The following is a 142,631-nucleotide window of genomic DNA, read 5'->3' on the forward strand; positions in this document are numbered from 1 at the left end:
AAATAGGGGTGGATTTGATGAGAGATGTGGATTTCATTTCATTGAAATGTTGATTTTAACATTCTACAAGAATTTATTAAGAGTTTCTATTTGCAGAGCATTGTACTAATATTATACTCTGAGGAGTCTAATTTCATAGAGCTAAGTCTAATAGCAGGATAAAAATTAATAGATAACTAATACACAATAATACTTGATAAGTCTTTTTTTTAAGTACTAAGCAAAGTGCTATGTGAAGGCCTAAGAAAAAAAGTTACAGCTAGCAGGAGGATCAGAAAAGGCTTCATAGAAGAGGTAACAAAAATAGCTTTAAAGAATAGGCAGAGAATTAACAGATGAAAGGAAGGGTATTCCAGACAAAGGAAAATCATATAGAAAAGATATGGAAAGGGAAGAGTAGCCCAGTTTGAATTATAGAGATCATAGAAGGGAAGTGATTATGAGATCAGGCTGAAAATATAGGGTAGTAACAAATTAGAGGGGGCCTTGAATTTCAGGCAAAAAAAGAATTTTAAATTTTTATAGAGAAAGAGGTCATCAACAATTTAAGCAAAGAGATGACACTACTAGATGTTTGGATGGGTGCAGAAACAGATCAGATATTGATATGAACTGGAATGGGAGTGAGTAGGAGTGGCAATAGGAAGATCATTAGGAGATTTTTGCTGTAGAGAAAGGAATAACTAGATTGTAGATTTATAGAATAGTTGGAAAGAGTTTATGTAGGGTTCATGTAATCTGATTTTCCCTTATTTTATATATGAAGAAAACTGAGAGCAAGAGATGTTAGGTGCCTTACCTGAGGCAATATAAGTAGCAAATAACAGAATCTGGACTTAAAACTAGGTTCTCCAACTTCAAATTCAGTTCTCTGCATTATGCCCAGCATCTTAAAATCCAAAGTTGGTCCTTTGATTTCTCTTATCCAAATTTCTAGAGTTTAGTGAGCTCAGCCTTAAGGGGGAAATTTTCCCTTCTCCCAAGTACCATAAGGAAGTTTTTCAACTCTGGCCTTCCTGAGTGCTTTCTCCATGATTCAGTCCAATCACCAGCCCCCTCTGAATAAGGAGACAGAATCAGCAAGATTTCTTTGTGAGAGGTGAAGCAGAAGAAAATGTCAAGCTTCCACCATGGAGAAACTGTTGAATGAACCTTTCTGGACATTCTTTGAGTCTCTGATTTGGAAGTTTGAGATACCAGTCAATTGAAGGACTTAGCAAAATTCTGGCAAATCATAGGTAAAAAATAAATCATTGTAGATTGATTGGTTGACTGATTGAAGGAGCCTCCAGGGATTCTGGGGAGGGCATCCTCTTACCACCAAAATTTCCAGGGATGATTCCAGAACCTTGATTCAGCTGAAACAACCATTATGGGCCACAGGGTCCATCATGGTCTAGATATCCTGTCCAAAGTGCTCATTTTTTTTCAGTACATCTCAAAGTGACATGACCAATTCAGCTGACTGAGTGATGGGTGTATGTAGATGTACCTGGGAGTTCCATTAAATGCTGGTCATTTCTCTGCTCTATAGCGTGAGACAAATGAGAAATTGCCTAGAAACTTGCACTTGAGCATTAAAGTTTCCCTGTGATAATGCTGCCCTCTTCCACCTGACAGAAGCACTACAACCAGGGTCATTCTGGTCATTATGGTATAACCATCCTTTATTCTTGAAGAAGGCAGTTCAGGTATCTAAAGTAGGATCTATTATATAATCTGAAGCAGGGAACCTCAAATGATTTCCAAGCATATAGAGCACAAGATACTGCATCAACCTGCAGAAAGGTTTGAGAAATTCAATTAAACATGCACATCTTTACTGTTTTCAGGGTCAAGTGCTAAAAACCAAAGGAAAGGCAAGGTTGGAAGTGATTCACTCCCTTCAGTTCCAAGGGGAACTCACAGGTTTAGTAGAGAAAGTATCATGTGCACGTATATCTGTGACATAATATAAATATAAGATACGGGTACAAGATGAGGCACAAAACAATGCTGTGCAGAGTAGGAGTTGATGGGAGTCAAGAAAAAGGAAGAGAAGCTTCATAAACTTTCTAGCCTGGATGAGCAAGCTCCCTGAAATGCATGTACTTAAGATGCTGCTTTCTGGAATACTGAGAGAAAGATTCACAAATGGGAAAATATCAGCCCTAGAGAATGAAGAAATTGGGTTTGACTTGTCTTCAGAAAATAGGTACCTAGTGTGAGGTTAACAGACTGGTCCCAGACCTTTTTATGAAAAAGACAGTTGGTGGTCTTAGGGGAGGAGAATACAGACAGGGATTCCTAGGACTGCCTTGGAGAAAGGAATGCAAATCTCAGATCAAGCTCACCATTATGACTGGCATCCATCCCCTTTTTAATTCTGGCCCACCTTTCTCAACAGATGCTCCTTCAGGTAGTTTATGCACACTGTTTAGTAGGTATCTATTGAGTCTGACTCAGGTTTAGCCTTCTCCATGTCTTTGTTCATGCAGTTTCCTCTTTCTGATAAGTTCAAGTTTTTCAGCAATATCTTAGAATAGTTCAATTTGACAAGTGCCATTCACACAAAATATTATGCATAGGTGCAAAGAATACAAAGATAAAATAAAACATGTCTCAAGGAGTTAACTACTTTTATTGGATTGGAGTGGGAGGATAATATAACCTAGAAGCCCAAAAATCTCACACATGATAATCTGAGGAAGCAGTGGGTCAATGGGAGAGTCTTGAAATCAGATGAATGGAATAGGAACTGAACTATGAAGAAAGCTAGGTATTCTAAGAGACTGAAGTAAGGGAGGTAGAGAATTTTAGACATGGACAGACTGTGCAAAGGTATAGAGATGAGAGATGGAATATTAAGTTTGGAAAACAGTAAAAAGACAGTTTGAATGGAACCTAGAGTGTATGCAAGGTCAATAAACCTGGGAAGATAAACTCCAGCCAGATTATGAAGGGTTTTACATGCCATACTCTTGAGACATTTTGTATTTTATCCCAGAAACTATAAAGGATCATTTATATGCTCTTAAGCAGGGGGAAAGAATTAGATTAGACCTTAAGAAATTTATTTTGACAATAGTTTGGAAGATAGGGGCAGCTAGGTGGCATAGCAAATAGAGCACCAACCCTAGAGTTAGGAGAACCTGAGTTCAAATCCTACCTAAAATACTTAATACTTAACTAGCTTCAGACCTTGGGCAAAGCATTTAACTCCATTGCCTCACCTCCCCCCAAAAAATTAGTATGGAGGATAAATTTGACTGGAGAAAGATAACCTAATAAACAATCTCCTTGATCAGACCTCTTTCCAATACTGACTCTTGGCCTAGACATTATAATCATTCCTCAATAATTGACCTATTCCTACTCTTGTATTCTCTTTTTTCTTTTCTTTTCTTTTCTTTTTTTTTAGGTTTTTGCAAGGCAAATGGTGTTAAGTGGCTTGCCCAAGGCCACCACAGCTATTCTTGTATTCTCTAAACTGCCACCCACCTCAGTGATTCTGAACCCCCTTGCTGCTGATATACAAAATCCTATTCCCCATCCCTTACTGCCAACTCCCTTGCTCCCATCTCCTTTGATCTTACCCTTCTCTCAATAGTGTCCTACTCAATATGCCTGACCCTTCCATTCATTCTAAACCTTTTCCTTTCTCAGTCCTTCCATCTTCTGACACTCACTGAAACCTGGTTCCCTCCTAAGAACTCTGCATCCCTAAACCCTTTCCAGTACTAGTTGCATTTTCATTTATTACTCTACCTTGTTACCCTTTCCCCACACAAGCACCATTCATGATGGAAAGGAGTCAGAACCCTCCTTACTCTCAACTGCCATCTCCAGACTCTTCTCCTACCACCATCATAGCAACATATCCTTTGAAATTATCTTGTGCTCTCATCTAATCCATTTCCTGATGGCCATTATCTTATCAACCTGCAAGACATTTGCTCCTGCATCCCTCAGTCTTATCACCTCAATTCCTGCCTTCCTACATATTCATACACACATCCATATTGATATCTCCTCAGTATCTTAGTTTTCTAGTTCCTCAGTCAACTCAATTCTGATGACCTACTCCACCCTGGCTATATAGAGACCTGATCGTATGCTTGATTTTGCTGTTATCCACAGCTGTTCTGCTTGCATGTTAATAACCTCCAAATTTTCTTTAAACTTTTATGATTCCATCTTTGTTATTGTTTAGTTGTTTTGTTATTACTTGTCATGACTCCTTTGGTGTGATTTTGGCAAAGATACTGAGGTGGTTTATCATTTCCTTCTTTAGTTCATTTTACAGATCAGAAAACTGAGGCAAATGGGGTTAAGTAACTTGCCCAGGGTCACCCAGTTAGTAAATGTCTGAGGATGGATTTGAGCACAGGTTTTCCTAACTCAAATCCAGGCACTCTAGCCATTGTACCACCTAGCTGCCCATTCCATCTTTACCATGTCTTGACCACCTAATCCTATTCTTCATCCTTACTATGGATGCCTCTTCTTATTCTCAGATGTCACTTTTGCATTGACTGAACTTACTTCCCTTCCCTATCTTAAGTGACCCAATTCACTACTATTCTCTAATGTGCGTTCTATTCTCTAATGCGCTGCCAATTTAAACCTTGCCAAACCTCAATTTTTGATTATTTCCATTATATATATATATATATATTCCATTATATATATTTCCATTATATATATATATACATATATATATATATATTGATTATACCATTCTAATTCACATTCTACTGAACAAGGCTGGAGAAAAATCACAAAATTATGCTGGTGGTGGTGTCCACTAAAAGTGTATGTAACAATCTCAACTAAGCCCTCATTATAGCAAAGAAATCCTTTTATACATCCCTAATCAATTTAACATCCCACTCATCACAGTGACTATTACAAATATTTTTATTATTCCTCAAACTGCTTCACAATATGACCTCTTCCCAGACTCTTCAGTTAAGAGTTCATACTTGACAAAAAAAAAAAATTGAGGCAATTTGATGAGCTGTCTTCCTGCTTCCTCTTCAATTCACATCCCTCGGACCTATCTTCCCCTACTATTTCTCTGCAACTCCTGTTTAAAATGAAGGAGTAGCACTACTTTTTTTTTTTTTAGTTTTTGCGAGGCAAACGGGGTTAAGTGGCTTGCCCAAGGCCACACAGCTAGGTAATCATTAAGTGTCTGAGACCAGATTTGAATACAGGTACTCCTGACTCCAGGGCCAGTGCTTTATCCACTACACCACCTAGCTGTCCCCCATAGCACTACTTCTTGCCAAGACAAATGATTCTCTTAATTCCACTCCCTTCTCCCAAAAACTGACAACATCTCTACCCCCTAATCTCCAATTTTCCCCTATCTGTTGACCCCTTCTCTGATGCCTACAAATATTATGCTTTAATATCATTCTTTTTAAAATCCTCACTTGATCCTACTATTCCCTACCAGGTATATATATATTATATATATATATATATATATATATATATATATATATATATATATATATATATATATATATATATCTCCTTCCCTTCTTAAGTTAACCCTTTTCTAAATCCTTCTATACCAGATGTCCTTACTTTCTCTGCTCTCTTCTTAGTCCTCTGCAGTATCACTTCTTACCTCATCCTTCAGCTGAAACTGCCCTCTCCAAAATTATCAATGATCACTTAAATGACAAATCTAATGACCTCTTTTCATTCTATTCAATTCTTGACTTCTCTGTTGCATTCAATAGTAATGACTACCTTATCCTCCTGGGTACTCTTTCCTCTTTAGATTTTTGCCATTCTCTTCTTTCTTGATTTTCCTCTTATCTATCTGATTGTTTTTCAGTTTCTTTTCCTAAATCTTCATTCATGTCACATCTATTATCTGTGGATATCCTCAAAAGGTTCTTCTATTCTGATTCTTCTCTCTTTCCTCTATATTTTATTTAGGAATTTCATCAGCTCCCATATGCACAATTAAATCTATGAAGATGATTCTCATATCTTTATTATCCAGCCCTAATTTCTCTCCCATTTCACCAACAGTTAGCAACAGTTTTAATAGGCACCTCCTCAATATCTTAATTTTCTAGTTCCTCAATCAACTCAATTCTGTTGACCTACTCCACCTTGGCTATATAGAGACCTGATCTTATGCTTGATTTTGCTGTTATACACAGCTGTTCAGTATCTCAAACCCAACTCCAAAAACTGCACAATCTTTTCTTCCCAAATCTTCCCCTCTTTACAGCTTTCTTAACAATGTTTATGATACCACCATTCACCTAGTCATTCAGGTTCACAATCTCAGTATTATCCTCAACTCCTCAATCTTACTCACCCCACATATCTAATCTGTTGTCAAATCTTATCATTTATTTCAAAACAGCTCTCATGTGAGAGTATGCCCCCTTCTCTCTACTTGCACAGCCCTAATCATCTCTCATCATGACTACTGCAAAAGCTTTCTAATTAGTTTCCCTGCCTCAAGTGATTTCCCATTCCAATATTCTCTACTCAGCTGCCATGTGGAGAGCAGCATTCCTAACACTCAGGTCTGATCATGTCACCACCCAATAAACCACAGTGATTTCCTATTTCCAATGTCAAATATAAAATGCTCTGTTTAGTGTATTTAAAGTCCTTCATAGTATGGCATATTACCTTTCCAGTCTTTTGGGAGAAAAATGTAAATTGGCAACCTGAAGTCAGGAAGTTTCAAATTCAAATGTGATACTTAGTAGCTGTGTTGATATCCCTGGACAAGTCACTTAACCTCTCTGTCTGTCTGTTTCTGAACTTGTAAAATGAGAAGAATAATAGCACCTATTTCCTAGGGATGGTGTGAAGATAAAATGATATATTTGTAAAGCAATTTGAAAACCTTTCAAGCTATATGAATGCTAGTTATTGTTATTCTACTCCTCTCTCCTTCCTCTCTTCCCAAGTTTGCTGTTACTGTCAAAGGTGCCATCATCATTCTCATCATCTAGGTTGATAACCCAGGTGCGACTTTTCACTCTCATCCCTCCCCTATATCCAGTTGTCTACTTCTCACCTTTCCACATTCCACAATTCTGTCTACTGATGCTGTAACCACCTCAAGTGCAAGCCCTCATCACCCCACACCTGGACAATTTCAACAGTTTGCTGGTTGATCTCCTTGCCTTGAGACTCTCCTCTTTCCTTCACTTAGCTATGTAATGTCTAGAATTTGATCTTACCATATCATGCCCTTTTAAACCTATTACAGTATTGCTACCTCCAAGGTTCTGTTGGATTAGGTGATTTGTCCAAGGTAACACCATTCACATCTGAGGTTGGGTTTGAATTCATGTCTTCCTGACTGGAAGTCCAGATTTTTTAATCTATTGTACTATCTCTCTGATTGGGGGGTCCAGAGTTTTATTTATTGTACTCTCTAGCTTTCTCCAATGAGGGCCTGAACTTGAGTTGAAAACCTTGTGAATGGGGAGAAAGGGATGAAGAATTGGTAATTGATTGGAAATGGTATTGAAGGAGAGAAGTGCAAGGAGATGAGCACAACCACAATAGGGGGATATGAATGACTTCTGGATATAAGTTTGATATGCCTGTGGATTATGTCTTTATCTGTGTGACAAATAATTGGTGCAGTATGTCTATATAGGCTTATATAGAGACCTAGGATTAATTTCCATGGAGATGACAATCAAACCTATTAAAACTGTTGCTAGCCTAGAGGAATATAGGGATATAAAGGAAGAGGCCCAGGACAAAGCCTTGAGAGATAGCAAACGAATCTGAGAATAGGGTAGACAAGGACAAAGTGAATCAGGCTAGAATAGGGGCCTTCTTCTCAGTCTAGATGTGAAATAGTCATGTGACTAGATGATGTAGACAAAATTAGATCCTATCTAACACTGAAGGAGCATTGAATAGGAGTCAAAGAGAGGAACTAGGTTCTAGTTCTTTGATGTAATACTCTATATGCAAAATTGGGGAAAAGACTTCACCTTTTGAGAATGTACATACCCACTTTGTAAACTGAAGGGATTGGGCTAGATAATTCCCAACAGCTCTGAATCTTATGGATTTGTGACCCTAAAGTTTTTCACTTTTTTGGCCCTGAACACTAAAATACATTGCTCTGACCAAATCTCCTCTCCTTTTGTGTCTTCCATTTCCTTTTACTCTGCTTGAAACTACTCAACCCTACAAGAAATCTCAAGTAGCTTGTTTCTTCCTTGTTTCCTCTATTATTCCATTCCTTCACAATCTTGACCATATAGTCAGTGATTTTAAAAACATTACCCTCTGCCCTTGAATTCTAGCTTATTTTGTCTTGTAAAGGCACGTGACCCTTTCATTTTCCACCACATATTCAAAGTCTCATAAATGTGACCATAGAAGATAGTCAGTCAATAAACATTTAAGTACTCAGCACTAATGTTATACAAAAAGAGGAAAGTCTTTAATGTCAAGGAGACCTAATCTAATGGGGGAAACAAGCAAATATGTACAAATTATCCTAGATTAAAAACATGAAATAAATAAAAGGAAGACTATAGAATCAAGAAGAGTTAGGGAATGCTTCCTGTAAAAAAATAGGATTTCAAAATTTGGAACTATGCCCAAAGGGCAACAAAAATGAGCATACCCTTTGACCCAGCAATACCACTACTAGGTCTATATCCTGAAGAGATGAAGAAAAGGGGTAAAAGCATCACTTGTACAAAAATATTCATAGAAGCCCTGTTTGTGGTGATAAAGAATTGGAAATCAAGTAAATGTCCTTCATTTGGGGAATGGCTTAGCAAACTGTGGTATATGTATGTCATGGAACACTATTGTTCTATTAGAAACCAGGAGGGATGGGAATTCAGGGAAGCCTGGAGGGATTTGCATGAACTGATGCTGAGTGAGATGAGCAGAACCAGAAAAGCACTGTACACCCTAACAGCAACATGGGGAGTGATGTTCAACCCTGATGGACTCACTCATTCCATCAGTGCAACAATCAGGGACAATTTTGGGCTGTCTGCAATGGAGAATACCATCTGTATCCAGATAAAGAGCTGAGGAGTTTGAACAAAGTTCAAGGACTATTCCCTTTAATTTAGAAAAAAACAGATATCTTATTGTCTGATCTTGTTATCTCTAAGACTTTTTGTTTCTTCCTTAAGGATATAATTTCTCTCTCATCACACTCAATTTGGATCAATGTACAACATGGAAACAAAGTAAAGACTGTCAGATTGCTTTCCGTGGCGGGGGGGGGGGGAGTAAGATTGGGGGAAAAATTGTAAAACGCAAATAAAATCTTTAATAAATAAATAAATAAATAAATAAATAAATAATAGGATTTCAATTGAAACCTGAAGGATTCCTTGAAAGTCAGGATCAGAATTGAAGAGAGTAGTGCATTCCAGGCATGAAGGACAGACAGAGAAAATGCTCAGAGTCAAAAGATGGACAGTTTTGTTCAAGGAACAAGAGGCCAGGGTCACAAAATCACAATACTATTCATCTCTGCATGTCTCATTACATGCTCCAAACCTTTTCTCTTCAGATTTCCAATTCTACTCCTACTCTTATGTATATTCTCCTCTCTCTCTCTCTCTCTCTCTCTCTCTCTCTCTCTCTCTCTCTCACACACACACACACACACACATGTGCGTGCGCATGCATGACATTTCATTGACTACTAAGAAGAATGAAGTCAAAAATTAGAAATCCTAGGATTTAGAGCTTAGAAATCATCTGGGGAGCAGCTCAGTGGTGCAGTGGATAAATCACTGGCCCTGGAGTCAGGAGGACCTGAGTTTAGGTGACTTGAGTTAGTGTTCCATTTATATAGTCTGTTCTAAGGAAAGAGGGGTGGCTATGTTTCAGGATAATCAAGGTAAGAGAGGGAGCTTTACTTTCCTGGGGATTCCTCTTTTTCCTCCAACCCTGGGAATTTTTTCTCCTTCAAAGCTATTTCCCTATAAAAATTGTTTAAACTTTCCTGGAGTCAGGGGCACCAGTGCTATGCCACTATATTCGACCTTTCCATTATGCCTTCTGAGATTCTCTTATACTGTTAACAAATTGACTAAAGAATGGATCCTGTTTCATAACTCAGATCAAACAGATAATCATAGACCCTTCCTTCCTTCTGAGCACCTCTTTGCTGCAAATTCCCCTCACTCCTATCTTCACATTCTTCTGAAGAGTTTAAGCAGCTTGGAAAGTCAAAGAAAATTCTTGGGGGAGACAGAGGTATTCCTAGGAAATTATGTCTCCCTTACTTACCTTTTCTTTTCTGAAATCCCTCCCCACCATTCTCTCTCCCACTGCAGACTATGCTGAAAGACTAAAGACAAATCCTAAGGCAGGGGAATCATTTCTGGAATGGGGTACATTTTTATAATCCTTGGTGTGTCTTCTCTCCTTGTAGGGAAGACTTCACTGGTAACAAGAAGAAATTGGGTTCAGAAAAGTAAAGTGATTTATCCATCATTACACAAATAGAATCAGTACTTGAACTCAGATCATTTGAATTCAAATTCTGTACCACACTCCATCTTAGGGCACCTCTCGACATCTCTTCAATTTACAGGATATGTTCCTCAGACAAGGCTCAATCTAGCCTACCCCAGGTTCTAGATATTCTGTGGGTCTTTGCCTACTTAAAATTATGCTTCATGAACCTCTATTGATGGGTTTAACTTTAAACAAAAAAAAAAGCATTTCTTAAAAGCAAAGAGAGCTAATAACATAGGGTGAAAAGTTATTGTAATGGGGGGCTGGAAAATGGAGAGCACCTCAGATAGGATCTCTGCACATGAAGCAGATAAAGACTGGTTCTGAAAGAGTCAAGATAACATGTAAGGGAAGCATCTTGGAGGGACAGTTGTGTGTGTGTAGACATTTTGTAATTGATTCTGATCTGCAAATCACATGATGAATAGAAAGTTCTTTTAAATGAATGTGGAAGTATTCAGAAATCCTTTGTCAGCTTTCTAGAGGTCTCTCTTGTCTAAACTGCTGTTTGTAGTTGGACTTCTTTGCTCAAAGGACAAAGCCTTGGGACTTTCTGCTTATCAAGGCCTGCTCCCAAGAAAAAGGACTCAGTCCTTGGCTTCTTTGTTTGTTCTTTTCCCTGCTAGGTGAAGAGAGTGGAATCTCTGATCTTATGAGTTTCAAAAGGTTAGGAGAGGGGGTGGCTAGGTGGCACAGTGGATAGAGTCAAGAGTACCTGAGTTCAAATCTAACCTTAGACGCTTAATAATTACCCAGCTGTGTGGCCTTGGGCAAGCCTTTTTTTTTTTATTTTTTTTAGGTTTTTGCAAGGCAATGGGGTTAAGTGGCTTGCCCAAGGCCACACAGCTAGGTAATTATTAAGCGTCTGAGGTCAAATTTGAACTCAGGTACTCCTGACTCCAGGGGCGGTGCGCCACCTAGCCGCCCCACCAAGTCCCATTGACTTGCAAAAAAAAAAAAAAAGGTTAGGAGAAGAAGCCACAGTAACCTGGGAGTCAGATTCTAGGCAAGAGTTATAGCTAGCCCAGCACTGATGGACAAGGAGTAAAGCTCAGGAATGACTTTCTGGATTTAGGCCAGTGGAAGCTGAAATGAAGACTCATCATGAAGTCAAGCTGCATCTGGACATGAACTTGATGGTGGGATTGGTGTTATACAGAAAATGAGCCAAGTTTGAGCTTGTTTCCTTTCAGAGACAGAAGTAGTAGAGTGAAGAATATACCCCTGAGGGTTGGGAGAAATGAATGTTGATTCTTGCTTTGAAGTTGAAGCATCCTTTTGCAAAAGCTAATCAAAATTAAGTGGTTAAATTGAATTGGGGCACAATGTACTAGTGCTTAATGGGGGGAACTTACCTGATGTGGGGTTTTAATCAATGTCAGTAGAGGAGAGGATCCTAATTCCTCAGGTTACTCTAGAACCCTAAGGGGCAGAGATAGCTTGCCTAGCTCTAGGAAAGGTACATAACTAGAAAATAATTCCCTGGGGCACATTTTTCCACAAATCCACACACCATCAGTGGGGAGAAAGGACATACTTAGGGAGCGAGGCCTATATGGAGAGGTAATTCATTCTTATGCTATAGAGCCAATGCTATTCTGTTCAGGTCTATTCCTCCTGTTCTTCACTTTGCCAGAAGGTGCTGCACTAATGAATAGTCTTTGACAGAAGCTGCCAGGTATACCCTCATTGGGCATATGATTGTAAAGCTTAGCTCTACTTCCAGTATCAGGATGCATCTTAAAGTCCTTGGATATAGAACTACTTCTTCCTCAGGTAGTCAATAAACATTTATTAAATGCCTACTATATACTGAACAAATTGTTCTAAGGGTTTCCTCATGAGAAGAATAGACTCTTGCCTATGCTCTTTTGATTTAAAACTCTCAAGGATTTTTATAGTTCTTTTAGAAAAGCAGAAGCTGTCAGCCAGAAGCTAATAATAATCTTCCTGAGAGGGAAAAATCTATCCAGCAGTTTTTTTCATTTAAGGAATGGCTTCTCCATTCCTGAAAAGATGTCTTAATCCAGAATAATCTTTCATCTACAGGCATCAAGCTCTTTAGGGACCCAGAAACGATGAGATGCTTCTGTTTTTCAAACTATACTTCCTGATCCAGAAGTGAGGTCAGATAATCATCGTGGTAGTAAAAGCCCTGGGACAAAGCTGATATGGTTAAAAATTGGAGGCAAGGTCTCAAAATTCCGGAGATTCCTGCCATGACTATAAGACAGCACTGGGAATCACTAGCTGTCCTGCAGCCTGTTGAATGCTACCCCTTGACTTTCTTCCTCTTAGTATCAATTGGAAACTGCATAGGCATAAGATTATTTTCCTGGTCAAAACACCTTAGTATTTCATCTCCATTTATATCAGTTCTACCAGGGGGTAAATATTTTTAAATTGACTCTGAAAAAAATTTTCAGGATGAACTTTTAAATGTAATGTGTATTATTATTATCAATTATCATTATTGTTTTTGCAAGGCAATGGGGGGGGTTAAGTGACTTGCCCAAGGTCACACAGCTAGGTAATTATTAAGTGTCTCAGGCCAGATTTGAACTCAGGTCCTCCTGACTCCAGGGCCAGTGCTCTATCCACTGTGCCACATTAGCTGCCCCTAATGTACATTATTAACATTTTATCTATCATTTTCTGAAATCTAGACAATCAACAAAACAATAACAATCCCTGATTTGTTGCATTTTGCTAAATTTTGAAGTGTAAATGCTCACTTTAAAATGTAACAATCCATGCTTTCATTGACTTCAGCCCACTTGTATCTCTGTTACACTATAACTGACCCTTCCATTATCCCTTCTGGGATTTTCTTATATTCATTAACAAATTGACCTTCATAAAAGACCCTCCCTCCAGAAATTACTTTTTTTACAATTAAATTTTTTTTTCAGTTAGCAAAAATCCCCTTTCACCCTACCCAACTGAGGATGAAAGAGAAAAAAAACTTTGTTAATAAACAAGCATAGCCAATTCCTGAATAGGTCATTCCATCCATGTGTATATGTTTGCACATGTGTCATATATCTCATTCTACACTGAGATATAGCTACCTCTCTATCAGGAGGTGGGTACATGTTGAATGGGGTTGGTGAATATACTGATCAGACTTCTAAAAAGTTTTTCAAAATTGTTTATCTTTAGGGCGGCTAGGTGGCGCAGTGGATAGAGCACTGGCCCTGGAGTCAGGAGTACCTGAGTTCAAATCTGGTCTCAGACACTTAATAATTACCTAGCTGTGTGGCCTTGGGCAAGCCACTTAACCCCATTGCCTTGGAAACTAAAAAAAATTGTTTATCTTTACCCTATTTTTGCCATTGTATAAATTATTCTCCTGATTCTTTTTCCTTCACCTTTTATCCATTATACAAGTCTTCCTAGGTGTATTGTGATTTTAATGAGGTTCGGATTCATTCCTGTAAATGACGCTCTCAGGCACTTGAAAATGAAAGTATTTTAATAATGCAAGGAATAGATTGCTTACAATAATATTCTATATCGCAAAAATATAAATATAAGAGAAAGGATTATTAATACTATAACAAAAGTAGAAGAGAAAGATAAAGAAAACATCACCAATTTGGGGGAGCACCAACTCTTAATCGGTTTGGCTGGATAATTTCCATTTAACAGCCATGAGTTCCAAATGAGAGAGTCAAAGGCAGAATGTCTTCTCCATGGGTGGGATTCCCTTTCTTCTGCTCCTTTTCCTTCTTCTTCTTCATCTTCATCATCGTCATGAATGATTGGAGTCTCAGGATATTTATTAGGGGAGAACAAAAGTTTGTTGCCAAATTCATTTGGAAAGGATCCCAGAGTTCTTATCATGAACATAGGAAGTCAGTAAGTGTTATGATATTAGGAAGATGTCATATGGGGCCACAAGACACAACTTAATTAAGGTCAGTACTGTGAGAATAGCCAATTCTTTTCAGTACTGTTTATGTTCCAAGGAATGGCTAGTTCCTGGGACTCTAAGAATGTGGTCAAATCACATAGGACATGTTCCGGGGGGGGGGGGAGGGGAAGGACACGTTCTCATACAGGCAGGCTCCAGTGAACTTACTCATATAAGAATCATAATTTCTTATATACTAGGTTTCATCTCCTTTATTTCTCACTACACAATATTATTCCATTACATCCATATAACATGTTTCTTCTCCCCTTTCTCTCCTATTTCCCTGTTGAATGATATGTATTTCTGTACTCAACCAGGTGTGTGTGTGTGTGTGTGTGTGTGTGTGTGTGTGTGTGTATGCACGCAAATGTGTATATGAGAGTGTTTCTCTCTTCTTTGACTAGTTCAGATGAGATAGATGTTCAAGCAGTCATGCTTTGCCTCCCTCCTTATTTGTAAAGATTTTTATATTAAGGGGCAGCTAGGTGGTACAGTGGATAGAGCACTGGTCCTGGAGTCAGGAGTACCTGAGTTCAAATTCACCCTCAGTCACTTAATAATTACCTAGCTGTGTGGTCTTGGGCAAGCCACTTAACCCCATTTGCCTTGCAAAAATAAAAAAAAAAGATTTTTTTTATATTGAACCCTAAGTGTATGAGCTAATTCCCCTAATCTTCCTCTTTCCCCCTACCCAAGTTAACCTTTTCCCCCTCCATTTCCACTCTCCTCTTAAAATCATGAAGATCATCTGCTATTGCCAGGACTTCTGTCTAATTAGACTTTCTCATGATCCCCTGTGGATAATGTATTTCAAATTATGTATCATCTTTTCATATTAGAATGTAAGCAATTTATCTCTGTTTAGTCCCTTAATGATTGTCCATTTAGTGCATACCCTTTGATCCAGCAATATCACTACTGGGTCTATACCCTGAAGAGATGATGAAAAAGGATAAAAACATCACTTGTACAAAAATATTCATAGCAACCCTATTTGTGGTGGTAAAGAATTGGAAATCAAGTAAATGTCCTTCAATTGGGGAATGGCTTAGCAAACTGTGGTATATGTATGTCACGGAACACTATTGTTCTATTAGAAACCAGGAGGGATGGGAATTCAGGGAAGCCTGGAGGGATTTGTATGAGCTGATGCTGAGTGAGATGAGCAGAATCAGAAAAACACTGTATACCCTAACAGCAACATGGGAGTTATGATCAACCTTGATAGACTTGCTCATTCCATCAGTGCAACAATCAGGGACAATTTGGGGTTGTCTGTGATGGAGAATACTATCTGTATCTAGAGAAAGAACTGTGGAGTTTGAACAAAAAACAAGGACTATTACCTTTAATTTAGGGGAAAAAAACTTTATACTTTGTTTCTTCCTTAAGGATATGATTTCTCTCTCATCACATTCAATTTGGATCAATGTATACCATGGAAACAATGTAAAGACTGGCAAATTGCCTTCTGTGGGAGGTGGGGGGGAGGGAAATAAGATTAAGGGAAAAATTGTAAAACTCAAAATAAATAAAATCTTTTTATAAAAAAGGTATAATAAAAAAAATGATTGTTCATTTAAGCCTTTTTGTGTTTCTCTTAACTCCTGTGTTTGAACTATAGGTTATGCAGCTCTGGTCTTTTCACCAGAAATTTTTGGAAGTCTTCTATATCATTAAAGATTCAATTTCTGCTCTAGAAGATTATATATTTCTGTAAGCCTATGTCCTTTGTCTTCTGCGATATTATATTTCAAGCTCTCTGCTCATTTAAAATGACTGCTAAATCATGTGTGATTTTGACTGTTGCGCCTCCAAACTTGAATTCTTTCATTTTGGTTACTTGAAATATTTTTTCTTTGACCTGGAAAGCAGAATTTGACTATAATGTTACTGGGAGTTTTCATTTTGGATTTTTTTTTTCAGGAAGTGAGTGGTGGATTCTTTCTATTAACATATTGCTTTCTTGTTCTAAGAGATCTAGATAATTCTCTTGAAATATGCCTATGTTCTTTTTTTGGTCATGGTTTTTAGTTCGAAGTTTCTTATTTTTTCTCCTTGATCAGTTTTCAAGATCAGTTGTTTTGGGTATAGGATACCTCACATTTTCTTCTATATTTTAAGTATTTATTTTAATTTTCTTGCTGACCAACACCACTGGGTCTATACCCTGAAGAGATTATGAAAAAGGGTAAAAACAATCATTTGTACAAAAATATTCATAGCAGCCCTGTTTGTGCTGGCAAAGAATAAGAAATTGAGTGAATATCCATCAATTGGGGAATGGCTTAATAAACTGTGGTATATGTATGTGATGAAATGCTATTGTTCTATTAGAAACCAGAAGGGATGAGAATTTAGGGAAGCCTGGAAGGATTTGCATGAACTGATGCTGAGAGAGATGAGCAGAACCAGAAAAACATTGGACACCTTAACATCAACATGGTGTTGATGATCAACCTTAATGGATTTGCTCATTCCATCAGTGCAACAATCAGGCACAATTCTGGAATATCTGCAATGGAGAATACTATCTGTATCCAGAGAAAGAGTTATGGAGTTTGAACAAAGACCAAAGACTATTACCTTTAATTTTTTTAAAAAATGTTATCTTAACAGAATTGATAACTGAGCAAGGAAATGTAATTTGGATTATAAAATCTTTGCTTTAATAAAAATTCCTTAAACAGTGAAAAAATGTTATTTTATTATGTAATTTTGCTATCTCTTATACTTTATTTCTCTCCTTTAAGGATATGATTTCTCTCTCATCACATTCAACTTAGATCAAAGTATACCATGGAAACAATGTAAAGACTAACAGACTGCCTTCTGTGGGGGGTAGAGGGGAGGGAAGCCAAATTAGGGGGGAAAATTGTAAAATTCAAAAAAAATTTAAAAAGTATTTCTGTTTCTGACAGTCATTGATTTCTATTTTGTTTATTTGAATTTTTTTTTGGGGGGGGGGTTGCAAGGCAAACGGGGTTAAGTAGCTTGCCCAAGGCCACACAGCTAGGCAATTATTAAGTGTCTGAGACTGGATTTGAACCCAGGTGTTACTGACTCCAGGGCCGGTGCTTTATCCACTGCACCACCTAGCCACCCTGTTTATTTGAATTTTCAGAAAGTTTGCTGACTTGACAAAGTTTTATACCTCTTCTGTCAAGTGTTTAATTCTTTTTCTGATTCTGTCTTCCATTCCACTTCCATTCTTTTTTCACCATCTTATTTTCAGTTTTTTCCCTCTAATTCTGTCATTTATAAAAAAAACATTTCAAACTCTTTTTTACTAACTCTTGCTTCATTTCTGCTAGGAATTCTAATTGAATTTATATCCAAACTGTATTTTTGTTTTGTTTGCTTGTTTGTTTTTTTAGTTTTACTTACAGATTGTTTTAGATAATTCTCTTCTTGGTTTTTGTCTTGAGCATTTTTATAATTGCTTTTTATGGTGAGATTTGGTTTTTTTGTTTGTTTGTTTGTTTTTTAGGTTTTTGCAAGGCAAATGGGGTTAAGTGGCTGGCCCAAGGCCACACAGCTAGGTAATTATTAAGTGTCTGAGATGGGATTTGAACCCAGGTACTCCTGACTCCAAGGCCGGTGCTTTATCCACTATGCCACCTAGCTGCCCCTGAGATTTGTTTTTTATTTGCTTTTTCTTCTAGTCTATTTTCTGACTTCCAACTTTATATTACAGACATTTTACATTTCTAGAGGAAAGGTATGGACTGTTCCTGCTTTCTTGGGGTATTGAGAATTCTGCTTTTCTATCTAGGCTCCTCCTTCTCTTTTTCCCCTCCCCTGTCCATGTGGGGAGTCTCACCATTCATTACATATGTATGCTCTGTTCAAATGCATATATAAATTTTGATCACTTTTATTTCTCAAGGTATGTTAGGGTTTAGGGGCTGGATTTTTTTTCTTATTTATTCTATCATTAGTTTTTTTTAACTGGGACAATTAATTCTCCTATAGTTTCTCTCATACATTTATTTGTGTTTTCTTAAAATGTAGCTCTGAAAAATTAGGCTTTGTTAAAACGCATTGTGATTCAAATAGAGCTATTTGATTATGCCTTTAAATCTAAGTCATTCTAGTTTTCACTAAATGACTAAAGATCCAAGACTCATTTGTTCATTGTTTGAGTTTTAATGACTCAGAGTGAGTGTAAATAATTATGGTTTCTATTCTGGCCAGAAACTCTGAGGTTCTTCCCTTTCCAGACTGACTCTTTATCAAGGCAAACTAGGCCATATGTCAATTCCTAACTATTCTTTAATTACTTACTGGGTCTTACCTCAGACAAACTGGTCCCTGGAAAAAATCTTAGTTTAAAAAGATCAAAGTCTCCCACTTTATCCTGGCCATCACCAGTTGTCTTGATCTATGTCTTGCTATTGGACTCCAATGACTCTGGAAGAGAAAGGCTGATGACCACAGCTCTGTATTAATTAAGTCCAGTTCACTTTCAAGTCAAGACATTAGTCTCCTGATCCTCTCTAAGAATAAAGGGTGAATAACAGCAATTCCAGATACTTAGGAATAGTTTAGACTAGAAACTTGCAGTGCTTATAAAGTGGTCTGATGCAGGGCAACTGACATTTGGTGCCTATCTCTGAACTCTCCAAAGGTTTAGATCCCTCTTTACTAGATTGCAGTGTCTTTCTTACCCTAGTGCCCAGCCTAGACTCAAAGTCTACATTCCTTTCTATCTGTCTCCCCATACTGACATTGACTGGAAAAATAAATCATTGTGATTATGATTATTTTTATTTACCTTGCATATAACACATATTTATATTTACATTTACTCCCTTCAGTAAATTCTAAGTTCCTTGAGGTAGGGATAATCTTTTGCTTCCTTTTGTATCTAGTATGTAGCAGAGTCTCTGGCACAGATTTAGGTGCCTAATAAATGTTTATTGATTGATTTTCTAATCAAGATTCAGGCTGGTGTATTTTCTAGACTACAATGTACTCTGCCATCTTGGGTCTGCCTTCCCATGTTCTCTGAAGTTATTTTGTATTTAATATAGAATATAAGTTTCTTAAGGACAGCAATTATTTTTTTTTCATTTTATCCCTAGCGCCTAGTGTAGTGCCTAGATACTATAAGCCTTTATTGAATTGAATGGAATAATTTATTTATGGTTTAGGGTAAACATTACCTAGGTTTTAACCTTCGATGGTGTCCACCAGACCAGAATGGTCTCTAACCTGTGAATAACTGTATTCAAATAGATACTAGAGTCAGGAGAGTCAGGGAACAAGCAGAAATTTAATTAGTTTCAGAGTGAGGAAAATTATGCTCACAAGAGGAAGTCTTCCTGAGGGGGTGGGTTTATCTTGACGGGGGAAAGGCAGAGATTATATACATAAAAATCACAAATGGGCTGGACAGTGGCATCATCATTTTTAGGTCTTAAATTGCTGTTCCCATGGCAGGCTCACGTGTGTACATTGCAGGTGATCCTAGGTCCTATGGGAGCAGTCTCCAATCTGATTGTCTCACAGTAGTAGAGTACAGAATCAGTGAGAAAAGGAGGACAGTACCTGCTTCAGTTCACTTAGCAGTTATAAGGAACAGGGATCATAAGCATGTCAAGTGAGGTAATGGATGTTTTAGATTGCTGCACATTGGTTCTCAGTCCCTGGGAAATGGGCATAAATCCCTCAGTGAACATCTGGTAGTGATCAAAGCAATACACTTTGCCAGGGGTGAAATCATCCAGAGCCCTAAATATTGCTGTGATGCCAAGATTGCTGTGACTGAGCTCTGGGTAACAGGGCATCTCCAAAATATTTTGACAATGCTTAGACTATATCTCATCATTAACATCATCATTGGTACATGGAAGGGAATCTAGGTTGTGCAACTTGCTTGAAGTCAGGAAGACTTAAGTTCAAATCTTGCCTCAGACACGATGTCCTTAAATCACTTAACCTGAGTTTTCTCAACTGAAAAAATGGGGATACGAATTTCATCTACTTTCCTAGGGTTGTTGTGAAGATAAATAAACATACAAACAAACAAATAAATAAATAAATATATATATATATATATATATTGAGGGAAATATTTAAAGAACTTAGCATAGTTCCCATCATATTTAGCACTATATAAATGCTACTTATTACTAAATATTACTCTTTTCCCCAAATTGTCAGTCTTTGGGATCAAGTTTCTCCCAGTTTACCATACTCATGCAGATCAGTTCTTAGGGAAAACACCTGGAGAAAAAGCTAAACCTAGGGGACAAAATCCTATTTTTCTCCAGACTAGTTGCATTCCTTACTAATCACATACCATATTTATTATGTAAGTATGGTAAGCAAAGGCTCTCAGCTCTTCTCCAAGCTCCCTGCAAGGATCCGCTGCTCTGCTCAGTCGCATTCCTGAACCAAGATGGTGAAGGTTGGAGTCAATGGATTTGGCTGCATTGGGCGTCTGGTGACCAGGGCTGCATTCAACTCCAGCAGAGTAGATGTTGTGGCCATCAATGACCCCTTCATTGACCTCAACTACATGATTTATATGTTTCAATATGATTCCACCCATAACAAGTTCAAGGGCACTGTCAAAGCTGAGAATGGAAAGCTGGTGATCAATGGAAAAGCTATTACCATCTTCCAGGAGCAGGATCCCACCAATATTAAATGGGGAGATGCTGGAGCTGAGTATGTTGTAGAGTCCACTGGTGTCTTTACCACCATGGAAAAGGCTGGGGCACACTTGAAGGGTGGAACCAAATGGGTCATTATCTCTGCCTCTTCTGCTGATACCCCAATGTTCATAATGGGAGTGAACCATGAGAAATATGATAATTCCCTTAAGATCATCAGTAATGCCTCCTGCACCACCAACTGCTTGGCCCCCTTAGCCAAGGTCATTCATGACAACTTTGGCATTGTGGAAGGACTCATGACCACAGTGCATGATATTACTGCTACCTAGAAGACTGTGGATGGTCCCTCTGGCAAGCTGTGGCGTGATGGGTGTGGTGCTGCCTAAAACATCATCCCTGCTTCCACTGGAGCTGCTAAGGCTGTAGGCAAGGTCATCCCTGAGCCGAATGGAAAGCTCACAGGCATGGCTTTCCGTGTTCCCTCTCCCAATGTATCTGTTGTGGATCTGACCTGCTGCCTGGAGAAACCTGCCAAATATGATGACATCAAGAAAGTGGTGAAGCAAGCATCAGAGGGACCCTTGAAGGCATCCTGGGCTACACAGAGGACCAGGTTATATCCTGTGACTTTAACAGTGACACCTACTCTTCTACCTTTGATGCAGGCACTGGTATTGCCCTCAATGACCACTTTGTCAAGTTTATTTTATGGTATGACAATGAGTATGGTTATAGCAACTGTGTAGTTGACCTCATGATCTTCATGGCCTGCAAAGAATAAAATGGGAAGCCATAGATGAATCTTCATCCCCAGCCAAAAAATAGTTGCATCACTGGGGAGCCCACATCCCTAACATGCATTCCTCTACCAGGGATCCTGTGCCCCATTTACATCCTTGTCCCAAAGCACCCCTGTAGTAGGGGGGAGAAGTCTAGAGTCCTTTATTGTGTACCATCAATAAAGTCACCATATTCAGTGAAAAAAAAGGTATGGTAAGCAAAGTCCTTTTAGAGTTTAGGGTCTACACTTATCTAATAATAAACTCCTTTGGAAAGATTACTAATGGATTGATGCACCTAAAACTTATTAGGTTTTTTTTAATAATATAAATTTAGAGAGCAGCTAAAGCAGGTTAACTGTCCTTTCCTAAGGATTCCTAGCTCGTACCAGTGGCCAGCCATTTCCCTTATGACTTCTGGGCTTTTCTATCTGTCCCGCAGTTGAATTCTTTGTTTTTCCCCTCACCTCAAGTAGTTCAAGTATGGGTTACTGAGAACAGGGACTGTTTAATTTTGTATTTAGTACATTCATCCTTGTTTTGCTTCTCTCTGGATTCTGATTCAGGATAAGTTGTTTTCTTGTTCAAACCTTGAGTTTTGGGAAAGTTCAGAAGCTAAAGGGCGGGGGGGGGGGGGGGCTTTAAGGGAAAGAAAACGTTTCTGGGATGGAGGACAAAGGTGTTCCCAAAAAGGTGTAGTGCTAGCACTGTCTACTCCTTCACTTCCATCCCTAGGTGGGATGTTTTTTCCCAGGCTTGTTCCATTTCCCTGGGCTCTGGAGTACTTCAGGGGATTCCCTAAAGAGCCATTCATTGATTTCCCTAAGAACTGAGTCACTTTGCTAAGGTCTCGAAATAGCCAGCCCTATCCCTAGGCCTTGGAGGTCTTGAACCCTACCAGCTTCTGCCTTTGCCCAAGGATACCCCAAAGACAATGGCATGGCTCACCCAGTGGAGCTTTTCTCTCCCATTTCATCTCTAGTAAGATCTCTGGTCACCATCACTAATCCTTCCTGGCTCCACCCCATCACTAGATCTTCCAGCCTGTGCCTTCTTCCTTAAAAAAAAAAAAATCAGAAGTTCTTAAAAGAAACAACTCCTATCAGCCTTCCATTGTAAAAAAAATAAATAAAGTGAAAACATATCTGATAGTGCATACAATCTTCTGTACCTTTAGCCTCCCCCATTTCTATTGAAAGGAGGGCAGTACATTTCTCTTCTCTAGCAAAATTGATAATGACTTCCTCTATGTCTGGCTTTGCCCCAGGATTCTTTTGGTTTGTTTTGCTATAGGTGCAACACCCCTTTAATTCTACTTCTCTCTTTCCCCACCTTGCTGTAGGTTTTGATTGGGTGGCTCCAAGGAAGTGAGGAGAGAGAGATGAAGCTAGGGAAGAGGGCTCCCATTGAATATCTTTGCTGGAGGAAGTCATTAAATCTACTCACCCTGCTTTCTCAGTGGGCTAGCTAAGTTCAGAACTTCAGAGGTCCCTATCAGTGATCAGACATCTTAGACCAAGATTACAATGAGTTCTAATTTTTCTCTTTACCCTAAGTTTCAGAGACTGGTGGTTCTATAGCCCATTCTTATTCTAAGAATCTCAGAATCAGAGTTCCTTCAGAGTTTCTGCCTCTTCATCTAATAAGATAAGATTTGAATGGGTACTCCTTTGCATGTCTGAAAGGAAAAGCAGTGAAGAGTTAAACAAATGGAAATTGAATATTTCCTAAAATTTCTGAATCCAGTTTGATCCTGTGTCTGATTGGAGATGTCTGAAGTTAAGAGAGTGGCCTATAGCCATGCGAATAGATGCTTTATATGTTTTATATACACTGTGTTCTTAAGTATGGTTATTTGCTCAATTTACTCTATGTTGAGAAACCATTGTTTACAAATTCAAAACAAGCTTTTCTCTTTCTACTACAGCTGATATTTATGATATGGTCAAAAGACTAGCGTTCTTTGAAGTATAGTCTATTTAAAAGGAGACAAGGCTGAACCACATATGAGTGTGGACTCCTACTTGAGTTCTTATTGGTAAATTAAAAAATACCTGCACATCCCTTCAAAACTGAGGAATGGAAAGTCCCAGACTCTCTGGTAACCATAGTAGCATGACATTTACTCAGCCTTTCTGCTCTAGCAAGACAAGTAAAAGCATGGGTCTCAAGAGTAAATGACAATCAATCAGCACCACCTGATAACTGTGTTCTTTTGGTTCTGTTTACATCATTTTGTCTCAGTTCATACATCTCTTTCTGAATCTTGGAATTCCTAATATTTATATACTATGCATTTCAATATGTTCAAGCATTCACCAATTGGTGGGCATTCAATTTGTTTTCATTTTTTTTGCTACCACTAAAAGGTTCCCATGAATATTTTGCAAATATGGGGTCTTGTCTTTGAACTTCTTGGGGAATAGACTCAGTAGTAGGATACTGAATCAAAGGTATGAATAGTTTAGTAATTTTCCTCACATAGTTCAACATTGCTTTCCAGAATAATTGAACCAACACAAAAAAGATAAATAATAAGCATTTTCTAAGTGCTTACTATGTGCAGGCACTAAGCTAAACAATGAAGATACAAATTCAAAAAAAAAGAAATCTAGTCTCTGCCCTCAAGGAGCTTAAAAGACAAAAATACAAAAGGAAGCTGAAAAGGGGGGAGAGGAAAAGAAGGTACCCAATGAAGGGCATTGTGCTTAAATCAGTCAGACAGAGTCTGCCAAATTAGTAGAGTCAGGTGAGATATAAAGAGATGTTTGAGCTGAGCTCTCTCCTTAAATTGGACTTTGGAGTTCATAGTCTCACCTTCTAATCAGAGAGACAGGGTAGTGATGAGGTGAAGTACCAAGACTGATGAGATTTTACGGGTTGCTAAGATTATCCCAGTAGTGAGCTTCCTGGGGTGAAATCAGAGAAATCCCAAAGTAGAAAGCCAGGTGAGAAATAAGGATATATATATATACATATATGTATATGTATATATACATATATGTATATATATATGCATGCACACACACACACATACATACAAATCCATCAGCAGGATGTCTTCCCACATTCCATCCAACTTGTAATTCATGGCACAAGACCTATCCCCCTCAAAAAACTCACACAGACCAGGTTCAATTTTAGGGGTTTGCCCCTTTGAGATTATTTTCTCATTGCCCTAATCTGAGTTTCTCTAAATAAGTGTTCTGATGTTATCTGATGCTTATAAAAGGCAATATGGCATGGTGAAAAGAAAGCTCTTTTCCAAGTCAGGAAGATGCAGATTTTGGGTCCTTTCTTTGACATAAATTGGTGGCTGGCTGATTGCCTTAGGCAAGACACTAAACTTTTCAATACTCTGAAAACTTGCTAAAACTCTAAGGTGCAGATTAGTTTTTTTTGTTTGTTTGCTTTAGATTTTTCAAGGCAATGGGGTTAAGTGGCTTGCCCAAGGCCACACGGCTAGTGATTAAGTGTCTGAGGTGGAATTTGAACTCAGGTCCTCCTGACTCCAGGGCCGGTGCTCTACCCACTGCGCCACCTAGCGGCCCCACAGATTAGTTTCAGATGAACGTTTGGTGCAAGGACTTTCCTTACTAAGGGTACTACTCTATATGCCATTGAACTCACTAGTTTAGTCCAAAGAAATTACTAATGTATTGGTTTCCCCAAACGTGGGTAAAAAGAGGTCCATAAATCCTATACAAATATTTACCATACTGGCTACTGGGTGAGATGTTCTTTATTTTACCCTGCAGAAGATTAGAACATTACTTCTCAGAGGCAGCTCCTACTCTCATAGGAAGAAGAGTATGGATTCAGTGGATTTGAACTCCTGAAATTATGTTTCATGAGTTCCCACCAATGTGTTTCCCATTAATAGTAATCTAGCAGACACATTAACTCAAAGCAAAGTATCTACTAAAATGACAGATTAAGAACAAGAGATATATAATATTCTCTCTAAATCTGGGACATACTCTCCCACAAATACATACCCCTATATGAAGGATGAGCAGACATTTGTAATGAGAACACCTTTGTAGCCCCTGTAGGCAATGACATATACATGTAGAGAATGCATTGGACCAAGGCATCTCACCCCTTCATTACTATGGGGTCCTGATGTCCTTTTTCTTCTTGTTGAGTCTGACTACTCTTTCTTCAGGGTCACTCACCTCCATCAGGGTGAAGGGAGGGGAAGAAAGCTTTTCATCTGGGCTTCCTGCATCTTCATTTCTTCAAAGGTCAGTTCCAATCTGTTAGAGATAAATATTTCTTGAATCTATGGTCTGCTCTTTGTTACCAAGGGGATCATACTCCTTGAAATGGCTTTCTTCCTTGAGTCATTCATTGCATCTATTTATAGATATTGAATTAAAAAATATTTACCTCTGTTTCCCTAATTGTACTTCATATTCTCTTGAACTGGAAAATTTTGTCTTTGGCTAGGTAAATTCAGCTGCTAGATGAGATGTCATGATCAATAGGGGTATGGGAAGGAGGAGAGAGGTATCTCCTATTTTCTCCTTATAGTACACCATACCACTGAGCTTGACTTAGTCTGGACTCCCCCAAACCAATTTGTTATCAAACTCTTCAATTTTCTTTTCTTTCTTATCTTTTTTGGTAAGGCATTGAGGTTAAGTGACTTGCTCAAGGTCACACAGCTAGGTAACTATTAAGTGTCCATGCTTGGATTTGAGCTCAGGTCTTCTTTACTCCAGGGCTCTATCCACTGTGCCACTTTCTTTTAAGAGTAATTCAGGGAGGCTAGGTGGCACAGTGGATAAAGCACCAGCCCTGGAGTCAGGAGTCCCTGGGTTCAAATTCGGTCTCAGACACTTAATAATTACCTAGCTGTGTGGCCTTGGGCAAGCCACTTAACCCCATTTGCCTTGCAAAAAAAAACCCCCAAAAAAAGAGTAATTCAGGGAGCAGCTAGGTGGCACAGTGAATAGAGCACAGGCCTTGGAGTCAGAAGTACCTGGGTTCAAATCCAACCTCAGACCCTTAATAATTACCTAGCTGTGTGGCCTTGGGCAAGCCACTTAACCCCATTGCCTTGAAAAAAAAATCTTAAAAAAAAGAGTAATTCAGGAGTGTGGCAAATTTTTACACAGAGAATAGATAAAATTTCCCTTCAAATTTAGTTGAGAGTCTTTTTTTTTTTTTGAACTTTGTAAGCCCATCCCCAGGTATGGTCTCATCTTAACAGTATAACACTTCATGTTTGCTACCTTTACTACCTGTGAAGATGGCAGTTAAAGGGCACTATGGATAGAGTGCTAAACTAGTGAGTTCAATGGCATATAGAGTAGTACCCTTAGTAAGGAAAGTTCTTGCACCAAACGTTCATCTGAAACTAATCTGTGGGGCTGCTAGGTGGCACAGTGGATAGAGTGCTAGGTCTGGATTCAGAAAAAGCTGAGTTCAAATCCAGCCTCAGACACTTACTAGTTGTATGACTCAAGGCAAATTACTTAACCCTGTTTGCCTCAGTTTCCTCATCTGTAAAATGAGCTGGAGAAGGAAAGGGCAAACTCTAAATGGGACCAACCACAAAGAATCAGAATTGAAATAACTCATTAATAATAACAACACCTATGGCTATATTCTGTGCCTTCTGGCCTCAAAGTTTAGTCAAAACTCACTGTCCTACAGATACAAAGAACCTAGAGCAACTCAAGAACTGACTGAAAAATACACTGAATACTCAAATAGCCCACCAACTAAACACACACATACACACACAATTAAACTTGATATTGTCATTGGAACGACAACCTTATGGTCTAATGAAATTCCTCTGTCCCACAAGACCATACATAATTTCCCCCCAGACTCATAGTGCCACTGGTGATAGCTATATCTAGAGGGTAACCATATTTTGGAGGCTTCTGAATAAGCAAATTCTTCTTTATTGAACTGTATCTATCCAAATAACTCAGTTTGCTTTCTAAATAGGATGTTGCTCAGGAACTTTTAAATTCATTCTCTTCCCTTTTTTTTTTCCAAGAAGCACAATATTTCACGAAATTGGATCTCAGAATGTCTAGCATCAAACTCAATTTGAGAATTCTCAAAACTGAGATTCTCCTCAGGTAGCTCCCTGACATGGGACTCTTCTCTCAGTTGAGTGGGGATACAAATTTGCCTTCAGCCTTGTGTTTCAGTGGGAAACTTTCATTGTCAGAGATGTTGCCGTGTGTTAAGCTGGGACGACTCATTCTTGGAATCTCTCCTTTCAGATTCTGTGCATTGATAGCAACTGCTTCTGGGTGTGAGAGGAGAGAAATCTCCATCATTCTGAAAGAAGGCACAAGGGGAAAACTGGCAAGTGAAGACAAGAGAAACTAAGCAGTACACACACCGGATGGAGATCTAGGTCTGATGGCCCTCTATAGCTATCTGACCCTCTCCCATCTCATGTCATCCTATCCCTTCTAAAGGCTTCTTATTTCTCTGAATCAAGCACCCACCCCAAGGACGGTGCTGTTGCATTTTTTTAAATCCATTAGTCTAGGGAAAGCCTATAGTATCGAAAAGTCCTTTAACTGAGGCAGATCTCCATTTGCTCCCCGAGTTGGCCTGAGCACATTTACTCCACTGAGGGGTTAAATGACTTGCTTACAGCAAAACAGGTGTCAGAACTTAAACCAGATCTTCTTGACTCTGAGGTCAGAGCTATCCACCAATCCATGCAACTCCTCGTAGTTTCACAAAATCGTACTTAATTCAAATTAAATCCAAAAAAAAATGTGTTTTTTTTTTTGTTTTTTTTTTTTATTAAGCGCCTATGTTCAAGTTACTGCGATGGGGATACTAAAAAAACCCCAACCTACCCTCAAGGAGCTAACGCTGTTCGTTGGACTGCATTAAAAAATATTCTTCAGTTCTTAGCTGTGACATCCCCAGAGTCGCCGTAGACCTGAAAGACGACCACGGCCATTAAAAAGCCTGAGGGCATCGGGCACCCAAGGAGAGAGAGGCTTTGCAGGTGTGAATGCAAGCAGGTGACTCGGAGGAGGATAACCCAGAGGGCGGCGAGGGCCGGGGAGGGGTGTCTGGGGAGCTTTCAGGCTTCACCTCCCGCGGGACTCGGGGAGGAGGCTCGGATCGATGGGGGTCTGAGCGAGGCACGGGGCACGACCAGAGCGAGGGGCTCGGCCGAGGCGGCTGCTGCCCAGCCCCAAACACCAGTCACGCTACGCGCAGCCGCGCCGCGGAGTCCTCCAATGCCCCAGGCTTCCCTCGATTCCCCCCCCCCCCCCGCCTTCCGGCCTTTCTAGCCCGCAGCGCGCTGGTCTCAATGGTGAGCCCGAACCGGGCTCCACCTGCCTCGCCCCCATCACGTGACCGGACGCCCGCCTATCAGAAGGACGGAGCTCGAGTGCGGACGTGGCCGGAGGATGCTCTCATTGGCTGGTTCCGGGGGAAGGCGGGGCCAAGGCGCAGCCGCGCTCCCCAAGGGGAAGTGAGTGGCCGAGGCTGGGACTACGTGCGGCGGTGGCGGCTGCAGCTGCTGCGAGGCTTCTGGACGCTGAGTGGGAGCGACGGAACCAGGCTCGGCCTCGGCTCTTGCCCCGCACGCAGCCCGAACATGGATTCCGCCAGCCAAGGTAGTCAGGGCAGGCGGAGCGCGGGGCGGGAGCCGCTGCCTGACGGACCGACGGACGGATGGGCCGCCCGGCCCCGCCTCTGGGCCAGCCCGCTCCTCTGGGCCCCGCCCCGGGCGCCCCTCTCTGCTGCCCTGATGTGCCCGCGGCCTCCGCACATTTGCTTCTCCCCGCCCCGCTCGTGCCCTTTCCTTGGTCGACCCCCTGTTACTAGGCCCCGGCCCCGGCCCCGGCCCCAGCCTCCCCGATCTCTTCCTCGCGCCCCGCGCCCAGACCGGATGGGGATCCAGGTCCGCCGGCCTCTCCAGACCTCTGAGCGGCTCCCGGCCTCCCGGCCTCCCCGCTCTTACTCCTCTGAATCCCACCCCCCCCCGTAATTCAGCAAAGAATGCTGGATTCGGAATCTTTGGACTTTTTTCCAGCTTCCGCTGTCTGTTAGGAGGCAAGTTTCTCTGAGATTCTTCCTTGTGTGAACGAAGCAGATCGGATCGGACAGTCTCCTTCCTGTTTTGGATCCTGATCGTTAAAACCCCCGGAACATTTTCCAACTATGTCTGGGACCTTCTTTGACCGTTTCCCTTCTTTCCTTACTTGTCCCCATCCCTCCATGCGCATTCCTGCCCGACCTTTCCGAATCTCTTCCTCCCTAAGCACCTTTCCAAGAAGAAACCCCATAGGACCCCCTTTCCGATGCCTTCACTTCTTCCTCCCCCGGCCTCTGGAAGTGGCCCTTTAGTCCTTTCCATCATCTTAATTCAGCAAATATTTATTAACTAAGAATAACATTCAAAGATGCTTTACCTTCATTTTTATCACCCCTTGTGCTGCCCTCCAGCTCTCTTAGGTGTCCTACCCCACATAGTCATCTTTTTCAGTCTCCCTCTCGGAGGAGTATTTTTCTTAGACCTCTTTTCAGTCTTTTTTAGTATTTTTAATTTTCTGCCCTTCTTTAGCCTTGATTCTCTTTCAGCTTTCCTTACCCTTAGACTTCCAAACTTTAGTTCCTCACTCTCCAGACTGTCTTCCATGTAGACTTCTCCAACTTCATTTATTTCATTTACAGACCTACCTTCCCTTAAACTCCCCAGACTCCTCATTGCCTATCCATTTTCATATTTCTTCCCCTGTCCAATCTTTCACAATTCAAATTTCCATTCTTACTCCTTTTCCTTCTCTCATTGATATTTGAGGGACCTAGTTTAGATGTGCTTCTCTAGTAGGTACTTACCATACAGAATCAAATTTGTAGGGTCAACACCCAGGTTGCTTGTTGAATAATCACCATAATTTTTTTCACTTTCATTGTGCTATTCCTCCCCTACTCAGGTCCTCAGTGGGACATTCTTCTTGGTCTACCTTATAGCTATCTGTTTTTAATGTGGGTGTCTGATGTTACCAAATGGAGGAGTAAGAGGAGGTGGCAGTTGACAAAGCTTGTGGGTCAAGTTGTATTACTGATATATCTAATCAAGTCTTTGAGGAAAAAAGCTTCTTTAGTGATGTTTTATTGGTGTGTTAAGAGGAATGTCATAAAAAATCTGAATCATTGGGATTTGGGGTAAAGTAATTTCAGGAGTTTCAGAATGGAGAGAATGTTTTGCATTTTGATAAATAAGAAATTTGAATTGTTTACAGTTTATTGGAACATAGCAAAGGAGAGACTTGGATTGGATATATAGATTTGTTATAGAGATGGTTGCTGATGAGCTCACCACGTGAAATAATGGTTTGGCAGTTTGTGGAAGTCTAGGAATTCCTGTTCAGAATAATGTTTTTTTAAATGCATAAAATATATAAGATGGCAAAAGAACTGAATTATGTTAGAACACAGCTATCAAAATATTTTTAAAAATAATGGACCCCAGGTTAAGAATTCTTAAGTGTGAAAGGAAAAGAGGAAGATCCAAGACAAAACTTGGGGGGACATCCATAGTTAATGGAAGTGTCAAGGTTGAAGAATGACCAGAGGAGACAGAATGAACAATCCAGATATATAGGAAGTAAAACAAGAAAGAGAAATGCCATAAAAATCTGGAGAGTAGCTCCAGAAAGAGGCAGTATTAAATGTTGCAGAAGTTGAGAAAGAGGAGGATTGAGAAAAAGCCATTTGATTTTGGCAGTAAAAAGTCATTGGTAACTTTGGAGAGAGCAGTTCATTGGTAACTTTGAAGAGAACAGTTCCTGTAACCTCTTCTTCTTTCCACCAACATAATATAGAGTATAACTTGATGCCTGAGTTAATAGAATTTAATTTTGTTGGCACCCTGCAATCGTGGTATCCTTGGCAGGTGTTTCTTATATATAATTCAAGTATATGCTTGGTTGGAGAATTCCATGGAATGGGAAATTGGAAGTGCTTACCATCATATGACATTCCTTTATTTTAAACAAACAGAAAACCATACTAAAACTTGCCATGAGGATTTTATCATCTAAAAGGTTAGAATTTTCATAAGGGAGACTAAAGCTCAGGGTATTTCTGCCTCATGCTTGCCTTTCTGAAACTCAGTAACACAATTGATGTTATTTCTCATTTGGTCTTCCCTAGCCCATCCCAACTCTATTCCTCCCACCTTTCCTTTCCCTGAGGGACATCTGTGCTATCTGAAGATCATACAATAACTTTTAATTTGTTTTCTCTCATCCTATTTCTTCTGACAGATATCAACCTGAATTCTCCTAGCAAAGGTCTGCTATCAGATACCATGACAGATGTGCCTGTGGATACAGGGACTGCCAGGACCTCCATTCCTGAGGGCCTGACAGAGGCAGAGGAAGAAGAGCTCAGATCTGAACTTGCTAAGGTGACAAGTAGAGTTTTCTTTGCTCAAAATTAATCACAGTCTTTTTTCTTTAAAATTGTTAAGAGGAAAGGTTACCATAGTGTCCTTGTAAAATGTTACATGATGAGAAATCATATTGTGATTGAAATCTGCTGAGGATGCTCTTTCTAAACATGGTTACCTTTTATTGTTGCATAGCCCATATTGAGATAATGTTTTGCCATTTACAAAGTACTCTACTCACAGCACTTTTGAGTTGATAACACAGATTTGCTCTTCCTATTTTATAGATAAGGAAACTGAAACTCAGAGATGTAGCTTGTCCTTAGTCACACCTGGTAGCTCAGTTTGGGGATCCAGATTTTCCTTTCCTTCACCATTAATTTGGTACACCTGATAATAATGTTGAGTATACATCCTTTTCTCTGATGACTTTTTGCTATGGATTTGACTTTAATGATGAATTAGCATGGCAAGAGAAAGTTTAAATCTTAAAAATTAAGGGAAGGGAAGGCTAGGATGATAGCAACCACCTAAAAGGTTTTTCCTTCCCCTCCCCCCACCGCCCATTACACCTGTCAGTTCATTCTTTTAAAGAACTTTGGATGAGGAATCACCTTCTTCCAATTCAGAATTGCAACTTTTTTGCACCTGAAAGTCTTAGAAAGTTGCCTGGGGTCATTGAGAGATAGCTTAAGTGACTTGGCAGAACCACAGATCCTGTATGTTTGAAAGACTACCTCTCTAGCTATGCTATTCTTGGAGATTATCAAAGTTTTTTCAACAGATTGACCTATTGTTATAAATTTTTTGTGTAACTACTAAAATGATATTTTGCTATTTCCATTAAACTTCTTGTGATATAAGGTTAAAACTAATAAGTATAAAATGGTATAACACAGAGAAAGAAACTCATTAAACATTTTGGCAGGCTCATCATAATTAAAAGTATGTTAGAAAAAGGTTTCTGAGATTACCATATATATTTCTCCATACTAAAACGAGGGACAGGAGTGATAACATTATTTTTGCTCTGTCTTAATGGTTATCTTTAAGATCAAACACATTTTGCTATTTAGATTCCAACTTTAGAAGTTGAATAGATACTAATACACATTAGCTTCAAATGTTTCATATTACTGAGGAAAATGCAACAATTCTAAATTGAAAAAAGCTTAAGGGAGAATAACTGTAGTTCAAAGGCCCAACTCACAATGGAATTATTGAGTGAAGGAATTGTTCTGTCACTTGCAAACCCCAATTTGAATAGTCTAGATAGAGGATATACCATAAGCCCTAGTATACTGCAAATGGACTTGTCAGTCCACATATCTTCAATGGTATTGTGATTTTTGGATCACAGTTCATAGTCATTTCTTTAGTATGGATTTCTGAATATTCTGTAAAGCTTCTGTTTCTTGGTCTCCAAATAATGCAATTTGTAAATGATTTTTAATCAGTAAAAAGAATTGTTTTTATTTGACCTTCCTGATGCTACTTCCTCTTGTTCCCTTTGAATCACCACCTGAAAGCTCTAATTGCATATAAAAGTAGTTTTCAGCATTGATTTTTTTTTTTGGTAAGATTTTGAGTTCCACATTTTTCTGCCTCTCTCCCTTCCCTCCCCCTTCCCAATGTAATCTGTTATAGATTATATTTGAATAATTATGTTAAACAAGTTTTTAATGTGTGAATTAGTTTTTTTTTAATTTGCTCTTTTAGTATTGGGATAACTATTGCAAAATATATTGTTTCCTTTCTAATTTTATATATTTAATGTATCTAAAACAGTATTTGGAGAAAAGGGTCACATATTTCAGAATTAACCCACTGTTAAATGGGTCCCTGTCAAAAAAGATTAAGAACTACTCAAACTATAAATTTCAGTAAAGGGGTCAACATGTATTGGTAGAAGGAGTTTCCTCATCTGGAAGTCCCCTATACCAGTGTAATCATTGGTCCAGTATTTATCTCCTGTTTACCTCTCAAAGAATTATATTGTTAAAACAAAATGAGAAATTAAGCACAACTAGACATGGACTGGACTCTTCAAGACTGTTATAGGGAAATAGAATCCAAAGGATTATTTTCAGAAAAAATGAATTTTTTAATATAGTAAAGCATATTAGGCCTGAGCCATTGCAGAAGTCTTTTTTTTTTTTTAAGTTTTTGCAAGGCAAATGGGGTTAAGTGGCTTGCCTAAGGCCACACAGCTAGCTAATTATTAAGGTCTGAGACTGGATTTGAACCCAGGTACTCCTGACTCCAAGGCCAGTGCTTTATCCACTACGCCACCTAGCCACCCCACAAGTCTTACTTAAATCAAGGAGACAAGGTCTTGTACCTAGTAAGGGTGTTAAAATATTTAACTTTAATGCATTTTAAATGTTGAATTCCAAGTCTAGGATGAATATTTTCCTTTTAGGAACCAGTTCTATAACCTGTTGAATAGATTGTTAGACTTTACTGGAGAAGCAGAAGTAATGTGGTGTAGCAAAAAGAGCAGTAGGTTTGAGGTCAGAGGGATTGGGCAAGTCAACTCAGTCTCTTCCAACTTCAGTTTCCTCATCTACCAACCTAACAAAGTTGTTATGAAAAAACTTTGTAAAGCTCGAAGTGCAATAGAATGATGAGTTGTGATTGTTGATCATATAATAATAAACACTTTTATTATTTGGAAGGTGGAAGAAGAGATTGTGACGTTACGGCAGGTCCTGGCAGCCAAAGAGAGACATTGTGGTGAGCTGAAGAGGAAGCTGGGCCTGACTCCCTTGGATGGACTGAAGCAGAATCTTTCAAAGAGTTGGCATGATGTTCAGGTCTCCAATGCGTAGGTTTCCTTGTGACTCTCTTCTTACTTGTAGGTGTAGCCACCTTTATGAAATGTAGTGCTGAGGAACTGACCATTCTTTCTGCTTTTTTGTCAGAATGTGTTAAGTTGCCAATGCCAAGGGATAAAATATGTCTGTTCAGTAAAAGTATGTTAGGGATGAGTGCTGGAGTTTAGGAAATATTTTAATTATTCAAGTATGGAGCTAATAACGTTTCATTATTAGAAATTGAAATTATTTAGAAATTGAAAAAGAATGACTTTCAGGAATTCAAAATGAAGGGTAATAATTCATTTCCCCACAGGGATTGTGTTTTTTTGGTGGCACATATGGTATGGTACATATTGCAATGCATATATTTCCTTAACATAAGATCTTAGTCACATAAATTTGGAATCTCCAACCCAATAACTATTCTAGTCTTCTAAAATACATATCTATTTCGGCCTATCAGATTAAGAGAGTTCATTTGAAGAATTGCAGATTTTCAGAGAAGGTGGGGAATAAGAAAGCTGACTAACTTTTCATTATAGACCTCAATTGTTTCAATTTCTGATCATGGGTGAGGAGAGAAAGTACTATATGAATCAGAACCCTTCTTATCTAAGAAATTACAGCCCTATGGAGAAAATGGCACTTTATGTAAACCATCCTAACACAAAGCAGTTCTAATTCTAATTCCTGCAAACTGCAGAAGTATATAAATTATCAGATGTGTGTTGTTTTAAGATCTACTAAACATCTGTTTTTCTCTAACCACCTGTAGTCAATTCCCATTATTTAATGATAACACCATATACTCAACTATCTTAGAATTGAAAAGGAACTTATCACTTCTTCTAGAATATTAATTTTATTTCAGTGGCCTTCAAGGTCACACAACATATGCTAAACAGTCAAATATCACTAAAGATAAAGGCTAGAATTAGTGCATTGTACATGATGAAAGTACCAGGCTGTGAGTGAATATTTTCTAATAATCTCTGATTCTTTGTTATTTCCCCTATTTAATATGCAATTTCAAACCCAATTTAGAATCTTGATTTAGAAATTCACCAGAATTTCTGTTTCTAGCTATGTGAAAACATCTGAGAAACTTGGAGAGTGGAATGAGAAAGTGACACAGTCTGACCTGTGAGTTCACCTGGCCTGTCAGCACCACTCTGCCTCTTTATTCTTTCTATCCTGTGCTTCTCTTTCAGATGGTAGGGAGGGTTCTGTGTGCTTGGGGCAAACTTTTGTTTGGTGTCTCATGACTAATTGGATATTTTTTCCTCTCAGTTATCAATAAAATGAGACCAAAAATATTCTCCTGACTTTTGCAAATCAGGGTGCAGTAGCTATAAGAAATTTCACTCAGTTACCAGACCACACTTAAAATTTCATATTACTTTGCTTTTGATTCTAATTGGATGACATTATGAAAATAATTAAAGTACTCTAGCTTCTTAGAATATTTTCCCCTTACCTGGTTATTTAGCAAGCATTTATTAAATGTTTTCTTTATATGAATTGTTATGTAAGGGCAGTAAGGAAGAGTCAAACTTAGTCACTTGATGACCCTTATGGAATGATTACAATATGATAGTTCAAAGGTAAAGGCAAATCAGGTATTTTGTCTGCAGCCGGTTTCTTCTTACATATGCCTTTGAGGTTTAGTGAGATGTTGTCCTTCAACATCTTTGGAAAGAATGTTAATATCATGTAGAAACTTAGATTTTAGGGGCAGAAACTGAATGAGTAATTAGTACAGAACAGTGTTTTCTTAAAACAGATCCTTTTAAGTCAGGTAAATATATATAATCTAGTTAGAATTTTTTTTTATAGTGGGGAAGGGCAGGAAGTACTTTTGAAATGGTTGCTTAGCAGAACTTTTCCGGATCTTATTTTGAAGGAAGTGCAACTGTAATCAGCAGAAAACATGAACAGAAAATTCCTGTTTTTTGTTCCCTAACACACAGAGTACAGCTTAACTAGAAGGTGATGAATGGCCATTTTCTTGAGCTCATCTTGGCTACAACTTTGTACTTTGATTTTCTCAGAGGAATTGAATTGTGTTCTCTGGTGGTTTGGATCTCACACCTGGGTGTGTACTGGTAGAATACCAAGTCTCTGCTCAAGCAACATTCCATTAATATTGGTACTTTCTTTTAAGACTTACAGTGGGGGCGGCTAGGTGGCATAGTGGATAAAGCACTGGCCCTGGAGTCAGGAGTACCTGGGTTCAAATCCAGTCTCAGACACTTAATAATTACCTAGCTGTGTGGCCTTGGGCAAGCCACTTAACCCCGTTTACCTTGAAAAACCTTAAAAAAAAAAAAAAGACTTACAATGGAAGTTTTAATGTTAATGTTAAAGGAGCTGGGATCCAAACTGCTTTGTATATAAGGCAAATTTATCAGGTAGCCAATCTGAAAGGATTAAATTAGATTACATTAGTTTAGGTAGTTATATTTCCTGAGGTAGGAATAGAGTCCTGCCATGACTAGGCAGGGGAGGGAAAGTTTCCATTTGAAGAAATCAAAAAATTGGAATCTAGAGAGAATCAAAATGAATAGGTACTACAGTAGAGTATTGGACTTGAAGTCAGGAAGACCTGAGTTTGAATTCTGCCCTTGACATTTATCTGTGTGACCCTGGATAAAATCACTTAACCTCACCAAACCTCAGTTTCCTCATCTGCAAAATAGGTGATTAATAGCAGTTAACCTCACAGGGTTGTCAAGAGGATCAACAAAAATAATATAAATGGTAGCTGTTGAGGTGCTGATTTGTATACTTGAATGGAGGTTCAGTCTGGAAAGGCCTAAGAAGGGAAGACTCATGCAGTGTTGAAGAATCAGCTATTTGCTTGACTTAACCTGCTCCTTAAAACTTTTAAGACTCTTATGTTGGCTACATCTGTTCCCTTTCCCTAAGCTGACATGTTGGTGAGGCTGGCTCCCTTCACATTTAGCTGTTCTGGTAAGGCCTTGGGCTCAAACATAGCTTAATTGAGAGTAGAGGCTTAGAGGACAGGCAGACTTTGGACCAGTTGAAGGTATTTCTTAGATTACTATTAATAATTACCACAAAAACATCCTTTTTCTTTATTGATTCTAAATGCTTAATGATAATAATTTTTACTGTGAGACAAATAGTGATAAGTTAGACTAGTCCAGTGCTTTGGGTAAGGAATTAGAGGCACAGAAGTTAAGAGTTGGGTTCCCCAAATCCTTTAGTAACATAGCTATGGAAATCAACAGTAAGACAGAGATGAATAATGTAATGGAAATTTTTAATACAAAATATTAATACAAATTAATACAAATATTTAAATACAGAATTAATAATTTTGAACTAAATTTTCTTAATGGTGGTTCAGTTGATGTCAGTTAATTGGAGAAAACTTAAGAAACTTGACTTTTGAATTTCCCATATCAAAATGAAGAAATCCAAAAGTATATTGGCCAAAACTGACAATTGATAAGGCTTGATATTTTTCTAGGGAGCAGCTGTATCTTGTGATATTTCACTGAGGCTTATACTCCAGGGAGAGAAGCATATTAATTTGATATTTTAATTATATTTGGGTGGAAGTATCTCAAAGGATAGATGCTCCTGCTATGTATTAATTAACTACTAATTATTGATGATGGGAGAGTTATAAAGGTGATTTCAAAACTCAGAAATTACTACTAGAATATAGAAGAAAAATATGCTCACTGGGGTTGAGCCTGAAGACCCTAGTTGATGCTTTCATCAGGCCACTTTTAGTTGGGAAAAGATTAAATTGCTCTAGTTAAGCTTAAATGTCTATACTCATTATTTATTTAGTTATAGGAAAAATGGCTGCCAGGAGTATTAGCACCGTCTTTTCTAACACCCATGTATTTGTAGATATCTTTCAGCAAACAGCACATTGGAGGACTGGAATGAGAAATTAACCCATTCAGAAGCGTGAGTGTCTGAAATTTTAGAGCAAAATATTCTATGTTTTTGTATTGGGTTAAAAAAATTTGATATGATTAATAGTTTCTGCTCTTATCTAATTGCTTTCTTTGATTCATATTATTTGACTAGTTGGGAAAAATATGTTCCATTATTTATGGAAGATAACATAGCTATGGGTTATACCTCATCCTCAGTAGTTTCCTACTTCATTTGGTTATGGGGTGGGGATGATTAAAATTCTGAGTCACAAATTGACTTGCAGTCTAGATTGTTGCTGATATAAGTGACCACCCTTGAAATAAAAGTCAGTGAATATAATAGGGCCAGTAAAGTTTTAGCTGTTAAGTGCCTTCTGATTCCCCTTCCCCCTCATTCTTTTTTCCTCTCCTCCTCCCCATCCCCCCATGAGTAATTCTTAGGTATAGTACTGAGAACCAATGAACAGCCTAAAGAGAAGGAAAAACTGAAGAAGAAAAAGATGATCAGGGAACAGCAGAGAAAGGAAAAATTGCATATGTTGAGGAGGAAGCTGCCAGCTTCACAGATGCCATTCAGTGGCACTAATGTCTTAAGAGTGTCTACCCTTGTTACAGATCTTTTTCTAAAGAGTTGTTCAGCACACCCTTTATTTTCAGTTTTCATGTAAAACCCTAAGTTAAAGAAACTAACCTCCTGTGCCTTATATCTAGAACTGTTGTTTTCAAGATACTCTAATGACTCTGTTGTCCGAGTAAAGGCTGTCCTTTTTGTTTTGTTTCAGTTTTCTCACTTGTCACATTTTGTTTAGCACAAATATATATGGGATTATATAGGGCCTTTTAAAGTCCCTATTTACTAAGTTTAGAATGTTAGCATGTAGATTTATATACTTTTTTAATTGAAATTTTGTTTTATTTTTCCAATTACATATAATGGTAGGATTTTTTTTAACATCTATCAATTTGTGCAAAGAACAGTCTGGTAAAAGTGGTAAATATACCTTCATGCTTAACATATATACATCTTAGTCATTTTATGAAAGAGGAAATAGAACTGAGGGGAAAGAAAAAAAAAAACATGAGAAATGAAGGGAAACCATAAAATAAGTTTTTTAAAAAGTGTACATAGTATGCATTCAAATTCCATTGTTTTTTCCTCTGGATATGAATGGCATTGTCCATAACAAGTCTCTCAGAATTGACCTTGATCTCTGAACTCCTGAGAGGAGTTTTATCCATCATAGTTGATTATTTCACATTGTTGTTATTTTTTTTTTTTAGATTTTTTTTTTTTGCAAGGCAAACGGGGTTAAGTGGCTTGCCCAAGGCCACACAGCTAGGTAATTATTAAGTGTCTGAGACCGGATTTGAACCCAGGTGCTCCTGACTCCAAGGCCGGTGCTTTATCCACTATGCCACCTAGCCACCCTTCACATTGGTGTTATTAAAGTGGACAATGTTCTCTTAGTTGTGCTTCTTTCACTCAGCATATATACTTTTTTTTTCATATATACCTTTTTAAAAAGAAAAATCAAGCTTGAAGAGTAGATCTTATTTTGAATTGCTAAAACTAAATTTTGTAAGTGGTTTGTTCATCTTGTATTAGTCTTGCTAAATTCCTTTTGATTAAAAAAACCAGCTTCTTGGAAATTGTTAATTGATATTAGATTAAAAGTATTGTGACTCTGTAAATAAAATTACCTATTTTCCCTTCAAAGAATTTATATGGATTTCATTCAAATTTTGTACTTTAATAAAATCAAAGTGTAAGATGTGACTAAATATTATTGATTAACCTTAGAAATAAAGAATAGCCAGGTATGGAAAAACTAAAGAAATAGACAGGGAACAAACATCCTAACTTTTGTGACAAGATTGATTTCTGGACAGTAAGTGGCAGATTCTTTTGGGCAGAGCCTTGTCTTAATCATTTAGTGCCAGAACTTCTCCATAATTGTAATAACAGATTTTGATGTGGCACTTGCATTTCTATAGTAAGGAACCTTTTGAATTAGCATGTGCTGGAGATTGTGTGGGTGGCAGCATAGAACTGGCTTACTGTCAGAGAATGGAAGACAGATCCAAATCGCTTGGATGGAACAAATGAAGACTACAGTGTAATTGTTAAGAGAGTGATATGCTAAATGAGAATCCCTTTCAGACATATGGTGATTTCTTAAAAAAAAAAATTAAACAGGATTTTCTTTCTCTGAATTTTAACTTAATTACTCAGCCTTTTGGAGTATTTGAATTAAAGAATTGCTTTAATTCAGTTGCACCACATTGAACATTATCCTGTCTTGAAAGGAGAAATGTTCCTTGTGTCTGTCACTTATTGTTTAACTTTGGGGAAGTAACTATATCTCTCAAAAACTTTAATCTTCCAATTAGTACATTGAAAGACTTGGATGGGATGAGCTTTAAGGTTTCTTTAAGTTCTTAGATGTAGTGACTTCTATTACTTGGGGGGAAAAAAGAAAAAAGAAGACAAAGGAATTCTTGACTCTTGAATATATGCAATTACACATTAGATTCAGTAAGGTGACTTTTGGAAGTCTGGGGGTGGGATTTTCTAATTAAGGTTTTAGTAAGTGGTTAATTTTTTCACTTTACTAAAATATGTCTCAAATTATAGTGGAAGAACTAGTTGACAATAAAATGAATATCTTCATTTGATAAAATACTTATTAAACTCTTGTTATGCTATACATAGGGAACATCATAATAGCTGATATTTGTATAGTATTTTAAGGTTTGCAGATGCTTTCTATAGATAAGCTCATTTGATCTTCACTACATTTCTTGGAATAGGTGCTAACATTATCTTTATTACAGATTAGCAGACAGAAGTTAAGTGACTTTCTCATTTCCCACAGCAAATAAGTAGAGGAGAAGGAATTCAAATCCAGGTTTCTCTGACTTTAGGAATTTATAATTTAGTAGGGGCAGATCAAATGTAACAAAACAAAATATAATTTAATATGACAAGTATAAAAGATTACTACACAGTGCTCTGAGAAGGAGAGATCTGATCATCTAAATCTAGGGAGGGGAGGGAAAAAGCTAATTTAAAAAAAAAACAAAGTAAATAATTTTCTCATTTACTTCAAACCCCAGAGTGTTCAGATCAGTCTTAGAAGTAAATTCTCCCCTACTCACCCATCCCCAATTTAGTAAGTATTCATAGAATACCACCTTTGTCCTGAGAATTGTTCTGATGATTTGGGGGAAATCATTCTCAAAGAGTGTTTTAGCTGAGATAAGATGATTTACACAGGAATGACTGGAGAGCTCTACAAGATATTAAATAATAAAATATTTGTATGATGCAGATAGTAAAAGGTCAGTGTAATTTAGCATAATCGTGGAGGCTTTCAAAAAAGGGGGGAAGAGTAGGATTTGAATTTGACCTAGAAAGATGGATAAAATTTTGTAGGTAAAGAAGAATGGACAGTTTTAGTATGAGCATAGTTGCTATAGCAAGAATGAGAATGGAGTGAATATTAAGGAAACAGTGAAGATCTTGACCTGATTAGAATAAGACTTTCATGTTGGAAATACTTAGAAATTAAGTTGGCTAGTTTGGATGGCATTAATAGTATAGGTGACGTTAGATGCCAACTTAAAGAGTTTTAGAGTAGTTTAAAGAGTTTAGATATTTAGTTGTTTAAAGAGTTTAACTTGTAGTTGGTGGAGAGCCATTGAAGAATTTTGAATAAGGGAGTAATAGGCTGAAAAATTTTTTAAGGAAGATTAATTTCTGAAGTGAAAACCACAGCTTGAAATAGGAAAAGTCTTTTAGTTTGAAACTTTAGCCCAGGAATACTTATTGGCTGTAATTTAACCATTAAATTTTGTGCTAGTGCTAATTCCTTATCTTAAGTAATGAAAATAACTTCAAAAGTGCCCTTGAGAAAAAGGATTTTGGTGAAAGGGCAAGGGTCTAAAGCACAGGAATTCATCAGAGGGTTAGATTCAAGATGAAATTCTGTAAACGATGTTATTTGAAACAATAGTGTTAAAATTGAACTTTGTATCACAAAGAGAAATTATGGAAAATAGTACAAGGATTCTTACATTTGATGTATATAGGGAAAACTTGAAAACACTGAAAATGTGTGCACTTAAACCACAGATGGTTGAAAGATAGATTTGTTTTGGATCTTTGCTATTAACTGCCTTTTGCATACTAGCATAATACTATTGTACATAATGAGAAAAGTATGAATTAAGGAAATAAAAATGGTGAATATTAACTTAATGTTTCTTAAGTGTGGCTGAAAGTAACTGTGAGGACTTTCCTAGCTCTTTCCTCCAAAATGGCACTAGTCTTCCTCTCCTGTTGTCACAACCATAATGGTCTCTGTTTCTTTGAACTAGTATTCAGATCTTTTTTGTTTCCCAGTGATGAAAGCTTGATTCAACATCCTTAAGGAAAGGAGAAAATGAATATGAGTAGTAGGAGAGAAGGAATGTGAACTATAAGATAAATCCAAATTTAACTCAGTTACATGCTTAAAAAAATTGTGGTTTAATACTACTCATAAGCTCTTGCTTCTTTCTTAGGGGTACCATATAAAAAGGCCCCATGCAGAAGTGGAGGAGATGCTTTTCTGTGACAGCACCATTATTTACTAACTTATTTGAATCTCTCTTTTGGGGGGGAATCTTTTCCAGATTGTAGGGATGCTTTTTCCTTGCCTGGTGGGTGGAAGCCTTCTCATTCTTGTTTGGTTGCTGTAACTTATTTTTCTTCTGTCTAGTTACAAGAAGACTCAGGAAACTCTCTCCCAGGCAGGACAGAAGACTTCAGCTGCCCTATCCAATGTGGGCTCTGCTATTAGCAGAAAACTTGGAGATATGAGGTAAGATCCCTTTCCTTTAAAATGTCATTAATCTTTGGCCTAAGTTTCTGTTAGGGAAGAGTTTGTTATTAAAGAGAATGAAGATAAGACTTGACTGTAAGTGTGTAATTTGCCAAGGTATGGTGTCTGGTGATTGAGTCTTGGAATGGAAAAGCCTATGAAGCATGCTATTCCTAAATTCATCACAGGGTCTGATGATTTCAGCTCCTTCCCTCTGCTTGATTTTTGTTATATTGCTTAACAACGTATCCATTTGAGTGCCTAGTACAGAAGGGAAGTTAGGAAATGAGTATATTCTACTCTTTGATAGTCATACTAGGTTTAATATTGGTAAGTAATAGATAATCTTAGAATAGACTCAAAGACAATACTAGGTTTAATGTTGATGAGGTAATAGATAATCTTAGAAGGGACTCATATATTAAGATAATATATTAAGAGTTAGTTGCAATTTAGAGATCATCTAGCCCAGTTATTTCATTTTAGACAAGATAAAATTGAATTTAAAGGTTTGTCTAAGGTTATATAGCAAGTTAATGGCAGAAATTGATACTAACAGCTCTAAAGTCTCTTTTTCAGTTCTTTTTTGGATTTTTTCCCCCTTATATTTCAACCTTCATATCCAGATAATTGAGATTTGGCTCATAATTGTTCTTATAGAGGAATATTAAATGGAAGTAGGCATATAGGATACTTTAAATTCATATATGATATCAGTAGACTAACTATGGTACATATCATACAGAATATTCTCACAAACAGGTACATCATTATGTTAGCCTCTGTAGTATAATTTTTTTCCTTTATCAATTTGATTTTTTCAAATCCTACATAAGTTAATGAAAAGCAGTTGTGGAGGTTGGAATCAGTATTTTAATCAGTATCTGATGGAATTTTAGATTTTTGGAAAATATTTGAACTTTATGGTAGATCTTTTTTTACGATGAGTGACCTAAATGTTTAGGTTTATGAGTATTTTTAAAACCTAAACTGACCATAGAAAAGCTGTAATGTCTCTGTTTTTGAATCTCTTGTGTTATCCAATTTTTAATCTAATTTTTCTTTTGTGTATCATGAGTGATTTTTCCTTTATCTTGGACTTACTTCTCCTCAGAGTTATCCAGCTAATAGACTAGAGAGCTGCAAGCAGAGAAAGTTTTTAGTAGGAAATAAATACAAAGTAAGATTATCCTAGTGATGCTTCTCCCATATTTGCTTGATGTACAATACTTAAATAGACAAGTTAAAACAGGAAAATTTCAGCCATGGTTTGTAGTTGACTTGCCCATCTAGTGAAAAGTGTTGCTTTAATTTTGCTTTTTTTCTGTGGTAAGGAAAATAACATAATATGTTTACTAGTATTTCTAAACATCAACTTTTCCATGCTTCATATACGTGTAAGAAGTCATTCAGCAAATGGGCTTTACCTCAGAAAAAACTAACAGATACTAGTCTTAAGTAAACTGACATATGCAACATGTAAAAAGCGAATTTTGGAGGTATTTTGTGCATTGTGTGTATTTTCTTGTAACAAGTTTCACTTGAAATTACACTGGACAGTTCCTGCATTGAAGCTGTACTTTTGGGAACTCCTCCTTCTCTCCTGGGGCCTATGGGGAGCTCAGGTGGTAAGCATTGGTAGTAATCTCTGATCACAGGCTGCTAGTTGGTATTGCCTTCTCATCTTCCTTACAATTTGTCTATATTGCCTTGGAATTAACTGAGAAGAGATGAGTATTGGTTATAAGAAAATTTGACTTAAAAGTCATTCAGAGAGTTTTTTTTTAAATAACGTGCTTTGAGTCACTTTGGGAATATTCTCAGAATGGTGCCACCTTGCAATGCTTGTACCTTGCAATACATAAGTATTAAGAAATAACTAAGAAGTTCTGGAAAATAACAAATGTTTAACAGGAATGACTTATAAAATCACTTATTGTATGTAATGTTCTGCATTCATGTTTTCCCTCTCCCCAACACCAATCTCTGCAATGATTTAATTTCTTTAGACTTGTTTTGAAAAAGAATAGTTCACTTGTTATACAGCATTTTAAACTTGAGATCTTCAGATCAATATTGGTTTTGCAAATGAAAAAGTATTTCTTTTTTTAATTTTTGACTTATTCACATGTGGAAGTTCACCTAGCTCATTAAAACTAGTTGTCTCTATTTCCATCAAATCATTCTGAATAGAAATTGAGTCAGGATTGACTGAAATTTTAATGTTGACATCCTGCAAACTAAATAAGATTCAGGGAACTGACATCCTCTTTTAGGCATTTGTAAACCTATTTTTTCCTTTTTGGAAGATTTAACATGTTTCTTTTTCTAGTTCTGTATTTTTTCAAGGGAGAGTTGCATCTTTTCTGTTTTCCTGGTGCTGGAGCTCAGAAGATTTATTCAGGTTCTAGAATCTGTATAATTATTAAATACTGAAATTGAAAGTTAAATTTTGAGAATGATGGGAAGACTTCCCATTTATGAGAATTGTGACTCATTGTCCCCAATGCATGTGATCATAGATTATGAGGAGTGTAGTTACTTGCCTGCAGTGGAGAGATTTCCTTTGAATGAGTAAAGTATTCAGTATTTCTTTACACTAATCTGCCACCTTCTCTCTCTTGCAGGGTGTCTGTGTGTGTGTGTGTGTGGTGTGTATGTGTGTAGTGTGTATGTGTGTAGCGTGTATGTGTGTGTCTTAGGCAAGGAGGAGGTAGGGAGTTGGAAGTTGAAATTAAATCATCTTGAATTAATTGCTTTACCCTTTTAAAATAAGGGAACCAAATTCTGTTTTCCATTTGGCTGATGAGATTTAAGGTAACTAAAGGAATTTACATTTATTTTCTGATCTCCTAGAACTAGTATTTCTGCCAAGGTCTTCTGAACATAGACTATACTTGGTCATTGTTCCCAAATGAACTTTCCAGTGGCCTCCACTTAATTAACTGTATATTCCTAAGACTTCCTTCCCTGAAAATACTCCTGTTCTTTTTTCTTAGATAACTGGCTGAAGCAAGATCCTTGACTCCATTCATGAGTTTTAAATTTAGAGTCCATGCTATTCCTTGACAGTATAGAGTCAATCAGGGTTTGGATAAATTCATGGAGGGGGTAGGCAGTTCCATATTAGATTGCAGTGGTATGAACTTTCAAAATACATTCTTAATCTTTTGTGGGCATTGTTACAGAAAATATATAGTGCTTCCAAGGTATGTCCCTTGGTGCACCTATCCAATTAGAATCCTGAGCTTTTAGAACCATTGATCCTGACTTAGTCTTTTGTTTCTAATGTTCTTAAATTATTTCATCATTACAGTAAGAAACCTCTTATAATTTCCTCATGAGACTTCCAGATTATTGAGAGTAGAAGGGCATTGATTTTAGAAAATTCAGTTATATTATGAGGAGGAATGATTCTTTTGTCATTTTAAGTGTCTGAAAAAAGAATCTTATCTGATGTTATCCACAATGGAGTTATTTTAAAGTCTTACTGGAAATTTGGAAATAAATGTTTTAACCAAACTAGCTAATTCACGTATCTCTGCTTCTCATTCAACTGACTTGCTCACTATAATTGATATTCATTCAAGTGTCTGAAAAAAAAACATTTCATGCAAAGCTGATTATCAAGGATCTCATCCTTGCTCATAAGATATTAAATAGGGGAAAACTGACGGCTGGGCAGGTAACATATTTCAATACTTGAAATGCCCTTTAATTATCATATGGAAATTTTGAATATCACAGAGCAAACACTGAATGTATGGAGGTCAAATTGCTTCACAATTTGTTTCTTTTTTGTTTTTTATGCTTTTTTGGTGGTTGTTCTAGAAGAGAATTATGAATGCATATGAATTTCCTTGAAAATGACTTATGATATTAAATATAACTACAAAATAGATCGAAATACCTTGTGTGTTGCATGAAAAGATATGCATTCAGTTTGCCATTTTTCTTACTGAATATAGACTGTAAGAAGTTAATTTTTTTATTATTTTTTTTTAGTTTTTGCAAGGCAAATGGGGTTAAGTGGCTTGCCCAAGGCCACACAGCTAGGTAATTAGTGTCTGAGGCCGGATTTGAACTCAGATACTTCTGACTCTAGGGCCGTTGTTCTATCCACTGTGCCACTTAGCCGCCCAGAAGTTAATTTTTAAGCTAATACTTGAGTAGTTGGGGTCAGTAGAATAATTATAGTAGTATAATTATTCACTCTCATGTGAGCATCATCAGCAATTAAAACACTTAGGTTTTGGAGAGGTACTATTTATTTGCTGAAACTTATAATGAGTTTGCACACATGGACTCTTGAGCTTGTTAGCCTTTTCTTCGAGCTTGTAATGGCATAGGGAGGTATTGTAGTTAGAGGCAAAAAACCTTTTGTAAGTGGCTTGCTAAAGGGAGGAGTGGTGGGGAGTGACTTTCTGGAACAGAGGGGCTATTGAACAGGCTGGATTTCCTTGCCTAACTTTTTTTTTTCTTTCTTCCTGCTGCCAATTATTTTGTATTTTTTTTAGGGCTCATCCCTTCTCACATTCCTTTAGGTAAGACTAAATAGTACGCTAAGACTGACACTCTGAAATTCTTTCAGAAGTCAGAGCAGAGTGGGGGTGGGGTGGGGGTGATGTTCTACACAGTCCTAGATTTTGCCACTCCACTATTCTACCTCAGCAATATTTATAGGAAGATTTTCATAGATCTTAGAATTTCTGCCATTTTCTCCTCAATTATAATCTGAGGTGTTGGGTTCAATATAAAGCGTTGGCAACTATTGGTGTTGCATACCTGATGAACATTTTTCCTATCTTTTGAAAAACAGCTTAATTCAACAAACATTTAAGTATCTACTTTTTTTTTTTGCAAGGTATTGGGGAAGATGTAAAAAAGAAAAAGACGATATATTCCCTGCTCTTAGGAGGGATGTGATAGTTACATCTAGTATGTTCTAAAGTAGATTATGAGAATCACAAAAGAGAAGTACAAATGCCATAAAGGATTTTGAGGAGGAAGAGAAATATTTTGAATTGGGTGGTAAGGGTAAACTTCATAGATGAGGTAGCACTAGATCCCATTGAAGGCTTTCAATAGGTGGAGGTGTGGAGTAAATATATACATCCTCCCTATCCCAAGAGTAAGTTGTGTTTTATAGCTGTCTTCATCTAAATTATATGAGCATTTATCAAGGAAGTTTGTATCTTTTTATACTGACAAAAGCAAATCTTGCAGTCTCTAGCTGCATTGTAGCTAAATCTGAAGTAGCATTTCACTCATCTTGATCATTGTTTTTGGAGAGTATGTAACTGTTTAGCAAAAACTGAAAAAGATACTTTTTCATGTGGATGGATTATGGTGATCCTTGTAACTGTCTCATCATCTGGATAGTAGTATGTATTTCTCCATTAAATCACTGCTGATTTCTAATTTTTCTAAAAGGTGTGGTGCCTTTTTTTCAAATTAAGTTCTGTCTCATGTTGTATATAGCCCTTAAGGAGCTCTTTCTATGGTGGGACCTAGAAAAGATCCAGTTAGATACTGCTTCTACTGCTGGCACTCTATGTTAAGTAGAAAAGTAAATTTAAAAAATAAAGAAAAAAATAATTTTGTTATTTGTGCCTAATTAATATCTTCCTTATATTGTAATAATCCAGTTATAAATACAAAACACACTGGATTTGAACATTTTGACCTATTTAGTTTTTTTTTGTATTCTTTTTTACTATAGCTTTATTTCAACAAAACAGTTAAATCTTTAGATTGTTTAATCTAGAAGATTGTTAGGGGTTGTTTTTGGTTTGGTTTTTTTTTTTTTTTAGGTTTTTGCAGGGCAAATGGGGTTAAAGTGGCTTGCCCAAGGCCACACAGCTAGGTAATTATTAAGTGTCTGAGGCTGGATTTGAACTCAGGTACTCCTGACTCCAGGGCTGGTGCTCTATCCACTTAGCCACCTAGCCACCCCATTAGTTTTTTCTTACAGAGTACTCTTCTCTAATTAGATTTCTTGAATAACATTGCAATCTTCTCACTGGTACTCTGAAGTCCTGGAGGGAACTGGAGGAGGAATAGATAGCACTGGATCAAATACAAAGATAGCCAGTTTAGTATTATCAACTGAAACATTTCCGTTACCATTGTAAAAGGAGCTCTTAAGACATTTCTGAAGTTGACAACTTACTCCAACAAGTATTGTTGTATAACAATAATCAAGATACATCTCCTTATTCATTTTTCTGGTGGGGTTTTTGTGAACTAATGTTTGATACACTGTGAATGTTAGAAGCCTCCAATTTCTATCTGAATTTCATTATTAACTTTTACTTCCTTCTTTGCTTTTATAATGCTTCCAAGTAGCAGCTACTCCATTCGTCATTCAATAAGTATGCCAGCTATGAGGTAATGTATAAATGGTCTCAATTACTCTCCAAGAGTCTAGGTGTTTGTGTAGAATGTATATAGAGGAATTGAGAATACAGGAATAGAGGCTTTCCTTTGATGCTTGCTTTTCTACTATTGCTCATAATTTTCAATCTTCCTCACTTGCAGAAACCTCATCCAAGGGCTAGTTTTCCTTAATTTTCTTAACTTGGGATGTAAAATGACCTTCCTTGGATTGGAAGGAAGAGTGTGAGATTCTTTTTTTTTTCGAGATTTTACAATTTTCCCCCCTAATCTTACTTCCCTCCCCACCCCACCCCCACAGAAGGCAATTTGTCAGTCTTTATATTGTTTCCATGGTAGGTATGAGATTCTTAATGAAGTCTCTAGAGAAAATTATCCTTCTGCCAAACAGTGCTGCAATATTGTACATCTTAATGGACCCTAACTGGCTACTTAGCTTTTTAAGCTAATCAGGAGGTAGTCTTCTACACCAAAGAGCTTTCCTTGTCTAGATACTTTGCCTTTCTGTCAGCAAGGTCAAAAGTGGTTACCCAAATATTTTGACCTCATTTGGCACCAGAACTATTTATATGGAATTGTGTTTTATTTGAACCTAGGGAATATTTTTAAATCCCTATAGACATAATCTTAGCTTTGCATCAAACTCTATTGAAGACTCTCTACTGAGAGCAGTGGAGCTTTCAGTAAACCTCTCTTTATATTTTAAACTCCTTGTGGCTACTAATTAAATCAAGTTTGGAGTTCATATCCTGAATTTCCTGTTGGCCTGCTATTGCCCTATTCTAGGGTGGAGTGGGTAAATAAAGTCACATTGGAACATTTTGGCTGGCCTGTTCTCCTTATTATCAGTGGCTCTTCTTTTTTTTCTATTATTTAAGTAATTTTGTGAAAGATGAAGAACCCACAACTTTGAATTTCTACTATTTTGATTCTCTATATTAAGTTGGGATATGAATACATATTTAGTATAAAGAAAAACATACTTGTTTGTAACCCAATATCCCCTTGGCTGTTGCTAAACTCAAATCACATTTATCAGTCCAAACTGCTAATTTTATATCAGTTTCTTCAGGGTCACTTATATAGGATAATCTCCGCTTAAAGATTACATTGTACATTATAGTTGTGAACTTCATCAAAGAAGCCTTTTGTGGGTCAGTAGTAGTTTATAACCGCCTTATACCTTTTCTTGACAAAGTTCACAAATGTGCTGAATACCTACCATGTGCAAAGAAACTACTGCTGAGCACTGTGGATACAAAATGAAGTAAAACTTAGTTCCTATCCTCAAGGAATTTGGAATAGAAGGGAGGGAGGGAGAAAACCTATTCACAAATAACTAAGATGTAAAAGAGAGCCAGAGAGTTAGGAGAAAAATATATGACATCACTTCTACATCTGACCATATTGTTGTTGGATGGAAAACACATTTGAAGAAGTCACTGATGATTCATTTTAGTTTAGCAAACCTTGATTGAGTAGCTGCCAAATATGGCTTGCTATCCAAGGTGCTGGAGACCCAGAGACAAAAAATGAATTGCTTCTGCCTGGAAGTAGCTTACATTCTGTTGGGAGAAAAGGAATGAAGGATACAACAGGAATGCAAGTAAACAAAACAAAACAATGTAATTTTAAGACAGAGAGTGCAAATAATTAGGGACACAGAAAAGCTCTCCTGGAGTAGCTGGCATCTATGCTGAGCTTTGAAGAGATCTAAGGATGATTTGGGTAGAGATAAGGAGGGAATGCATTACAGACATGCTGTGTAAGTTAGGCAGGATCACAGAGGTGGGAGAAAAATAGCAGCAGTGGAGGGTGCTGAACAAATTGATCATGTTATATGTCTGTTTTTTGACTTTGACTAATCTCAGAAGCCCAGAGAGTTGTTTTTAATTGAGGCCTCTCTCCAGAATCAGTTTTTCCAGGTACCAGGTTCCAGATGTACAGTCACTTACTCCTTAGCAATCATATCCCTTCTGTTTATTTAAAGGAATTCTGCAACCTTCAAGTCTTTTGAAGATCGAGTTGGAACCATAAAGGTAGTAGTATTTATAACTGATTTATTATTTTCCAGTTTTTTTTTTGTGATTAAGTATAGTCATTAAAGAGAAAAGTTTAAAGAGAAGACTTAGGACCTGTCCTGAGTACATTTTTCAAATTTACCTATTTTAAAAATTAAATATTTTTTTATGAATTTCATTATTAATATAAACATTCCAATCTACAAATAACAAGATTATATTTTAAACTTTGAACTTCTTTATATGTAAAGTTTGTTATTAAATAATACATTAAACTTAATGAATAAGAAAATTATCCTGTCTATGTCCCTTCTGAACTTGATTTCTTCTGAATTTATTTCTTTTTTCTCCACCCCCCCCCCGTTAATTCCCATTATCATCTTTCTCCCTTCCACTTTTCCTCCAACATCTTCCAAATGAATATAATCAAGTAAAATCAATGAACACATTAGCCATGTCTGAAAATGTACAGCGAACTTTCTATAAAGATTTGGGATTACTTAATTATTAATCTTTTTAAGTCAGGACTAGTCATCACATTGACTAGAGTTCTTAGGAATGTATCTCCTTTAAACCTTCTGCTCTTATCACATTTTTCTTTGTCTTTTCTCCTTTACAGTCCAAAGTAGTTGGTGGCAGAGAGAATGGCAGTGACAACCTTCCTTCACCAACAGGAAGCAGTGATAAACCTCTGCAAGATCATGCTCCTTTCTAGACCCCTTTGGAGCTTTACTTTGCCACAGAACGAGTTCAAGTACCTTCTCAACTCGTCAGGAACAACTCTGCAGAGAAAAAAAACAGTATAATGATAATTCAAACCAGGAAATGGACAGAGTCCAGTTTTGAGAATTCATATCCATAGACACTTGCTGCTGAATTTGAGTAAAATAGAGAACAAAAAAGTTTTGTACACAGATATTTTACACTAAAGTTTATAGATGAAATGTATCACTGTGCTATTCTTCCTGGGGGTGCATTTTAAATGGACAAGACTTCATCATTGGGTATAGAAGCCAAAGCATTAACTCCCATTTGGAAAACACTATAGCTTAGCTGAATACCCAAGTAGATTTCTGTTTGGGAATGGAAAGAAGTATAATTATGAAACATTTTAGAAATATTTCTTTTCTCCCTCCCTGAATTTCTGAAAGCTCCTATAAGTAACCTAGAAGATTTCCCAAAAATGATTGTCAAGACATGAAACTGTCCATTTTTCTGTGCCCTCCAGAAAGGAGACTTTAATTAGTAGCTGCCTGGTTGTTACACTAATGCTCAAGCTTTAACAGAAAAAAAAAATCTTTATTTTTTAAATGCAGTGGACTTTTCAAAAATCAAAATGAAGCAAAGCAGCTTTAGCCTCATATTAGGGAATATTATCTTGGAACTCTGAAGCTGAAATGCAAGCCTTACATCACCTTATGCTTTACTTGTTTATAATCTTTTTTATATATAAAGAAATTGAAGGTTCTAAAGCTGGGTTTTGAGCACTGTCTGGTTTTGCATTTAACCCTCATGGCAGCATGCCTTTGCCAGTTTGTATGTTTATTTAGCTTACTCCTTAACTTCATTTGAGTGTATGAAACTTGCTTCTCTGTTCTCTGAATTGCTGCAGCAACTCCTAGTGGGTTCTTGCCTTTAGCTAATCAGCTTAAAGGCTTTTAGACAGAAAAGGAATATCATAACCAGAGGAGAGATAAACTTCTATCTTTAGCAACTTTTAAGTGACACAACATCTCATTCCATGTCCTACTGGCTATTCTATTTCTGAATAAGCCCAAATGATTGTACATTATTGGTCAGTAAATCTGAACCTGCCATTGTTTACAGTAGATATAAATGCCAGAAAAAGACTTAATGAGAAGTAGGACTGGATCCTTTGCCCAAGACAGATGGAGTTTTGGATGGAAAGAGTTTAGAATAACAGGAATCTCTCTTGGGATTTTGTTAATTTTTCTAATATCATTATATCTTAGGAACTGAGACTTTTTTTCATTCTTAAAATGGTGCCATTTGGCATTATTTTTCATGGCAATTGTCCTGCCTAGTGTGAGGCATGCTTTTGTGTGTAAAGTTTTGTGCCTTATTGGCTCTCAGCAATGGGATTAAAATAAAATCTGTTTGCTTGTATACATATCAATAAAATCTCTCTGGCTGAAGGAATTACTTCTTCCAGTAGGTGGTCTAGAGAAGCAAGTTCTGATACACCAGTATCTGTTTATCAATTTTAGGAGCTGCATTCCATGCAATGTTAGAAAGGCAAATGCAGTAGGAAACATACTGTGTAGTGTCCTTTTATCAGGCTTTATTGTTTGTGGTTAAAATTGTTGGGGAACAGCAAGGAGAAGGAAAATGAAAGAATGGGAAGTGGTCTTTCTTTTCCTTAAACTGGATTTTGGGTATTTGTCAATAAATTATTCCTTTCAGGGTAAAAAAAAAACTGAACTGGATTTGTATGATAGGTTTTTTAAAATTATTTTACTAGGGGAGATTTGAATTTCTGAATCTTTAGCAAACATACTAATGAGCCAGTGCCCAACTTTGATTTAGTGAGTAGTTCTTAAATATGGTTCTTTTAAGACATTAAGAATATTTTATTATTTACAATTATTTACAGAATGTTATTTACAATAATAGATGACAAGTATTGTGCTTTAAAGTATTTTCTCAAATGAGCTTCACAAAGTGATATGTCTCTCTTTCTCCTACTCATTCAGATGCAGGATGAATGGTCCAAAATAGTTTATAGTATCAAAGAATTATATAATTGAAAGAGACTTCAGTAACAATCTAGTGCAACCATTATTTGAAAAGGAAGCTTACAACATAGCCAGTAAAGTACTTATCCAACTTTTGGTTAATAAGATGAGTTTTGTTTTTAGGTGTTTTGCAAGGCAATGGGGTTAAGTGGCTTGCTCAAGGCCACACAGCTAGATAATTGTTAAGTGGCTGAGGCTGGATTTGAACTCAGGTACTTCTGACTCCAGGGCTGGTGCTCTATCTACTGTGCCACCTAGCTGCCCCAATAAGATGATTTTTAAAGTTCCTTCTAGCTCTAAATCTCATGATTTTGCAGCCCTATAATCCCACATAGCTTCCACTAAATTGCTTTTCCTCTGCTCCCTTCCCTCTTACGAGGTTTGAAGGTGGAAATGCTAAAGGAAAAAGTCCAGAAATTTGACATTTTTTTTGAACAGCAGGTCCCAGAATCAGAATCTGAGTTGTAAAGTATCTCAGGGGATAGCTAACAAGAGGTTCTCCAGCCTAGGTCTGAAGACTTCTGGGGAAGGTGCCCCCAACCACCTCTCAAGGCAGCCTTTTCCACTTTGGGGCAGTTCTCATAGTAAGAAGCTTTTCTAGATGTTAAGCCTAAGTTTGCCTCTTTGCAAATTCTTACTATTGCTCCTAGTTTTGCCCTCCAGGGCCCAACAGAACAAATCTAATCTCTTCTCATAAGCCTTCAAGTACTTGAAAAAAGCTATCACCTCCTTCTCTAGCCAGTTTTTTCTTCAATAAATTAAACATACTACTCCTTTAACTGATCTTCATGTATCATGGTCTCAAGGCCTTTCATCATTCTGGTTGTCCTCTAGATATTTTTCAGGTAATAAAAATTCTTAAATTGTGGTGCTTAGAACTGAATGTAGTGCTCCAAAAAGTTTTGACCAAGGTAGATTACAGCAGTATTATTGCTTCTCTATTCCTAAAAACTAGATACTTAATGCAGTCCATTCTCATTAGCTTTTTAAGCTGCCACATCACACTGCTTATATTTAGATGGCAGTCCACTAAAACCCCTAGCATTTTTTCATAATTTATCCATATTTATCCTCTTTTATTACTTGAGAACTTGATTTTTTTTTGACTGAGGTGCAAGACTTCACATTTATCACTCTTGAATTTCATTTTGATAACATTTTCAGTGGTCTAGCCTTCAAGATTATTTTGGAGGCTGTTATCCACTGTTCTAGTTATTTCTTCCAGCTTTGTATGCCCCACAAATCTGAAGAATATATCATCTAAGATGATCCAAATCATTGAAATAGATGTTAAATACCACAGGATTACCTGGTACAAATCCTGGGGTGCTCAAGTTTCCATGATTCTGTAAAATGTCACTTCAGCCTTTTTTGAGACCATCTTATAGTGACATTGAATAATAACTATTTTTTGGAATTATTTGAGTATATTAATATCTAATCCAACTTCTTCACAAGAATAATAACTAATAACATTAATTTCCTTTTTTAGCTAAGAAGAAAGGGTGAAGGGAATAGCATAATGGCAGACTACAGATATGTGCTCTAGGCTACAAAGCTAAAGATAATATGGTTTGTGATTGACTAAGATTAAGGGATAGGAACAAGTATTTATTAATCACCTGCTATGTACCAGCACTGTGCTAAGGATTTTATAAAGATTGCATTTGATTATCGAAGCCCTGAAAACTGTCACTCTTATTGTCCCCATTTTACAGTTAAGGAAACTGAGGCAGATAGAAATATTCAAACAAGTTTACATAGCTAGTAAACGTTGAGACTGGATTTGAACTCTGCTCTTCCTGACCAGGCTTACTACATGCAAATCACAGCTAAGCTTGGGCTACTAATAGAAAAGCAAAGGCAGGCCCTTTTACCAAAGACTAACATTCTAAGGGAGGAGTTTGATATATCAAGTTCAAAAGTCAGGACAATATCCAAGTAGAACATTTTTTTTATAAATAGTTTTTTTCCTAATTAAATGTAGATATTTTTAACATTCATTCTTTCTAAGATTTCTGAGTTTCCAATTTTTTCTACTCCCACCCAAGATGGCAAACAATCTGAAATAGGTTATACATGTGAAAACATGTTAAATGTATGTCCAATTAATCATGTGAAGAAACAAGGGAAATAACATGCAAAAAATTGAAAATACTATGTTTTGTTCTACATTTAGACTCCACTTTTTTTTCTGATGTCATTTGCCATCCGTGAGTATTTTGAAATTGTCTTGGACTACTGTATTGTTGAGAAGAGCTAAGTCTATCATAGTCACTTATTGCATTACATTACTGTGTATAATGTTCTCCTGGTTTTGTTCACTTCACTTAGCATCAGTTCAAGTGAGTCTTTAGAGGAGCAATTCTTTGCACAAAAGATAACCACAGTAAAACAGTCTTCAAAAGTAGGATCTGTTTCTATCCTTGAATGGATTTTAAAGCTACATCAGCTGTCAAAGGGAAATGATGTAAACATCAGCTGGCTCAGTTTTTTAAGATCCTACTTACACTTGCTGGAAAGATAGTATGAATGAAAATTCTGACTTCTTGGAATTATTGCACCTGCTGTCTTAGTATTTTGAACCTTTCCATTTGGTTCCAGTAGTGGTTAAATTACTTGAGTCAAAACAAATTAAGTTTACTGACAAAATATGTCTCACATCTTTACATTTTTTTTGTATTCATATAGTTATTGGGTTTGTCTTGGCAGGTGGCCTCCAAAGTGTTCATATCATCTATGGTTTTTTAGTTTTATTTATATAAGGCAATGGGTTTAAGTGACTTGCCCAAGGTCCCATAGCTAGGAAATTAAGTGTCTGAGGCTGCATTTGAACTCAAGTCCTCCTGACTCCAGGGCCTGTTCTTTATCCACTGTACCGCCTAGCTGCCCCATCTTTACATTTTTAATATGCAATATGTCCGTTTACCAAAATCATTTGTTTTATGCAACTGAGTGTTGAATTCACAAAATTTTGTCATCTTAGTTATCAAATCATATTTTTATCATTGAAAAATTAAGCTTTATTTTTTAAAAATTTCATTTATTTAAAGTAATGGGGCTAAGAGTAACTTGCCCAAGGTCACACAGCTAGATAATCATTAAGTGTCTGAGGTCTGATTTGAACTCAGGTCCTCCTGACTCTAGGACTGGTGCCCTATCCACTGTACCACCTAGCTGCCCCCAACCAATTAAGCTTGCCTTTGACAACATTTTCTTTTCTCAAATTTATGGGTTTTCAGTGGGGTTTAAATCAAGGAGTTTTCACACTTCTAATGCATGGTCATTCTATTTCTTGGATAATTTTTTTTTAGTTTTTGCAAAGCAGTTGGGTTAAGTGACTTGCAGAAGGTCACATAGATCATTATTAAATGTCTGAGGCTGGATCTGAACTCAGGGCCTCCTGACTCTAGGATTGTTGCTCCATCTACTGTGCCACCTAGTTGCCCCTGATAAATTTCTTAAATCTTTTGTGAAGTATGGCATGATGGTCTTTTTGCATTATTTGTAAATATCTGCGGTATTTATATCCATTTAGGAATTTCTATAATTCCAGGACAATTCAGCTTTTCAGTATATATCTACATTTACAAACTCACTGGGAAAAAGACTCATTTACAGGAAATAAAAAATTCCAAAACTTTTTTGGGGAGGTGAATGTTTCAAATTTATAGTCTGGGGGCAGCTAGGTGGCTCAATGGATAGAGCACTGGCCCTGGAGTCAGGAGGACCTGAGTTCAAATATGGCCTCAGACACTTAATTACCTAGCTGTGTGAACTTGGGCAAGTCACTTACTTTGCAAAAAAAAGGCAAATCAAATTTATAGTCTGATTAAGATGGCAAGATCTTATCTAATTGATGTTTTGGAATAGCTCTGAAAAAGTTGGGTATCATCAGTAAAAATTACTTTTCCCCAAACTTTACTACTCCAGGCTTTGTACAGCATTTCCTATAGCAATTTTTTTTTTTTTGCTTTATATGAATCAATGGTTAGTTATTTTATGTTTTTTAAACTGGTCTTGATGTTCTCCCAACTTTTAAGAAGCTGATGTTACATCATAGAGGAATCAGTAACAGCCTCTTTTAACTAGGCTGTTTTGTTCAAGTGTGTCAGTTTGTTTTTATCCAAACTTTCCTTTGTACTTTAGTGCAACTAATCCTGTTTAATTGTGGGCTTGAATGATATTTGAAAACTTGAATTCCCTGCATCAATAGTCACCAATATTTTTTACAGTCACTGAGTTGCTCTTTAAGTTACAATTTTTGTACATGTCTTCAATATAACATCCATTCTTAAAAACCATAGAATTAACATAATAAAAGAGGGCAATGAACACATTTGGCTGGTAATCTGAAGACTAAAGGTTGAGAATCCAGTTCTGTCTGGTTTCATTTGGTCAAGGTTAGGCCTGAGTCAGCCTAATGTTAATTGAAGCATGACCATAATTTGTTCCAAGCAATTTGCAAACTGCTGGGGGTTTTTGGCTTGAGTAATAAATAATAAACTTAAATGTCATTGCCCTGATGGTGAAATTGAACATACTGGGGTTAACCAAGCCCAGAAATCATTTAAGTAACATATAACTAATGTATGGAACTTACTCCCAATTAGGATATTTAAATATCACTTAAGAATGTTCTTGTACAAGCAAAGGGAGATGGTGGTATTTGTCCTTTCTTGAAAGAGACTATGATATCAGAGAGGTGATGCCATGGCAAGCACATGAATTGGATTTGAGTGAGGAGGTGCTGTGCTGAGTCACCAGCCTCACTTTCTCCTCCAGAGTCATCTGGGTCCAGTGGCCAGATATGAATCAGGACAACTGAAGACCCCAAATTGCAAAGCAATCAAGGTTTAGTGACCTGCCCAAGGTCACACAGTAAGTGGCAAGTGTCTGAGGCTGGATTTGAACTCCTGTCCTGTCAAGGTCAGTGTTCTTTCCACTGCATCAAAAAGTCCTTAAATAGCCAAAATAGCCAAAAAAGTAAGTTACTGGGCAATTTGCAGTAAAAATATTTACAGTAATTCATAGTTGAAAGTTGACTGAAGGGGCGGCTAGGTGGTGTAGTGGATAAAGCACTGGCCCTGGAGTCAGGAGTACCTGGGTTCAACTTAATAATTACCTAGCTGTGTGGCCTTGGACAAGCCACAACCCCGTTTGCCTTGCAAAAACCTTAAAAAAAAAAAAGTTGACTGAATGGTCAGCCTCTGACAGATTACCTCTGTAATGGCAAATTCTGATCTTTCTAACCCTAAACACCATAGAACAGCTTCAACTAGGGTAGGATCCGAAGAGCACTCATGCTTAATTAGCCTTATCTATTATTAGGATTAAGAGCTCTTCGTTTGATCTTTCCATTCTACAGACTGGGGAAACTGAGGCCAGATTAATGACTTTGCACTCATCCTTGGTATGCCCTTCTCTTGGGCCAGTTCACATCTCCACCAAGCCCGGATCTGAAAGCATTCACTTCACGTTTCCTCGGAGTACTTGTTTCTTTTCTCTTCCCCAAACAGTTTACTTTGTATTAAACTTATTCTTGGCAGAAGGGCCTGTTTTTCGTCCATTCCTTTAACCGACACCGTGAAAGAGAATTTCTCCCGGGTTAAACAGCTTAAGGACCCAGGGCAGGTAAACGCCGTCTGCGAGTATTCACGATCCCAAGCGGCCATCCGGTCACCATAAGCTTTCTTTCCAGAGGCTGAAGCTTTCAATGAAGGAAAAGCCACCAAACCACCCGTGCCCCAGTGTGGGGGAGCCCTCACTGCCAGCTCGGACTGGTAGCGGCGGTGGCCTCCGGCAGGTCTCGGCGCCTCAGTTTCCTCACCTGTAAAGGTGCGCCGCCCGTCCCTCCGCGCTTGGGGCGGGGCGGGGCGTCGCCGGGGTCCTGGCTCCGGCCCCGGCTCCGCAGGATGACCGCTGCAGCCCGGGGCCTCCGCCGGGCGCCTGCCCTGAGGCTCCCGGGGGTCGCGGTCAGTCGCCGGTGGGAAGGCGGCTCCGGCCTGGGCGCGTCGGCGGCCCCGCCGCGGGGCAGGGCGCGGAGCCCGCGGACCCGAGGGGGCAGGCCCAAGGCGAGGCGGCATCGGCGGCCTCCGCCCCGGCGGGCGGGCCGAGGCGGCCCCGCGGCGCTGCGGGCTGGTGGCGGCCGGTTCCCCCCGGAGACGCCGAGGCGCGTCGGGCCGGCTGGGCACGGGGACCCCCCGCGGCCGCGCCGGCGCGCCCCGCCCCTTTCCCACGCCCCGGCGGGCTCCTCGCCGCGTGCGCGCGCGCTCTCTCCCACCTCTCTCCAGGCTCCCGTCGCGCGCGCCCGAGCGGGGGCTGGGGACGCGCACGCAGGGCGGCGTGTTACGTGAGCGCGCGCGACTCGTCTTCCTCCAGCCCGTCCCCCCGCCCCCTTCACCCCTACCTCTGCCGCCGCCGCCGCCGCCGCCGCCCAGGATCTCCCGGAGGAGCGGCCACCGGCCCTGGAGGCAGCGCGGCCCAGGCCCAGCAGCGGGTGCGGAGCCCGAGGCGCTGTGCGCGGACGAGCCGAGCCGAGCCGGCCGGCCAGCTGCAGCCGGGGCAGGTAAGTGTCTCGGGAGAGAGGCCGGGCCGGGCCTCCCGGTCCTGGCGCCCGCGCGCGTCGGGGCCCGGCTTCTCCCTCTGCTCCTTCCCACGTAGCCCGCCGGCCTCGGGGCCGCGGAAGGCCAAGATGGAGCCACGGGCGGCGGGGGTGGGGAGAGGAGATGGTGCCGCAGCGCCGCCGCCGCCGCCGCCGCCGCCACGGGGGGGAAGGGCGGCGAGCCGGGGCCGCCGAGAGCCGCAGAGACCCCCGGGGCCCCCCGCGGCGCGGAGGGGCAGGGCCGGCGGGGCCGGGCGGAGCTCCGGACTCGGGGCCGGGGACACCCGCTCGGGGGACGTGGAAATGAGGAAGCCGAGCCGGGAGGACCGGGGGGAGGGGACGCGGCGGCGCGGGTGGGGGGAGGGAGCGTGGGGCGGAGAGCGCGCGGGGAAGCTGGGAGGGAGGAGCTGGTGGAGCCGGCGGGTGAACCGTGGAGCGGGAGCCGGCGGGGCGGCCCAGGGGCGGGCCGGGACCCGCAGCCGGGAGGGTCCGGAGAGCTGGCTGGTGGCAGACAGGGGCTCGGGGACGGGAGCGAGCCTGGGGAACCTGTGGAGCCCTGGGGGAGGCGGCCGCGCCGCGCCGCGCCGTGGGGAGGCCTGGCCCGGGGAGGTTGAGAGTTGTTGCTAGGCCGGGGGGGGGGGGGGGGGGGGCAGGATGAAAGGAGGTTTGGGGTCTACGGACTGGGGAGGGGATTTGCATGCTAAGACTTCCACCAAAAGGAACACCTCGTTCTGCTGTCCCCTGTGATACAAGCCCCTGTATCATTCATTGTATCCCCCTTTTTTTTTTCAAACTGGGGGGAAAACCCCAACGCTGTTTTAGTTTAGGTCACTGGAGTGAGAGAGGAGAGAGAATACCCATACTATCTCGCAGTGTTCCTATGGAGGGGTTTTTTGTTTTTGTCTTTTTTTTTTCATTCCAACAACATGCCTCAAAAAAAAATAGCAATTGAAGGAATTGGTGAACCGAACTGAAGAATCTCCTTCCTTTTCTATTTTGTCAGCTAATATTGGCAGAAGTATTTGAGCATGCTGTTATCTCAGAAAAAGTGAACATCGTGGTTGCTCTAACCAGATTCTAAAATGAAAGAAAATTAGCATTTTGGGTTTGATAAAGCATCAGTTTAGGTTTACCAGGTAGATTTTGATTTAGGAAGCCTCGTGGTAGGCACCCTGGCTTTTTCATATATTACTGACCCTCAGAGTCTGTGAGACTTGGCTTAAAGTTAAGCTTCTGAATCCTCTAGATAGGTCAAGTCACTTTACTTCTCAGTGCCCTAGGCAGCTCTCAAAGATTGTAATTGGCTATACTAATAGTGAAATCTAGAGTCTATACCCTCCCTGTCCTAATGTTTTAGCATTCATCATTTAGTGTCTTTTTAAAAAAATCATATCTTTAGAATTGGAAATTAATTAGCTCAATTAAGCATAAATAACTTTGTAGGAAAATTTTAGTACTTCAAAATATATCAAAACTTATTTTGGTTATAATTTAGCAAAAAATTTAGTTTTGACAGTATCTGGAGAGCGCCTACCACCAACCCTTCTATGACTATATCTTCTATGTCATACTATGTCTAAAAGCATCTTCAACGCATCATATAACCATGGAAGGACTTATATTAGAACCATAGTATTTTCAGCTATTTTTGAGGCCCATCCAGTTGTTTTGGAGTCAAAATTTGCATAAATAAGTGAAGGGAGGCAGTCATTGTTAAAAGATGCCCAGTCAAATTTCTTTAGCTACATAAGGAAAGAAATAAGATGAGATTACAAGTAAATACTTCGTTTTTGTTTTCATTTTCATATTAAGTGTTTTTGTCTGTCCTTAAACTTGAGCTGCTGATTAGCTATTTTTGACCATTGGAGCATAGTGTTGTAGGTGTTCTGTTGGATTTCTTTATTATCTCGAGTCACAGAATTTGTCTGTTAAAACTATTTTAACAGCAAAACCCTGACTGTTTCTGTCCATTATCATGTTCTATTTATATTTCTCATGGAAGTGGAAATTTTACCCCATATAGAAAGCTAATTGAAATTAGGTTAGTTTGTGTTAATTACTTTGCTGCTTTCTTTCTTATGTACTAAATTGAATTTCAGGTACATGTTATCTTTCACCTGTAAGATAAAAAAAAGTTAATTTCAAAATTTGTGGAAATATTAAAGTTATTGTACAAAGAAGACTGGATGGTTCAATATTGTATTCACTATTGTCTTTTATCTCTGTCACTATTCTGGGAGATGGGAAAGAATGGTGGAGCAGTATGGGATTAGGTTCCAAAGTAAGCTGAAAGTCTGTATGAGAGCCGATTACATCTGACCTTCTATGTGGGTATGAGTCTTCAGCTGACAGAAAGGACACATCTATTTACTTGAAGTCTCATTGTTGTCATCACTATTTTAACCAACAATGACTGATAGGACCATCATGAAGAACTTCAAAGCACAGCCAATTGGCTAATAAGGATGCTAATTGCAATACAGTACTGTTGGCCTTGATGACAAGAGAACTTCCAGATAGCTCCTATTTGGTAAGTTTTTAAGTGGGACAATAATAGCAGGTAAAGTTTATGGAAGAATACCATTAAGAACTCGAAATAATCAACCTAAACAATAGAGATTAGGTAGCCTGTTGATCAAAAAATTAGCCAAAAATATTTGTTTATTCTTTATTTGTACATAGTTCTGTGCTAGATACTATGAAGAGTGAGCCAGTTCTTTTGTTTTGTTTTGTTTTCAAAAGCCTTTTACAATCCATGGGATGAGCCAACCACAAACAACAACTTCAGATGTACCCAATGTTAAAGGGATAGTAGGTCAAGAACTCCACTTTTGTTGTTATCTATAAGAAACAGTCTAAACATTGTAGAATCCTTGTCTTTGAATACAAAGAATATGACAGAATCATTAACAACAATGTAGTGACATCTGGGTGTGTTTCAATGGAATATTTTGACTCTTCTTTTTTTAATTTTAATTTTTTTTTTTTGCAAGGCAATGGGGAAGATTTCCTAAACATTCTAGATAATCAAAAAGAAGATAACTTCTTTAGCATAGTTCTTTTCAGGGCAGGTTTGGAACATATTAGCATTTTTGAAAACATTTTAAGAAATTGTCTCTGTTAATAAACCCAGGGTCATGGTGGGTATTCTATTATAGATTGTTAGATTCCTTATTAGATGACATTTTGAATGGAATACAAGCCATCTCAGTAACATTCACAGTAATGCAAAGAGCTTGGACTAACCCTCCACACTGAAAAGAACAATGTGGATGAAAAATGCATATTGCCCAAATTGTAACATGCAGCCTTCTACTTAGTTAGTCCCAGAGTAGAAAGTAAAATATTTGTCTCCTAGAGAAATACTGCAGCTGAGCATGAGGACAAGGTGGAAACTAGATCAGGATTGGGAAATGTGTAGTGCTTTCGGTATCTGACTTCTTCCTCCTGACCCATCTGTGTTTTAGTGTTAGTGTTAAATATGTAGTTACAAACACTGGGAAATAGTGATCTCAGAATAAAAATTAAGGGAAAAATGCATTATGAACTTCAGCAGATTGTAGAATATTACCAGTGATAGCTTGGACTGAGGTATGGTGCAAAAGATATTGAGGATTTGTGTGCCAGCCATGTACTGTGAATAAGACAGTGATTGAACATTTTGAATGATACATTTATAGTCTTGATATGTTAAGGTAAGGAAAACCTGGGACATATTAAATATATCCTCTATGGAGGGTTTCTAGCAAAACTAACAAAAAAAAGCAGAGTTCAAGAACTTTTTAGAGTTGTTGGTATAGCTAGACATAGTAGCCACACCAATAAAATTATAACTTTTGCAAAATAAACTGAATGGGAAGTGTATAGACCTTAAGCTTGTATTGTAATCATCTTCTAAATGAGTCTGAACTCTACAATGGTTAGTTACTGATGAAATTTTAATTTGAGGAAGTAATGCAAAAACTTTGACTTCCTAGTTTTAGCAGCAGTTCTGATCAGAACATATTTCATAATGATTTTTCTTGGGAAAAATGAGCGATTTCTTTATAATACTGACTTAAAAAGATATAATTTTCTTCACATTTATTGGCTTTAACCTCATTAGGGTGTTATATTTACTTAACAGTATTTAATAGTAAGAAATAATCAATTTAGGTATGAGAGAGAATAGACTAAATTAATATATCTGGTTCTCATAACAGCCTTTTGAAATGGATAATGCTGTTAATAGTATCTCCATTTTTCCATTTGTGAAAAACTGAGTCTCTGGAAGTATCTTGACCAATTAATAAATGCCTCAGTTGAGTTTTTCCATTCCCCTGTCCCCTGAGACCATTACTCTTTCTATTCTGCTAAAGCACTTGTGAAGAAAACAAGTTTAGTACATATGTCTATTCTCCCCCTCTCCCCCATTTTCAGTACTATTTCTTGTTTTTTTGTGTGTGTTTTTTTTTAGGTTTTTTTGCAAGGCAAATGGAGTTAAGTGGCTTGCCCAAGGCCACACAGCTAGGTAATTATTAAGTGTTTGAGGCCGGATTTGAACCCAGGTACTCCTGACTCCAAGGCTGGTGCTTTATCCACTACGCCACCTAGCCACCCTTCAGTAGTATTTCTGATATGATCACATTTCAGTAATTAAGGTTGCTTCATAGAATTCATTTTTGCATTTGACTTAATATGCATATTTAGTGAAAAATGTGATAAAAAATGAGATCACTTTTCCTTTGAAGTATTTAATATTTGAAAAAATTGGAGGTAGCAATAGTATAATAAAAAGAGTATTGGATTTAGAGATTGAGAACCATTCAGATATCTGACTATCTGATATTTAGTAATTTCATGCCCTTGGACAAATAAATCAAAGCTACCATTTCCTGTCTGCAGAATGAAGATACCAGACTAGGTGATCTCTAAGGGATCTTCCAGCTCTTAATCCTGTGATCTTGAAAGTAATCAATAAATTTAAAATAGCATTATATTAATTTGATATTTGCCCCTGTAATAATACTAGTTAGTTATTTTTTCTTTTTTCAGTCAAGTCCAACTATTCATGATCTCTTTGAGGGTTTTCTTAGCAAAAATACTGGAGTGGTTTGCCATTTTCTTCTCCAACTCATTTTATAGAAAAGGAAATTGAGGCAAATAGACCAGGCAAATTCAACTCAGAATCACAAAGCTAGTGAGTGTCTGAGGCCAGATTTTAACTCACTGAACCACTTTATTGCCCTAATACTAGGGAAGGGAATTATTAATATATTCATTCACTTTACATAGTGCTGTTTAGATGGCTAATTTTAAGAAGTTTAGATTATATCATTATTGGCCCTAGGTTAGGTGATGATTGGTATGTAAATATAGGCAACTCCTGAAAAGTTTATCTGAGGAATTGGCTGGTAGAACAAATGGCAAAAAAAAAAAAAAAAAAAAAAACTTTGAAGATATCAAGCCTGAGGCAGGCTTGGAAATGTTAGGTATTCTAAACTTGGTCATAGGGTTTAGAAGTGCAAAGGACACTAGAGAGTGTTCTCGATTTAAAGATGAGAAACACAAAGCCCAGAATGCTTATGTGACTCAGTCAAACCAATGATTTCAACCCAGGATCTCTGACTTCAGAAATAGTTCTGTTATATCACACACTGCACCCATGGTTTGGGTCTTTTGGCTCTCCTAAAATCCTGTTTGTAAATTATATATGTATTGGACTTTCAGGATTGTAGGCCTTTGAGTTAAAGCTCAGGATCGTCCTCTGAAGGTAACAGCCCTCTTCTGTTGCCTTATTGTCTGTGAAAAGAATATTTCTCCCTTGTTTTCCCTTCGTAACCCTTTCAAATTGGAACTCAAATAGAACTTTCCTAAAAATTCTGTTATAAGGAACTTTAGTGTACAAATGATCAAACTACATCAATTTATTGAAGATGATTGGCAACTAGTCATTTACTAGCTTTGCAATTGAATGAAACCTTAAATTAAAGATTGATTAATGATAGCTAGCATTATATAATTCCAGATATTTGCCAGGCATTCTGCAAAGCCTTTTGCAAGCATCTCTCATTTGTTCTTCACAATAATCCTGGGAGGTAAATCCTATTACTAACCCCATTTTACTGATGAAACTGAAACAGAATTTAAGACTTTTTAAAGGTTACATGGATAGTAAGTGTCTGAGTCTGGACTTTAACTCAGGTCTGTCCACTGTATCACAGTTTCAAAAGTCTTTGAAACCTAAATGATTTTCTCTATTTCAGTTTTTTGTGTTGTTTTTGGCATAGGATTTGGTTAATGTAAAATATTTATTCTTAAGCTCATCAGATTTTTAGAGTAAGAAAAAACATTTAGAGGCCTTAATATAATCTTACTGGCTCATTTTACAGACAAGGAAACTGAGACCTTGAGAAGTTAAATAAATTAACCCAAGGTCACACAGGTAATACTGGTGAAATTAGCATTAGGACCAAGGCAATCTAACTCCATTTCTGTTGTTTTCTACATTCCCTAAATTATAACTTTTATTAAATAAAATCCAACCAGCACGGCTATATCACCATCAAAAGGGAGTCCTTAGGTGCAGGTTGGATTTATATAGGTAATGATGGGATTTGAGTCTTTGATTTTAAATATTTCAAGAACAGTGAAATGGCATTAAATTTGAATATTAAAGGAAAAGACTATTTCAGAGCAGAATAATAGATATTCTTCAATATTCTGCACTCCTCTTGCTATCAAAATATTTGACACTAACCCTTTATAATGGAAATATTTAAATTTGGTCAGGAAAAGCTTCAGACAAATAAGGAGTTACATGAACAAATGCAAAATGGAGTGAAAGGAGAATGATGTATTTAGGAACAGCAATATTGTATGTTGATCAACATATGTGAATGATTTAGCTATTCTCAGCAATACAGTGATCCTAGATAATTCCAAAGGACTCAGGATGAAAAAATTCTATCCCCCTCCAGAGAAAAACTGGTGAAGTCTGAAAGCAGATTGAAACACTACTTTTCACTTTATTTTTGTTTGTTTTTTTAAATAAATTTTCTTTCACAACATTTCTAATGTAGAAATAGATTTTGAATGGCAGCATGTGTATTTATCAGATTGCTTCCCATGTTTGGGAGGGATTGAAACTCAAAAAGTTTTGATTTTTTTTTTTATCTTTTTTTAAAGAATGTTTAAAAGTTTTTGCTTATATAATTGGGGAAAGTAAAACCTTATCCAAAACCAAAAAGAAATATATCATGAAAAACGCAAAGACATAATAAACCCACTCTCAGGTCACCCCCTGGGCTTGTAATGTTGATAGGGTTCAAAAGGGATACATGTATCATCTTTCTCACTAATTGTGTTTACCTTTTTTAAGATTCACTTAATTCCTGTTATTTTTTCTAAATAATTTTTATTGACATTTTCTTTCTTGTACTACCACAGAATGTTTCTCATGAGTACTAAATACCCAAGAAAGACACATAATAAACATGAATGTACATGTATAAAATAGCCATTCTAACAGATAATCAAGAGATATAAACAACTCCCCCAAAAACTGAAAATAATTGACAATCATAAGAAAAAGTTCCAAATCAGTAATAAGAGAAATGCTATCTCAGATTTCTAAGACAGTGCTTTACAGAGCTTGATTGGAGAGCCAATGCTGCAGGCTACCAATAAATCCTTAAAAATCAACCCATCCCATATGTAAAATAGTAGGGTGGTTTTTTTTGTTTGTTTTGTTTTAGAAAGGAAAAATAAATGATGATAATCAGTACATTGTGAAAGTCAGAAAACAGTTGCAACATGAGCCTCCTCCCTCCAAGGGGTAGTTTGGGAGTATTCTCATTTTGCTTGATTCTTTATAATTTTGTTAACCTTTGCTTTCAACTTTTTTGTTGTCTTGTTATTCTTTCCATTTACAGTGTTATAATTATTGTGGATAGTACTTTGTTTCCTTGGTTCTGCATGCTTCACTTGCATCAGTTCATATACATATTTCCATGCTTCTCTTTTCATCACATGTATCATTTCTTACAACTCAGTAGTATTCTATTACATTCGTGTATCATAATTTGTTTATCTACTTTGTTTCCTATTCCTATCAAAAAAGTGTTAACTACAAATATATAAAGACTTTTTTCTAATCAGTGACTTCCTTGGAGTTTAAACCCCCAATGAAGCCTCTGGTTCAAAGGGTATGGACATTATAGTCACATTATTTGCATAATTCCTAATTGCTTTCCAAAGTGGTTGTGATATTGCATAGTTCCACCAATACTGTGTTTGTGTGCCTGTCTTTCGACAAACCATTCCAACACTGACTTGTCTTTTTTTTTTTTAATGCTAATTTGTAGGGCATGTGGTGAAAACATTTCTCTTATTAGCGATTTGGAACTTTTTTCTTAACGGTTGTCAATTATTTTCAGTTTTTTGAGAATTGTTTATATCTCTTGACTATCTGTTGGAATGACTGTTTTATACATACACATTTGTGTTTATTATTTGTCTTTCTTGGGTACTGACTCATGAGAGAAACATGTTACAAAGATTTCACCCCATTTTATAACTTCCTTTCATGTTGTAAATGCATTATTCTTTTTTTGTTTGGGAGAGGGTTGTAAAGCAGTGGGGTTAAGTGACTTGCCCAAGGTCACACAGCTAGGTATATTAAATGTCTGTGGCTGGATTTCAACTCAGGTCCTCATGACTCTAGGACTGTTCCATCCAGGGTGCCATCTAACTGCCCCTTTAGATGCATTTTTTAATGTCTGTGCAGAAGCTTTTTAGTTTCAGGTAATAAAAATTAAATATGTCCTTTTTTGTAGTCTCTATCGTTTGTTTAGTTAAGGTCTCTTACCCATAACTGTGAGGAGTACATGCTGTTTCTCATCTAATTTTTTTAATAGCATGTTTATTAATTTTAGGATTAAGTATCCTTTTAGAATACATTGTGGAGTGTGTTGTTTGGTGTTAATAGATAGGAAATTTTTCCTTAAGTAACTTGTGTTTTCCACCCTATTAAGTTCTACTGTTTCTGAATCTTCCTTGTCTAGTCTATTCTATTGATCTATTTTTTATTTCTTAACCAATGTGAGATGATTTTGATGACTGCTGTCTTATAATAATAGTCTATATAATATAATATAAACTGGAACTTTATTCCCCCCCTTCTCTTCATAATTTCCCTTAATATTCTTGTTCTTTTGTCTTTAGGAATAAATTTTTTGTCAAGCTCTGTAAAGTATTGTCTTGGTAATTTGAGATAGCATTAAAAGTGTAAATTAATTTTGGTAGTATTGTCATTTTTATTATGTAAACATGGCCTAGCCATGAGCCCTATAAGTTATTTTTTTAAGTACTTTGTAATTTAAGTTATACAAATCTTTTGAGTGCTTAGGGATATTGATTCCCCAGACATTTTATTCATTTTCTTTTTATTTGAAATGGGATTTCATTTTCTTTTCTTTTTTTTTTTTAGATTTTTTTGCAAGGTAATGGGGTTAAGTGGCTTGTGCAAGGCCACACAGCTAGGTAATTATGAAGTGTCTGAGACCGGATTTGAACCGAGGTACTCCTGACTCCAAGGCCGGTGCTTTATCCACTTCCCTGCCTAGCCGCCCCAGAACTAACTTTCTCTTAAGAGTCTCAGGTCATTGGACTTCTCTCTATAATATCTCAGGACCCTGAAATTCACTCTTCTAGAGTCTAATATAAATGCCAACATTTTCCTCTTATAAATGCTAGAATGACACCATCACCTTCTCTCAAGTTTTTTAACCAAATATCAGTTTATTACTATTTTATTACTTTCTTTAGCTTTTTTTTTTTTTTTTTGCAAGGCAATGGGGTTAAGTGGTTTGCCCAAGGCCACACAGCTAGGTAATTATTAAGTGTCTGAAGCCGGATTTGAACTCAGGTACTCCTGACTCCAGGGCCAGTACTCTCTATCCACTGTACCACCTAGCCACCCCAGGGATTTCATCTTCTGACCCTGCTTCTTATGTTTTGTTATCATATAGAAACGCTGTTGATTTTTGAGGATTTATTTGTAGCCTGCAGCACTGGTGAAGCCATTAATTATCCAAGTTAATATTTTTGTCAATTATTTAGGGTTTTCCAAGTAAACCATCACGTCATCAACAAACTTGGATAGTTTTCTCTCCTCTTTACCGATCTTTTTTCCTTTCATTTCTTTCTCTTATTGGGATTGCTAACATTTCCAGAATTATTTCAAATAATAGTGAAGTGAGTGGACATCATTGCTTCACTCTTATTTATTGGAAAAAGGTCTAATGGCTCCCCATTGCATATGATGCTTGCTTTTATGTTTCTTTACAATTCAAGAATTCTTGGAAATCCTCTATTTCATTAAAAGTCCATTTCCGGGGCAACTAGGTGGCGCAGTGGATAGAGCACCAGCCCTGGAGTCAAGAGTACCTGAGTTCAGGTCCGGCCTCAGACACTTAATAATTAGCTAGCTGTGTGGTCTTGGGCAAGCCACTTAACCCCATTGCCTTGCAAAAACTTTTTAAAAAATGTCCATTTCCCCTCAACCCCTCCAATTCTCTTCTCTTTCAGATTGGTGGCTACTAAATCATGTATGATCCAGGCTGGTTCCTTGGTACTTGAAGTTTTTTCCTCTGGCTACTTGCTGTATTTTTTCTTCTTTTAAGATACCTTTGTGTATGATATGTGAGCCCTTTTTTTTGTCATGGTATTCAGGTAGTCCACTGATTCTTAAATTTTTTTTCTCCCCAATAAGTTGTTCTTGCTGTGAGATGCCTCATCTTTTTTGTTTGTGTGTACTTCTGGAAGGAAGGAGAATATGTTTCTTAATATGGAAGCTCAGATAAAATGGAAATTTTTCATAAAAGTTTATTTTCTTGCTGTGAGATGCCTCATCTGACCCTGCCTTCTTGGAATATTGAATGTTGTATTATTCCAGACTTTCAGGTGCAGTTCAGGCTAAGGACCTGAAAGCTTTCAGTGTTTTCGAAGTAGTCTGATACAGGGCAAAGCCTAATTACTACCCCTCATTCAGAACTCTTATTTTGAGTTTTGAATCTGATCATTAGATTGATTAATGGACTCAACCACTGTCTTGCTTCCCTCCCCTCACCCCCCAACCAAAGAAGTTTATTGAGATGACAGAGTACAAAGAGTAGTTGAAAATCCCCTTGCCAGATTTTTCTGAAACCATTCCTTTCATCATCTCTTGCAGCATAATAATATACCATTACTTGTTCGGCCATTCTACAATTCATGAGTGCCCCCTCAGTTTCCAGTTTTTTTGTCTTAGTGAAAGGGAACTGCATAATTGAAAGAAAGAATGTTGAGTTTCTCTGGTAAGTGACAAAGAAAGCTAATTGAAGAAGTAACTTTTTGTTACTCCCTAAGCCTCTTTACTCTGTCCAGGGTAGGTATAGAAAAAAGGACCCTGACAGTAAATAATAGGGAGATGAGGTAGCAGAAAAGTATGGAATTAGAAAACAATTAAAAGCAAGTGCTTCCTTGGGGAATACATGGAATATCCAAGACACTTTGGAATGTTTAAGGCAATACATGGAGGACTTTGGTAATAGAAAGGAATTACCAATGTTAAGACTATACGTGATCCGAACATCTTATGAGTTTCCAAGTTGTTCAAGGATTGTATTTCTTGTAATCTTGTCTAATATAATCATGTCTAATAAAAATTGTACATTGTTTTGTATGTTTACAAGTAAGGAGTTGGAGTTAAAGCTTCTGGGTAGTCCAGTGAAAATATTCTTTTATAAGTTTTTTTAATCTTTGAAAAATAACAATAAATAGATCTCAAGTTTCATCATAAAACGTACTATTTAATACTGTGTTATAGTAGAAAGAGGCTGAGATTTGGAGCCTGTGAAGAATTTGAATCCCTGATCAATGAGTATTAGCCTCAATTGCCTGGGGGGCAAATCACTTAGCCTCTTTAGACCTCATTTGTAAAATGAATGGGTTATACTAATCTTTAAGCTATTTACCAGTTCTAAATCTATAATCATAAATTGCATCTATCCTTAATATTTTGAAGTGTTAAGGTAAAAATACATTTTCAAATATGAAAACAGAATTGGGGAGGGAGGGAGGTAAAGAGTGGAACTTTGGGCCAAAAAAAAAATCTTTAGAAAATAAACTTTTATGAAAAATTTCCATTTTATCTGAGCTTCCATATTAAGAAACATATTCTCCTGACGTTTCTGTCTCATTTGTACAAAACTAGAGTAAAAACTTTGATGAGCTGTAATTCTTTTTTGTTAAAATGTTCTAGTTAACTGGATTTTTCTAGATACCTATATTATGGCACTTTATATCTTCACATCAAGTAGTAGACAAGAGATGCTCAGGTTTTTTATAGAATCATAAAATGTTGGCACTAAATTAACTCCTATCCTTTTCTTTCTGTGTACATTTTATATGCATTTATAATCTCCCACCCCCTAATGATAAACATGCATAGCTCAGCAAAACAAATTTCCACATTAGGTGAGATAATATCTGTAAACTCCAAGTCTCTATTGATTTAGAGTATTGTTCACTTGAGTACACTACACCACTTTTTTTTTTATTTTGCAAGGCAATGGGGTTAAGTGGCTTGCCCAAGCCCACACAGCTAGGTAATTATTAAGCGTCTGAGGTTAGATTTGAACCCAGGTACTCTTGACTCCAAGGCCAGTGTTCTATCCACTGCGCCACCTAGCCGCCCCCACTACACCACTTTTCTAGGAATTGGACCGAATCTATTTTGTTTTTGTTTTTGCAAGGCAGTGGAGTTAAATGTCTGAGGCCTTGTTTGAACTCAGGTCCTCCTGACTCCAGGGCCAATGCTCTATCCACTGTGCCACCTAGCTACCCCAGACTGAATCTATTTAAATTCTTTAATATATCCTATAAGTTGTATGTTTTCTTACCCTTTGCATTTCTCATAAAAGTACAGTAATTGATTGAGATCTCTGCATTGTTATATTAATGAAAGTTCTATTAACATATTGCTCTGTGGTGTTCTAAACCGACATTCACATTTTTTGAAATGTACGATATTGCTGTAGAAAGATGAATTTATTGTTGTTTAGTCATACAGTCATGTCCAACTCTTCATGTCCCCAAAGATATTGCAGTGGTTTGCCATTTCCTTTGCCAGTGGATTAAGGCAAACAAATATTAAGTGACTTCCCAGGGTCATACAACTAATAAGTGTCAGAGAACTCTAGCATTCTATCCACCAAATTACCTCTTTGATTCAGAAAGATGAATCCATTTCCAGATTCTTGTCTTGCCTTCTAGCGACAGCTGATTAAAACATGTGAATATGACAATTTATGGTTTAAAAAAACTTTCAGTATTCCAGCCTTTTGTAAATTGAAGTCATTCTTTCCTTATAAATAAACCAGATGTGAGTTCACACTTAGATCCCTGTAAGTCGGGTCATATATCTTGTTTATTTTCCTTAGTCATTCTCATTCTCTGTGCTAAGCTATCCAGGGGGAATGTTCTGTTATTTATCATTCATGTGTCTATAAGGTTTTGGTTGTATTATAATTAAGAAGATAATTCTGCTTCTTTACTTGTATTGTGCTTACAGTAACTTTTATGTTGTTGTAAACTCTATTGTCTTCAGAAAATGGATGATTTTATTTATGGTTTTATTTTGCAAGAGATTATTTGTAAACCATCTTCAAATCTGTTACCAGTGTGATTATTTTGCTGTGATGTGATGTGCTTCTTTAGCCAATACATAATATTGTAACTGCTCTTGACCTAGATGTGATTGCCCATCAGTCCCTAGCTGAAGTTCCAACCGAAGAAGAGATTTTGAAGGTTATTAGTCTCCTTTCAAGTGGCAAAGCACTTGGTGTTGATTCTAGTCCAGCTCAGTGAGGGGTCTATTGTTTATCCAAAAGTTGACTGAAATTTTTCAAGTTATATGGCATGAAGCGGTTGTGCTCAAGAATTCAAGAATGACCCTATTGTCTATTTCTATAAAGGTAAAGGGAATAGATTGTCTTATGTCAATCACAGGGGTATTTTTCTTTTGGTCACTGCTGATAAGATTCTTGCCAGAGTTCTTTTTAACAAGCTGATCCTTCACTTGAAATTTGGTCACCTCCCTGAGAGCCAATGACGCTTCAGAAAGGGTCAAGGAACAGTCTATATGGTGTTTACTGCCAGACCACTCCAGGAAAAATGCCAAAAGAAGAACAGAGGCCTGTATGTGACATTTATAAATCTTACCAAGGTCTTTGATACTGTTGGTCATGAGGGCTTAATTGAAATTTATGTCAAAATTTGGTTGCTCAGAGAAGTTGGTCAATGTGCTTGCCTGGGTTCTAGATAGTGGATGATGTCTCGAGATTTCCTGGTTACCAATGTAGTAAAATAAGTATGTATCCTTGCTCTCATACTTTTTAACGTGATGTTTTCAATCATGTTATCAAACGCTTTCCCTGAGGATGAAAGTGGCATAGAGGTCAACTATTGCACTGATGGTAAATTTTTCAACTTGAAAAATCTACAAGCCAAGACCAAATTGGAGAGCAGATGACTGCACTCAATGCAGACTCTGAAGCTGAGATGCAACAAAGTATGGATTGATTCTCTGCCGTTTGTGCTAATTTTGGTCTAACAATTAACGCTAAGAAAACAGGTACTCCATCAACCAATACCACACCATTTGTATGTGGAACCATTGGTTACAGCAAATGGAGAACTTTTTAAGTACTGTGGACAAGTTCACTTACCTTGGTGGTGTCATTTCCAGGGAGGTTCACATTGACAATGAGGTTGATACAAGCATTGCTAGAGCTAGCTCAGTATTTAGGAGACTCCAAAAGAAAATGAGAGAGAAGAGGTATTAGACTGACTACCAAACTAAAGGTCTAACAGAGCCATTGTGTTGATCTCATTGCTGCCAGTGCCATGTCAGAAAACTGAATAGCTTCCATTTAAATTGTCTTAAGAAGATTCTGAAGATCACCTGGCAGGAGAAGATATCAGTCACTGAGATCCCTACTCAAGCTAAACTGCCAAACATTCAAATATTACCACAGAGTGCAACTACAGTGGCTTGGTCATGTTGTTAGAATTCCAGAAGTATGCTTGCCAAAAAGAATATTTTATGAAGAAATCACACAAGACAAGCACTCAAGGGGGCCAGAAGAAGCAATACCAGGACACCCTTGAAGGTCTTTCTGAAGAACTTTAGAATTGATTATGCCGCATGGGAGACACTGGCACAGGACTACCCAGCATAGTATATATACCCTCATCAGTAAGAGTGCTGCACTCTATGCAGCAGGCAAATTTGAAGCAGCTCAAAGGAAATGTGACGTGGATAAGTTTAGAGTAAACACTCCAGGTGTTCCCATGGACTATTTGTGCCTGACCAGTGGTAGAGCATTCTGAGTCTGCTCAGCCATAGTTGGACACACTGTAATTTGTCACAAACATATTGATGTCATTTTGGTCTTCTTTGATAATGATGGACAACAACCAGATGTGGTTCAATCTTCCTAGGGCAGGTACTCTCAGGCCACTTTGTTCTCAATGTATATGACTTGTCCAATGATATATTTAGTTTTAGCTTTGTCCACAGGTTTTGCATCTCAGTTCAACTTGGGAGGATCTAACCCTGGCCTCATTAGGTGTTAAGCTATCTTCTGTGGATGATCCAGCCTTGGCCCCTTTTTAATAAGTGAATTATCTCTTTTTGATTTAAGAATATACTCCATGCTCCTTACCACCAGACCTCCCTATTCTTATGTCTGATAACTTCATCTCAAAAAGGGGTTTGATGGAGCAGCTAGGTGGTGTAGTGGATAAAGTAGTGGCCCTGGAGTCAGGAGTACCTGGGTTCAAATCCGGTCTCAGACACTTAATAATTACCTAGCTGTGTGGCCTTGGACAAGCCACTTAAGCCCCATTTGCCTTGCAAAAAACCTAAAAAAAAAAGGGTGGGTTTGATGTGTAAATAATTTCCCAGGTGCTAAATTTTCATTCTTTACATCATCATGGGTTTCCTCGGTATTCATCTCTCTTTCCTCCCCAACCTAGAGAACCATTTTTTTTTTTAAGGTAAAAAAGGAAAAGAAAAACAGTGCAACTGTTCAAATTTTACTTCAAATTTGGACTCAGACCCTTAATATTTAATTAGCTGTGTGACCTTGGGCAGGTCACTTAGCCCCATTGCCTTGCAAAAACCAAAATTTTAAAAAAATGCTATTATAAATATTTTGGTGAATATGGAGATTTTATTTTTGATAAAGTTATTGATGACTTCCTTGATATATAAACCCAGTAATGAAGTCTCTAGATTCAAAGGATATGAATATTTTAGCTACTTTATTTTTATAATTTCTAATTGCTTTAGAAAATGGTTATGCTGTTATACAACTCTACCAACAATGTAGTATTGCTGTGGGTATGTATGAGGTGAAACCTCAGGGTTGTATTGATATGCATTTCTCTTATTATTAGTGATTTAGAGGATCTTTTTTTTTTTAGGTTTGTTGGGGGGTTTTTGCAAGGCAAATGGGGTTAAGTGGTTTGCCCAAGGCCACACAGCTAGGTAATTATTAAGTGTCTGAGACCAAATTTGAACCCAGGTACTCCTGACTCCAGGGCCAGTACTTTATCCACTGTGCCACCTAGCTGCCTCTATTTAGAGCATTCTTTTATAAGATTATTTATTTTCTAATTATATGTAAAGTTCATTTTCATCATTCATTTTTGTAAAATTTTCTCTTTTTTTCCCTTTCCCCTCTCTAAGATATCAAGTAATCAAAATTATACATGCACATTCATGGTACACATATTTCCATATTATGTAGTGTAAGAAGAACCAGAACAAAAAGGAAGAACTACAAGAAAGAAAAACAAAAAAATTTAAAAGTGAAAATACTATGTTTTGATTCACATTCAGACTCCATCAGTTCTTTCTCTGGATGTGAATGATATTTTCCATCTCAAGTCTTTTAAATTGTCCTTGATCACTGAACAGTTGTGAAGAGCTAAGTTTATCATAGTTGATCATAACACAATGCTACTATTACTATGTGTAATTTCCTCCTGGTTCTGCTCACTTCACTCAGCATTATAGTTCATGCAGGCTTTTGAAATCCACCCATCCATCATTTGTTATAGAATAATAATATTCCATCACATTCATATGCTACAGCTTGTTCAGCCATTCCTCAATTGAAGGACATCCCTTCAATTTCCAATTCTAAAAAGAGCTGCTATGAATATTTTTGTATATGTGGGTCTTTTTCCTTTTTTGTACTTGCCTCTGTACCTTGTTTGGTTAAGAATCTATCCTCAACCCATAGCTATAGACATTTCTTTTTTAAATCATTATATCATCTGTTTTTTGATTTTTTTGTTTTTATTTTTATCTTGGTCCAATTCTAAAATCAAGAAACCCTAATGCACTTCCAGTTTGAAAATCTCACTAAATCTGTACATCTTCATTTTTTTATGTAGGGTATAAAATTTGCATTTAGCAAACAAAATAATGCTCATAGTAATTATTAAACATGCAGCAGTAATATTATAAACAATGCAACCAATTGAACAGTAGTCACATTTAATTATGTTAACAAAACAGTAAAATTAATGTTATTAATCATTGACAGTACTGAAAGGCAATTTGCATTATACTGAGTTAATAATGAGAGAAAATACCTATGAGAGAAAAGACAAGTTCAGTGTACAAGTCCTTATATGCAGCAAGGTTGTAGAAAAAGACTACCCTTCCTACCCTACAAGGTAGGGTTATGATCTCTCTATCTGCTACTGGCCCATTTTTCTTATTCTTATCCCACATTCTAAGGTAATCTCAGTGTATGTTCTGCATACTCCATTTTAATTATTAAAATTACAGCATCTTTCTAACTAATTCAACAATTAAAGTCTCAGCTCCCACCCCAGTTTATTAAACATTATATAACGAACTGAAGAAACTATTCTTCAGTCGTAAAAGATGATAATTTCTTCAGAAAGATGGTTAAATTCAATCTCCCCACAGGTTTCTAATAGAATGATATATGTGTTACTTATTAAAATTCAGTGTTCAAGTCAGCAACCATTTATTAAAACTCTGACTGTGTGCCAAAAGTTATGCTAAGTGTTGAGAATTCAAAGAGGGTTAAAAAAAAGGGGGGGGAGGAATCCTTGGTCTCAATGAGCATTTGGTCTGATGGAGGAGACAAAATTCAAACTGTGTATAAACACAGTATTTACATGATAAATTAGTGTTGATCTCAGAGGAAAGACTAATAGAAGAATATTAAGAGGAACTAGGTAAGTATACTTGCTGAAGGTGAGATTTGAGCTGAAACTTAAAGACAGAATTCCAGGCATGGAGAAAAGCCAGTGAAAGTCTATTATGTCCAGAAATAGAATATCTTGTGCCACTGGCATCATTGATGCATCACTATCTCATGCCGTGTGGAGGGGTAAGAGGGAGAATTAGTAAGGTATGAGAAGATTGGAAATATAGGAAGAAGCTAAGTTATAAAGGACCTTAAATGCCAAGCAGAGAATTTTATATTTAATATTAGGGAATTAAGGAGCCACTAGAATTGATTGAATAGTGAGATGGCGTGGTCAGATTTGAGCTTTAGGAAGATCACTTTGATAACTGTAGAGGATGATGGATTATGGTGGGAAAAGATTTGAGGCAGGGAGACCAACCAGCAGGCTGTTGCCATAATGAGATAATAAGGTCCTGGCTCCAGAGTAATGGCAATGTCATAGGAGAAAAGGGAGCATATACAAAAAATGTTTTGAAAGTAGAAACAATAGGACTTGAATCTTGATTGAATATGGGAATTAAGAATCAAGAATGAAACTTAGCTAGGTTGCTGGGAAGATACCATGCAATTTTGTATGGCCATTAATACAGTTCGGGATACGTTGATTTTAGGATGTGTAAAGGACATCCAGCTTGAAATATTCAATAGACAATTAGAGAGGGAAGACTGAAGACCAAGAAAAAGCTCAGGGCTGAACACAGCACAATACCTAGCTCAGAGTAAGTTTAATAAATATTTATTAATAGATGGAATAATTATCTGCGTAGAGATGAAAATTAAATTCATGGGAGATGAAACCAAAAAAGTTAAAATATAATGGAAGAAGTGGAAGCAGGAGAGCTTTAGTGACCCAGACCCTCCCTAAAGATATTGTCACTTAATTGAAGATCTAGCAAAGGACATTGAGACAGGAGAATCAGGAGAGAGCAGTGTCTTGAAAACTTAAGACAGTAGTATTTAAAGTCACATTAGTAGTAGTGTTACTCTCTATGGTAGATACTTGTGTTTACACATTATTAAGTAGATCTAAAACTATCAGATATAAGAAAAATCTTATTTGAGTGAATTTAAGAGTAATGTGCCCTTTAGACTGAAGTATGTAAGTTGTTAATATGTGAGCAAAGCAGTTATTGGTTTGATCTCAGTGCCTAAAATAGATTTTAGACTTATGATCCCACTTAGCCCTTGCTTTAAATATTTTTTAAGCATTTTTAGAATAAAATCAACATCCTTTGTGCTAATTTTTCATATATTCTCTTTCATTCTATATTGTTAACTAGCCATTTTGTACTTCATTTAGTTTGATCTTTTTCCATGCTTTCTAGGTATGGTTGAATTTATAGTTTATGTAGGGATCATTTATTTCTCTTTTTTTTTAACTTTTTTTGTGTATATTATTACAATAATCTTGTTGTGAGAGCAATCATAAGCTCCCCCCCCCAAAAAAAATAGATGAGAAACCTCAAGAATAGTGAGAGAAAAAAATATATACTTCAGTCTGCATTTAGATTCCAATGTCTCTGTCTCTGGGTTGAGTTGCCTTCCCCATCATAGCCACCAGAGAAGTTACTTTAATATTTTTCCCACAGTTGCTATCACTAGCTGTATTTCTTTCCACTCTATTCCTTCCCATTGTTATTTATTCTATTTTCTCTCACCTTTTACCCTGTCACAGTTCGAAAGTATGTTGTATCCGTATCTCCCACAATCTTCCCCTCTCTTGTATCACCTACTCCTACCCTTCTTCCCCCCTGTTCTTCCTTATCCCCATCCCTTTCCCTCATTTTTCTCAAGGGTAAGGTTTCTGTATCCTATTAAGTGTTGTATGTTATTTCCTCTCTGAGCCATTTCTGAAGAGAATGAAGGCTCACTCATTCCCCCATTCCACTCCATTGAAAAAACTTTTTCTTGACTCTTATGTGAAATATCTTAGCCCTTCTTCCTTTCCTTTCTCTTCCTTCCAGTACTTTCCTTATCACCCTTTAACTCCATCTTTTTACTATATTGTACCATTATATTCAGCTCCTTCCTGTGCCTTGTCTATATATGCTCCTTGTAACTGCTCTTATAAATGAGGAAATTCATATGAGTTATCAGTATCTTCTTCCCATGCAGGAATACAAACAGTTCAACATCATTAAGTTCCTCATAGTCCTTCTCATCCACCCTCTCTATGAGGATCTTAATGATGTTGAACTGTTTGTATTCCTGCATGGGAAGAGTCCTGTCATTTGAGTCCTGTCCTTGGAGATCAAATTTTCTGTCAAGCTCTGGTTGTTTCAGTAGGAAAGTTTGAAAGTCCATCTTTTCCCCTGAAAGAGGATGTTTAGTTTTGCTGGGTAGTTGGTTCTTGGTTGTAAACCAAGATCATTTGCCTTCCAGAATATCATATTACAAGCCCTTAATGTAGATGCTGTCAGATCCTGTGTAATCTTGACTATATAGCCATAGTAGTTGAATTGTTTGTTTCTGGCAACTTTTAGAATTTTCTCTTTGATTTGGGAGTTTTGGAATTTGGCTATAATGTTCCTGGAAGTTTTTCTTTTGGTATCTCTTTCAGGAGGTGACTGGTGAATCCCCTCAATTTCTATTTTACCCTCTGCTTCTGGGATCTCAGGGCAATTTTTCTGTATTATTTCTTGAAAAAAAAATGAAATTTAGGCTCTTTACCTGGTCGTGACTTTCAGTAGCCCAGTAATTTTCAAATTATCTCTTCTGGATCTGTTTTCAAGGTTGGTTGTTTTTTCCAATGAGATATTTCACATTTTGTTCCAATTTGGGGATTATTTGGAATAGTTTTATTTCTTCCTGAGTTGAGTGCTCGCCAAGTCATTGGCTTCCTTTAGTTCCATTCTGCGTTTGAAGGAGTTATTTTCTTCAGAGAGCTTTTTTTAATCTTCTTTACTGGCTGACAAGTTCTGTTTTTTTAAGTCATTCTTCTACTCATTTGTCTTTTGTGTTGCTTTTTCATTTGGCCTAAACTGGTTTTTAATGTTATTTTCTTCAGTATTTTTTTTTGTATTTTTTTTCACCAAGTTGCTGACTTGGTTTTCATGATTTTCCACATTACTTTCATTTCTCCTCCCAATTTTTCTTCTTTCTTGAGCTCATCCATAGCCTGAGCCTATTTTCTATTTCTCTTGGAGGTTTTAGATACAGAAGCTTCAACTTTGTCATTATCTGAGTATGTCTTTTGATCCTCCATGGGACCAAAGTAATTTTCTGTGGTTAAATTCTTTTTTTCTGTTTGCTCATTTCTTCAGTCTATGACTGATATATTGCATTTTCAAGACTTTAGGAGGGTTTGGGGACAGCCCACGGGGACCTTAATTCCTCCCAGGTCTAATGAGAGGTTTGGACCTTTTTTTTTTTTTTTTTTTTTTTTGGTTTTGGTTTTGGTTTTTACAAGGCTAAGTGTCTGAGGTCAGATTTGAACTCCCGTCCTCCTGATTCCAGGGCTGGTGCTGTATCCACTGCGCCCCCTAGCTTCCCCTCTGACTTTCTTGCCTGTGTTCAGGGCTATGGTGGTGTTGTGCAGGCTCAGACTGCAACCTGGATCTGAGGGCAGACAGCTGAGTCCTGCCCCAGGGAAAGCAGAGAGACCTCCTTACCATCTATGGGCTGAGAGCTCTGGACATGCTGAGGACTCTGCTGACTTGCTCTGCATGCAGATTTTCACTGCAGGGCTGCTCCAGGCTGGAGCTGTGTTCCACACTGAGTGCAGTAGAGTTCTCTCACCACCCCTTCTGGTTGTCCCCAATGATCCCTGGGTCAAGAGGTCTGAAAACCTCCCCCTCTGCTGTGGACCCAGATGCCTGGCCTGACTGTGCTGTGCTGCAGCTTTTTTCCCAAACCCTGGTCCCAGCAGAACAGACCTATTCCTGCAGAACTTCTAAGTTGTCTTGGACTGGGAAATTGTATCACTCAGTCTTTCTGTGGGTTCTACCTCTCTAAATTTTAGCTAGAGTCATAATTTGACAACTTTTTGGAGTTGGGGGGGGCGAGTTTCTGGGAATTCCTGCCTTCACACCGCTATCTTAGCTCTGTTCCCTTGGTTCATTTATTTCTAGAAAGGAAAGTCCACAGCAGTTTTCAGATAACATAGAAATGCTCTTCACTTTGATCTCTAATGTTCCTTGCTGATTAGAAGAACATTAGTATTCTCTAAATAGTCTGCACTGAATCTAAATCAAAGTAGTCAAATTCTTTTCCTCCAGAAGGAAAGAGACCAAAATTCAATTGAGATGTGTTTATTATTTTAAAACAGTACAGAATAATGTTAATTTTGTGATTTTTTTCTCAGTCATTATGTAGAAAGCAAGAATATGCTTGAGTCTGATATCACTGACCTAAAACTATTAAGAAAGGGAGGAAGTAAACATATTAATAAATATGGTACAGTTATTAAAATAGGTACATTTATGTGACCAAAAGGGCACTGCTAGTTCTGTGGCTCTCAAATTTAGATGTTATCAATTGACTGATGGGGCCAGTAAGGCTAACTTAACTCTTGCTTAGTTGTTCAAATGGGAATTACACTGCTGATCTTCTCATGTTCTATAGTCCTAACCTTTGAAAAACCTCCATGAAATCAGTACTACTTTTTGCACCTCCCTGTTCTTCAGTATCCCTAACCTTCTGGTACAGTAATGTGCAAGGCATTGAATTTCTTCTTAAACTCATCCATGAGGCCAACTTTGGCTACATTATCCTTATCTAAAGACCAGTTGAGGGTTTGTGACTCCTTTCAGGCAACATAGCTAACCCAGCAGTAAGATAATTTGTTATGAGATTTCAAGGCAGTAACCTTGACTTTTTGATTTTTTCAGTTATGAATTGTGTGATTACTGCCAGATCAAAAGCTTTCAGAATAAATTATCATTCTTCACTAACCCTGGTGACACACAACTCCTGTCTGGAAGCAGCCAGGAGAGTGTATAGGAGCTTACATTCCAATTAGGAAAACAGAAAAAGGTAACTAAAAATAAGTGGGAAAGTTGAAGGTAATCCAGCACAGGAATGTGGCTTTGAAGTCCAAAAATCAGAAGTAAAACCTAGTGGGGGGGGGATTAAAGCTAACTGGTCTGGAACCTTTCACAAAATGGTAGTCCCAGGAGAAACCCACCAATGGGAGAAGGAAAATGGACTGACTGAGGATTATTTCAGCATAAGAAGTTCACAGAAATGGTCAGATGTTCAAGGTTTGAAGGACCTCAGGCACTGAAGGAAGTTACAGAATGTGACAGCTTCAGAGATCTTGAAGTTCAGAAGTCAAGAGAACATTTTGGAGGAAAATGAAAAAGGAATATGCTTTTTGTATTAGAGAGCACAAAGTATTTGTGGTTGACTAACATAGGTGGTAACAATGCTCAGAGTAGATTTCAGGGTCATGATCCCCTTGAACTCTTGATTTAAATATTTTTGAAGCATTTGAAAATCAAAAAAGAATTTTCAGGGTGGCTAGGTGGCACACTGGATAAAGCACTGGCCCTGGAGTCAGGAGTACCTGGGTTCAAATCTGGCCTCAGACACTTAGTAATTACCTAGTTGTGTGGCCTTGGGCAAGCCACTTAACCCCATTTGCCTTGCAAAAGTCTAAAAAAAAAATTCAGTGCCTCATCTTATGCCATTATTCATTTACATTTTAATTTTTTTTGTTCAGCTTGTACACCTGTGCACACTGTGTCCACAATGTTGTATCCGGCATATCACATTGCTCTCACTGTACTAGCTGAAGGGTTTACCCTGCTTTCCATTTAGCATTCTATATATCCAAAACCAGTTGTTTGCCACTGGAACTGATCTTCCAGAAAGGACTATGTTCTGTATCTAAAGGAAAAACTGAAATTTGTGAAGTTTTAACTCTTTTCATTTATTTTTCCAACTAAAAGCAAAGACAGTTTTCAACAATCTTTTTTTTTTTCAAGGATTTGACATTTTTCTCCCTCTCTTCCTTCCCTCCCCACTCTCCCTGACAGAAATCTATTTAATATAGGCTTTATATGTATAACCATGCTATGGATACATATCAATCAGTGAAAGTATACCTATCGGGGTGGCTAGGTGGCGTAGTGGATAAAGCACCGGCCTTGGAGTCAGGAGTACCTGGGTTCAAATCTGGCCTCAGACACTTAGTAATTACCTAGCTTGGGCAAGCCACTTAACCCCATTTGCCTTGAAAAAAAAAGAAAGTATACCTAGTTTCTGCCATGTTATCTTCCAGTTTCCCAGCAGTTTTTTTTTTTATCAAAGACTTAGTTCTTATCCCAGAAACTGGAGTCTTCAGGTTTATCAAACAGCAGTTTACTATTGTCAATTACTACTGTTTCTTTTGTACCACTTTATTTCTTGGCCAGTACCAAACACTTTTGATGACTGATGCTTTATAATATAATTTTAGATCTAGCTAGGCTACCTTCCTTTACATTTTTTTCATTGTTTCCCTATTTTTGACCTTTTCCTTCATATGAATTTAATTGCTATTTTTTCTAATTTTTTGGTAGTTTGGTATGGTACTAATTTAATTTAGATAGAATTGTAATTTTTATTATATTAGCTTGAACTCTCCTGAGCAACTGCCCAATAATTTAGAACTGATTTTGTTTGTAGGAAAGTTTTATAGTTGTTTTCATATAAATGATTTTCTAGATATATTATCATCTGCAAAGAATGAGAATTTTGTTTCATTACCTATTCTAATTCCTTGTTTCTTTTTTCTTATCTTATTATCAAAGCTAACATTTCTAATACAATGCTGAATGATAGTAATGATAATGGACTTTCCTGTGTCATGATCTTATTGGAAATAGCTCAGGGCTATTCAAAATTTGGATGATTTATGCAGCCCCCTGTGGGTTTACTAAATGCTTCAATAAACGAAGCTGAACTACTGCAGAGCAGATCAAAATATAGTTATTTCTATAAAACAAACTTTTTAAATTAAGGTTGGATAGCCCTGTTATATCTTATTCCCATTACATATAATGTTTGTTGATGGTTTTAGATAGATACTGCTAATCATTTGAAGGAACACTATTCATTCCTATGCTCTTTAGTGTTTTTAATAGGAATGGATGCTATATTTTGTCAAAAGCTTTTTCAGCATCTATTGAAGTAATCATTTGTTAGGTTTGTTATTAATATGTCAATTACTGATAGTTTTCCTCATATTGAACCAATGTTCAGTTACTGGAATTAAAGTGAAGATTCTTGCTGAGTGTGGATTATCTTAAACTTTAACCTGAGGAAATATTTAATAAACATTTTATTGTGCAACATTTTAATTAGATTTGTTCATATGCTAAATAAGGTAGATGAGTTAGTTTACTTCCTACCTTTCAGATATCTAATCAATACAATTTTCTTTTGAAATTAATAAGTTAATTCCTTAAAATAGTCTGTTAGAGGGTGGCTAGGTGGCACAGTGGATAAAACACTGGCCCTGGAGTCAGGAGTACCTGGGTTCAAATCTGGTCTCAGACACTTAATAATTACCTAGCTGTGTGGCCTTGGGCAAGCCACTTAACCCCATTTGCCTTGCAAAAACCTAAAAAAAAAATAGTCTGTTAGGCCATTGATTCTTACAAATGTATGCTACATTTGTAAAATATGATAGTGTTTTATTTTCACATGTGTTAGGTCTATGTGATCAATTTATTTTTGCAAAATGATATATTTGGCTTGGATAAATATGAGATGTTATAGAGAACTATCAGTAAGTGTTTGGTCATTGTTTGCTCAAAAATTCAGTGTAATAACTGCTTTGCTTAGAGACCTAATTAGTTTGAGAAATAATACTTGAATAATTGTCTAATTGGTGTTTTCTAAGGCCTAAAAACAACATTAATGTTAACTATTTTATTGCTAATTCAGATAGTTTTCATAAATTTGGACCTTATTACACAATATAAAGCTAAGGAACGGCTTTTGACAAGCACTTCAATGCTATGGAATTATTTTCAATGAAACACTTTTTGTGATAGCAAAGAATTGGAAATCAAATAGCTGCCCATCAGTTAGTTGGGAAATGGCTATACAGATTGTGTGGAACATAAATTCTTTTTTTTTTAAGATTTTGTTTATTTTGAGTTTTACAATTTTTCCTCCATTCTTGCTTCCCTCCCCCAACCCCCCCCCCACAGGAGGCAATTTGTCAGTCTTTACATTGTTTCCATGGTATACATTGATCCAAACTGAGTGTAATGAGAAATCATATCCTTAAGAAAGAAACATAAAGTATAAGAGATAGCAAGATCAGACAATAAGATCAATTTTTTTTTCTTCTAAATTTAAGGTGATTGTCCTTGGTCTTTGTCCAAACTCCACAGTTGTTTCTCTGGATACAGATGGTATTCTCCATTGCAGACAACCCCAAGTTGTCCCTGATTGTTGGTTGCAGTGATGGAATGAGCAAGTCCATCAAGGTTGATCATCGCCCTCATGTTGCTGTTAGGGTTTACAGTGTTTTTCTGGTTCTGCTCATCTCTCTCAGCATCAGTTCATGCAAATCCCTCCAGGCTTCCTTGAATTCCCATCTCTCCTGGTTTCTAATAGAACAATAGGAACATAAATTCTTACTGTGATAAAAAAAATGTATTTTAAAATAAATTGTATTTTTTTTTAGTTTTTTGCAGGGCCAGTGCTCTATCCAACTGCGCCATCTAACCACTCCAATAAATTGGATCTTTTGTTTTTTACATTCCCTACATTTTTTTGTATACCTTCCTCTTCCCTGGTTCAAGAAATCTCACATAACAAGGGCCATTCAGTTTATATTTTGTAATGTTTACCAAAAAAAATTCTAATTATATTATGTATTTCTCAGGAGTTGCTTTGAGTTTAAAAGAAATTTCTGGAGAGGATATCCACAATTGGATCAATCCTGCTTTTGTTTTCTAGTGTTATTGTTCTGCCATTAGGACAAAAATTTTTAATTATCATAGAATTAATCATCATCTCATTTGAGATAGTTTTATGTCATTGAGATGAGTTCTGAAATGTTTCTGAAGATCATTTGATCTTCAATCTATAAATTAAATTTGACCAAAAAATCAACAACTCAGTGTTTAAACATTTTTATTAAATGCATAAAAATACATTAATTTCAAATCTATTAACTTATTTTTATGATTCGGAAGGTAATTTTTTTGTTGCTTGGAGGTAATGTTCAGTTTTCCTTTGAATTCAATACTTAAATACCATATTTGTGAATGATTCTACCTTGACTCACTTCTTTACCCAGGAAATATTATTGGTAATGAATGTTCTTTTATTTAATAATTAACATCATAATGGAAAAATTAATTCATGTCAGAATATCATATTTTCTTTATAGTATATTTTCCCAGGAGACTTGTCAACCCCTGAGGGATAACAACTGTTTATTGGTTTGTCTTTATGTCCTCCTAACACAGAATATTTCCTTGCAATTGTGTTTCATGTGGTAGACACCTAATAAATTTTTTTATTGGATTAAAACGAGTTTACTGGGGCAGCTAGGTCAAGCAGTGGATAGAGCAGTGGCCCTGGAGTCAGGTGTACCTGAGTTCAAATACAACCTCAGACACTTAATAATTATCTAGCTGTGTGGCCTTGGGGTAAGCCACTTAACCCTGTTTGCCTTGCAAAAAAAAATTTAAATATAATTAGTTTACTGTGTAAATCTTGGTCCAGGCACCTATGGTTCCATTTTCAAAATGCTAGACTAAATTTTTTGTCGTCAGTTAATATGTTCATAAAGCTGTTGTTTAAGTGGTTCAGAAACTTGACTTGTAGGGTAATTGTTAGAATCTTCTTACTTTCTGAACGTTTTACTGATATGAAATGGGAGATTTGATTAGCATTGGTTCTGTTGATTGTGAGAAGGGCTGCAGAGATTTTGTTTACCTGCTGCTGATTTTCTGCTTCTTTAACAATGGTAGTGTTAATTTGTGGGAAATACAAAGTTACTGGAAAGAACTTTAGGTGCTTATAGACTGAGGCAGTGGTATTACAAAGTATCAAAATTAAAGCCATCTTTTTATGTTGCTTTGTGATTATTCTCAAATGCGTTTTTTTCCTTTGTATGGTTTTAAAACACTGGGAAGACAAGAATAACATGTTTATTTTCTTTTTAAAACTCCAGTTGTCATTAGCACACTCTTCCCTCCCCCAAAATAATTGTTGTCTAAGTGATTGTTAATAAAGTTATTAACCTTTATGTTGAGTCTTTTATGTAATATACTGGTTTTGGATTTAGTTTCAGAAAATTTTCCCCCTATTGGTTTTGATTAAAGAGAAATGATAAACTTTTAAAAAAATACTTTCACTCTTATCCACATTCATTTTATTGTTATTCTTATTCTTGAGAATAATAAAGTGGGCAGCTTTGAGGGGGAACTAATTTTTGGTAGGGTTTTCCCCCCAAAATAAAAGATTTTAGGAATCTTTTTTTCTTAGAAAAAGATTATTGGATGGTGTTAATATAGTGAAATATAGTACAGCACATATGCCTTGAAGATTGGAATTTTAAACCATTCCTTTTTTTTTATATTTTCTCCTAAATTCTTGTTAGCTGTCCCTTGATTTCAATTATAAACTATAAGATTAGTTTATAAGAGAACAACCCTTTCTTAGTAGACCATGCTTAATAACCACTTATAAATACTGAAGAGATAGCAATAATTTCACTATTTCAGGAATCTCCCTCTCTCTACCAGTGCTGGTTTTCGTATTGTCAGTAAATTGCAGACCTAGAAACAGTTTCCTAGTGCACTGAGAGAATGAGTATGACTTGACCAGGGTTAGACAGCCAGGCAGTGCAGCAGAACCTGACTCATCTGTTTCTGAGCCCAATTGTCTCTGTCTGTTTCTTTCTCACTTATGCCATGATACCACTTAAGTTACTGGAAATTTCCATCACTTAATACACTTAATCAATAAACATGAAGCACTGTACTGAACACTGGGAATCTAAATGTGAAAAAGAAGTCCTTGTCCTTGAGGAGCTTATAGTCTAGTAAGGGAAGACAGCACAAAAAGCTGAGATGGGAAGGAAAGGAGGGCATGTGGAAAAAGTGAAGAAAAGTCCTAAAGTAGTATAATCAGATGAGAAATTAAAAATCAGAGTTTTCCAAGAGTATAAATGTGGAAGGGGAGGGGATTTGAGCTCTTGTCCTCAAGGAGTTTACAGTCTAAAGGAGAAAGGCACACAAAATTGACGTTGAAAAGGGGAAGGAAAAAGCAGTATAACTGGGCAAGAAATTGAAAAACATATTCTTACAAAGAATTTTTAAAAATAGCTTTGCCTAATACTAATCATCTTATCCAGAGCTATAGTTTTTTTAAAAAGCCCAACAATTTAAAAATAGTTAATACTCAGTATTTCAAACAATTAGCAAGCATTTATTTAGTGGCAATGGGGGGGGGGGGACAGGGGTAGCTGGTAAAAATTACTAGTTGTCTTTTGAATATTTCACTTTGAAATACCTAAGGGAAAATCCAAGAAACAGTAATTCTGGACAAGAAATTGAAGCTCCTACTTGGTGAATAATTTGTTGTTCATTTGATTCAGTCATGTCCTGTTCTTCATGACCCCATTTGGGGATTTCTTAGCAAAGATAGTTAAGTGGTTTGCCATTTCCTTCTCTGACTCATTTTACAGATGAGAAACTGAGGCAAAAATAAGGTTAAGTGACTTGTCCAGGATCACACAGCTAAGTATCTAAGTGCAATTTTGAACTCAGATTTTCCTGACTTAAGGCCCACTCTTTCTATCTGCCCAGGTGGATAAGTAGATCTTGGGAATTATGAGCAGACATTGTAATTGAACCCATGGGAGCTAATCACCTAGGAGAGAAGAGAAGAGGACTCAGGGCAGTCATAAAAATTGAAAAAGAACAGAGTATGCTGAAGAATGTGGTTAACATCAAATGATGCAGAAAACAAGAACTACAAGGATTGAGAAGAGACCATTATAATTGGCAAGTGAGATTAATGGTAAAATTTGTAGAGAGCATTTTTAGTTGAAAGATAGGGTCTGAAACCAGAGCAAAGAGTTTTTTATATAAGAAGTGAGGAGAATGATGGAATTTTCTCAGTTAATTATGGTTTGTTTGGGTTTTTTGCGGGGGGGGGGTATACTTCATATTTAATTGCCATTATTAATTGAGGTAGCTTGTGATAAAAATTTCCTATATTGAGCAGGTTTCCTGATTATTGAGATGATAGTGACAGTAACCTTCACTATTGTTATTTAAAAAAAAGATTTAGTTTTCAAGGAGCTTACAATCAGAAAAGAGAATAGGATTCCTATATGATTTGCTTAAGTATTTGAGGGGCTTAACAGAACCCAAATATATAATGTTTTGTTTGATATAAGGGGTGGAAGCAAACCTACATTCTCTGATCAACTGTGATTGACTTAGCTCTTCAATACACTGATCAAAGACTTATGATGGAAAATGCCATTCATATTCAGAGGACCTTGGAGTCTGAAAGACCATAAGCATACTTATTTTCCCCCTTAATTTTTTTTCTTTTTGTTCTGACTCTTTTACAATATAACTAATTTGGAAATTATGTTTATCATGATCGTACATGTATAATCTATATAAGATTACTTGCTGTCTTGGAGTAGGGAGGGAAGGAGGAAAATGTGGAACTCAGTTCTATGAAAAGTAGATGTTGAAAACTCTTTACCTGAACATTAGTATTTAAATAAAAATACTGAAGTCAAATTTGTGTCACTTAAGGAGTATCACAGATTTAAGTAAAGTCCTATTCTAAGAATTTTTTTTAGGGGCGGCTAGGTGGTGTAGTGGATAAAGCACCGGCCCTGGAGTCAGGAGTACCTGGGTTCAGATCTGGTCTCAGACACTTAATAATTGCCTAGCTGTGTGGCCTTGGGCAAGCCACTTAACCCTGTTTGCCTTGCAAAAACCTAAAAAAAAAAAAAGAATTTTTTTTTAAACAAAAAGAAAACCTTTTATTTCTCCAATTATATGCATAGGTAGTTTTCAACATTCATTTTCTGTAAGATTTTGAGATCTACATTTTTCTCCTTTCCCTCCCCCTCCCCTTGACAACAAGTAAACTGATATAGGTTAAACACAGAACTATGATAATATTTCCATATTAGTCATGTTGTGAAGAATAAGAACAAAAGGGAGAAAAACTTAAAACAAAGCAAATTTTTAAAATGAAAAATAGTATGCTTTGGTCTGCATTTAGACTCCATAATTCTTTCTCTGAATGTGGGTGGTATTTTCCATCACAAGTACCTTAGATCTTTGATCATTATACTGCTAAGAAGAACTAAGTCTTGCGTAGTTGATGATCTTGCAACATTTTTGTTAATATGTTCAATGTACTCCTGATTCTACTCACTTCCCTCTGGATTAATTCATGTATGTCTTTCCAGAATTTTCTGAAGCCCATTCATGATTTCTTAGAGAAAAATAGTGCTCCATCACATTCATATACCATAGTTTGTTCCACCATTCCTCAAGTGATGAGCATGTCCTCAGTTTCCAATTCTTTGTTACTCCATAAAGAGTTGCTATAACTATTTTTGTATGTGTAGGTCTTTTCCTGTTTTTATTTATTTTTTATTTTTATTATATTTTTATTTTTATACAAATGATGTTTTTTATACATTACTAAAATATTCTTGTTTAAGAGTAAACATAATACCCCTCCCCCCTAAAATATATAGGCCCTCATGAGCAATAAAGGAAAGAGAAAAAAATTAAAATTAAAAAAATAATAATAGGGGCAGCTAGGTGATGCAGTGGACTGAGCACCGGCCCTGGAGCCAGGAGCACCCAAGCTCAAATCTGGCCTCAGACACCCAATAGTTACCCAGCTGTGTGACTCTAGGAAAGCCATCCCCATTGCCCTGCAAAAACCAAATGAAATGAAATAATAATGATGATGATGATGATGATGATGATAAAAAATGTGCTTCACTTTGTGTTCCAACACTACCAGCTCTGTCATGGGTAGATCACATTCTTTATAATAAGTCCTCATAAAAGCTACTTTCATATTTTTCCACTGTTGTCATTGCTGATCACAGTTCCCTCCATTTGTACTTCCGCACAACCATACACTATTATTTTCTCTCATTTTGCTCTGTCCATCTTCTTAAATGTGTGCTGTAGGGTAGCTGAGTGGCACAGCAGACTGATCCCCGGACCTGGAGCCAAGAGGCCCTGAGCCCACATACCATACCTAAGGCCCAGCAACCACCCAGGCTTGTGGTCCTGGAAAGGCCATCCAATGCCAGCCCCTTGCAAGAAGTGAAAAAGAAAATGTTATATCTGACCACTCTCCCCCAAGGTCCAGCCTCTCTTCCATCACTCACATCCCCCCCCTTCCCCTGTCCCCCTCTCTCCTTCTTACTCTAGATGTCTGTGCCCCATTGAGTGTGTGTGTGTATGCTGTGCCACCTCTGATGAGAGCAAATTCCCTCACTCCCCCTCACCTTTCCCCTCTTCCTTATCATTGCAATAGCTCATTGTAATAAAAAAAAACTTATTATGTGAAATATCTTAGCCTATTCCACCTCTCCTTTCTCTTACTCCCATTACATTTCCCTTTTAGCCATTAATTTTTACAATATATTACCTTCAAATTCAGCTTCTAGCAGCTCTATTAAATAAGAAGTTTCTTATGAGTATTATCAGTTTCATTTTTCTATGCAGGAATACATGCAGTTCATCATCATGTCCCTCATATTTTACCCTTCTCCTCCACTCTCTGTGCTTCACCTAAGTCCTATATTTGAATGTCAAACTTTCTGTTCAGCTCTGGCCATTTTTACAGGAACATTTGAAATTCCCCTGGTTTATTGAAAGTTCATCTTTTTCTCTGGAAGAGGACGTTAAGTTTTGCTGGGTAGTTGATTCTCGGTTGTATTCTGAGCTCTTTTGCCTTCCAGAATATTATATTCCAAGCCCTACAAGTAGTTGCTGCTAAGTCCTGTGTGACCCTGACTGCAGCTCCATGATATTTGAATTATGTCCTTCTGGCTGCTTGTAATATTTTCTCTTTGACTTGGGAGTTTTGGAACTTGGCTATAATTCTGGGGGTTATTTTTTTTCAGATCTCTTTCTGGGGGAGATTGGTGGGTTCTCTCAATTTCTATTTTGCCCTCTGCTTCTAGGATATCTGGGCAGTTTTCCTGTAGGAATTCTTTAAAAATGATGTCAAGGCTCTTTTCCTGATCATGACTTTCAGATATCCCAATAATTTTGAAATTATCTTTCCTAAATCTGTTTTCCAGATCACTTGTTTTTTCAGTGAGATGTTTCACATTTTCTTCTAATTTTTCATTCTTTTGATTTTGGAGTATTGTGTCTTGACTTCTGGTAAAGTCAGCAGCTTCCTTTAGCTCCATTCTGGATCTGAAGGATTTGTTTTCCTCAGAGGACTTTCTTATCTCTTTTTCCATCTGGCCAGTTCTGCTTTTTAAAGCATTCTTCTCCTCAATAACTTTTTGAACTGTTTTATCCATTTGACCTATGCTGGTTTTTAACATGTTATTTTGTTCAGCATTTTTTTGAATCTCCTTGACTAAGCTGCTGTCTTCTTTTTCATGTTTTTCCTTAATCTCTCTCATTTCTTTTCCCATTTTCCCAATTTTTCTTCTATCTCCCTCACTTGATTTTAAAAATCTTTTTTGAGTTCTGTCATAGCCTGATCCCAATTTCCATTTTTCTTGCATTCTTTAGATGCAGAAGCTTGTGCTTCCTCATCTTCAGATTGAGTATTTTGATCCTTCTTGGGATCATAGACATTGTATTTCTCAGTGTTGTTCCTCTTTTTTTTCCTCTGTTTACTCATTTCCCCAGCCTGTGTCTGGTTTTGGGGTGCTTCCTAAGCTTTGTGGTACTATTGGGACACCCCCACACACAAGGATCTCACTGTGTGAGGCTTTGTCTTCCCTCCTGGTCTGTAAAGGACCACAAGCGCACCCCTCTGCCATGGGGCTGAGGTGGGGAGGCCTGGACTGTGATTGGGATCTGAATGTGGTCAGCATCCTGTTCCAGGGACAGAGAACAGACCTTGGAAGTCTCTCTCCATTCCCCTACCTTTGGTAGGCTGAGCACTTAAGGCTCAGTTGCCTGGGGACTCCTGCTTACTGGCTCCTCCTGCTTATGTTTCCTGGATCTTGGCTTCACAGGTTCGCTCTGTCAAAGGTCCCCCCACTGATCTTCCAAGTTGTGCCCAGTGCTCCCCTGGGTGTAGGTCAGGAAACTACCCCTACTGCCATGAGCCTTGGCTTCCAGGCACCCTGGAGCTGCCTCTGGGAGGCTGAAGTTCCTTCACTCTGGTGGTCGCCCCTCTAACTCCCTGGAGTGTAGCCTTTCTACTATTTTCCAGGTTACCTTGTTCTGGAGAATTGCCTCACTGGATCTTTCTATGGGTTCTGTCTCTGTCTCTCTCTCTCTCTTTAGGTTTTTGCAAGGCAAATGGGATTAAATGGCTTGCCCAAGGCCACAGCTAGGTAATTATTAAGTGTCTGAGACCGGATTTGAACCCAGGTACTCCTGACTCCAGGGCGGGTGCTTTATCCACTGGGCCACCTAGCCGCCCCGGTTCTGTCTCTTTAGAGTCATTATTTTATGATTTTTGAACTATATAGAGAGAGAGCACTGAAGAGAGGCTCTTCTCCTGTCACCATCTTGGCTCCACCCCTTAAGAATTTTTTAATGGAAAAAAATGTAATTTAAGGTTTGAGAAAATGTCTTTGAATTTGATATCCTACCTCTCCTCCCCCCAGACAAAGTTGTTATTAGCCAAAATATTTGAAGACTTTGAATATTCACAAATTATTTCATTCTTGCCCTGATTTAATATGACCTCTTCTTCCTTGCCACTCTACTGGAATTGCTTTTGAAAAAATTTCCCAGTTGAACTTCCTGGTCATGTTAAGTTCTTGCTGCACACAAAAATGTGTTGCCATCAAAAGCAGTGTTCATTTGTTCTCAATTGGACAATGCTTTTGATGGCAGCCTATCCTTTTCCTATTAGACTGGGGAGAAGGGAATCCAATGCATGGAATTGTTCTTAAAGGCAGAGGGCTAGCAAGATAAACTCCAAATGGGTACATGAGTTAGACATAGAGGGTGATAACATTAGTAAAGAAGAAATAAATTACTTTTCAGATCTTTGGATAGGGAAAGAATCCATGACCAAGCAAGATAGATTAAAATCATAGAAGATAAAATAAATAAAATGAGTTCAGCTAAAAGAGAAACAAAGAATAAAAGCTTTGCAAGTTTCTCTAATAAGGTTTCTTTTCTAAGATATATATATATATATGGAACTGATTCAAATTTGTAAGACTAAACAGTTTCTCAATTGATAAATGGTCAGAAGCTAAGAACAAGAAGTTCTCAGAAGAAGAAATTCAATAGCCATAAGAAAAAAAATTTTCAAATTACTAATAATTCTAAAAATGCAGATTAAAACAACTCTATTTCATCTCATACCTATGAAATTTGGCAAAGTTGACCCAAAAAAGGAAAATGACAGATGCTGGAGGGGTTATGGGAAAATCAATGTTTTAATTCACTGTTTGTGGTACTGTGAATTGGACTTGCTGTTCTAGAAAGAAGTGTGGACCTGTGTCCAAAATCTATTAAGCTCTAAATACCTTTGACCACTAACTATTAAATTTATCAAAGAAAGAGGAAAAGTACCCACAGCTCTGTTTTTGTTGTGGTAAAGAATTTGAAACTGAAGGGATTTCCAATGGGGAGTGGCTCAGAAAGTTAGTGTAAATTGTTATGATGCAAGGGGTGGCTAGGTGGCACAGTGGATAAAGCACCGGCCCTGGAGTCAGGAGTACCTGGGTTCAAATCCAGTCTCAGACACTTAATAATTACTTAGCTGTGTGGCCTTGGGCAAGCCACTTAACTGCATTTGCCTTGGAAAAACCTAAAAAAAAGAAAAAAGAAAAAAGTTATGATGCAGTACTATTGTGCTATAGGAAATAATGGAGATAATTTTAGAGAACAGGGAGGAGTTATATTAACTGATAGAGATGTGAGTAGAACTGGAAAACAGTTCTTTCAGTAACAACAATATTGCAAAAAAGCAAATTTGAACTTTGGAGTAACACAATAACCAAACACAGTTTCAGAGGAAGGAGGATGAAACATGCTGTGTATACTTGCCCATTTCAAGTTGACATGTTTTTTTTTTTTAGATTTGGCCAGTCCAGGAATATTTGATGGTGAGAGAAACTGGTTTTGTTTTTCTTTCTTTTTTGGGATGGGGCGGGGGGGGGGGGGGAGAAAAGGTAAATTCCTGGTAAAATTTTTTAAAAGAATTAGCATTGACCCAGATAGATACACTACTATAGACCTTTACAAAGAGATCAAAGCAAAGTTAAAGGACCCTCTCTTCCTGTATAAAAAAATGTATAGCAGCTTTTCTTTTCAAGTTTTTGCAAGGCAAACGGGGTTAAGTGGCTTGTCCAAGGCCACACAGCTAGGTAATTATTAAGTATCTGAGACTGGATTTGAACCCAAGTACTCCTGGCTCCAGGGCGGGTGCTTTATCCACTATGCCACCTAGCCACCCAGCTTTTTTTTTTTTAAATAAAAAAAGGAAATCCAAGGGGAATCACTGAGCAAATTAGTATGTGATTGTAATGCAATACACATACTGAAAATAGTAATTAAAAGAATTCCTGAGCATCTGTTGGTTTTCAAGTTCTGTACTAATTATTGAGAATACCAATTAGAACAAAAGCAGTCCCTGCCCTCAGGGAGCTTATACTCTGCATGCACTAGAAAGAGCCTGTCAAGACTTTGGAGGACAGAGAGATATGTGGGAATAGGAGTGGTGAAGTACATGATGGAGAGTTCCAAAGAAGTCCTAAAGCATTGTAACCAAAAACCCTGAAGCCCATGGCCCTGACCTCCAATCATAGGCTCCAACTAGAAGAGTGGAGGGTACTGATAAGATGTGAGTATCAGATTAAATCTTTTTTTTTTTAGTTTGGAACATTTTATTCATTTGTTTATTTTTGTATTAATACAATAATCATTCTATGAGACTAAATATTAAACCCCTCTTTCCCCCCCCACAAAAAGATGAGAAATCTCAAGAATAGTGAGAGAGAGAGAAAAATGTACTTCAGTCTGTGTTCACATTCCAATGGCTCTGTCTCTGGGATGATTTGTCTTCTCCATCATAGCCGCCAGAGAAGTTGCTTCAATATTTTTCCCACAGTTGCTATCATTAGCTATGAATTTCCCTCCACTCTATTCTTTCCCACTCTCATTTATTCTATTCTCACTCTCCTTTCACCCTGTCCCAGTTCCTAAGTGTGATGTATCTGAGTACCCTCTCCCACAATCTCCCTTCTCTTTTATCTCCTATTCCCCCCTTCCCTCCTCCCATTCTCCCTTATCCCATCCCTTTCCTTTCATTTTTCTCAAGGGAAGATAGAGTTCTATACCCTATTAAGTGTATGTGTTATTTCCTCTCTGAGCCATTTCTGAAGAGAATGAAGGTTCATTCATTCCCCCTCACCTTCCCTCATTCCATTCCATTGGAAAAACTTTTTCTTGACTCTTATGTGAAATATCTTAGCCTTTCTTCCTTTCCTTTCTCTTCCTTCCAGTACTTTCCTTTATCACCCCTTATAACTCCACCTTTTTACTATATTATACCATTATATTCAGCTCCTCCTTCCTGTGCCATATATATATACATACATACACACACACACACACACACACACTCCTTGAAACTGCTCTTATAAACGAGAAAATTCATATAAGTTATCAGTATCTTCTTGCCCTGCAGGAATACAAACAGTTCAACATCATTAAGTTCCTCATAGTTAGTCCTTCTCATCCACCCTCTCTATGGTTCATCTGAGTCCTGTCCTTGGAGATCAAATTTTCTGTTAAGCTCTGGTTGTTTCAAAAGGAAAGGTTGAAAATCCATCTTTTCCCCTGAAAGATGTTCAGTTTTGCTGGGTAGTTGATTCTCGGTTGTAAACCAAGATCTTTTGCCTTCCAGTATATCATATTCCAAGCCCTACAAGCCCTTAATGTAGATGCTGCCAGATCCTGTGTAATCCTGACTATAGAGCCAGTGTAGTTGAATTGTTTGTTTCTGGCAGCTTTTAGTATTTTCTCTTTGACTTGAGTGTTTTGGAATTTGGCTATAATATTCCTGGAAGTTTTTTTTTTGGGGGGGGGGGTTCTCTTTCAGGAGGTGACTGGTGAATTCTCTCAATTTCTATTTTGCCCTCTGCTTCTGGGATCTCAGGGCAATTTTGTTGTATTAATTCTTTTTTCTTTTTCTTTTTTTTTTTTGCAAGGCAATGGGGTTAAGTGGCTTGCCCAAGGCCACACAGCTAGGTAATTATTAAGTGTCTGAAGTCTGATTTGAACTCAGGTACTCCTGACTCCAGGGCCAGTGCTCTATCCACTTCGCCACCTAGCCGCCCCTGCTGTATTATTTCTTGACAAAATGGAGTCTAGGCTCCTTTCCTGGTCCTGACTTTCAAGTAGCCCAATAATTTTTAAATTATCTTTTCTGGATCTGTTTTCAAGGTTGTTTTTTTTCCCAGTGAGATATTTCACATTTTCCTCTAATTTGGGTTTTTTTTTGGAATAGTTTTATTTCTTCCTGAATTGAGTTCTCCCAAAGTCATCAGCTTCATCTCCTTTTCCAGCTGACCAGTTCTGCTTTTTAAGGGATTCTTCTCCTCATTTGTCTTTTGTATTGCTTTTTCCATTTGGCCTAAACTGGTTTTTAATTTGTTATTTTCTTCAGTATTTTTTGTATTTCTTTCACAAAGTTGCTCATTTGGTTTTCATGATTTAATCTATCTGCATTGCTCTTATTTCTCCTCCCAATTTTTCCTTTACCTTCCTTAATTCCTTTTTCAAAGTCTTTTTTGAACTCATCCGTAGCATGAACCCATTTTCTATTTCTCTTGGAGATTAATCTTCCATAGGACTGAAGTAATTTTCTATGATCAGATTCTTCTTTTTCTTTTGTTTGCTCATTTCTTCAGCCCATAACTGATTTACTGCACTTAAAAGCTTTGGGGGGTTTTGGGGACAACCCACAGAGACCTTAATTCTGCCATCATCTTATGAGAGGCTTTGACTAGTCTCTTACCTGTGCTTTGGTATGTGGATGACCATAGGCCCTCCCCTCTGCCCTGGAGCTGTGATTAGAGTCCCTACTCAGCTATGGTGATAGGAGATCCCAAACTGGAACCTGGATTTGGGTCTGGATAAACAGCAGAGTCCTGCCCCTGGGAGAGCAGAGAAACTTCTGCAAATCTCCCCTGACCCCCTTTCCAACTGTGGGCTGTGCTCTGGACATACAGACTGGCTTCCCCGATTTCTTGCTGCAGGTTCTCACCACAGGGCTGCTCTGAGGTCAGTGCTCACCCTGCACTCACTCTGGTGTGGCAGAGTTCTCTCACCACCCCTTCAAGCTCTTCCTGGTGCTCCTGGTAACTGCCCCCTCTGCCACAGACTCAGATGCCCCCAGGGATCTAGGCACTCAGCCTGGCTATGCTTACAGTGGCTTTTTGCAACCCCAGGTCCCAGTAAAACAGACCTTTCCTGTGGATCTTCTAAGTTGTCTTAGACTGGGAAATTCTATCACTCAGTCTTTTTGTGGGTTCTGCCCCTCTAAATTTTGGCCAGAGTCATAATTTGACAGCTTTTGGAGTTTGGGGGGGGGAGCAAGTTTTTGGGAATTTCTGTCTTCGTGTCACCACCTTGGCCCTGCCCCCCCCCCCCCCAGATTAAATCTTGCAGTTTAATGAAATTTCCTGTTGATGAGTTTCCTGGAGAAGGAAGGCATGATGGTGGTGATACGGAAGTCTAAAAAGTGTATAACTAGTTGGTAGTGAGAGTATGCCAAGAAATGAGGGAAAAGATGATTTCAAAATGACATGGGGGAAATGTGTACAAATTGATGCACAAAGCAGAACCAGAAGAAATTATAGTGTAAATAATTATAGTGTTAAATAGTAACATCAGTATCACAAAAATAAGCAATTTTAAAGCTTGTCTAAATTGATTTAAAATGAAATACAAGGAGAATAATGTATAAATAGCTTTTAAGGGGAAGTGAAGAGAAGCTAAAAAGTAATTATAATATATTGAACTGAATTTTTGAAATAGGTCAGTTATTGAAATTAATTTTTAAAAAAACTTAGAAAAATAAAGGGTGACCCAAGATGTGCCAAATTCCAAATACAATGAGAGGAGTCAAGGAAAGTACCTATGAATTTCATTCAGATGGTAAAAATGGCATCCAGTTGGTAAGGAATATAAGAATATAAGCATGCACAATCACCCCCTCCCTTGATTTTAGGGGGCAAAAAATGTTTTCAGTTGTTTTCTTTGGTATTTCCTGGGTTAGTATACTTTCTTGGTGCTTTAATAAATAGTTGTTAGATTGGAGTTCATGTTAAGACTGCTGTTTAGAAGAGTTAAATAAAGCTTTTTTAAGGATTTGGTAGACTTCAGCACATTTGTAGAAGGAAGAGAAAATGCTAGTAAAGGGAACAATAAAGACAAAAGAGAAATGGCAACATGAAGGCAAGAATTTCCAGAAGGTTTCTTCTAAAATACTCCCAAAACCTTAATACTATTACTCAAACCAAATTTTAGAGAGGCAGAACCCACAGAAAGACCCAATAACTTGGGAGATTGGTGAGAAGGCTCTGTGCCTAGGGAAGGAGCTCCCAACCCAGGGATCATCACAACTTGGAAGATCAGTGGGAAATCTCTGCCAAAGTGATCATGGAGCCCAGGCCCACATGGCCCTCAGTGCAGCCCCTGTCCTGGACACAGAAGCAGGTGTTTCTAAGCAGAGAACCACCCTGCATCTACTTCCAGAGTGCTTAATCCATGGAAGATAAGGGAGTGGAGTAGATTATACAGGTTGCTCTGCTATCCCTGGGGCAGGTCTCTGGTGTTTTGTCCAGATCCTGGTTGCAGTCTGGGACTCCCTATTACCACAGCAGAACAGGGACCCTTCTCACAGTTCCAGGGCAGAGGGGAGTGTTTGGTCATCTATAGACTAGAGAACAGACTAGAAGAGTAGTCAGAGCCTCTCATAAGACTTTGAAGGAACTGAGGTCCTTGTGGGGGTGTCCCAATAACACTTAAAAGCTCAGAAGGCACCTCTAAACTAGGGCATAGATTGGAGAAATGACTAAACAGAAAAAAACAAGAACCTGACCATTGGTAATTACTTTGGTCCCATAGAGGACTGAAATACACACTTAGAAGGTGACAAAATCCAAGCTTCAGTATCCAAAGCCTCCAAAAAAAAATAAGAATTAATCTCAGGCTATGGATGGGCTCAAAAATATTTGAAAATCAAGTAAGGGAGGTAAGCAAAAAACCAGAGAAAAAAATGAGAGCAATGCAGGAAAATCATGAAATCCAAATTAGCAGCTTGGTCAAGGAGATCCAAAAAAAAAATGAAGAAATAACATGTTAAAAATATAGTTTAGGTCAAATGGAAAAAGCAGTCCAAAAAAGGTTAATGAGGAGAATGCCTTAAAAACCAGAATTATTCAGATGGAAAAAGAGATAAGAAATCTCTCCCAAGAAAACAACTCTTTCAAATGTAGAATGGAGCTAACAGAAAGTGATGACTTTGTGACAAATCAAGAAACAAAACAAAACCAAAGGAATGAAAAATTAGAAGAAAATATGAAATATCTTATTGGAAAAACAACTGACCTAGAAAACAGATCCAGGAGAAACAATTTAAAAATTATTGGACTACCTGAAAACCATGATCAGGAAAAGAGCCTTGAGTTCAGTTTTAAAAGAATTTCTACAGGAAAATTGTCTTGATATCCTAGAAGCAAAGGAAAATAGAAATTGAAGGAATCCATCAGTCACCTCCTGAAAGAGATCCCCCCCCAAAAAACTCCCTGCAATATTATAGCCAAATTTCAGAACTCTCAAGTTAAAGAGAAAATATTATAAGTGGCCAGAAAGAAACAATTCAAATATTGTGATGCTACAGTCAGGGCTGCACAATATTTAGCAGTGTCTAAGGCCTCATAGAACTTGGAATATGATATTGACTGGGAGAAAGGGAAACGAGAGGTAGAATGGGCAAAGATGTTTCATGTAAAAGAGTAAAAAAAAAAAAGCTTTTGAATGTAGTGGAAGGAGGAAGGTGAGGAGAAATGAGTGAGCTTTCATTCTAATCAGAATTGGCTCATATAACATACACTTAGGAGAGGAACAGAACAGGAGAAAGGGGGTCAAGGGGAGGCAGGGGGAGGTGAGGTGATAGAGGAGAGGGAAGATTGTGGGATAGGGTAGTCAGATACAATAAATTTTTTTTTGGTTTTTTTATAGGGTGGTGGGGTTGGGTGGCCTCCCCAGGTCCATGAGACTGGGTGGTTGTTGGATATGTAGGGTGGGATTTGAGCTTGGTCCTCCTGCCTCTAGGGCTGATGCTCTGTCTGCTACACCACTCGGCTGCCCCACAACACACTTTTAAGGAGAGATGAAGTGAAAAGAGAAAGAAAATAGAATAAATGAGAATGGGGCTGTGGGAAAAAAAAAAATATTGAAGCAACCTCTCAGACTTGTGATAAAGAATTCATCTACCCGAGATGAGCTGATGGTATCTGAACCCAGTTTTCTTTTTTCTTTTCTTTGTCTTTTTCTCTCACTTTATTTTTTATGAAGTTTTTCTTTTTTGTGTGGGGAGAGGGGGATTAAGTTTACTCTTACAAGACTATTTTAGTAATGTATAAATAAATAAATATTTTTTAAAAGATAAAAGAGAAAGAGATATTTTGTGAAATTTTTTTTGAGAAAGGGAGGTTAGAGAAGCAAGGATTAATTAACCTAAACCTGAATAGGAATACTTTTCTTTTCAAACAGAAGAGAAGGAAGAGAATAAGACCATGGTGCTACTAAGTTTGGGGAAAAGAAATTGAAGAACTTCCTGTTTGGGACCTTAATCTCTTCTTAAATAAGAGGTTAGATAATCTGCTCTAAGTACTTAGGGTGTGAGGTATGGTTAGGAGTTTGTGGAGAGATCAGGAACAATTGGTTTGGAAAATAAGAGGAAATAATCAGTGAGGGTAGAATAGAAAAAATGTTCCATGGGAAAGGAGCCAGGCTAAAACTATATACCACAAATTTGTAATTTTAATGTTAAGAACAAAGACTATTTTGTTTTTAAAACAATGGTGAATATAGAATTTGCCCTGAGAGTCTGAAAACCTGTCTTCATGTCTCACTGCTGACCTGTACTGACTGACTGACTGACTCTGAGCAAGGCATCTAATCTCTTTGTGCATCCATAACTCATTGACTAAAATTTCATCATGATGATGATAACAACTAGCATATATATATTTGTTCACAAAGCACTTTACAGATGAGGAATTGAGGCATATAGAGATAAAGTGACTTGTCTGGATCACAGAACTAATGTCTAAAGACCTGGTTTGAAGATGGATCTTTCTTACTCCAGGAAATAAGTATACTTTACTTCACTTTTAGCCCAATTTAAGTTGAGGGTTTTGAGAATTTTGTCTCCATTTTGCGCCATCCAAAGAGTTAAAAAGCAACAAACTAATTTTGTTGTATTTTACATTGAATTCTTCTCTCAAGTATTCTGTTTCAAGTAACTATTTTATGATTTCTTAAAATTTTAGATATGCTGAAGTAAACCCAGTTTCTTAAGGAAAAGTGAGAACTGCAAAATTATCAGCTTCAATGGTGAAATGTTATAGTTTGATATGTAGTGGCTTCACATCTTTTAATTTTAAGAGATACCTATTTCTACCAACTTTTTGTGGTATTTGGAATTTTAGTTTTAAAAGTAGGCTTTGGGCATGAATCTTTGTTACAAAGCTAACCATTAAAAACAACTTGGATGATTTCTCAATTGTTGTATTTTAATAAAATATGTTTTGCAGATTAACATAAAATGGCAGACCAGAGACAGCGTTCACTTTCTACCTCTGGAGAATCATTGTACCATGTTCTTGGGTTGGACAAGAATGCAACCTCAGATGATATAAAAAAATCATATAGGTAAGAAAATTTTAGCTTTTGGGAATTCACTTAAGTGAACTTAAGGTACTATTATCATATTTAGACTGGTACAACATTTATAGGAAAAGGCTCTTTTTTCAGATGTCTAACTTTAAAAACAATTTGTAACTTATAGGTGACACAGTTTTGTTTTGAATTTTGTATTTCCAATTATAAAAGTGCTTATTTCCTAGAATACTTAAAACTTTATATTCTTATATTTTCGTAAGGGGAAAGTAGCACTTTGCAAAATTTTGCATATTATTAAATGCAAAATTGTTGATTTATAAAGCATTACTTTAGAAAGTAAGAAAAGTATGAATCTATTTAAAGACCTTTTAGCCTTTGATGCTTTGATGTAGTGCTCTGAGAAAAGGAACGTGGACTTATATTTTAAAACATGGCCATTATATTGATTTTTTTCAGCTGTACTTATTTGTTTCAGGGAAGGGGCAACAGGAAAGAGCTATGTAGAACTAAGAGTACACTTTAAAAAAAGTATCAATAAAATATTTATAGAGGGTATATATTAATTGGTCAGCAAATTCTTGATCTGTGCTACCTAATTTTTATACCTTTTATTTACCTCAACCACTTAAACCTAAAGGATTCCTTGGGTTTATGGTAAGATTCTTGGAACCATTTGGACTCACTCACACAACTGGCATCTTACTTAGTATTCTCATCTGATCATCTTAAGGGTTAGATAGTTATTGGTAAGCAAATATAAATTATATGGTATAAAAAGTTTTTATAGGTTTTTCTCCCAATTTTCAGTAAATTAACTGAAACACTAGAGGTCAGTAGTAGGCTTTGTTGGTTTCTTAAAAAAGTCTCCCAGTATTTGAAGTTGTGGCATTTTGCCATAAGTAAGTTTTATATCATATCAGAGAAACAAAAGTATATAGAAGAAAGCAAGCATAGCTGCTTGAGCATGGTTAGAGTTGTCATTATAGGAAATTTCTTCCATTCTAGTTGTTTTTCCTTCTCTAAGAATGTGAAGGTAGAAATGCAGATGTGAATGAATAAGACCATAAAATGAAAAGGTTTTTCCAGTATTGACTATTGTGCCAAAGGAATGAATTGAAAAGTGAAAAAATGGGGCAGCTAGGTGGCGCAGTGGGTAGAGAACCAGCCCTGGAGTCAGGAATACCTGAGTTCAAATCTGGTCTCAGACACTCAATAATTACCTAGCTGTGTGACCTTGGGCAACCCCATTGCCTTGCAAAAACTTTAAAAAAAAGTGAAAAACTAAGGAACCAAGTTTAAATGGACAAAACTCTTTTTTTTGTTTATAGGAAACTTGCATTGAAATATCATCCTGACAAGAATCCAGATAACCCAGAAGCTGCAGACAAATTTAAAGAAATCAACAACGCACATGCAATATTGACTGATGCTACAAAACGAAACATATATGACAAGTATGGTTCTTTGGGCCTTTATGTAGCCGAGCAGTTTGGGGAGGAGAACGTGAATACTTATTTTGTGCTATCCAGCTGGTGGGCAAAGGTGAGAGAAAAACATTCCTTCAAAGAGACTCTTCCATTCAGGTGTTTTGGGGGATTTTCTAAAATTGTGTTTTTTCAATTTGGGATTTTTTTTCATAACTAGTTTAAAAACATCAGGTTTTACAAAATTTCTCATTTTAAATAGTACAAAAACTGACTGCGGGAAAATATGCATGACTAGATCAAAGAAAAGGAAACAGATTGCTATATTCTCCTTTTAAAATATTTATTGAGACTTTTTGATTTTACATTTTTTCCCCTAGTCTATCCCTGCCCTCATCCAGAAAAACCATCCCTTATAACAAAAAGAAATGAAAGAGGAAAGGGAAAAAAACATCTCAGCAAAGCTAACCAACATGTTAACTGCATCCTAAAGCATATGCAATATGCTCCACTTTTGCAAAGAACAAAGAGAAGTGCTTTTTTATGTTTCTTCTTGACTAGGAGATTATAGGTATAGAATATCATACTGTCAGTTGATGCACTGGCTCATTTTGCTGAGTGCTTTTATTTTCTTTTTAATTTTTAAGAGTGAAGGAAATAAAGAAGAGTTAAGGATTACTGAATTGACAATCTTAGATGATTGAAAGGAACTATTGCTTATAGTACATTATGACAGAAATAGGATGATAGTCTTTGTTACCTTACTGACCTCAGGCAAATCTAATTTTCTTTGGTCCTCAGTTTGTTAGTCTTTAAAATAAAAGGTTAGACTAAATGACTTCAAAGTTCCTTTCAAGGGTGGTTAGGTAGTGTAGTGAATAGAGCACCGGCCTTGGAGTCAGGAATACCTGGGTTCAAATCCGACCTCAGACACTTAATAATTACCTAGCCTTGTGGCCTTGGGCAAGCCACTTAACCCCATTGCCTTGAAAAAAATCTAAAAAAAACCAAAGTTCCTTTCAGTCAAAAGCTACCATCCTGTGATAGATATGCTCATGATAAAGGAAATGAGATAGCTTTTCGAAGGAAGTTAAGTTACTATTAAGTAGAGCAAAGTTGAATTCTTTGTGTGTTTTGAAGATAGTATAAAGCAAAATTTTATGGAACAGCTAATCATTTTTCAATGTTCATGATAAACACAAAAACTAAAATGCATGTAATTGCAGTTTATATGCTCATATCTATTATGAAGGATAAAGACCTAGAGAAATTCTGTGAAGAATTTGACAAGATCCTTAAACCAGTACTCAGGAACTCTAATGCCATGGTAGCTACAAAGGAAAATGATGAAAAATCATTTTTAAAATGTCCCAGGTTTTCTGAAGGAAGGTGGTCTAAGGTCTGTAGTTTATTCAGAGGTCTCACATCTCTGTATCAAGAATACTTTCTTCCAGATGAGAATCAGAAAATTCTGTAGAAGAACCTCATTAATAATAGCAACTAACACTTTGAAGATTTGCAAAGTATTTTTCTTAGGTGATCTCATTTGATCTTCTCAATCCCGTAAACTCAGTCTAAGTGAGATTAAGTGACTTGGCTTATGATTTTATAGCAAGGTAGTTGAGATACGAGATGCAAATTAAGATGCCTCCTAGGGGCGGCTAGGTGGCGCAGTGGATTAGGCACCAGCCCTGGAGTCTGGAGTACCTGAGTTCAAATCTGGTCTCAAACACTTAATAATTACTAGCTGTGTGGCCTTGGGCAAGCCACTTAACCCCAATTGCCTTGCAAAAACAAAACAAAACAAAAAAAGGTGCCTCCTAGCCCCACTTCTGCTACATTACACTGCCTTTCAGAAATGAAACTATCCTTACAGACAGAAAACTGAGATTGGATAAAAAAGTGGAACTTGATTATCTTCTTCACTCCAAAAATTAACCAAAGTAAAACAATCATAATAACTTCTCTGCATTCCACTTATAAAGATCTTATCAACTCCCTTCAGTCCAGTTTTCCTAACCATTGCTGGTCACTCTCAAATCTACATATCCTACACTGCTCTCTCCTGAGCTCCATTGCCTAATCACAAGCTCAGTACATCCAAAACAAAGCTCGTTATCTTTTCCCCTAAAGCCACCACTCCTGCCTCCAGTGGCCTCTGCAGGTCCATTTCAATTCAAACTCTGGCTCTTATCATCTTATTTCCGTCATAATGTACCATCTTCAGTAGTTCTTTCAGTCATCTAGGTTTTCAGTTCATCAATCCTTAGCTTTTTTTACATTTCTGTTTCCACAGCATATCTTCCACTTAATCTCCATCCTTCTTTCACATAGACCTTGCCCTAATTCAAGCCACTATTACCTCTTGCCTGGTACTAACCTCCCCTGATGTCAAATCTGTCTCTTCCTCTACCCAGCTGCTAAAACAATCTTCCTAAACTGCAAGTATGACCATGTCATTACGCTTCTCAAGAATATTTATTTAGGGGGCGGCTAGGTGGCATAGTGGATAAAGCACCAGCCTTGGAGTCAGGAGTACCTGGGTTCAAATCCGGTCTCAGACACTTAATAATTACCTAGCTGTGTGGCCTTGGGCAAGCCACTTAATCCTGTTTGCCTTGCAAAAAAAGCCTTAAAAAAAAAGAATATTTATTTAGGAGCTCTGGGGCTTCTAGAATAAAATACAGATTTGGGTCCTTTACCACCTAGATTCAACCTATTTTAACTACACTTCATTTATTATGCTCCCTCAACACATATAACATTTAAGTTTACCTGGTTTTCTTGTTATCCCCTATATCCAGTATTCCATCGTAACTTCTGTACTTTTGCATAAGTATCCCCCATGCATTCCCTTCTTATTTTTTCTTCTTAGAATCCCTAATTTTCTTCCAAGACTTCTACAATGCCTTTCTTTATCCCATTCTTAGTGCTCACACTGTGATGCCTTTCCTCTTCTAGTCATCCGCAAGTATTGTACTATTGACATTCATAGAAATGTCTGTGTCTAACTATAGTTTCCTATCATAACATCACAGATTTACAACTGGAAAGGGATCTTAGAACCTTCTAGACTTTCATCCAACTCCTTTTGCCTCACTCCTACAGACTTCACCCTACAGTCTTTAGTTTTTGCAAAGGAGTTGGGTTAAGTGACTTGCCCAGGGTCACACAGCTAGGTGATTATAATGTGTCTGAGACCAGATTTGGACTCAGGTCCTCCTGACTCCAGGACGCTGCTCTATCCACTGTGCCACCTAGCTGGCCCCACCCTATAAAGTTTTGACCAGTTCAGTTAACTAGCTCTGCTTTTCATTTTTCTTTGTATTTTCCCCAATATTCATCTTCTCTGCTACTGTTCAAATGTTGCTGAATGCTACTTTTAAAAAGTCTATTACAGGGGCAGCTAGGTGGCGCAGTGGATAAAAGCACTGGCCCTGGAGTCAGGAGGACCTGGGTTCAAATCCGGTCTCAGACACTTAGTAATTACCTAGCTGTGTGGCCTTGGGCAAGCCACTTAACCCCATTTGCCTTGCAAAAAAAAATAAAATAAAAAGTCTATTACAATTCTTTCCACTTCTGTACTTCAGATCACCTCTGTATCATCTCCCATTTTCTCCTCCAGGGAAAAGATGGAATATCCCTTCTTCCTAACACCAATCTTCCTTCCCATCCCTCCTCTCAATTTGTTCACTTAATCCTAAATCTTTCTGTCTCCTTCAGGAGTGTGATTTTTTTCTATTACAAGCCACATTTTTTCAGATAGATGAATGGTATAGCAACTAAACAGAAAATACTGCAACATATTGGTTGACTACAAAAGAAAAAATAACTTAGAAGTTCTCCAACAAGGAAAGTCTCTTGTATTTTTTAAGACCCTTTAAAATTCCTTTATACTTATTATTCAGTCAGTGACTTGCAGACCAGTGACTTAGTAGATCAATACATCAATTAGCAAGCATTTGTTAAGCATTGTCTTGTCCATGTATAAACAAATACAGAGTATATATACACAATAGAGTTTTGAGGGAAAGGTAACTTGAAGAATCAAGATAGATTTCATATAGAGGGTGGTACTTGAGTTGCTCTGTGAAGGAACCTATGGATTCTGAGAGATGATGAGACAGAAGTGCATTACTGGTATAGGGAACAACTGGTGTAAAGAACTGGACTTAGGAGATTCTGTATGTGAGGTATTGAAAGAAGCTCATTATGCCTGAATCACACTGTTCATGGGAATGACAGGTTACAACCAGATTAGAAAGGGCTTTAATGCCTTTTTTTTTAATGGTTTTATATTTAATTCTGGATATAATAGGGAGTCACTGGAAATTATTGGGTAGAGAAAAATATGGTCAGATTTGCACTTTAGGAGAAACAAATTTGACAGATATATAAAGAATGAATTGGAACGAGAGAGTCTTGGAGCAGGGAGTCTTTTTTTAGTTTTTGCAAGGCAATAGGGTTAAGTGGCTTGCCCAAGACCACAGGTACTCCTGACTCCAGGGCTGGTACTTTATCCACTGCGCCACCTAGCTGCCCCTGCAGGGAGTCTTAATAGGAGTTTATACAATAATCTAGGTACTGCAAATAGACAGTGTATTAAGCAACAGAATTGAATTGGTGAAAAAGAGTTTGCTTTAGAGAAATTTCATTATGCTTTACAATCCCAAGCTGCATCCCAGTGCAAATATCTATTTTTTAACACAAATGTTCTCATAATCCTGTTCTGTGGCACCAAATCTTTTAAAATATCACCACCTCCTAAGTTTTAAATGAACCAAAGGGCAATGGATAAACATAGTGGACACAGACTTGAACATCACTGCACTAGTGACTATGTAGAGAATATATGTTGTAGTTGAAACAACTCACAAACTCTTCTTCCTACTACTCAGGCCCTGTTTTTATTTTGTGGGATCATTACTGCCTGCTACTGTTGCTGCTGTCTGTGCTGCTGCTTTAACTGCTGCTGTGGAAAGTGTAAACCTAAACCACCTGAAGGTGATGACCAAGAATACTATGTCTCCCCAGAGGACTTGGAAGCACAGTTACAGTCTGATGAGAGGGGTAAGTATTTTTAACAGTTACAGCCCATGAAATAGATACAGCCTCCAGTGTGTGCATGGGTAATAGCTAGAATGATCCCTGAACCAGTGTTGAACTATCTTGTCAAACAGGAGGGCATTGATACTGTGCTTGGAGTGTTTTTGGTGGAAGCTGGGACGTTTGAGGTGTGAACATGGAAATTTGAGGTAAAAATAGAAACAAGAATGACCAGATTTACCTAAATAATTGTCTCCCACCCATTGAATCTGTAGTAATAGAAGACTGGGGATGGAAATTTGGAAACTGGTGGTGGTTGGGAGGGATGGAGAAGGTGGATCTCTAGCAATGGGTAGCTAAAAAAAAATCTCAAGAAATTAAAGAGGTTTATTGGGGTGGGGACAATTGACAGTTTTTTGGTCACAGAGCAACAGTGTTACTATGATATGTCATAGTGACTTGTTGAAATGATCATTCTATTCCATTTCCTAATAAAGGGAATGGAGTCTTTCTGCTTAGGAGTTTAGTTGTCATTTAACAAAAACCTTTGTGTTTGCCTTTGTTCTCTTAGTGCAATAAAGTATGTGTTTTCCCCTTTTTCAGAGGCTACAGACACACCTATTGTGATACAACCAGCATCAGCCACAGAGACCACTCAACTCACAACTGACTCCCACCCCAGCTACCATACCGATGGATTTAACTAAGTTAAGAAAACACTGTAATTAGAATGGATAAATCAGTACCTGGCCAATCAACATTAGAATCATGAACAGTAGAAATAGAGAGATCGGGGAGGGAACAACTCCCAACACAGGGAAAGGGCAGATGCTGACCTGCCAAGAATATTTTGTAATCCCTTCCGCCTTTTCTGTCATCTTCAGTGTCGTATCTTGATGATACATGAAGTGCTGTAGCATGCAGTATTTAAAGCAGTTTAGCTACGGTCTTCCTTTATTCTTTTTTTTTTTTTAATCGCATGTATGGGGTTATGTTTTATGTATGTCTGTGTTGTAAATGTATCGAGGAGTTATTGAATTAAGTGAATAATGGAAGCAATCTGCATTCTAAGCAGTGGTACCAGCTTAAATATATTTTTCAACCTACAAGTTTAAGTGAGAATTGCTCTGAAGCCACTTTTGCTTCCATACAATTTAGCTCTGAGGACCTTTAAAAAATAGGAAGGGAATTTCATTGTTCTCAACCAAGAGTACTTGTTCACATTCCCTGTACCTGTTGTTGAAGCCAATGTTTGACTTAGGACAAAATGGAAGGATATTTCCGGATAAGGCTTTTATCCTTCCTTATCAGCTTTTGACCTTTGTACACTGGCTTACTCTTTTTCCACTTCCCTTTTTTCTTGAGCTCCAGAAATGATGAATAGTTCCTTGCCTATTCAGAATACCTGTGTTTTGAACCCAACTCCCCTACTCCTCTATATGACCTTGGGCAAGTCACTAAACTTCTGAGCCCTAGTTTACTTATCAGTAAAATAAGGGGGTTAGACTATATAACCTGAGGTCCCTTCCAGATTCTGTGATTATGAAGGAATTTGGAAATATGGAAATGACTCTTCAGAAAACATATTCCCTGTTGTTTATGTGGTATGAAATTTGTACCTGATCTCTTCAGCCTTGTTTATGTATGTCATTGTGGGTTTTTTTTTCCTCCTCAGGTAAATTTATTGTGAAAATGAAAAAGATTTCCTTTTTTTTATATTGAAACCAAATCATATTTGCACAGTGTTTAAAGCTGGTTTTCTGTATCTAAAATTTACTCTATGGATCTTCTGTTATCCCAACAATTATTCTACAGTGTAATCACTGTTGTGCTTTTCTTGCTTTTCTTTTCATTTAACAGATTCCATGCTAAGGAAAATTTAGGATATTTGGGTTGGTTCCCCCAACCCCCCCACCATGATAGGGGCTATGAGAGTAGAACGGGACAATAAAGAGTCAGAATAGCTATCAACTTCCAAACAGGTACCCTGAAATTAGATGCACACTGTATTCATTACATTGCATTCTTTTACTCTCTTCAGTTTTGTTCTCCCCAGCCTTCTTTTCTTATTTGACATTCCTCCAGTCATCATTCCCATTGAATACCCTCTTCAGCAGTTAATTTAAAGTAACAAAGTCTTTCCCTTGTTTAGATTTTAGTGTTAAAGACACATAGAATTTCTTTTATAAGGTTTAATTAATATAGGGGCTTCCTTCATAGATATTGTAAATTGCATTATTGGTAAATAATCACCTGGAAAAATTACCTTAACTTTGCCTCTGTTCAAATGATTTTAGATTTCTAAAGGGACTCATGGGTAGGGCTGATAAGTCAGTCCAAATTTTTCTTAAAAGCTCTTTGGTTAAGAATAGCAATAGGCCAATTATAGTATCTTGGATAAGTTGTAATGGTGCTCTTTACTAAGCCCATCTCATAAACTGTTATCCTTTCTTTCGTCCTTCTTGGTTTCATTTTCTTTTTCTTTTTCCCATACAGCAGGCTTAGTCCTGTCCTAATCACTGATAGCTGTCTGTGAAGGTATCATGTCATTGCCCTCATTTTAAAACTTTGTAAAGCAAATAGCTGTCTCTTAGGCTTAATTCATAAGTTTTAAAGAAAAATTTGTTCAGTGTTCATTGTCAACTAAAAACAAACCTGATAGAATTAAGAATAAACTACATTTATTTCTACTTTGGCCTAACAATTGGGCGTCCAACACACAAAATCATAAATTACTCTTAGCTCCTTTTCTAAACTGTTTGGCTCTGATGCTTCATTGACTTCTATGTTGAAAAATACTATGCTATGTAATTATTGGTCTTGGCTATTATATTTTCATATGAACTTCCTTTTATGTAGGGAGTAGATTTCCCATCCTTCTTATGAAACATTCTAGTTGATGCCATTTGCAGGAAGTATCTAAGGAATTCTCTATGTGAAGAGAATATAATATTTCCTTAGTTACATGCCTGGTATGTGCTAGGTTAGAGAGCCCTGGGCTACTTTTCTCTCCAGTGGCTTGATTGAAAAGTACCTTTGTAGTAAATTGCCCTTGTTGAATCTGTGCAACCTTTTCTGATTTAGGGGGCCTTTTTTTGTTTCTTTGATGGCTTCTTGCTTTTCTTTTGTAAACAATGTAATGATTAAAGCTGAAAATTTCTTCAACATTTAGTAGAATTTGGGAGCAGGGTGAACCTGGTTTTTTTTCTCAATAGGACTTGCCAAAAATCAACTCTTTAAATGTATTATGATCCTGCTTGACCTCCTGGTAGAGCTGAGGAACTAGATCTTAGAACACATGATAATCTATACATGGCATAATTTCATCACAACACTATCAGGGAGAGAATTCTGATCTAGATATTTTTCCCCTTTATGTTTACCCCCATATTTTTCTGTAAAATTCCCTTCTTCCTTATTAGGAGAGAGGCCTAATAAAAAACTCCAACTTTGCATTTAAAAGCAACAATAGCTGGTAAGAGGCATAAGCTTTCTTCTGGGAGTGTGTATAAGCCTGAACAGTGCTATATTTGGAAGTGGTTTACAGAGCATGGTTGTTGACTGTTAATAACTCCACTGACATATTACTCCCTGAGGGAAGTATTGAAAGTAGCAGAAGTATATGACATCTTTGTGATCCACATTAAGGTCATAAATATTTCCATTGACAATGAAAGAGGTTTAATGTATGAATGAATCTGTGCCCTAAATATTTAATACTTTATTGAATATTTTCAAATAATTTTTTGTGTGTGTTTATAAATTCAAATTGCTATAGCAAGCATATGCTTAAAGAAAATCCCATCTGGTAAGTCTCAGAATTAAAATCTCAGAACCACAAGTCAAGTTGAAAATCCCCTGCTTTCAACTACTTTCTGAAAATTCTATATGGTAGGTTGGAAAAAATTACAAATTGTGTTCTTTTATTCAACTCTAAAACTGTTACAGGACTTGGAAAGTCCATGTGGTAGCTTAATATTTCAACTCACTATTTCAACTCACTCTGAAAATTAGGGAGCATGATATAATAACAGAATGATCTATGCCATTAAAAAGAATAATTCAGCTTGAAGTCCAAGTTGGTAACAAGTGTGCATGGTCTTAAATTTGTTTTCAAAAAGAATTGTTAGAAATGATTTTCTTCCAGAGCTGTCAGAAACAAAGTTCAGAACATTTTAATCAACTCTCATGGTAAGAAACTGTCCTGTTTTAAGTGATAATGGTACCAGCACTGCAAAGGACATGGATTTCCTTGAGCCCAGGTATTGGCAGTAATGAGAAGAAAGAACTTTTTGTTTATTTTGTTTAAAAATATTACTAACCACTTGGGAAATGCTCCAGAATGACCCCTCCTTCTCCTCCTCTCAAGCCATCCTGTCTGTTAGATAAAGCTGAACCATTGTTGTTCATAATAAGGAGACATATCTGGTAACCTGTGTTTCTAGGTCCTTGTTTGATATGATCTTATAAAAATGAATTTAGCAATGAATGTTATTCTTTAAATGTTATTGGTATCTTTTGTTTTCATTTCTAAATATCCAATTCTCTCTTTTCCCCAGAGAGCCAGTCTTTGTAAAAAATACATGCACAGACACACACACACACACTCACTCTCTCCTGTCTCTCTCTCGCTCTCGCTATCTCTCATAATAGCCTGAAGAAGGCTGTAGAAGACTCAAGCCTCTTATCTATGTGTGTCAAAGTGAGTAATTTGCCAGGTTTCTATTCAGGTTATATGAATATTGCTTAAAAATGTAAAGTTTTTCCCAGGAATTGAGGCATGTCTGAAGAAATTTCTGGCCAAATTTTTTTTCCTTGCAAAGGATTTTAAGGAAGCATTGGTTTCTATGCTTCAAGATTGTGTGCCAAGATTCTCCCACTATTCCTGAGCTCAGAACCATCACAGATGGAATGATGTTCTGGGTTGGAACCTGGGATGTTAAATGGGAAGACACTTATTGGGCATGCTGAATACTTGATTCAAAACCCTGAAACTTTGACATTTATAGTAGCTAACGTTTTTGTGTGTGGATCTCCAGCAACATCCCTGTTGAGTTCTCACTTCTTATTTTCAAAGTTTCTTTCCTAAGCACAGTTACTTTAGGTACTTCCTGAGTGTGGGTACATCTTTATGAAATTTTAAAAATTAGATCTTCCCATTGTGATAAAAAGTCAACAGGAATGGAGTCAGATCATATGCAAATTTGATTTCTTTCTCTCTCATACACACACACACACACACACACACACACACACACACACACACACTGAAATTTTTGAGATAATTTACTCTTGGAATATTCCCAAAAGTAATTATTTAATTTTTAAAATTATATTCTCTAGTTCTATCATCTCATAAATATTAAGATGAGGTATTAGGTTTGTCTTTAGAGATTACACAAAGTTGTTTTGTAAAGGTCACTTTTCTTTTATAACTTGTGCTGAAGTTGATGCAGGTAATATTTAGTCTCATTCCTCTTAAAGTAGAAATCCCATTGCTTTTAGGGATGACCTTGAAGAAAATTGTTCTTGAAGTAAACTAAATGCCTTTTGCTCCTGATTAAAAACAAGATTTTGGAGTTTGGTTTGTGTTTGTATTTTGTTTTGATAAAGTATGTTGGAAAATGTCGAATTCTCCTTTTGTTCTCCATTTATAAGACTTATGAACATCTTGAAGACAACTGATCATGTTTTCTATTTCTACACAGTAATGTTTTGAACCCATTTTATTTGCAGTCTTATTTTTGAACTTTGTAATGTTATAAACTGCTTTAGATAATTATATTCATTGTGTTCTTTAACTTTTCTTAAGCTTTCTGAAATCAAATAGAGCTATATAAGTAGGCCCTACTTGGAAAAAAAAATCAGCAATGTGGCAAGAGAGCAGATTGAACTTGGATCTGTGTAGAAGTTGAATGATCATGATAAAAACACATTTTCCCTGAAAGACAATTTTGTCAATAACCATCTTATTACAAAATCTATATCTGGCTTTTTTCCTTCTGCTTTTCTAGGATTTTAATTCTTTTTACCCAGGGGCATTGCTTCTGTGTAGAACTTCCTATAATTTGAACTTATGCGAGGCTTGAAACCTGACTAGCCTTTCTGAGTTTCATTAAAACTTGCTCAGAAGCCTCATGAAATCTACATATCTTTAAGGTTTGGGAAAGAAAACTGAAGATGTCTTTTTAATATTGCTTCAGTTCTGAAAGGGTTGATTATACATGCCTCCAATTTAAATAAAAATATGGAAAGGAGAAAAAACTTCCCATCCTGTGCTCAAGAGGTTATGCTGTGTTTGTAGTCAGTTCAACTCAAATTTTTAATATATATTTCTGTTAGAAAATGCAAAATCACTTAAAAATAAAAGATCAATGTGCTACCAACTGAGATTTAGGGTTTATGCATAATATTAAGAGGGGAAATCAGATTGATTAGTTTACAGGATGAAGGATAATATTTAGAATGATAGGTGCTTCTCTCCTATCTCCTTTATCTGGTTATGTGGATGGCATTCTCTTCCCTTGTAGTTTTATGCTCAGCAGTGACTTCCTTTGGTGTTTTACATCCAGTTTTGATGTAGCCTCCCTTAGACTAAGCGTAGGATTTCATTTTTCATAATTCAGACTCTTTTTTTGAGGCATTGGGGGATAAGTGACTTGCCTAGGGTCACACAGCTAGTAAATGTTTGAAGCCAGATTTGAACTCAGGTCTTCCTGACTCCAAGGCCAGTGCTTTATACTATCCACTGTGTCACCTAGATGCCCTGATAATTCAAACTCAACAAAAATTCTGAATGGTGAGTTCAGGGAGCTCCTAGATTAATGGAGTTGAGAGGCTATTGATAAAAAAAAAGTTATCCAACTTATAACATTTCAGATCTGTGAACACACACACACACACACACACACACACAGAAATATCCTTTGTTGCTATTCGTGGTCCTGTGGTACTTGCAAAAAATGAATAAGTTTTCATGTCTGAAACGCAAGACTCAAATCACATGCTGTAAGTGTGAAATTGTGTATCTTTGTCATGTATGTACATATGTGTATACGTATATATTTATACAACAGGTATTTCAGTACTGTTGCTATTAAGAAGTAAAGCAACAATAAAACTTGATACTAAAATGACTTCTTCAAACTTTAGATTTGACAAATGGAAGCAAGGCTCCTGTCCTTAGACTGTTTCATCTAGGTTCAAGAAAAGAAGGAAAATTAGATTTCTATGAAACAACTATATATATATATATATATGCCAATCCTGTTGTGTAAATAGAATGCTTGAGTGAGAGAAATCCATGACAGACTGAAGAGCCCCTGCTGTTAGTTTACATGTAGATTCCCTGGGCTTCTTCCCAGTATTAGAATTAGATGCATCCCAGAACAGGAGATGCTCAGGTTCATCTTTTTCACTGTAAAGTCCAGCCATTCATTCTGCTTACAGGGAGAAACTATTGTTTGGAGTATATTTGCTAGACTTTGAGAACTAGAACTGAGTTGCAATGGGTACAATGGCAGGAATTATTACCTAATACTATTCTTTTGTTTTGGTCTGGAGCACAAAATAGCTTCAAGGCCTTGAAGGTTCCTCTGGGTGTGAATGGATTCACATACAAAGCCCATCTGGTTATATAGGTGAATTGCTATCTGGGTCCACAAGATGTGAAGTATAGAGGAGACTAGAGAGCTTCTCTCCCCCCAGTTATTTCTCTTCCTCCTTTTACCTCAAACATAAAAACCAGTTTTTCTTGGCATAGTCTATTAACTAAATGATTTAACTGTCACCTTAATAAAAAGCACATGGAATTTCTTTGTGATTTAGGTGAAATGTCCAACAGGTAATCTGTTTCTTCCATATCCCTTTTGTTCAGTAGCTCAACTTTGGGGACGCAACTGGATAAGGGAAGTGGATGATGCATAATCTTTACATATCCCAAACTGTAGGGAGGAAAGAAATCCTAATTTTTTAGTACAAGCCTGGCCCTGATTTGAATTAGCGATAAGAAGGTATTTTGCTTTTGCACTCTATTTCGATTCTGGGTATGAGGAAAATGACATTTTTTTTTAAAAAGAAAGAAAAACATAACCCAAGGATAAATGCATCTGAAAAGCAATTATATAGAGAGACATATATTTTGTTATGTTACTAAAGGACCATAATTTGAATTGTATGTAAGTAGATGTGGCTGTCAGAACTTTGTGGATTGTTACACTTGATACTACTGAGCTCCTGTACATACATAAGGTTAAAGCCGAAGGAATTATTTTATGGTTTAGCATGGTAATTTATGTATTGTATGTCTGAATATCCACTAAAATAAAGATTGCTAAATTATCTATCTGAAACTACTGTTGTAAAATAAATGTTTTCAATGCATATCAGTGTTTGGTCTTTGTTTAAAACTGGTTTTATTGGACACATAGGTTATGTTGTAGTTGATCAGATGGCACAGCCCCTTACATGTTATTATGCTTAGTAAATGTTTCATGAATGATTGGGGAGGTATTCTTCAATTTCTGCCCTGTTAAATATCCTAGGCCTTTTAGGCTATGCCTTTGGATTGGTAGATATAATCCTCCTAAGTTAATAGTAATAATAATTATAGCTTCCATTTTATGTGCTGCTTTTGTTTACAAAGTGCTTTACACAGCTCATCTTATATTCCAGTGAGACCAACCTGACTGGAAAGCCCATAGCATGGTTTATTTAATACCTGACCCAGTTTAATTCAATAGATCTGTTAAAATGCCTTTTCTATGCAAAACCCTGAACAGGATAATATAACCACAAAGATAGGATATGGGTCTTGCCCTTAATGTACTTACAAACTAATAGAAGAGGAATATGATGCTCAAAAATAGTTATAATATTAAGTGGAATTAATGGGCTATGAGCAAAGAAGTCCAAATAAAGTGATACAAGAAATTTTTGGAGGTATCCATCACTGAGAAGCTTGCAATCTAAGCTGCTGCTTAATAAATTGGCTTTAGAATTGAACTTTGAAGATTAGGAAATAGTTTTAAGATAGGACTGACCAGTTTGGGTACAAAGTATAGCAGGAACAGAAAGTAATTATGGAAAAGAAAGTGGTTCTGCTGAAATAAAGAACAAGTGAAGAAATAAGCTTAGGTTGGAATGCCTCACAAGGTAGAATAAAGCATTTATACCAAGTAGAAAAAGTAGCCATTGAAGATTTCTGATTCAAAGAAAGTGATGAGAACAAAGCCATGCAACAGGAAGGATACTTGGGTTGCAGAATGAAAAGGGGGGTGGGTGGGTGACATGCATGGGGAATATTAGGAAAAATTGTACCACTGCTTATGATAAATGGAAAGAATGGTCAATAGAGAAAAAATACAATTATAGATTTTTCTCTCTACCAAAAAGAAAGTCTTGAGACTGAGAAGGATAGGGGGGATTTAAACTCAATAAAGGAAAGTAACTTGTAAGATTTGGGTACCTAGCTGCAAGCAAAAAAAGTTCAAATCATCAGGTCTAAATGGACTACGTCCCAGGATTCTTAAAGACCTGGCTAATGTATTTATCAAAAAGCTATGGGTGGGGGGGTGGAGCCAAGATGGGGTTGTGAAAGCAACATTTCCTGGGAACTCTTTCCCCCCAAAAAAACTCCAAAAGCTGTCAAATTATAACTAGCCAAAATTTAGAGGGGCAGAACCCACAGAAAGACTGAGTGATGAATTTTCCCAGTCCAAGATAATTTAGAAGTTCTGTAGGAATGGTGTGTTTCACCAGGACCGGGAGCTGGAAAAAACTCCAGTTGCAGCACAGCCTGGGAACAGCTTGAAGGGACAGAGAATTCTGCTAACACCAGAATGAGTGTGGAGTGAGGAGCTCTGGCCACAGAACCTGCAGCGAGAATCCAGAGAGACCAGCTTGTACCTCCAGAGCACAGCCCACAAATGGTAAGAAGGTCAGGGGAGACTGCAGAAATTTCTCTGCTCTCCCTGGGGGCAGGACTGTGCTGTTTGCCCACACTCAGATCCAGGTTGCAGGCTGGGCTTCCATACTAAGATAGCAGGGACCCTCCTCACAACTTCAGGGCAGAGGGAAGTGCTGTGGCCATCTATATATCAAAACTCAGACAAGATCATAAGACCTTTGAGTAATAAAGGTCCCAGTGGGTTGTCCCCCCTGCCAAAAAAAACCCAAAACCTTGAAGTGCTGTAAATTAGTCTTGGGCTGAGGAATGACAACAGAAAAGGGAGAATCTGACGATAGAAAATCACTTTAGTCCCATGGAAGATCAAAACACTTATTCAGATGATGACAAAATTGAAGCTTCCATATCCAAAACTCCAAGAGAAATAGAAAATGGACTGAGACTATGGATGAGCTCAAAAAAGACCTCAAAAAGCAATTAAGGGGGGTGGCTAGGTGGTGGAGTGGATAAAGCACCGGCCCTGGAGTCAGGAGTACCTTGGGTTCAAATCCAGTCTCAGACAATAATTACCTAGCTGTGTGGCCTTGGGCAAGCCACTTAACCCCATTTGCCTTGCAAAAACCTAAAAAAAACAAAAAAAACAAGGGAGGTGGAGGAAATATTGGGAGGAGAAATGAGAGTGATGCAGAAAAACAATGAAAGCCAAATCAGCAGCTTGGTGAAAGATATACAAAAAAATACTGAAGAAAATATGTTAAAAACCAGTTTAGGCCAAATGGAAAAAGCAAAACAAAAGGCAAATGAGAAGAATGCCTTAAAAAGCAGAATTGGGCAGCTGGAAAAGGAGATAAAAAAGCTCTCTGAAGAAAATAACTTTCAAACTAAAGGAACTAAAGGAAGCTGATGACTTTGTGAGAAATCAGGAAGAACTAAAACTCTTCCCAAAAAAGCCAAAAATTAGTAGAAAATGCAAAATATTTCATTGGAAAAACAACTGACCTCAAAAACAGATCCAGGAGAAATAATTTAAAACTTATTGGGCTATCTGAAAGTCACGATCAGGAGAAGAGCCTAGACTTCATTTTTCAAGAAATAATACAGGGCAGCTAGGTGGTGTAGTGGATAAAGCACCGGCCTTGGAGTCAGGAGTACCTGGGTTCAAATCCAGTCTCAGACACTTAATAATTACCTAGCTGTGTGGCCTTGGGCAAGCCACTTGACCCCGTTTGCCTTGCAAAAACCTAAAAAAGAAATAACACAGCAACATTGCCCTGAGATCCTAGAAGCAGAGAGTAAAATAGAAATTGAGGGAATTCACTAGTCACCTCCTGAAAGAAATCTCAAAAGGAAAAACTTCCAGGAATATTATAGCCAAATTCCAAAGCTCCCAAATCAAAGAGAAAATTCTAAAAGTTGCCAGAAACAAACAATTCAACTACTGTGGCTCTATAGTCAGGATTACAGCATCTACATTAAGGGCTCATAGGGATTAGAATATGATATTCCAGAAGGAAAAAGATCTTGGTTTACAACCAAGAATCAACTACCCAACAAAACTGAACATCCTCTTTCAAGGGAAAAGATGGACTTTCAATGAAACAGGCGACTTTCAAACTTTCCTATTGAAACAACCAGAGCTGAACGGAAAGTTTGATCTCCAAGTACAGGACTGGTGAAGCATACAGGGGATAGACAAGAAGGACTAACTAACTATGAGGAACTTAATGATGCTGAACTGTTTGTACTCCTTCATGGGAAGAAGATATTGGTAACTCATATGAACTTTCTCATTTATAAGAGCTGTTAGAAGGAGCATCTTTAGAGAGGGTACAGGAAGTAGATGTGAATATAATGTAGTAATGTAGTAAAAAAAGATGGAGTCAATGGGTAATAAAGGAAAGTCCTGGGAGGAAGGGAAAGGAGATGAAGCTAAGAAATTTCACATAAGAGGTAAGAAAAAACTTTTTCAATGTAGTGGAAAGGGGGAATGAAAGAGCCTTCATTCTCATCAGAAATGGCTCAGAGGATTTGTAGCTAGAAAGCAATACATGTGAAAAAAAATTTTTTTTGACATTTTGCATGCATATTAAGTCATTTTCAGGAGTGTCTCGCTCTTTGTGACCCCATTTTGGCTATTCATGTCAAAGACACTGGAATGGGCTGCCATTTCCTTCTCCACTTCATTTTATAAATGAGGAACTGAGGCAAACAGGGTTAAGTGACCTTCCTAGGTAGTATAGTGTCTGAGACTGGCTTTGAATTCTATTTTTTTCTTTTTAAATTTTTACTCCAGTAATATGCAAAAGCAAGTTTCAACAGTTGTTTCCAAAACCTTGAGTTTCAAATTCTCTCCCTTCCATCCCCTACCCCCACCTCCCATTGAGAAAGTAAGTTACTTGGTATAGGTTAATGTGTAGCCATGAAACACATAACTACAATAGTCATATTGTAAAAGTAGATCTAACTGCCTCCCCAAAAGAAAAAAATCAACAAAAATAAAGCTAGGAAAAAAAGTACTTCAGGTGCATTCAGATCCATCAGAGAAATTCAATATTCTTTCCCACAATTTCTAGTGCTAGCTGTATTTGCCTCCCTTCTATTCCCCTCCACCCCCATTTATTCTCTTTTCCACCCTGTCCCTCCTCAAAAGTGTGTTGTATCTTGACTATCCTCTCCCACAGATCTTCCTTCTCTTCTATCACCTACACTCTCCTGCCCCTCCCCCTGTCCCCTTCTATTCCTTTCCTCTCCTATTTTTCTCTAGGATAAGAGATTTCTACACCCAATTAAGTATGTATGTTATTTCCTTTCTGAGCCACTTCCAATAAGAATAAAGATTCACTCAGTCCCCCTCACCTTCCCTCCCTTTCACTCCATTAAAAAAACTTTTCCTTGCCTTTTTTATGTGAAATAATTCTACCTCTCCTTTTCCTTTCTCCCAGTACATTCCTTTCTCACCCATTAACTTCATCTTTTTAATATATACCCTCAAATTCAACTCCCTCTTGTGCCTTACCTATGTATGCTCCTAACTGCCCTGATAAATGAGAAGGTTCATAAGAGTTATCAATATTATCTTCCCATGCAGGAATATAAACAGTTCAACATCATTAAATCCTTCATAATTTGCGCTTCCCATCCACTCTCTCTAATAATCACCTGAGTCCTGTACTTAAAGACCAAATTTTCTATATGGCTCTGGTCATTTCATCAGGAAAGTTTGAACATCTCCTATTTCATTAAATGTTCATCTTTTCCCCTAAAAAAGTATGTTTATTTTTGTGGGATATTTGATCTTTGGTTGTAATTCAAGCTCTTTAATTACATCTCCACAATATTAGAATTGTTTCTTTCTAGCTGCTTGAGATATTTTCTCCTTGACTTGGGAGTTCTGAAATTTGGTTATAATATTCCTAGCAGTTTTCATTTTGAAATCTTTTTCAGGAGGTGATCAGTGGATTTCCTCAGTTTCTATTTTACCCTCTACTTCTGGGATCTCAGGGCAATTTTCCTGGAGAATTTATTGAAAAATGAAGTCTATGGTCTAATTTTTAAATGATCTTGCCTGGATTTTTTTCCAGGTCAGTTGTTTTTCCAATGAGATATTTCACATTTTCTTCTAGTTTTTCATTCTTTTGATTTTATTTTATTGTTTCTTCATTTTTCACAGTCATCTGCTTCCCTTAGCTCCATTCTACATCTGAAGGAATAATTTTCTTAAGAGAGCTTTTATATCTTTTTAAGGCATTCTCATTGCCCTTTTAGACTGCTTTTCCATTTGACCCAAACTGGTTTTTAAGATGTTTTCTTCAGTATTTTTTTGTAATTCCTTCACCAAGCTACTGACTTGGTTTTCATGATTTCCCCACATCACTCTCATTTCTCTTCTCCATTTTTCCTCTACCTCCCTTACTTGATTTTCTTTTTTTTTAAGGTTTTTGCAAGGCAAAACGAGGTTAAGTGGCTTGCCCAAGGCCACACAGCTAGGTAATTATTAAGTGTCTGAGAACGGATTTGAACCCAGGTACTCCTGACTCCAGGACCGGTGCTTTATCCACTACTCCACCTAGCCGCCCCCCTTACTTGATTTTCAAAATCTTTCTTGAACTCTTTTATGGCCTGAGACCAATTTATATTTTTCTTTGGATACAGAAGTTTTGACTTGGTTATCTTCTGAGTGTGTATTTTGATCCTCCATAGGACCAAAGTAATTATCTATGGTTGGATTTTTTTTCTTTTCCTTTTTTTTTTTTCAAAGCAAGTGTGGTTAAGTGGTTTGCCCAAGGCCACACAGCTAGGTAATTATTAAGTGTCTGAGACCAGATTTGAACCCAGGTACTCCTGACTCCAGGGCCGGTGCTTTATCCACTGTGCCACCTGGCCTCCACTTTTTCTTCTTTTGTTTGCTCATTTCTATGACTTGATTTTAACTTTTTGTTAAGGTGGGGCTCTGCTTCTGGGGTGGAGGATGCACTTTCCCAAGCTTTTGAGGGTTTTTGCAACTATTTCCAGGAACCACACAACCCTTCCCCCAGAGACCTTAGCTCTTCCAATGTCTTATGAGAGGCTCTGACTGCTCTCCTAGCTTGTCCTCCTTTCTTCCCTAGAACCACGAGGAAAACTTTTGCAATCTCCCCTGACCCCCTTATCATTGGAGGACTAGAAGCAGCTATAGGGTGGCTGCCCAGGAGGCCTCCACTAGACTGAGGTTCATGCTCACTCTGGTGCAACAGTTTTCCTGCTGAGCTTCCCAATTATCCTTGTCAATCTTTGGATTGAGAAGTCTGGAATATGCCCCACTATCACCAACACAGGTGTCCCCAGAGACCCAGGTGCCCCACAGGATATTCCTGGATGACTGGAGCCAGTTCACTCTGGTGCAGCTCAGGCTGCATCCCTTTCTAACACCAGTGTAACAGACCCTTCCCATGGATCTTTCAAATTGTCTTGGGCTGGAAAATTGTTTCACTCAGTCTTTTTGTAGGTTCTGCCACTCTAGAATTTGATTCGAGTCATTATTTAAAGGTATTTGGAGTGGTCTGAGGGACCTTTACTTGCCTTTACTCCACCATCTTGGTTCTGCCTCCTGTGATTTTGAACTCTTAAAAGATGAGTTCCTGACTCCAGGTCTGGCATTCTATCAATTGCACCACTTAGCTGCCCTTGTATATCTTAGTGAATTATATTTTTAGTATGTCAATAGTGTAATATAAAAGGAGGTGGTGGTAATTGATGTTGAATTAAATTAGTAAGTCTAGTGTCCAAACCAAGAGAAGTCATAATTCCACTGTACTCTGCACTGAGGAGTACATTTTAGGAAGGACATTTATGGTGAAATCTAAGCCAAATGAAAATCAGTTTAAAAAAACTAAAAATATGACAACCTATAGAAGAGAAGACTTGGAGATAGGATGAGGGCTATGAGAAAAGGGATGCAATCAATGTCTTTGGGAGGTTGTCATTTGAAAGGGGGATTGGGCTGGTTTGGGGATCCAGAGACAGAACTAGAATCCATGAAAAGAAGTTACAAAGAAATATATTTTGCCTTGGTGTAGATTTTTTTTTTTTTAGATTTTGCAAGGCAATGGGATTAAGTGGCTTGCCCAAGGCCACACGGCTAGGTAATTATTAAGTGTCTGAGACCGGATTTGAACCCAGGTACTCCTGACTCCAAGGCCAGTGCTCTATCCACTGCGCCACCTAGCCGCCCCTTGGTGTAGATTTTTATCGGAAGGGATCTTAGATCTCAAGTAATCCAATTCCTTCATTTAAAAGATGGGGGAAAGATGCCTATTACGTATTCTGATGATTGGACCTACCCCCAAATGAAATGAGATGCCTTCAGAAATAACGAATTCCCCCTTGCTTCAGTGCAGGTTGGATGACAGTGTGATGATGGTTCATTCAATAGGCTTTTGTTGAGCACCAATTATGGGCAAGGCTAAAACAATGAGACAATTTAAGAGATTAGAATGAACCAGGTGAGAGGTAATGAATGCCTGAACAGGGATAGTTGTAGTAAAAGTGGAAAGGAATGGATAAATTCTCAAAAATTGCTGATGAAAAAATGACAAGACTTTATCACCAATTTTGGGTGATAAACCTTCATTCTAATAAAAAAAAAAGATAACTAAAAACAAAAGCAAGCAAACAATAGAGATATAAAGTAAGGATGCCCAAATTTCCCAGTTTTTTTTAATATAGTGCTGGAAATGCTAGCAGTAGTGATGTCAAAAGAAAGAAATAAAAGACATAACAATATGCAAAGAGGACATAAAACTCTCCATTTGCTGATGATATTGGTATCCTTGGAAAATACCAAGCAATCAGGAAGGAAAAAAACCCAATAGCTTGCGCAAAATTGTCTTCAAAATGAACTCTATAAAATCAACTACATTCTATATAATAATAAAATTTAAGAGATAATAACAAAAATAAAAATTATATACCAATATAATTAGGTGTAGGATTATTCTACCAAAGCACAAAGAAGACATCAAGATTTGATTACTAATTCTTTTAAGAAATAAAGAACAGGGGCGGCTAGATGGCGCAGTGGATAAAGCACTGGCCTTGGAGTCAGGAGTACCTGGGTTCAAATCCGGTCTCAGACACTTAATAATTACCTAGCCATGTGGCCTTGGGCAAGCCACTTAAGCCCCCCCCCCAAAAAAAAAAGAAATAAAGAACAGCTTAATTGGCTGGAAGAATATTCAGTGCTTGTGGTTAGGCCATGTCACTATAATAAAAATATCAATACTACCAAAACTAATTTATGCTTTTAGTACTATACCAATCAAATTACCAAAGAGATACTTTATGCTTGATAAAATAAAAAGAAAAGTTCTAGAATATCAGGGGAAAGGATAAAAAGTAATAGTTATTGGATAGAGCACTAGCCCTGGAGTCAGGAGAAATTGAGTTCAAATCCAGCCTCAGATATTTACTGTGTCACCCTGGACAAGTCACTTAATTCTGACAGAAAAAAGTAAGAAAGAAAGTAGAGACTTCAAATCATCTTATAAAGCAGTAGTCATCAAAACCCTCTGGTATTGATTTAAAAATAGATATATCAATAGAACACTCTAGACAAGGGAGAATCAGCAACAATGACTTAATAGCCCAGTGTTTGATAAAGTGAAAACAAATTACCCAGGGGGGAAAATTCCTTATTTAATAAAAATTGGGAAAGCAGAAAAGCTGTCTGGCAGAAATTAGGTTTTGACCGCTACCTTTTTCCATATTCCACAGTACATTCTAAGTGTATAAACAACCTTAATAATAAAGGGATACAGGCATATTCTGTATATATGTGTTTGAATGTGTAACTAGTAGCCATTCCCCAATTGATAAGTCGTCAAAGCTTATGAACAAACAGTTCTCAAAAGAATTGTGGGGGTGGAGTTAAGATGGCAGCATGAAGGCAGGATTTCCCTGAAACTCATTCCCCAAAAAACTCCAAAAGCTGTCAAATTAATTTAGAGGGGCAGACCCCACAGAAAGACTGAGTGATACAATTTCCCAGTCAAAGACAACTTAGAAATTACAAGGGAAAGGTGTGTTTCACTGGGGTCAGGGGTTGGAAAAAAGCCACTGCAATGCAGCCCAGGGATCACCAGGAACAGCTTGAAGGGATGGTGAGAGAACTCTGATACACCAGAGTGTGGGAGCAATGGCCTCAGAACAGTCCTGCAGTGAGACCCTGTAGCGGGAATTGAAGAAACCAGTCTGCAGCCCACAGACAGTAAGGGGGTAGGGGGAGATTGCAGAAATCTCTGATCGACCTGGGGCAGGACTCAGCTGTTTTCCCACACTCAGATCCAGGTTGCAGGTTGGACTTCCATACTAACATAGCTGAGCAGGGATCCTCCTCACAGTTCTAGGACAGAGGGGAGCACAAGTGATCATCTACATATCAAAGCAAAGGCAAGAGAGCATAAGACCTTAAAGGAATAAAGGTCCCAGTGGGGTGTCCCAAAAGCACTCTAAAGCCTTGAAAGTGCAGTAAATTAGTCTTAGGCTAAAGAAATGAGCAAACAACAGAAAAAGAAGAATATGACCATAGAAAATTACTTTGATCCCATGGAAGATTCAGAAGACAATAAACTCGAAGCTTCTGTATCCAGAGAAATAGAAAGTGGGCTCAAACTATGGATGAGCTCAAAAAAAAAGACTTTGAAAAGCAGTAAGGGAGGTGGAGGGAAAATGGGGAGGAGAAATGAGAACGTTGCAAATAAATCATGAAAACCAAATCAGCAGTTTGGTGAAAGAAATATAAAAAAAAAATACTGAAGAAAATAATATGTTATAAACCAGTTTAGGCCAAATTTGAAAAAAGCAAAACAAAAGACAATTGAGGAAAAGAATGCCTTAAATGCCTTAAAAAGCAGAACTGGCCAGCTGAAAAAGAAGATTAAAAAAAACTCTCTGAAGAAAATAACCCCTTCAAATGCAAAGGAAGCTAATGATTTTGCAAGAAATCAGGAAGAAATAAAACTCTTCCCCAAAAGCCAAAAATTAGAAGAAAATGTGTAATATCTTATTGGAAAAACAACTGACCTCAAAAACAGATCCAGGAGAAATAATTTAAAAATTATTGGGCTACCTGAAAGTCACAACTAGGAAAAGAGCCTAGATTTCATTTTTCAAGAAATAATACAGCAACATTGCCCTGAGATCCTAGAAGCAGAGGGTAAAATAGAAATCGAGAGAATTCACCAGTCACCTCCTAAAAGAGATCCCAAAAGAAAAACATCCAGGAATATTATAGCCAAATTCCAAAACACTCAAATCAAAGAGAAAATTCTAAAAGCTGCCAGAAACAAACAATTCAACTACTGAGGCTCCATAGTCAGGATTACACAGGTTCTGGCAAGCATCTACATTAAGGGCTCATAGGGATTGGAATATGATATTCCAGAAGGCAAAAGATCTTGGTTTACAACTGAGAATCAACTATCCAACAAAACTGAACATCCTCTTTCAGGGGAAAAGATGGACTTTCCATGAAACAGGAGACTTTCAAACTTTCCTATTCAAACAACCAGAACTGAACAGAAAGTTTGATGTCCAAGTACAGGACTCTGGTGAAGCATGGTGGGGAGGGGATAAGAAGAACTAACTAATAACTAACTAACTAATAAGAACTAACTTAATGATATTGAACTGTTTGTACTCCTTCATGGGAAGAAGATATTGATAACTCATATGAACTTTCTCATAAGAGCTGTTAGGAGGAGCATATATAGACATGGCACAGGAAAGAGCAGAATATAATGGTATACTATAGTAAAAAGATAGTCAATGGGTGATAAAGGAAAGTACTGGGAGGAAGAGAAAGGAGAGGAAGAAGGAGCTAAGATATTTCATGAGTCAAGAAAAAGCTTTTTCAATGGAGCAGAATGGGAGAAGACAAGGGGGGATGAGTGAGCCTTCATTCTCATCAGAAATGACTCAGAGACTCAGAGAGGAAATAACATACACACTTAATAGGGTGAGGAATTCCATCTTACCCTAGAGAAAAATGAGAAGAAAGGGATGGGATAAGGGGGAATGGGGGGAGGGAAGGGGGAATAGGTGATAGAAGAGAGGGAAGATAGTGGGAGAGGATACTCAGATACAACACACTTTTTGGACAGGGATAGGATGAAAAGAGAGGAGAGAGAGAGAGAATAGAATAAATGAGAGTGGGGAGAAAGAAATATTGAAGCAACTTCTCTGGTGGACTCATGATAAAGAAAGCAACTCACTCCAGAGATAGAGCCATTGGAATATGAACACAGATTGAAGTACATTTTTTTTCCTCTCTCACTATTCTTGAGGTGTCTCATCTTCTTGGGGGGTGGTTTATATTTACTCTCATCCCAAAATTATTGTAATAATATAAATTTTTTAAAAAAGAATTGCAAAGTATTTAAAAAATTTTTTATTTATTTAAGACAATGGGGTTGAGTGATTTTCTCAAGATAGCCAGGCAATTATTAAATGTTTGAGGCTGGATTTGAACTCAGAACCTCCTAACTCCACAGCCAGGATTCATTTCACCACTTAGCTGCTCCCCAATTGCAAAGTATTTACAACCATATGAAGCCACATTCCAAATCACCTACTAATTAGAGAAATCTGAATCAAGACAATCCTGAGGTTTCATCTCTCACTCTGTAAATTGGTCCAAAAAAAGGAGGAGGATTGTGGAAGGAGAAGTACACTAATACATTGCTGGTGAAACTGTGAAATGGTTCAGGGGGTGGCTAGGTGGTGCAGTGAATAGAGAACCAGCCCTGAAGTCAGGAATACCTGAGTTCAAATCCGGCCTCAGACCCTTATTACCTGTGTGGCCTTGGGCAAGCCACTTAACCACATTGCCTTGCAAAAACCTTAAAAAAAAAGAATGGAAGGAGAGAGTAAGAGGAATAGACCTGAAGCAGGAGGAAAAGGAAGGTTAGGTAAAATTATCCTATAACCAGGTTATGCAAAGACATTTATAGAAACAAGGAAAAGGGGTAGGACAAGCAATTGACATGATCCTCATTCTTATCTGAATTGGTCAAATGACTGAAGATATGTAGATACATACATATTTGGATATAGAAATATATTTCAATCAATAGGGAAATGAGATGAAAAAGAAACAGGAAATTAGAGGGAAAGTAAATTAAAGGAGGGATTGATCCCAATCAGAGCAAATCCTGACTAAGGATCTACAAAAATATTTATAACTGTCTAAAGTGGTGAAGACTGGGATTCTGAGGAAGTACCTCAAAATTAGGAGGTACCTGAGTAACATACTATATAAAAGTAGTGGAATTATTTTGTGCTCTAAGAAATGATGAAAGGGATAATTTAAGAGAAACCCTAAGAAAGGCTTGTACAAAATGATCCAGAATGAAATGAACAGAACCAGGAGAATGATTTATTCAATGACAACAAAAAACTTTGAAATCATTACAAACTAAACAGTGTAATGCCATGACTCCAGAGGATTAATAATGAACTGCTATCCACCTCCTAATAAAGAGATGAAAGACAAAATGAAGAATGAGAAATTTTTGGATATGCAGAATTTATGTTTGTATGTTTGACTATACATGTTTGTAACAGATATGGACTTCTTTTTCTTTCAATCTAAGTTGGAAAGGGTTGCAGGGTTTGGGAGAAAAGACAGATTAAAGTGGAGCTGATCTTATTGGCACGAGCTAGCTACTGGCAAAATTAATTGAAAAGTGTCTTTAGAAAAGCCAAGAAAGACTTCCATGAATTGATGCTGAGTGAAATGAGCAGAACCAGGAGAACATTGTACTTATTAACAGTACCATTGTGAGCTGATGGACCCTTCTCAGGAGTTCAGTGATCAGAGACAATCCTGAGAGATCTGTTATGGAAAAATACAGCAAAAAAAAATTATGGTGTCTAAGTACAGAACAAAACATACATATTTACTTTTTAAAACTTATTTTATGTTTTCTTTCTTCTTTCTATCTCATGTTTTCCCCCTCCTTAGTTCTAATTCCTCTTTCACAACACAACTAATATGGAAATATGTTAAACATGATTTTCTATATACAATCTATATCAGATTCTTCACTGCCATGGGGAGGGAGGAAATAAGAGAGTGGTAGAACAATAGAAATCAAAATCTTGCAAAAAGGTTTCATTCTTATTTTTGCACATAACTGGACAATAAAATGAAATGAAATGGGAAAAATATCTTTCTGCTAGTTCTTAAAGGTTTTTACACAGACAACAAAGCCAGCAGTCTCAAGATCTCTAAGCTTAGAGAGGAAAAGCAAAACAAAAGTTAAAAAATAAAAGAAATAAATTCTCTTCATTTTTATGAAAAATAAAATAGGCAGGGAATGGAGCATAAATCTAGTAGTACAAGTCTGTGGTCAGTGTGGACAATTTCAGGGACAGAATTTTCTACTGTGCTTCCTTTCCAAGGATTTCTGTATTTTAAGTCTAATGCTTCAAGCTTTATAAATATTGGTTCCAATAACAACGTGCCTATCATACAGGTGAGGAAGCTGGAGACCCAGAAGAGTAGAGGTCCCAAGGAAATCCAAGTAATAACTTTTTCATTGCTTAAATGTTTGAAGAGACCTACATGTGTAACATGAAAAATATTCCTCCCTTAGATTAGGCTTTGGAGTTAGTTGGGGCTACCTGCCAGCCTGGTCTCCATGGCCCAAAGGGCTTCTTGGTAACATGAGAAGGTTCTGGAGAACTAACGAATACAGCATCTACCCTAGGGACGGCTACTCAGGGTCTGCATTTAGCACAACTGACAAGCTAGTCCACCACCCACCTGCCCCCACCCCCCACCAAACCCTTCCACTGTTCCCCTCTGCCTCACAAATGGGATAAACAGAACAAGTCTCAGCTCTTCAGTGCTGCTGTTGACTGTGAGGAAGGTGGTTTTTCTTGGTTACTTTATTATTTTTTTCCTCACTTTTGAGATGTCTCTGAAAATGGATTACAGCTCATTTCCCAGAGACTGCCACACCATGGACACACTGGAGAGGCAGCTCATCTGTCCCATCTGCCTGGAAATGTTCTCCAAGCCCGTTGTCATTCTCCCCTGCCAGCATAACCTGTGTCGGAAGTGTGCCAATGATATATTCCAGGTGAGCTGGAGATCTGTAGGCTACAGGAACCCTGCCTTTACCTCTTTCCCTCCTCCTTTCCCACCCCTATTGTTCCCTGGGATCCTGAGCAGGCCAGGAAGAGAGGGAGGACAGTCAGCAGAGATACATAGTAATCCTGAGCTACATTTTCCTCTCAAGTGACTTCCTTGGCCACCTTCACCCAGGCAACTGGGTTCTGAGTGAGGAGGGGTCACTTCTGTAGCAAACAGGGGGAGGGCTGTTATGACATGCAAACAGTGGGTCCACTGAGTGATAGCACCAAGAAGTACTGCCCAAGTGAGAGGACCAGCCCAATGAACAACTACTAGGAACTTATGATCTGGGCCTTGGGGCTAAGAAATATAGCTTTACTAAGTGGGCTTTCTCAAATGATAAAATGAGATATTGTCGAAGGGCTTAGCATAGTGGTTGTATATAGTAGGCACTTCATTTCTTGTTCCTTTCCTCTTCTTAGTCTTGTGATCAGGGACTCAGAATAATGTTGTATTTGAGGTTTGTGTATTTGAGTATTTGTGGCTCTATATGAGTCCTGCCTGGTATATACTTGTTCCCAGCTAACACCTAAGGTATAAAGAAGGGGTGGGGGGAGAGAAGGGCCTTTTCATCAGAAACTTTGAGAGAGTCATGGTTCTGAGAGATCATAACCCTAAGATCCTGGAAAAAGAAGGAGCACTGCATTTGGAGTCCAAAGACCTGAGTCCTGATCCAGATTCTTGCCTGAGGCAAGGTAGCTTGTATGACCCGAGTCATGTCATTTTTAACCTTTGAGCCTAAATCTCACTTGCCCCTCAAAAAAAAAACCCAAAAATGAGGAGGTTGAACTAGATCATCTCTAAGAACTCTTCCAACTCTAAATCCTTTGATCCTAAGAAAGATTTGGGAAGCAACATGTTATTAATTTTCTGAGAAATCTTCCCCAAGAGCACTCAGCCTTGAAGAAAGAGGATCCTGGCTGTTTGGTATCTGGACGTGCTATGTGCCATTCTAACCAAGTAGGACCATAGGACCAGACAAGGGCAGGTGGCCATAGGCCTTGTATTTGTCTTCTCCTCCATCCAGAAACAATATCTGTCACTTGCCCATCCAGATTAAATATTCTGTGTCTACAGTTGTGGATTTGCCCCATGAATCCCCTGGTAAAAATATCCATGTCCCCAGTGCCCATCTGTCTCCAGATTCTTCTCAAGGTCCATCAGCATCACCTTCTCACCAATAGCCATGCTTTACTTCTTGAGTTTCAACCTTCTGTCATCAAGCTGGATTCTTTTACTGTCTGCCTCACCCCTTCCAAAAGCAAAGTCTCCTCTTTCAACATAGAGCAGAATGACAAACTTTTTTAATCTCTCAAAGGTCATTGATTCATAGAGAAGTATCAAGAAAAAAATAACTTAATGTAGAGTCAGTTAGAGAAGGGGAAAATTAAAAAAAATATACTCCCCCATTTGGGATTTAGAGTTGAGAGGAATCTTGAGTCCATCTAGCATACTGCCTTTAGTCAAAAAAATTGAGCTCCTCAAATAATATCTGATATTTATAGACTAATTTAAGATTTACAACTCTTTTCTCACAACTGTGCAGTAGACAGTACAAATATTGGTATCTCCATTTTATATATGGAAACTGGGACCTAGAAAACTGAAGTTATTTGTCCAGGATCACATGAGTGGTAAAGATATAGGCAGGACTGAAATTCTGACCTCCTGATTCTTAGGCTAATGGAAGTCAATTAACATTTTCTTAATTTTCTTAATATGACAGGCACTGTGTAAATAATGAGAATATTTTTTTTTTAAAGACAGAAAAGGTGAGCAGCTAGGTGGCACAGTTGATAGAGCACTGGCCCTGGAGTCAGGAATACTGAGTTCAAATCTGGCCTCACACATTTAATGATTACCTAGCTGTGTGGCCTTGGGCAAGCCACTTAAACCCATTTGCCTCGCAAACAAAACAAAACAGAAAAGGTAATACCTGCCCTCAAGCTTATTGTCAAATGGAGGAAGATAACATACAAGCAACTATGTACAAGTAAGGTATATATACAGGATAAATTGGAGATAATCAACAGAGGTAATATACTAAGATCAAGGAAGACTGGGAAAACTTTTTCTAGAAGGTAAGACTTGAGCTCAAACTTGAGGAAGGAAGTCAAGGAATCTAGGAGGTAGAAATGTAAAGCATGGGAGACAGTCAGTGAATATGCTCAGAGCACAGAAATGGAAAATCATGTTTGAGAAATAGCGAAGAGGCCAGTGACACTGGAGTGCTAAGTACTGGGAGGGAACAAAATGTAAGACTGAAAAGGTAAGAAGGGGCCATATTATGAAGTGCTTTTAAAATTCAAAGTGGGGTAACATGGTCAAATTTGAACTCTAGGAAGATCACTTTGATAGTTGAGTGAAAGATGTTTTGTAAAAGAGATACTTGAGGTAGGGAGACCACAAGATATTGATCCACACAAGATATGGTTTTAGTGGCAGAGGAGAGAAGGGGAAATATAGGAGAGAAGTTATTAAAGTAAAAAGGGCAAAATTTAAAAATGGATTTGACTATGGGGGCGAGAGAGAATGAAGAATTGATGATGACACTACATTGTGAGCCTGGGTGACAAGAAGGATGGTGGTACCTTTGGATTTGGAAGGAAAGATAATGAATTTCATCTTGGATATTTTGCTCTTTGGGACATCCCATAAAAACTTTGAACTATGTATGGAACATCCAATTCAAGATATCTAATAAGCAGTTGGAGATGTGAAACTAGAGATAAGACAGAGGTTAGAGACAAGACAAGTACATCTCATTGTTATCTGTGTAGAGAAGATGAAAATCAAGGAGATCTCTAAGTAAAATAATATAAAGGAAGAGGAGTCCCAAAACGAAGTATTGAAAAAAGGTTATTAAATAAATAAATAGTAAGTTGTATTCAGTAAACACAATTGGAGATAGTATAAAAAAATCCCAAATATTCTGTTGTAGGGACTTGGAAGTGGATATTGGAGTGGGAGATGGTGGGAAAACATCTCTAGAAAGACCACCACCCCATCTGGTGGTCATATCCAGGTACTGCTATAAAAAGCTGCAGCCTTTCCTTAGTGAGGGCTATGAAGTAGCTAGAACTGGAACATTGGTGGCTTCTTATCCTGAAGCTCCTTGTCCCTGATTTAGAAACACCACAAGGACCAGAATCACAGAATTTCAAAGCTGGAAGAAACTTCAGCGGTAAATCCTGTCCAACTTATATCTAAAATCTCACCTTTCAGCAAATTGAATCTGACAACTGCACCAGCTAAGTGAATAAAGGAACACTCATTGACTGTGTGACTGCGCAAATCAAATAATCTCTCCGTGTCTCAGTTTCCTCATATGAAAAATGAAGGTGTTAATGAGATCACCTATTCCCAGGCTTCTCGTGAGGGTAAAATGAGATATTTGAAAAGCACTTGGCAAGTTCTAAAGGTTTAAATAAATGCTAGCTATTATTATTGTTGTTGTTGTTGTTATCGTTACCCTGCTTTATCATTATCCAGTCCCTGCCTAAAGATCCTCCCACTCAGCAAAGGATGGGAACCACTGTCTTCCCAGACAGCTCCTTCCATTTGTAGACAGCTGCAATGGTTAAGGCGACTTTCCGGGGGGCAGCTAGGTGGAGCAGTGAATAGAGAACCGTTCCTGGACTCAGGAGGACCTGAGTTCAAATCTTCAGATCTTAATATTTACTTAGCACTTAACTTTTACTTAGCTTTGTGACTCTGGGCAAGTGATTTAACCCCATTGCCTAAATCTAACTAAATCTAGTATTTTGCTCTTTCCATAGTATGCTTCTTCAAAAAGCTACAAATGTATCACACACCCTCTTCTCTTAGGGAAAACATGGCACTCCCCATCTGGTCAAAAATACGGGGCTAACGACCCTTAGGACCCCCCTTCCCCCACCGCCACGCAGACCTCTCCCTGGAAGAACAGGATGGGGAGAAGTGTGATTGGCGGAGGCTTTGGCGAAGGCTGCCAAGCTGAGGTGGGCCGTGTCATTCTCTTTCAGTCCCGAGGGACCACGCTGGGCTCCAGCGGAAGATTCCGCTGTCCCTCCTGCCGCCACGAGGTGGTCCTCGACAGGCACGGGGTATATGGGCTCCAGCGGAACCTGCTGGTGGAAAACATCATCGACATCTACAAGCAGGAGTCAGCCAGGTGCGACCTTGGGACCTAGACCTCCCCAGGCTAGTACTGTCCCCGCCCCCAACCCGAAGTCTCTAAGCGCAGACAGAACTAAGCCCAGGGAGGGTCCCCGAGGCTGGGCCTTGCCTGACTCTTCCGTCCCTTCCCCACCCTCAGCCCCAGGCCGCTGCTGAAACCCGAGTGTCCCACCTGCGAGGAACACGAAGACGAAAAGATCAACATCTACTGCGTCACGTGCCGCGTGCCCACCTGCTCGCTGTGCAAGGTGTTTGGGGAGCACCAGGCCTGCCAAGTGGCCCCGCTTTCCGACGTATACGAACAACATAAGGTGCTGGGGACCTCGGGCCTGGGGCGGATGGAGGAGCTGGGGAACCCGGGCAGGAAAGGAGAGAGCAGGCGCCGAGCGCCTACGTGCTGTTCCTCTCCCCCAGTCTGAGCTGACCGACGGAATCCGAACCCTGGTGGCCTCCAATGAGCGGATCCAGGCGCTGATCGCAGAGCTGCAGAGCACCTGCCGGAATGTAGAGGTGGGCAGAGGGAGGGTCCAGGGGCGTCGGGTGCACCTGGGGGGAGTGGCTGCCCCCGGAGAACGCTGTGACTTTATTAGAATGTGGGAAATCTTTTGGGAGGTCTAGTCCAATCTTTTCTTTCATTTAAGAATCCCCCTTTTTAACGTCTCCAAATGGACGTCTCCCTCTGAGGCGGAATTCACTCCTTCCAAAGACAACTCAGTCCACTTTGTGATAGTTCTAATTGTTAGGATGTTTCTCTTTCATTTTGAGCAGAAATTTGTCTTTAAGAGCTTAGGAGAACTGTCTCAAGAGCAGGAAAAGCTGCAGGTAGAGAGGGCTAGGGGCTGACTGACATCGAGAAGCCTCCATAATGGTAGCTAGGAAAGCCACCTGATTTATGAAGGGGATAACCTGGATGAGGTACTTCTTGGATGTGTAGCATCTTGGAAACCCAGCCCCCAAAAGAAATGGATCTTGAGGGGGTTGAGATTTGATCTCTAAGTGCTCTCTAACTTTTTTTTTTCTCCTGGAACTTTTTTTTTGAGGTTTTTTGCAAGGCAGTGGGGTTAAGTGGCTTGCCCAAGGCCACACAGCTAGTAATTAAGTGTCTGAGGTCGGATTTGAACTCAGGTACTCCTGACAGGGCCAGAGCTCTATCTACTGTGCCTCCTAGCCTCCCCCTGCCCTAGGATTAATCTCAGCTCAGGGACTCTGTCGTCCTGGAAACGTTGGTAGTCCTTGGAGAGAAAGTCAATGTCTCCTCTAGAGCCAGGAGAAGTCCTGACCCGGGTGGGCCTCTGAACAGCACCTTCTGATCAATCCATTCCCCCAGGACAACTGCAAGGCTCGGAAACAGACGTTGTGCGAGAAGTTCGAGCGCATGGCAGGTATACTGGAGGAGCGTAAGGAGATCATGCTTCAGCGTGTGTCCTATGAACAGGCAGAAAAGACTCGCCAGCTTCGAACCCTGAGCCTGGCCTACCAAGCTCGTGTGGAGGCTTCCTCCAAGCTGGTGGACACAGCTTTGCAGGCTGCTGAGGAACCTCAAGTCCCTCTTTTCTTGCAGGTAGGTAGGTAAAAGAGACAAAGAGTAGGGCAAGCAGGTAGGTGAATGGGCGGGTGGACAAAATATCTGGACTAAATGGGCTGCTTATGGTCCTGGGAACTGCCTTAGCTTCTTTTAAGAATCCCCTCTCTGGGATTCCCAAATAGACATCCAGTCTCCCTCTGATGCCGAATTCACTCACTATCCTCTTTGGGATAGTTCTAATTGTTAAGGATGTTTCTCTTTCATTTTGAGCAGAGATTTGTCTCTTAAGTACTTAGGAGAACTGTCCTGAGAACTCTTGGGCTGTTTTGGGCTCAGTGTATTTGAAATTTCCTTTCCTCCCTTGTGGGTTGGGACTGGACCTGACCGGATCCCTCAATTTCCTCCTGCCATTTTCTCCAGAATGCCAAGGTCCTCATCCAGAAGTGAGTAGCACCTCTTCTCCAACATCTGCTTCCTCCCTCCATTGGGATTTAGGACCAGTGGCTATCCTGTCTGTCCCTTCTCTCCTAGGATTGCTGAGGCTGTAGGGAACCCAGAGCTGGAAACTGTGGAACCTGGATTTGACAACATGGAGCATTATGCGGTGGACTTCAATGAAGAGGAACGGGCATTATACCAATTGGACTTCATCAAGAGTGGGCCCCACCTTGTGTTTCCCTTTAAAAACCTATCTTTCCTTAGCACTGTTTCCAAGGTTCCTCTCCCTGTTTTCTGTCTCCTCCCCATGTACTTTTGGTTTCCTTTCTGTTTCTCTAATCTGTCCCCTAATTGTTGTTCCCTTATTGACAATACCTTCTGTCCTGCATTCTTCCTTAGACTCCACATCTTTTTGCTTCCTGTATATCCTCTTTCTTGTCACTCTCCACTACCCTTCAGTCCTTTCTTTTCTTCTCTTTTGTCGGTTATGCTTCCCACTTCCCTTATGTACTCTCACCCTCTCACTCTCCTTTTCCCACTCTCTTCTCTTAGAAAAAGTTCTGACCCTTCCTCTCTTTAGAGTTAATTTTTTTTTTTAGTATAGGAAAGAAGATAACTAGATTCCAAGCCTGACAGAGGACTCTAGATGGAAATCTGTTTGTATTTGTGCAGGGATGGTTGGCAAGGTTGAAGGAATCTGTATAACTCTGGGGGAAGGATAACTTGGTGGTGGTAGCTACAGTCCTTTAATCAGGAGGATCTGAGTTCAAATTTGACATCAAACACTTAGTAAGCTATGTGACCCTGATTTGCCTCCAAAAAAAATGAAAGAAAGAAAAGGGAAGTAGGAAACATGACTTTTAGTAATGAAATTAGAGGGATCTGAGGGAGCCAGAGCCTGACACTGGGAAGGAAAGTCACTGAACCTTTTGGATTCAAAAGGAAAACACTGAAGAAACCCTGGGAAACATGTAGAAGCCAGCTCAGAGACATTGCTTTGGGCCTATAGAGTATTTGTAACTAGTTCTGACCTTCTTGTTTTTCTAATAGAATGAGGCCCTTGCATTATTATGCATAATTTGATTCAACAACAAATTTTGTGTGTTTGTGTGTGTGTGTGTGTGTGTGTGTGTGTGTGTGTGTTTTAAAAGAGCAACAGAAACAAGAAAATCACTAAGAAAGCCCCAATCTTGGATGGGAAGTTAGAGGTTTGATAGTCCCAGTTGGGAGAAGAAACTCAGTCCCGGCAGAACAGGTTTTAGTCCTGGTTGGGAGGCTCTGAAAAACTGCTCTCAGAACTGAGAAAGGAGGAAGTCAAGGAATTATCAACTGCTGGGAGATTAGGGGAACTTCAATCTTAGGGGAGGGTCTAGGTCCTGAGAGAAAGGGTTGAAGAAAATCCAGCTCCTTGTGTGGGAAGGTGATTGGGGCATCTCCCAGCACTAACTGGGTGGCAGGAGGACTCAAGGATTTCGAGGCTGAAGTCTCTTTCTA

At 37.9% G+C, this 142,631-nt stretch overlaps 3 protein-coding genes, 1 long non-coding RNA gene and 1 pseudogene across 8 annotated transcripts in view; 4 read left to right on the forward strand and 1 right to left on the reverse strand.

Moving 5' to 3' along the window:
• Positions 1-20,819: 20,819 nt before the first annotated feature.
• On the forward strand, positions 20,820-21,820 carry LOC141505029 (glyceraldehyde-3-phosphate dehydrogenase-like; annotated as a pseudogene).
• Positions 21,821-22,629: 809 nt separating this feature from the next.
• On the reverse strand, positions 22,630-29,001 carry LOC141505030 (uncharacterized). The gene is made up of 3 exons (XR_012473527.1): positions 28,664-29,001; positions 25,997-26,077; positions 22,630-22,875 (listed from the first exon to the last, which is right to left on the reverse strand). It is a non-coding gene; the product is annotated as an uncharacterized LOC141505030 (long non-coding RNA).
• Positions 29,002-29,286: 285 nt separating this feature from the next.
• Positions 29,287-53,052, forward strand: TPD52L2 (TPD52 like 2). 3 transcript variants are annotated; one of them, XM_074210513.1, is made up of 8 exons: positions 29,287-29,440; positions 32,099-32,241; positions 34,902-35,050; positions 36,126-36,185; positions 38,931-38,990; positions 43,726-43,827; positions 52,214-52,262; positions 52,864-53,052. In XM_074210513.1, exons 1-8 carry the CDS (start codon positions 29,422-29,424, stop codon positions 52,957-52,959), a joined length of 678 nt encoding a protein of 225 aa, XP_074066614.1. In that variant the 5' UTR covers positions 29,287-29,421; the 3' UTR covers positions 52,960-53,052. The 3 variants fall into 3 exon arrangements, with proteins under 3 accessions (XP_074066614.1, XP_074066616.1, XP_074066615.1); XM_074210514.1 differs by lacking the exon at positions 38,931-38,990 and having other exon boundaries at positions 29,290-29,440; XM_074210515.1 differs by lacking the exons at positions 36,126-36,185; positions 38,931-38,990.
• An 8,416-nt stretch (positions 53,053-61,468) lies between these two features.
• DNAJC5 (DnaJ heat shock protein family (Hsp40) member C5) lies at positions 61,469-121,671 on the forward strand. Of its 3 annotated transcripts, none has more exons than XM_074210516.1 (5): positions 61,469-61,568; positions 105,876-105,993; positions 107,292-107,505; positions 112,286-112,457; positions 113,037-121,671. In XM_074210516.1, exons 2-5 carry the CDS (start codon positions 105,887-105,889, stop codon positions 113,138-113,140), a joined length of 597 nt encoding a protein of 198 aa, XP_074066617.1. In that variant the 5' UTR covers positions 61,469-61,568; positions 105,876-105,886; the 3' UTR covers positions 113,141-121,671. The 3 variants fall into 3 exon arrangements, 2 of the variants coding, with proteins under 2 accessions (XP_074066617.1, XP_074066618.1); XR_012473528.1 differs by lacking the exon at positions 61,469-61,568 and adding an exon at positions 112,568-112,642 and having other exon boundaries at positions 104,307-105,993; positions 113,037-113,136; XM_074210517.1 differs by lacking the exon at positions 61,469-61,568 and adding an exon at positions 104,310-104,927.
• A 12,873-nt stretch (positions 121,672-134,544) lies between these two features.
• LOC141491286 (tripartite motif-containing protein 54-like) overlaps positions 134,545-142,631 on the forward strand; it is a 9,417-nt gene continuing 1,330 nt past the window's right edge. The window contains 8 exon segments of the mRNA XM_074192111.1: positions 134,545-134,655; positions 134,658-134,963; positions 139,021-139,169; positions 139,314-139,505; positions 139,507-139,684; positions 140,502-140,735; positions 141,120-141,142; positions 141,231-141,355. Of these exon segments, the coding sequence (XP_074048212.1) occupies positions 134,545-134,655; positions 134,658-134,963; positions 139,021-139,169; positions 139,314-139,505; positions 139,507-139,684; positions 140,502-140,735; positions 141,120-141,142; positions 141,231-141,355 (1,318 nt within the window).

Source organism: Macrotis lagotis, chromosome 1 (genome assembly GCF_037893015.1).
Source record: "Macrotis lagotis isolate mMagLag1 chromosome 1, bilby.v1.9.chrom.fasta, whole genome shotgun sequence".
Taxonomy (NCBI): domain Eukaryota; kingdom Metazoa; phylum Chordata; class Mammalia; order Peramelemorphia; family Peramelidae; genus Macrotis; species Macrotis lagotis.

Bases quoted from the DNA above. Each gene is read 5' to 3' on its own strand.
- DNAJC5 (XM_074210516.1), top strand. From the start codon at position 105,887: ATGGCAGACCAGAGACAGCGTTCACTTTCTACCTCTGGAGAATCATTG. The intron at 107,506-112,285 runs GTGAGAGAAAAA...CCTACTACTCAG, and splicing joins TATCCAGCTGGTGGGCAAAG to GCCCTGTTTTTATTTTGTGG. The intron at 112,458-113,036 runs GTAAGTATTTTT...CCCCTTTTTCAG, and splicing joins GTTACAGTCTGATGAGAGGG to AGGCTACAGACACACCTATT.
- TPD52L2 (XM_074210513.1), top strand. The intron at 36,186-38,930 runs GTGAGTTCACCT...ATGTATTTGTAG, and splicing joins AAAGTGACACAGTCTGACCT to ATATCTTTCAGCAAACAGCA. The intron at 43,828-52,213 runs GTAAGATCCCTT...GTTTATTTAAAG, and splicing joins AGAAAACTTGGAGATATGAG to GAATTCTGCAACCTTCAAGT.